Source organism: Camellia sinensis, chromosome 7 (genome assembly GCF_055761805.1).
Source record: "Camellia sinensis isolate YWXY chromosome 7, ASM5576180v1, whole genome shotgun sequence".
NCBI classification, from domain to species: Eukaryota; Viridiplantae; Streptophyta; class Magnoliopsida; order Ericales; family Theaceae; genus Camellia; species Camellia sinensis.
Window position 1 is genome coordinate 4416310 of NC_138967.1, and position 144179 is coordinate 4560488.

The 144179-nt window shown below is 42.8% G+C and overlaps 1 protein-coding gene across 2 annotated transcripts; it reads left to right on the plus strand.

Moving 5' to 3' along the window:
• The first annotated feature begins 130041 nt into the window (after nt 1-130041).
• Nucleotides 130042-132516, plus strand: LOC145794938 (uncharacterized). 2 transcript variants are annotated; one of them, XM_082877324.1, is made up of 3 exons: nt 130097-130456; nt 131717-131773; nt 132053-132295. In XM_082877324.1, the coding sequence occupies exons 1-3, from the start codon at nt 130109-130111 to the stop codon at nt 132065-132067; spliced, it is 420 nt and encodes a 139-aa protein (XP_082733450.1). In that variant the 5' UTR covers nt 130097-130108; the 3' UTR covers nt 132068-132295. The 2 variants fall into 2 exon arrangements, with proteins under 2 accessions (XP_082733451.1, XP_082733450.1); XM_082877325.1 differs by lacking the exon at nt 131717-131773 and having other exon boundaries at nt 130042-130456; nt 132053-132516.
• Nucleotides 132517-144179: the final 11663 nt, after the last annotated feature.

Sequence of the window (144179 nt, forward strand, 5' to 3'; positions counted from 1 at the left end):
GCACAATATTTGGCCGGCCGGCCATGAATGAAGGAACCACCAGGATGTTGACACCTGTCCTCCACCCAACCTTATCTCCTACAAAAGACCTCAGCTTCGTAGTTTTTCTCAATTCCACACTGATTTGCTCTAATGGAAGAGTTTCTTGCTCAAAATCTCACAGCTTGGATTGCTAGCTTGGACGGCTCGGAAAAGTTGAATTTCCGGGGTTTTGACATAAATGCACTATTCACTCTGGGTCGTACCCCGTTGCATCTTCCGTTTCTCCATGCTGCGGCGAGGTTTTGGAACCCGGTGACGCATGTCTTTAGCTTCGCTGGGCAAGTGATATGTCCTACCTTTGAAGATTTCCGAGCCTTAATGGAGTCCGAGCGCGACGAGGAGCTCCTACCCCAACTTAATTTTGGTCATTACCAATCCTTAGGGCAAATGTGTGGACTCAGTATGCGTGACGCTCGGTCTCTGATTTGTGATGGGATGCTGGATATTTCGAGTTTGATCGATCGGTTTTCTGATGCCGGTGATCGCAACAACCATCATTGGCAAGGCTTCCGGCGACACGCCCTCTGTTTGTACATGCTATCTCATTTTCTAATTGTCTCAGGCTCCGGAGGGTCTAGTGTTCGGCTGACCGAGGTTTCCCAAGGCTTGAAGGAGGGCAAGAGTTGTATTGCCATGACTCTGGCTGAGACGTTGATGGGCTTAGACACTTTTTATCGTCGTGAGACGACCAGATTAGCAGGGAGCCCACTACTACTACAAGTAATGTTTCCCACCCAATCTCGCATATATATTGCTCACATCACTCGGCCCTCAAGCTCGTTTTTTCCTCACAAAACCCTATTATCACTTTCTCTCATCGTACATCTCTCTATTCTTTATTCTCTCATTTTTCATCCCTTCCCAGGTATGGTTGATGGACAAACTGCAGGTTGTGGACTCTTGCCCAGCATATTCAGCTCGCGGCTACTTCTTCCGGCACCGTCTAGTCTAACCTCAACAATGGAAGAAGTGAGGTGTTTAAATAGGCAAAGGGCAAAGGCTTAAGCTTCTCAAAGAAGCTAAGTAAAAAGGGGCAAAGGGTGCAAGGGGAGTCAAGGCTTCTTGAGGAAGCTAAGACAGTTGGCCAAGCTTCTTGAGGAAGCTTTGACCAAAGGGTCAAGCTTCCTCAAGAAGCTTTGACCAAAAGGGGGCAAAAGGGACAAAACAGCCACTTCATGCATGGGGAGGAGTGTTGGTGTATTCCAGCTGGCACAGCTGGCATGCACCAAGTCTGAAGGGTGCAAAAGGGTCACACCGGCCAGCAAAAAAAGTCACCGGCCAGAGAAAATTGCCGGTTGGCAAAATATAGTGCCGACCGGCTATTGGTTTCAAGAAACCACTGCCGGTGGCACTAATAAATGGTCGGTGGTGTGAGGGGACAGCCGGTGGGGTGTGGGAATGGCCAACAAGCCATTCCCTGCCTCTGAAGGCAAAAACACAAGTGTTTGGTGCAAAACCAGACACAGAAAAGTCGAGTCGAGAGATCCTGAGGCGAGGCGCGCAGCCGAGACCTCCGGGAACTCGAGATGAACACAAGCACGGATGATCACCGAGTGTTCCAATGGTGACGTCCAAGTCTTGAGGACGGTCAAAAATGGGGTGTCTACGCTCTTCTATTTATATCTTTTCTTCTTTGGGCCTCGGGATTAGTTCCAAATCGAACCTCCTATTCGGCATATTTTGTAAGAAATCGATCTTCACTCAGCCCCTTGCTTAATCGACTATCTAGCTGAATAAGGTTGGGTCCGAGTTTCTGTGGCAATGGCCGAATGTTTCAAATCTTGATTCTTCAATGTTCGACTCTCCGGAATCTCTACGACTCCCATTATTCGGCCCCCACAATTGCCCCCCAAGCACTCCACTAGCGGCAGTTGGCTGGAGTGTTTGGCTTTGAACTCGAAGAGTTAGAGCTGAAATTCGGCGGCTGACCGTATTCCAACGCAAATGCCTGTCCACACGCTTCTCGGTTATCATTTCAACTTTCCGCCTCTTCGTACACTCTCATTTATTGTGATTTAAAATTTTGACGTCTTTTCAAATAGATACATGCTTTTAGACGCCCGTCGCTGGATTGCCTTCCGAACTAACCTCTATGACCTCCTACTCTTCTCTACCTCCTTCGCCACTTGTAAGTTCTCTCCTTCTTTGCTTTGAATCTCTTTCCTTGCTTTGTTTTTTTGGCTTAGCATAATCATATTGGCTGGGGCGAATGGTGAAACATTTAAAAGATCTCCTCTCACCGGATCGAATTTCTGGCTTCCGATGCCATTTTTCCATTCCTGATGACGTCTGTCTATCTTTTATGGCAGACGGCACCCTTGATATGGAGATGGTTGATGGAGCCACAATCGTCTTCTCCCTTCTATCAATTACAGAGGGCGGGGTCCGTTTCCCCCTTCACCCACTCCTTAGGGCCGTGCTTTGCCATTGGGAGTTAATCCCTTCGCAGCCCAACGTCAATTTCTTTAGGATTGTGATGGGGATTGTCGCACTAAACCGCCGCCTTGGGCTTAACCTTGGCATCCCCGCTATTCGGCATTGCTATGCCTTGGCCAAGTCTTCTGGTCAGCACGGGTGTTATTTCCTTAGAGCCAAAGACACCGACCATCAACTAGTGACTATGCTTTTCAACTCTGGGAAGCGAGTCGATGATGTTATGGTTGTCGTCTACGGAAACTGGGAATTCGACGAAGGCGAGGATCGCCTTGATCGTATTCCTAGACAGAGGGGTGAACCAGGTGGCCGAGTATCATCTTTTATTCATTTGTTAAATTTATAATGCTTCATTTTTGTGACCTTATGGTTTTGCTTTTGCAGGGAATGATTTGAAGAAAATCTTGACCTCAACTGACGACGTTGTCCTTTTAGAAATCAAGACTGTGCTCAAGTACTTCGGCCGACAGAGTCTTCAGAAGCAGGGGAGGGCGGCCCACGTTCTGCTCCGCTACGAGATGATTTATACGATCTTTTTGGCGGTAGAAAATATCTCAATTCTGATCGGTAAGGAGTTTCTGGTTGCCCGTATCTTGATTAACTTCAAAATTTTGAGGCAAGTCGGTTGCGAGGAATCAGATTCAGAGTGACCGGAAGTAGCTGAGGCCGCCAAATCAGACGAATCCGAAACAGAGGTTGACGAGGCTTTGAAATTAGCATTTGAGGAAGCTGGCCTCAATTCGGCTGATAAATCGTCCACTTCGGGTCGAGAGGACCGTCCACTTGACGATATTTTTCAAGGTCTAGAGGATCTTCCCGACACGTACCCAGAAGATATGGCTGGGCTGAGCCTCACTAAGCTTGCCAACAAAGCGAACGCGGAAAGGATAGCTGCGCGGCGAAGGGAGGAGGAGATTCGGGCTGCCGAATCTCAGTATCAATCTCAGTCCTCCCTGCCCATTATTGTGGAAGTGACGGCAAAAGGAAGAAGCACCGAAACAGAACCCGTGGTGTAGGCCAGTGTAGAAGCTGAGCAAAGAGTGGAGAAGCGCTCTGCCGATGTCGTGGCCGGCTCAGAAGAAGATCGCGCCGACAAACGGATGTGATTGTACCTTTTGTTATTCAGTTGAAGATGAAAAATATGCTGATCTTCTCCGATGCTTCGGTAATCAAAGATCCAGCGGTTGCACTTAGTTTGGCGACATCCGTTTCACTGCCTGCTGATAAGGCGACTTTTCGGGCAGAGCCAAATCTGGTTGCAATCGCATTGGCCGCGCAATCGGCTCTTTTGGTACATATCTTGGCTCTGTCTTTTCTCCTTACACATTATTTTGGTTTTAACTTCCTGTTTTGCAGACCGTCGGAAGGATAGCCGACATGGGCTGTCGCTATCATGATGCCGTGGAGCAGATTGGCCGTTTACAAGCGAAGGTTGAGGGCCAAAGGAGTAGGACGCAGATCGAGGGCGCTCGTGCAAAGGCCTAATTAGAGAGAGCCCGTAATGCTGAAGATTTGAGATCGGTCGTCGAGAAGAGGGCGAATGCGAACGACGCCGCGCTTAAATTGGCCCAGGAGGCGAATTCTAAATTGAAGGCTGAGTTGGAAGAAATGAAGGCGGCGAAGGAAACAACTGACCTGAAGGCTTCCAGCGCATTTGATACCAGGAAAAAATCAGCTTATGATGAATACGTAGACGAAGTCCCCAAGTTTGAGAATTGGGGCTTTAAACACAGCTAGCTCAAAGCCCTTGTTGTCGCTAATGTGTCTTTGGCTGCACCAATTCCATACGAGCAAGTGGATGTTGAGTCACTGGACTCTGATTCCGATGGCTGATTTCAAAGGCGCTTGTTTTTTGATTTAGGATTTGCGTGTATTTTCTAGCTTTTTACAGTTTTTTGCTTAGTAATTTTCATATGTAAAATGGTTACAATTTATGCCCAATTTACTTAATGAAAATTCATTTTGTACCTCGCTGTTACTAATGAATGGAATTGCTTTGGGTCAAATGTTGTATAATTGCCGACTAAATCATTAGGACGCTTTAAAAGCCAAAAATTGGTGAATGAACTAGCTGCGGCACATATCGATCGGCATGAGGTCAAGGTACGCGGCCGGCTAGATTAATAAATCTGCCCTTGCCCCAGCCAGTGCATGAACTTCAAAGGCATTGATCAAAAATTGTCGTTTAGATAGTTAGGCCATTTTAAAGGCCAAAAATTGGAGAATGAACAGGCTGCGGCACATATCGATCGGTTTGAGGCCAGGGTACGCGGCCGGCTAGATTAATAAATCTGCCATTGCCCCAGCCAGTGCATGAACCTCAAAGGCATTGATCAAAAATTGCTGTTTAGATAGTTAGGCCATTTTAAAATCCAAAAATTAGATAATGAACTGGCTGCGGCACATATCGATCGGCATGAGGCCAGGATACGTGGCTGGCTAGATTAATAAATCTGCCCTTGCCAAAGCCAGTGCATGAACTTCAAAGGCATTGATCAAAAATTGCCGTTTAGATAGTTAGGCCGTTTTAAAAGCCAAAAATTGGAGAATGAACTGGCTGCGGCACATATCGATCGGCATGAGGCCAGGATACGCGGCCGGCTACATTAATAAATCTGCCATTGCCCCAGCCAGTGCATGAACCTCAAAGGCATTGATCAAAAATTGCCGTTTAGATAGTTAGGCTGTTTTAAAGGCCAAAAATTGGAGAATGAACTGGCTGCGGGACATATCGATCCGCCTTGTCGTTTGGAGAGTAGCATTAATGAAATTGCCTCGGGGGTGCTGCAAGTATTAGAAATAAATGGGGGTGGCGGTTTGCGCCAGTAGCTTCGCTTATTGTGTTTTTAAGGCAACTTATCGCGAATGGCAAATAGAGTTTTCTTCAACAGCAGAGGCGAAAGTCGAACTTTGGCTGAGCATGATACTGCGATAAATCACGGTAGAGAAACCACCCGTGCGGGAAGTGGGGCGTCCAAAGAACGGGAAAAATGTCAGCCTCCAAGTCGTCGAAGCAGATCACCCCGAAAGAAGAAACAGCAACGGGGAAGCTCTCCGCGACCGAGACCATTGAGTTTCATAGTTTTCGTGGGGAATAGACCGATGATAGAGGCGGACTCCATTATCAGGGACCCAGTAGTGGCGGTCGAATTTGCTCGACAGATTTTTCCACCAGAGGTGCAGCAGTCGATCGTTGGCCGACAAGATTTCGACGTCTTTCGAGAGGGAATTCACGGGCGGTGAAAAGGCTGTACACCGCTTACGAAGTTGGTATGCGCCTGCACGCCGCCCAGCGAGAGATATAGAAGATGGACGAACGGGTCCACAGTTCAGAGGTTCGGGTAGAGAAAGCTGAGCGCGAACTTAATGAGCTTAGGATGGTTAAAGTCGCCGAGCTGCACATGGCGGGTCGATCTAATCCAATCGTGGACGAAAGGGTGACCCAACGGCTATTGAGTCATGCCATTGCCGATCGAGACACAGCTAGCATGTTTGCCGTAGAAAATGCGAGATCCAAAGGTTATGAGCAAGGATTTCATGCGGGCCAGAAGGTTGGGATCGACAAAATAAAGGAGAAGCTTGTAGAGGAGGTCTACCGATGCGAGAATCGGGGATTTAAGCACAGTTGGATCGCGGCACTTCAGGCCGCAGAAGCTCTTCAAGCAAAGGGTGTCGATTTGGTGTTGCCACGGTACCGAAGCAATCATTTTCCCTTTTCCGCCTTTGAGGTCGAAAAGAGCGACGATGAGGGAGAGGCCGCATAAGAATATTCGTTATAATGTTCAGGCGCGGATTGCGTAAAAAATTATGTAATTACTTGTCAGATGAATAAAATGTTATGTTGTTAATATTCCTGTTGCCTTATAATTACTTATCAAATTGCGCAATTATGTAATTCTTTGGCGTATATATGTTTTCATGTTTCGTGCTTCATTGGACAGAGATTGTTCGAATAAACGGTTTTAGTTAGCTCGTCATAATGGAGCACGTCACTAAATATTTATTGAGCATGCTCGTTACATTGCCCAAAAACGGTGTTGATAAGACTCCGAATCTGACATTTTCTTTAGGTATTTATTCGGCTCCAGGCTCAGGCTTGGACGACGTCATGCGCCGAAGGGGCTCCGAATTCGGAGACTTTGATTGACCGATCGTGATATCCACGAAGGGCGTTCCAAATCCGGAGGCTTTTTCGGCCCAACAACGTCATGCGCCAAAGGGGCTCCGAATCCAGAGACTTTGAGTGGCCGATCGTGATATCCACGAAGGGCGCTCCGAATCCGGAGGCTTTTTCGGTCGAATTCGGAGACTTTGAGTGGCCGATCGTGATATTCACGAAGGGCGCTCCGAATCCGGAGGCTTTTTCGACCCAACGACGTCATGCGCCGAAGGGGCTCCGAATCCGGAGACTTTGAGTGGCCGATCGTGATATCCATGAAGGGCGCTCCGAATTCGGAGGCTTTTTTGGCCCAAGGGCGTCATGCGCCGAAGGGGCTCCGAATTCGGAGACTTTAAGTGGTCGATCGTGATATCCACGAAGGGCGCTCCGAATTCGGAGGCTTTTTCGGCCCAACAGCGTCATGTGCCAAAGGGGCTCCGAATCCGGAGACTTTGAGTGGCCGATCGTGATATCCACGAAGGGCGCTCCGAATCCGGAGGCTTTTTTCGCCCAACGGCGTCATGCGCCAAAGGGGCTCCGAATTCGGAGACTTTGAGTGGCCGATCGTGATATCCACGATGGGCGCTCCGAATCCGGAGGCTTTTTTCGGAACACTTTTAGAACAATTTTCAACTAGAGTCGTCATATTACAAAAGTGAAATTTTTACATGGCGAATCGTTTAACACTAAAATCATTCCCTACAAGTCGGGTTTAATGATAAAACTTTCATAACTGGGTCGAGTTCCATGGCCTTGGATGATTCCTTCATGTCATATCTTTCAGCCGATATGCACCTATTCCTGTGATGGAATCTATTTGATAGGGGCCGTCCCAATTTGGACCAAGTTTTCCATCAGCCGACTTCCTGTCGGCTGGAAGCACCTTCTTCAGGACCAATTCTCCTGGTGTGTAGCGGCGCAGCTGAACTCGTTGATTGTATGATTTCGCCAACTGTTGCTGGTACCGTGCCATGGACACAAGGGCACGGTCTCTTCGTTCCTCGATTAGAATCAAATCCAAAGCCAGCATCATGTCGTTTCGGCCTGTATCAAAAACTTGCGACTTAAGGGTCGGAAGGCCGATCTCCAGGGGTAAGATCACCTAGTTGCCAAAGCATAGGGCAAACAGAGTTTCTCCAGTTAATCTCCCCGGCGTTGTTCGATGAGCCCATAATACACTCGGCAATTCTTCGACCCATTTGCCTTTGGCTTTCTCCAGCCTTTTCTTGATGCCGTCCAGGATGGATTTGTTTGAAGCTTCACCCTGACCATTGCTTTGGGGATAAGCCGGCATAGAAAAATATGGCCGGATACCATATTTGTCGCACAGTTCTCTGTAAACACCACAATCAAATTGAATGCTGTTATTTGAAATAAGGGCTCTTGGAATGTCGAATCGTGTTATGATGTTCCTCCACACAAAGCGTTTAACATCAACGTCTCGAATGTGTGTTAATGCCTCCGCTTCGACCCATTTTGTGAAGTAATCTGTTGCGACGATCAAGTATCGCTTATTCTGTGGGGCCCTCGGCAATGGTCCTACGATATCGAGCCCCCACTAGGCAAACGGCCAGGGACTGGTAATAGAGTTCAACTCTTCTGCGGGCAAATGGGTTAGTGGAGAGAACATCTAGCACTGTTCACTTTTTCGCATAACACTCGGCATCTACTCTTATTGTCAGCCCATAATATCCCTGCGTTATAGCTCGATGGGCCAAAGAACGCCCGCCAGAATGGGCACCACAACTGCCCTCATGTATCTCAGTCAGAAGCTCCTCGACTTTGTCTGGGTGCACGCATTCTAAATATGGACCAGAGAGGGATTTTTTATAGAGCCCTCCTTGCGGATCTAAGTAGTATCTCATGGCTTTGTTTCGTAACTTGTGCGTTTCTTTCTTCTCCTCTGGGAGTTGGTCAGAAGACAGGAAAGCAGCAATGGGATCCATCCAGCTTGGCGCAGATTCTATAACGTTAATTTGGACTTCCTTTGAAGGGCCAATGCTTGGCTCCGAGATGAAACCTACTTCGATAGTTCATTTAATCTCTGAGTTGATGGCGGAGGCTAGGCAAGCCAAGGCGTCGACATGGGTGTTCTGATCACGTGTTATCTGGTTCAACTCATGATGGTCGAATTTTTCCAACAAGGAATTGGCCGTTTTCATGTAGGCTGCTATGCTGTCGTTCCTTGCCGCGTAGTCCCCCTTTAGCTGGTTGATCACCAGTTTTGAATCACAAAACACAATCAAACGCCGAGCGCCAAGAATGTGCGCGTTCTATAAATCGGCTAGGAGGGCTTCATATTCGGCATCATTATTTGATGCGTCGAAGCCAAGCTTGACGGCCCACTCAATTAGTGCACCATCAGGAGACATGATGACAACTCCGACTCCATTGCCCCGCTGATTGGACGATCCATCACAATACAACTGCCAAATATCCCCAGCATAAATCCTCCAGTTCGGTTTCGATCGAATTTCTTCAAACTTGAAGTCGGTCAGGACACCAGTGAATTCGGCGACGAATTCGGCGACAAAGTCGGCAAGCACCTGCCCTTTGATTGAGGTTCTAGGTAGAAATTGAATATCGTATTGGCCGAGTTCTAGAGCCCACTTTGAAACACGTCTGGAAGCTTCTGCACTGCGTAGTACAGACCGGAGGGGATAGTCTGTTAGCACCCCAATGCTATGACCCTGGAAGTAATGCATCAGTTTCCTCGCCACCGTGACTAGGGCTAGGATGAGCTTTTCCAGCAGAAGGTAGCTTCTTTCGGCATCAACCATTGCCTTGCTCACATAATACACCGGCCGTTGCTCTCCCAGTTCTTCCTTTATCAGCACGGTGCTGACGGCCCGGTCGAAAACTGCCAGATACATAATGAGCGGGTCACCAAGAGAGGGCGTTGCCAAGAATGGTACTGAGCGGAGGTAAGTCTTAAGGTCGTCGAAAGTGACTTCGCATTCGGAGGACCATTTAAAAGCCTTGCCCTGCCGTAGTGTATGAAAGAATTGTCGACAGTGATCTGTGGAACGGCTGATGAACCTGTTGAGCACGGCGGCCATCCCCATTGACTTTTGCACCTCCTTTACCGATCGAGGGGAGCCGAGCTCCAGGATTACTGTGATTTGCCTTGGGTTAGCTTCGATTCCTCGGTGATTGACGATATATCCCAAGAACTTGCCAGAGCCGATTCCAAAGGCACATTTGGAAGCGTTCAGTTTCATTCCATATTTGCGTAGGATGCCGAATGTTTCTTCAAGATCGGCTCTACGATTTTGCTTTACCCTTAACTTGACCACCATATCGTCAATGTACACTTCCATTGTGCGACCGAGTTTCTTTTTGAACATGGTGGTGACTAGTCTCTGGTAGGTTGCCCCGGCATTCTTCAGCCCAAAAGGCATAACCTTATAGCAGTAGGTTCCTCTTGGGGTGAGGAATGCAGTTTTCTCCTGGTCTTTTGGATGCATGGCAATTCGATGGTAGCCTCTGTAAGCATCGAGGAAACTCATGCGCTGATGGCGTGCTGTAGCATCTACCAGTTGGTCTATCCTTGGGAGAGGGAAACAGTCTTTGGGGCAGGCTTTGTTTAGGTCCGTGAAATCAACGCAGACTCGCCATGTACCGTTCTTCTTCTTCACAACTACAGTATTAGAGAGCCATGTGGGGTAGGTAACTTCCCTGATTGCCCCTGTATCAAGCAACCGGTCAACCTCTTCAATCACGGCGGTAGTGTGCTCTGCAGTAGATCGCTGGCTTTTCTGAACGATCGGCTTGCACTTAGGGTCAACATTCAAATGATGCTCGAAAATAGTTGGGTAGATGCCTGGCATTTCATATGGAGTCCATGCAAATACATCAAGATTATCGAGCAGGAAGGATATCAATTGCTGTCTGTCGGCTTGAATCAGGGAGGCGCCGACCATGAAGAATCTCTCTGGATTGCCGTCAATCTCAATTCGGTCTAAGTCTTCGGTGGCTTTCTCATTCAGGAGGCGCCCGACATCGTTGAGGCTTTCACGATCCGGAACCTCGATGGAATTAACTTACAAATCCTTTGGCGCCTTTCCGGAGAGGAGATAGCATGCTTGTGCCAATTGTTGGGAACCACGGATCTGCTCGATGCCGTATTCTGTCGAGAAGTGCAGAAGTTCATGATAGGTGCTTGGGATAGCCTGCATAGTATGCAACCAAGTTCGTCCCATGATGAGATTGTACGGCGAAGGCAGCCTGACGACCAAGAATTCCACATCCAAAGTTCGGGAGCCTGCTCGGACGGGTAGTATGATTTTTTCCAATGGATATTCTGGATTTGCGTTGAAGCCGAATAATGGATAAGGAGCCGGAGACAAGTTTGATTCGTTTAAGCCAAGTTTGATGAAGGTCTTGTAATACATAATCTCAGAAGTACTTCCCTGGTCTATGAGAACGCGCTCGATAGTAAATCGATTGACACGTAGTTTAATGACCAGTGGATCAATGTGGAGGACTATTATGCCGATAAGATCAGAATCGTCGAAGGTTATAAGATCCGAGTCGTGTGGAGCTTCATGCGGCGGTTTTGCGCGTGAGTTGCTCCTGGGATGCAGGGTGTGTTTGAACTGTATGCATGGCTGAGGGCGTTGGCAGGCTGTATATCATATGGATGGCTGGAAGTGAAGGTGATTCCCGCCGAAGTACAATTGATCTGGTTGCGCACGTTTGGGCATGTTGCTGGGGCTGAACATCTTGGACCAACTCCTGAAGGTCTTTCATGGCATAGCTACTGTCACGATTGTAATCTTCGCGATATTCACACTGTCTATCCCTTCTTGTCATATCGAGAGGTGCCACCGCTTCTGATGGCCTGGTGTAGAACAAGGGGGCCCACTTTATATGTGGACTTTCTTCGGAGGAACTGGAAACTTCAGATCGTCCATTCTTCTTGGGATCCGGAGATAATAAGTCGGAGCTACTATCAGTGTCTTGAAGCTGGGCTTGTGGTCGTCGATCACCTGCTTTCAGGGGTTGCTCGGGATTTTGAGGCACGGCTTGTTTGGATTTTGCTACCTCTAAAGCCAAATCCTGACGGAGGCGCTCGTTCTCATCGATCAAGTTTTCCAACCTCTGCTCATTTTGCTTTGCCTGCTACATGATCGCTTGCATTGCCTCATGTTCTGGAGTCGAATGTGAGGCAAAGTTCAAAATGCATCTTGCTGGGATAAGCTCCGATCCGTGTGTGTTTGTTGGAGTGAAAACGTCTACCTGCGTGTTTTCATCAGTGACTATTAGAGGGTCCTCTGTCACGTTCGCCATGGATACTCTTCAGTATTCCCACAGACGGCGCCAATTGTGGAGAAGTGGTTTTTGGAAGTACTCTTCCGATCCTGGGGGACGCTCGTGATCCACCAATAGGCGCCTGAAAGTAAGTAAACACTCCGGTCGGGGGTGCCGGAATTAGCATTCCGACGGACAAGTCAGTCTATCGTTCTAGATTACTTGTATTCTAAGTTAAATACCACAATTATCACATACCACTTTCTGGCTGATGTCTTTTCTATTTATATCTTTTCTTCTTTGGGCCTCGGGATTAGTTCCAAATCCAACCTCCTATTCGGCATATTGTGTAATAAACCGATCTTCACTCGGCCCCTTGCTTAATCGACTATCTAGCAGAATAAGGTTGGGTCCGAGTTTCCGTGGCAATGGCCGAATGTTTCGAATCTTGATTCTTCAATGTTCGACTCTCCGGAATCTCTATGATTCCCATTATTTGGCCCCGACATGTCCAAATTGAAGCCCCGGAAATAAGCTTTCCAATGGTGGCAGCCTTGTATCAAAATTCTAACTATGTAAAAAGTTATGCTTGTTTTGGTGAAGCCACTCTGTTTCGATCCTACCCGGATTGATGTCCAACTTCAACCAACCATATCTTTGCCATCTGGACTCGGCTTTAGTAGGTTCTTGACTGTAAAATGAAGCCCTAGAAGTCTTCTTTCCAACGGTGGTGGCCTCATAGTTTAAATCCAAGTGCATAGATAGATAAGCCTGATTTAGCGAGGACCGCTCGACTCTCTCTTAGCGATTCATACCCAACTTCTTCCTCAGCTAGGTTTCTTCCCTCTTCTCCTCTTTTCTTCTACTCCAAACCCCTAAACAAGGTGTTTTGAAAGATTTTTCAAAGATTTCAACTCTCTTTCATTCATTTCCACTTTGTCCTTGCTTGGTTTACCGAAAAGTGCAACATTGGACAAAATGTGAGCCTCGGAACATCATAGAAACTTCTTTTCAAAAACATTTGGAAAGAGAGGGTTTTAAGATCTAAAATCTTTTTGGTCCAAAATGGGCTGTGAGGTTTGGATTTGACTCTCCTCTCATCGAAGAAGTCGACCCTTTTGCACTGCACAACTTTCATCACCAAATAAGCCATCAGTAGCGCCCAAGTCTTAAAGGCGGTCAAAAATGGGTTGTCTACAGTTACCCCTCTTTGACAGAACTCGAAAGTCAAAAAGTGACGGGAGTGAATGTCAAAGCCTAGAGATGACCCATTTTTGACAAGGCCAAAGACTTAGACAAACAGGCAAGATAATAAAGAGATGCGCCCGCAGGCAGGGGCAAGATGCAAATGACATGCACAATACCGAACATAACTTATGATTATGCAAAGAGAGCTGTGATGAAGCAATTATGTAAAATAAATGCAACATTTTAAGCGAATGCTATGCGAGCAAGTAAACACGAACCAAACTACATCTCATGCAGAAAGGATGTAAGAAATTTTTGCAATCTTAGAGGACATGAGCGATAGATACACAAAGCGAACGCGTGATGGATACACAAAGTAAGCAAGCATGTGCGATAGATACACAAAGTGAGCGTGTTATAGATATACAAAATGAATGTGTGTGATAGATACACAAAGTGAGCATGCGTGACAGATATACAAAATGAACGTGTGTAATAGATACACAAAGTGAGCATGTGTGATAGATACACAAAGTGAAGCAAAGTGTGATAGATACACAAAAGGTGAACGAAGTGTGATAGATACACTAAGTGAAGAGAGTGTGATAGATACACAAAAGGTGAACGAAGTGTGATAGATACACTAAGTGAACGAAGTGTGATAGATACACAAAGTGAAGAGAGTGTGATAAATACACTAAACGAACAAAGTGTGATAGATACACTAAGTGAGCAAAGTGTGATAGATACACAAAAGTGAACGAAGTGTGATAGATACACTAAAAAGGAAGTGTGATAGATACACTAAAGTGAACAAAGTGTGATAGATACACTAAGAAGGGAGTGTGATAGATACACCATATGAACAAAGTGTGATAAATACACAAAGTGAAGCAAAGTGTAATAGATACACTAAGTGAACATGTGTGATAGATACACAAAGTGAAGCAAAGTGTGATAGATACACTAAAGGTGAACACAAAGTGTGATAGATGCACTAAGTGAACAAAGTGTGATGGATACACTAAAGGTGAACACAAAGTGTGATGGATACACTAAAGGTGAATACAAAGTGTGATAGATGCACTAAGTGAACAAAGTGTGATCGATACACTAAAGGTGAACACAAAGTGTGATAGATGCACTAAGTGAACAAAGTGTGATGGATACACTAAAGGTGAACACAAAGTGTGATGGATACACTAAAGGTGAACACAAAGTGTGATAGATGCACTAAGTGAACAAAGTGTGATCGATACACTAAAGGTGAACACAAAGTGTGATAGATGCACTAAGTGAACAAAGTGTGATAGATACAGAAAGTGAGTATGTGTGATAGATACACAAAGTGAAGCAAAGTGTGATGGATACACCAAGTGAATGAAGTGTGATTGATACACTAAGTGAATGAAGTGTGATTGATACACTAAGTGAATGATCTTAAACGGAACTTCTTTGAATGAACTGTACATACAATATCGTGCATGAATGAGAAAGAAACTTGATAGGTACAATGCAATACAATGCATGATGTTTAAGGAACGGAATGAACAAACATAGCAGCGCTTTAGAAAGCACCTCACAAGGTGAGTGGCGATGAACCGCTCTACTCTGACAGGGATCTCCACTTGTGTTCTTCGAACATTTACCTTCAACTCGCAGTACAAAGGTCCTGAAGTACTGACAAGGAGTAACCTCTACATGTAGAAGTCACAGATGCCGCTTTTCTTCCTGATCATATTCACAACTTTCCCTATTCTCCAACGGGGTGACAGACTAGGCTGGTTCAATATCCAGAATTGAGGTGCATACACATGCTATCTCAACCTATGGGGCTTCCATACATATTTCAAGCTGGGGATACACCCCTGGGTATTTAAACCAGACTTTAGTCTGAAATCCTGAACCTTTGCGTTCTTGGCATCAACCATTCGAACTCTAGTTTTCACCGTCGCAGTTGGTCTCCTAGGAACTCATTGCAAACACAACCAAGATGCCTCTCGCAGGGAATGATACTTAGGGAGAGCCCTTCTGATTGTCATTCTGGCCTGAAGCAGACTTGATCTTGAGCTTGAGGTAGAGGCACACTCATACTTCGGAGCATTGACAAGGCCTGCAGAGGTGCATTCGGAATGCAATCTTGGAAACTGAAACAAAGTCAGATGCTCTGATTTTTCCTCTTTTCTTTTGCTTTGCAGTCCGGAACCTATATAGCTTTAGATAGGTCCTGGTTTTACTGTTCCCACATGACCGAGGTTGAACCCTGTAGTTTTATGAAAGAACGAATCCTGTTTTACAAAATGTAAAGAATGATGCAGCACTCTGAGCACAAAAAAAATCATTTTGAAATTGAGAAATGAGTTCTCGACCGGGTATTGAGCCTACGACTGAACACAATGCACCACGACTCAATCAACGGAAAACAAAGGTAAACAACCTAAACACATCTATTAACACTCAAAAGGACTCAAGACAAGAATAGAGACGATCAAAACAACACACACGACACTCTGACGTAGACAAGGAGCCTGTTTCTCCGGGTATTGTTTCCCACCCTTTCTTATTTGTGATTCTCACATCACTCGGCCCTCTGGCTCTATTTTTCTGAAAAGCCCTTTTCTCACTTTTTCTCTCTGCGCACATCTCTCTATTCTTTAATCTCTCTTCCTTTTTATCCCTCCCCTGGATGGTTGGTGGACAAACAAGAAGTTACGGGCTCCTGTCCCTAGTATTCTGCTAGATTCTCATTCTTCTGTGTACAGCAAAAAGTTTTCCCACAGAGGGGTTGTGCTACAACTGGGTGTGTAGAAAATCTGTAGCTGACATCAGTTGACGATACTCTGCTGGGGAGTTTGGACGTGATCAGATTTGTCCTAATGAGGGAATGGAATACCCTGCCCCATTGTAATCTGTGCTTCGCACTTGGCTTGATACCTCGCTGCTTGGAGGGTGAGAGAGCTTTCAACTCTTTTGCTGTTAACTTCAGTTGTGCCCTTTTCTGGCAGGTAGAGTGCCCTTCTTGGCAAGTATGGTGCCCTTTCTGGCAAATGCATTGACAACGGGGAAAAGACTGGAAGCCTGACTCAATTGTGCCCCTAGTTCATCATTTTGACCATTTTTTGGTTTTGCTTTCTACTAAAACAATTTTGACCAATATGAGAGTTAGATTAACATACTTGTTCGATTTTCTGATTGAAAATCATGCAAGTTAGGTTATGAGCACTGAAAATTTTCCTTTTTCGGGTCCAAAAAATGGTCCAGTTTTGGAAAAATGGAATAATTTTTGAGAAAATTAGTCAACCTCAGTAAAAATTCTCAAAAATTGTTTTTGCAAATGGCCACTGCTCAATGAGCACAGAACCTACTCTTGAGATGCACAACCTCAGATCCAAAACAATGGAAAATTGCCCATTGTCTGAATGACATTGCATGACAACGGAAGGTTGCCCCTTGTCTGAATGGCACCCCAGCGCACTGTAATCAGCCCTCAAAGTGACGATCACAACCGAACTTTCGGATACAGAAATGACCAAGATGACTCGTTCAATCTCATGGACAGGACAATTGAATTTGAAGTGTTTTACGGCTCGACTTCAGAATGAAGTTGCCTACGTATCCCAAAGATGGGAATCAAGCCTAACGTAGTTCGGCATTAAGGTACACTCGGGTATTAACCTCTCATTTTGGGCTCTAACTTTTGCCAAGGTCGCCCTTCTGGGTTTTCAACCTTGCGAGCTCTGTTTTTCATTTCTTTTCATTTTCTTCTTTTCTTTTTATTTCTTTTCATCATTTTTTTTTCATTTTCTTCATTCTTTGCATTTTTTCTTTTCTTTTTCTTGCTTTAATTTTTGCCTGGGTCGCCCTTCCAAGTTTTCAGCCCAGCGAGCCTCTCAAGGGTAAAAGTGTAGCTTTGTCCATGTCGAATGGTTTTGAAATCTCTAAGCCATCTGAATCCAAGAGAGTGGTCGTTGTTCACGATAGGAGCTGAATTTGCCCCTAGTGTTACGGATAGGAACTCGATTGTCCTTCAGCAAAAGCTTTCTTCTTTCCTCCCTTCTGGGATTTGGCAATCTTGCTGATCTTCGTTAGCTTGAGAAATGTCCCAATTTTGACTCTTCCAGCACATCTGACATTTTTTTTTTTCCCCTAGTTCAAGGGCTGCTTCTCATCCAGCTTTGCAAGCTTTCTTTTGATCATATCTGACCTTCTTGCCCCTAGTTTGAGGGTTGCTTCAAATCCAGCCATGCAAGCCTCACATTGTGGTTGACCGTTGAACATTCTGAATGCAAGTTCAAGGTTTGAAAGCAAAAGGGGATGAGTCTCGAGGCTGAGAGCGATCCTAGGCTGCACAATCTCAAAAGCGATTCCATACAGGTCTTCGTAGGACGACCCAAAACATTTTTTTGAAATCTTTTAAGAAAGTGACTAGTCGCTCGCACTAAAGACAATGCAGAACCAATCTGGATCAAGCCAGGATCCTTCTCAGTACTCACATTAACAAACATGATCTCATTCATTAAGGGCTTAGCATGCCTCCCTTTCTCTCAATTGATCAAATTTTTACAAAATCCGAGGAATTCCTTCCTCTTTGTTTTCACCACAGTATTCAAAAGGTTTTGAAAAACTTAGGTCAATGCAATGATTTCAAGGCACAAAAAATGTAGGTGAAAAGCACTGTTGCTTCATTCAAACTTGCTGGCACAACTGGCTCAAGGTAGAAACAAACACAAAAGCATGAAAACCACTGTTGTTTCATTCAGATCTTCTGGCGTAACTGGCTTCATGGCAGAAACAGACTTAAAAGAAAGAAAAAAGACAAACACAAAAAAAAGAAAGTGATGTCCGAGGTAACACCCTTGAAATCACTCGACTCCTATACAATAGGACTGACTCGATACAACAAGACAGACCCAACTGACTTAGCACAAAAACACTGACTCAAAGCTATACAACAGAACTGACTTAATACCCAAGTCAGAAAGTACAACAAAAAGCATTTGCACATTGCTCAAAATAGTGCATGCTGTCCCCAAATCTGGAGTAAACTGAGTGCCATCCGCAGGTGGTTTATCCCCCGGATCACATAGTTACATTATCCCCCAAGTTCCCTGATCCAGTGCCGATAGACTTGCAGAGCCTGATGCGACGATGACCTTGCTGTCAATCAGATCTTGTATTTCGTAGCGAAGACGAAAACACATGTCGGTGTCATGGCCGGCTTGTTAATGAAAGGCACAGTACTTCGCCGGGTTATGGGTTGGTGGGAGTTTACTTGGTAAAGGCTGTGGCTCTAGAGGCTTCAGGTGCCCCTTTCTGATCAACACCCCCAAAGCTTTGGACGGAGACATATACAGCGGGGTGATGGTTCTTTGGCCTCGGAGTGGGTATTTGGCAGGTAGTGAGCTGGTTGTGTTGGATGTACCAGCGAAAGGGTCGGCAGGTGTTGACTTTTGATGATCTCTTCCGAGTGTAGGATTGGAGCTGAAAGGGGTGTTTCTGGTACGACATCCCTTGTCTCGGCTTGCCCCTTGATTCAGACTGCCCCAAACTTGAGTGGCAAAAGTATCATCCACAGTTTTTGCAACCACTGCAAGCACTTGCTATTTGTTCAGTCCTTCAACTTTCAAAGCCTCAATAGCCCACAGAAGGTGTTCATGGGGATCAATGCCTGCCCCAACCTTGTTCTTACCACTTGCCTCCACCTTATCAAAGGATCGGGTCGCTATATCAGAGCGGGACCCTGTTGTTATCGACATGCCACCACCCAGATCTGAGATGGCTTCAGGTTGAACATTTTCAATTGCAGCTTGCCCCAAGATTGGAGAGCCTCTTGGTGTGAAATTTTTGGCATGTGATGTGGTCGATGATAGGGCCAATATCCCAAAGGCCAGATCTGCCACAGTTCTCTGTAGATCTTCAATCATTCTCATCAGCTCAGAAGTAGTGGGCTCACGGATTTGAGATGATTGGGGTTCAGATACAGCCATCATGCATAAGTCCATGCTTTTCGGGATAAACACCTCAGGCTTGGGTAGATAGGCCGGGGTGATGTATACGCTGGGGTCGAAGGTAGGTGGTAGTGTATGGATAAGGTTAAGGTAGGCAGGAGATATTTGGTCATTGGGGTCTGGAGGTGGAGCTATCATCCGATTGTCGATAAGATTCTTGACCTCATGACGAAGGCAGTAGCAACGATCAGTGCCATGACCGCACTGTTGATGGTACACACAGTACTTGGAAGGGTTATGTCTGGCTGGAAGTGGGTCAGGTAGAGGTTAAGGATCAATTTGAGATACCTTTTTTCCATCAAGACTTTTAGTGAGCTAGTCAGGCTCATATAGAGGGGGGTGAAAGTTTTGCCCTGAGCTCGGGCTGGGCCGGCAGTTTGTAGGCTTGGATTGGCAAAAGGGTCGGCTATGGCAACTGTGTTGATTTCAGTGGGTTCGAGAACAGTGCTACTACCAGCATTGGTACTCCTTGAAATCACCCTCCTTGTCGATTCACTTGTTCTGGGAATGATCCCACTATTGAACGCATTCTCGACCTGAACCCCCAGTTCATGCAAACTTTTGAAAGTGAATAGTGGAGCGACTATCAACTTTTGCAACATATCACGCTCGAGGTTTCATACCACTATCCGCACTTGATCCCTCTCAGAAGGGCGATTTGTCATCTGTGCTGACTTTGCTCTCCACCTTGCTACAAATTCCATAAAAGACTCTGCAGGATTCTGGTAGGTTGCTTCTAGCTCTTGAGTGGTCATTTCAACTTGGGTATTGTAAGAGTATTGATCGACAAAGGTCTCAGCCAACTCTTCCCAGTTCTGCTTCACTGTATTCTCTAACTTGGCGTACCAAGTGGCTGCTAAACCCGATAGGGTTCTTCCATACAGAGAGAGTTTCTGCGGCTTAGTCAGACCCATTGGTTTCAGGACGTCCAAGAAAAGCTGGATATGTACCATAGGATCTCTAGACCCATCAAAATGGTCAATATGTGGCATTTTGAATCTGTCTAGGAGTCGTATGGCAGCCTCGACGTACCAATCCTCAATATCGAGAATGAAGTTAAGGCCCTGCACCTTTTTGAATTGATTCTCAAGGTTCGCAATTTTCACTGCAGTCGGATTGAGCTCATTAACATCAAGGGGATAAAGCCTCTCATTAGGCTACACTCGGGGTCTGAACACCTGAGCTTGAGTCAACCTTTCTCAGGGATTTGGACCCTCCACATCTTCAGCTGGCGGAAGTGGGTCAAAGTTCGGCTGGGGTTCCAAAGTTGGATGTGAGGCAGATACCCCAGATGGGCGTTGTGTTTTAGCACTGGTCTCATCCTGCATGGCAGTTCCTTGATTTAACGCTGCTATCACGGCCACAAATTCTTCCGAATGCTGTGCCATCATGGCCTGCTGAGTTTGAACGAAGGTGATGTGACTAGTGACTGTCGGATCAGATGAACCGGTGAGCCCTGATTGGCCTTTCTCTGCCTTACCTCAGCGAAGGAAACACTAGTTGCCCTTGAATTGAATTTCTAACCTGACAAAGTCTATCAACACAAGTCCAATGCACCTGGGGGATATTGAAGCCTTCTGAAGCTATGGTTCCCAGATTACCTTGCAAAAGAGAAAACAGACAACATCTCAGCTTGATTTCACTACAACGGACATGAGCATAGCTGAATGACTGTGCTCTCTACAGAATTCTGTCCAAAATTCTGCCTGTAAATTGATACCCTCAGGCCAATACTCAGACTTGCAACTGATACATACCATCCTGTAGAGACACACTCTGACAGCACATAGCACACAAGTAAGAGCCAAAACACCTCTATGGAGGGGTAGGGTTTCCCTGTCCTATTTTGTCAGGAGCTAGGGTTTCACTACGCACGCAACGGTTTCAAACAACCTATAATCGGGTGAGCAACCTGTCCTAGCTTGGAATAGTCACTATGTATTTCGATATACACTAGGTCGAATGGTCAAAAGGGTGCCCTGGTAAAAACTGAGGTTTGTGTTCCCGTCGTGGCAGAGCCCGCAACTAGTTAGCTTTATGGCACGTTTGTCAAAGCAAGCCTCCAGCAAACTGTTCAGGAATAACATACGGTAAACACAATGTCCTAGGCGCACCAATGCAAATGCAATGCAAAAAGACACATAAGTGTAATCAAAACAAGATATCATGAGTTCGAGTCAAGTTCTCTAAATCCCCAGCGGAGTTGCCAGAAACTGTAGACGTGCCCGAACGTCCCGGCTCCGTGCGCCAGGGGCGCGAAATCCGTTTTGTTCATTAGCTATTACAGTTCGGACTCGTGTCACGATTCTGAATCTAATCTCAGAAAGTGCAATGTGAGACCGATAAATCACCAAAGAGTCCATATCTGGCAAATCGTTTTGAAAAACTAATTTTTATAAAGAAGTGCCAAACATGGACTGCTTTGCCAGATACCGAGTCGCCACCTAAATGTTTTATTTTGCGAAATTTAGAAAACCCTTACTCGGGCCAAGGCCACGTGTCCGTCATCACCAAAGTTGCCTCGGCTCGGGAACTTGGGTACGAGAGGGGAGGGTCAAGCAATGAGCACCCCCGCTAGCCTGATCAAAGATCGGCCTTTACTAACATGATATTTTGTTTTCGAAAATACATGCGTTCTTATTCCAGTGTATTAGCCTAAAATTACTACGTGATGCGCACAACATACAAGTATAAACTAGATCGCCTAAGTTGGAACAAACATCTTGTGTTTGTTTGTTTGAAAATGGTTTGAAGGTGCTACTTTCAAGTAGGCTAAGATGTGGATTTGCCACCCTCGAGTGGGCTTAGAAAACATGATTTTGTCACTCTCAAGCGGGCTTGAAACACGCATTTTGAAGAATTGTTCCAATTCAAACAATCCAACCTTCACCCACAGGCATTCATGCAATTAAACACTTATGCAGTTAGCCTCATGGCAAGCATGCTATCACGGCAACACTTACATGCATGCAAGATGCTAAAGCATAAACACTCACAATGTACTCCGAGCCAAAACAAAGAACTAGTTAGAAATCATGCATGATCCTAGTTCATGTTAAGATGTCTAATGCAACACATGCAAAATGCAACTAAGATAGGCTCGGCTATTCTAAGACATAATGTGAGATGCGACTTGATAACATGTTGTTGAATACGTATTCAAGTAAATGTATTGAAATATAATACAGTTTGTATGATGCGCCGAGCCCGGTGCATGCAAGACAAATGAATGGATGCAAATATGCAAACATAAGGATGCTAATTGAAACATGTCCTAAAACTAACCATCGTAAGCAGTTTAAGTAAAAGGGAGAAAGACGTGAGGTTGGAAGACATTCACACACTCACGCACACTTATTACAACGTTCGCCCTCTCGTCGGAGGGTCTGAATGAATAATACAAACCAACTAATTAACTAACTAACAAGCTAATTAATTATTACATAACCAAATCAAAACAAATAACTATTCTAAGTTATCAAAAGTACTGAAATGGCCTCGTGACGAGGGATACGTGCGCGCTCGGTCGGCTTCTCTTAGAAATCCACTACCGTGTCTCATGTTGCCTCTGTTTGCACTGTTCTAAACTTCTGAAAATTGTGACATTCTCCAAAACACTTTTGATCCACCTCATGGACATGCTAAGAGGTCATCGGCTAAGATGTATGGCCATCGGCCAGTGGATAATGGTCATCGACCACTTTTAAGGCTATCGGCCAATAATTTGTAGCCGACCGGCACACTAGATAGCCGATCGGCCATCTCTTCTCGCAAACTTCTCCTTTTGCTGCAACAGAGTACAAACAGAGGCATGGCAATACATTTGCAAGAAAATATGTGCAACTACACCCCTTATCACGTCTAAGGCTCAAAGGTGTGTAGTGCTCGACCCTCGGGCCACCAATTACGCATTTCGATGCATGATGGCCAAAGGAGCCAAGTGTGCAATTCAATGTAAAATGAATGCACAAAAACACATAAATGCCTAGAACTCTATCATGCATGATCAAGAGCGTCGGCGACTGAGAATTGAGGCACGTTTCACCACTTTGAGTATGAAACGTCCCTCTTTCCTCATGTTTGGCTTAACACCCAAACCAAACACAATGCAATGCACACAACATGGAAATGCAATGCAATGCAACATAAGCATGCCAAATGCAATGCAATGCAAGCATAATTTAACAAAGTTAATGACATGCAAACAGTGTAATGCAACATGAGCATGCAAGCACCATGTAATGCAACCTAAACATGTAAACAACATGCAAGAATCATGCAATGTGACAAGCATGCGACAACATGCAATGCGACAAACACGCAACAATATGCAAGATAGACTTAAACCAAAATGCACAGACCTCAATCATGCCCAAATCAGTGGCCAAAACATGCCGAAATGGAGACTTGAAGGACTAGAAAAACATGCATGCATATTAGCCCAAGCTTAAGGCACAAAACACAACTCTCCAAAGGCATTGAAAGAGTGAAACATGGAGTATAGTGGCATGTGTTCCAGCACTGAAATGGCATGCAAAATGACTTGGAATCATGCAAACGACCCTTGTAATGCATGTTGAAAAGCTCAAACATCAAGGCCAGTGAAGTGTACTACACTAGGGGCATGCAAGACAATGCTCAAATGGCCAAACCAGCCCTAAATAGACCTTATATATGCCAAAACAGTGGCCAAAATGGACTGAGATGAAGGCTAGAAAGGCAAGAAAATGAGACTCATGCAATGGCTCACAAATAAGGCATAAAGGTACAACTCTCAAGAGCACTTAAAGAGTGGAAAACATGGAAGTGTAACAACACTATATGCTCTGAAATATCATTCCAAATGATGCCAAGGCATGCAAACATCACACATTTAGCATGGTCGGGGCCTCAAAACTCAAGACTAGTCAAGGCATTTGCACTATAGCTATACAAAACATGAGTCATATGACCATGGCAGACCAAAACCGTCCTAAAATAGCCCAATATATGAATAAAATCATTCTAGATCATAGCCAAAATATGCTAGAATAATGAGCCAAAACATCATGCATACAAGGCTAGTAAGCAAGATTTGCACTACAAGTACATGAAGCATGCAAGAGGCTATCAAACCAAATTTAGACAGAGTTATGACATGCTACATAATGACCAAAAACATGCTGAAATGGATCCCATACATGCTTAACAAACATGTTACTTCATGAGGCATATAAGGCTAGTTTGCAAGAATTACACTACAAGTGTATAAAGCATGCATAAGGTGACCAAACAAGCCATGGAAAGAGTTAAGGCAGGTCCTAAAATTCACAAAAAAGTACCTGAACTAAGCCTCAGAATGTTAGAAACACATGCTCATTTGATAGGCCAATAAGACATGCAAACAAGAGAAGAGGAGGGGGGACAACCCCCCATCCATTGGGACCTCAAAATAGGGTTTTTACCACTGAAAATCCTCTGAATTTTAGTGGTTAAAAGGCCACGAAAAGTTCTTTTGAAAGGCCTTAGAAGATGGCTCAAAAGCTATACAAGCTAAGGAGCAAAAGGGAGAGACAACCCCCTAACACAAAATAGGCCTAAACCATCACTTTTAGGACTGAAAAATAGAATTTTCTTTAATTCAAAACCAAGCCAAAAACAGTCCCAAAGTAGTGTGAAAAGATATCCAAGCAAGTGTGTAAAACAAGCTTAAAGGGAGGGAGATCTTACCCTTGATGTACAGTTGCAAAACCAGCCCAAAATCTGAGCCAAAACACCTTTTGGAGCTCAAAAAAAGTCCCAAGTAAGCTTCAAGCAGCCTCCTCCCAAAGATAGGCAACTTTAATCAAGGATGCATAGACAAACTAGTTGTATTTCTTTACTTCTACGCACTTCTATGCACCAAAGGGCAAGAAAGAGAGGCTTTAGAGAGAGAGGCAGATATCAAAACTCTGAAAATTGTAGAGAGAGAGGGATTTTACTGAGAGAAGCTCTCGAACTTGCCTAAGAAGTTCTACCCTCTAAAAATATGAGATATAGGTTCATATATAGCAATTCAAGAGCTTTTGGTCTAAAATATCTGAGTTGGGATAGCTGGAGCTTGCTGGAAATAGCTGGAGATGAAATATCTTCAAAAAATCTGAATTTGTGTAACTCTTGGCCAATCGGCCATCTTTAGTGCCGATCTGCTACTTTTTTGGCCGACTACATATATTTGTGGCCGATAGCAAATTCTGTTATGCAGGTCCAACTTCAAACGGGCCTAACTCCTTCATATAGACTACTTTTCAGGTCATTCTTGTGTCCAAATTGAATCTCCGGAAGTAAGCTTTCCAATGGTGGCATCCTTGCATCAAAATTCCAATTATGTAAAAATTTATGCTTCTTTTGGTGAAGCCGCTCAGTTTCAATCATACCCGAATTGATGCCCAACTTCAACCAGCCATATATGCCCCATCCGGACTCGACTTTAGGAGATTCTTGAGTGTAAAATGAAGCCCCAGAAGTCTTCTTTCCAACAGTGGTGGCCTCATAGTTTAAATCTAAGTGCATAGACAGATAAGCCTGATTTAGCGAGGACCGTTCGACTCTCTCTTAGCGATTCATACCCAACTTCTTCCTCAGCTAGGTTTCTTCCCTCTTCTCCTTGTTTCTTCAACTCAAACCCCTAAACAAGGTGTTTTGAAAGTTTTTTCAAAGATTTCAACTCCCTTTCATTCATTTCCACTTTGTCCTTGCTCGGTTTACTGAAAAGTGCAACATTGGACAAAATGTGAGCCTCGGAACATCGTAGAAACTTCTTTTCAAAAATATTTGGAAAGAGAGGGTTTTAAGATCTAAAATCTTTTTGGTCCAAAATGGGGTGTGAGGTTTGGATTTGACTCTCCTCTCGCCGAAGAAATCAACCATTTTGCACTACACAACTTTCATCACCAAAGAAGCCATCAGTAGCGCCCAAGTCTTAAGGGCGGTCAGAAATGGGGTGTCTACACCGGCAGGCCTCTGATGTTCTCCTTGGATGTTGTTTTGCTGTTTTGTGTCTTGATCCCTCAAGAAAATGTAAGGGAAGTACATTTTTTAAGCTCAAGTGGTCTCGATGGAATCTTTAGACAGTGTTTTTAGTATGTGATGCTCAGCACGTACGAGGTGTATCCTTTTAACTTGTTGCAGCTCCTCCGAGAGGTAAATCGGAGGTTACAACTGATTCAGTCTTCTCAAGACGCGCATTTCTTTATTCGGTGTTTTGCATCAAGCATGCCATTGATGTTGCATTGAAAATGCATTGTTATTGTGCACAGAATATGTAGGTTGCATTGCATTGCATTACACATGTTCTCGTGATTGCATAAACTGTGCATGTTCACATGGCATTACATCGTATATGCTCTCACACTCGCATAAGAATGTTTGTGTCTGTTGTATAGAGCATAAGTTTGTTAGTATGGCATAAACTATGCATCTCGATGTTGCACGGAGCATGCCACAATTTTTGTTGCATAGCATATGCGCTTCTCATTTGCATACAATATGCATTTTTTAATCTTGCATGGAGCATGCATTTGTCACCTTTGCGTAGAATATGCACTTACCACACTTGCATAGAATATGTGCTTCTCACATTCGCATGGAACATGCATTTCTATCTTGCTGTATCTGTTAAATCTCTTTCTTATATAGGCATGATATTGTATGTACAGTTCATTCAAAGCTGGTGCAACCAGACAATATTGTATGTATGGTTCATTCAGAGGAATTTTAGGTAAGATCATTCCTGTCCTTTGAACACCTTGTTGGTTAAAAACACTCAGGTACGCTCGTTGTTTACACCACTCCTTTGTTGGTTAGAAACACTCGAGTACGCCCGGTGTTTACACCATTCCTTGTTGGTTAGAAACAGTCGGGTACGCCCGTTTTTTACACCACTCCTTTGTTGGTTAGAAACACTCGAGTACGCCCACTGTTTAAATAATTCCTTTGTTGGTTATAAACACTCAGGTACGCTCGGTGTTTACACTATTCCTTTGTTGGTTAGAAACACTCGGGTACGCCCGGTGTTTACACCATTCCTTTGTTGGTTAGAAGCATTTGGGTATGCCCGGTGCTTACACCATTCCTTTGTTGGTTAGAAACACTAGGGTACGCCCGGTGTTTACACCATTCCTTGGTTGGTTAGAAACACTCGGGTACGCCCGGTGTTTACACCATTCCTTTGTTGGTTAGAAACACTCAAGTACTCCCGGTGTTTATACCCCCCCTTTGGTTGGATGCGTTTGGGACATGTGTCCGATGCTTATACCATCCCTCTAGTTAGAAGCGTTTGGGACGTGTGTCCGATGCTTATACCACCCCTTTGGTTAGAAGCGTTTGGGATGTGTGTCCGACGCTTATACCACCCCGTTGGTTAGAAGCATTGGGTTGTGCCCTCCGATGTTTATACCACCCCTCCGATTAGAAGCGTTTGGACCGTGTGCCTGATGCTTATACCTCCCTTCTAGTTAAAAGCATTTGGACCGTGCGCCCGATGCTTATACCTCTCTTCCGGTTAGAAGCGTTTGGAACGTGTGTCCGACTCTTATACCACTCTGTTTTGGTTAACAACATTGGAATGTGCTCTGATGTTTATACCACCCTCCGGTGTTTGCACCGCTCTCCTTTTCCTCTCGCGTGTGGCACGTTAGGATGCTTTGGTTAAATGCATCTAGACAGGTTTTGTTGCATATACCACTCTTTGTTTCGGTTGCATAATGGTTGGATGTGTTTCAGCTGTTATTACTGTTCTTTGTGGCTTGGAACCTTAGGGTGTGTCTTTAGGTTCACACCATCTTACTCCTCGCGTGTGCCACGCGTTGGGATCTTGTTTGCCGCCCCAGGTGCGTCCGACGGTTGCAGTTCTTGACCTTTCCTGCGTGATGCGTAGTTAAGCTTGCATAATTTTCTTACATCCTTTCTACATGAAATGTGGTTTGGTTCATGTTAACTTGCTTATATATGAGTTTATTGTAACGTTTCTCTGCATGGCATTTGCATCTTGATGTTTCGTTACAGTCTCATTGCATGATCATAAGTTATGTTCTGCATCATGCATATCGTTTGCATCTTGCACCAGAACTATGATGGCTTGATTCCTTGCAAAGGGATACGTAGGCAGCCTGTGGGTGCAACCATTTTTTGTTTTGATTGCTTGTTTGTCTAAGTCTTCGGCCTTGTCAAAAATGGGTCGTCTCTGGGCTTTGACATTCACTCCCGTCATTTCATGACTTCCAAGTTCTATCAAAGAGGGGCAACTGTGGACACTCCATTTTTTACGGACCTCAAGAGTTGGATATCATCATTTGAACACCCGATGATTGTTCTCGCTTGTGCTCGTTTTGAGTCCCTGAAGGTCTCGGCTGAGTGCCTTGTCTCGGAGCCTCTAATCTTGTCTGTTTTGTGCTTGGTTGTGGGCCAAGAGCTTGTTGCTTCACTTCTGGAGGAGAGGGTGACCTGTCGGCCATCCCCCTAGCCTACTGACCATGACTTGTGCCTTCAGGCCACCAGTGGTGGCCGATCGGCTATGTTGATGGCCGATCAGCTACGTTGATGGCCGACAACCATTTTTCTCCTTTCTCAGATATTTCTTTGCCAGTTGTGCCAGTTGTTGATCACTGATGCTCATCTCCATACACATGTATGGAGGGATGAGGGTAAGCCTTTGGCTTGTTTATCTATATAATGGGGGGTCTCTCCCCCATTTGAGGGGTTACAAAAATTTGTGAGCAAATTTCCTCTCTCTCTCTCTCTCTAGAATCCTCTCTCTCTTCCTATTTTGTGCTTGAAAGTGAGAATTCTCTACACATTTGCACTAAGACCATTAGCCAAACACCTTCACCTTGGAGCTGAGGTTCTTTGAGGCCTAGTTTGAGCTCATAAGAGTGGTTTTAACTCATAATTGTTGGTGTTTGTTGCTGTGCTTTAAAGGTGTAAGACTTTACCTTGTAAGCTTTGTTCTAGTTGCTTGCTTTGCTATCTTTTTACACTATTTTTGGCCTGATTTTCAACTACAAAAACTTTTATTTTTAGGCCTTAACATGTTGGTTTGAGCCTATTTTGTGTTAAGGGGATTAGCTCTCCCTTTTATTCCTTAGCTTGTGAGCTTCTTGCATCAGTTTTTAACATACTAAAGTCAAACTTTTTGGCCCTTTAAACCATTGAATTCCAAGGGAATTTTAGTGGTAAAAACTTGGTTTTAAGGTCCAAAATAGGAGGGAGTGGCCTCCCCTCCTTGTGTCTTGTTTGCAAGTGTAGATAGCCTAACATGTGAGCATGTTTTTCTACCTTTTTGTGACTTTATCTCAGCATGTTTTAGGCTCTGATTTGGCATGATATAACTCTATTTTGAGCTATCTTGGTCATATGAGCCTTGTCTTGCATGGTTGTAGTGCAAATGCCTTCACTAGCTTTGCTTTTTAAGGCCTCTAACATGTTTTGCATGAGATGATTGCATGCTGTAGCATCATTTAACATGTGATTTCAGTATATATATCTCTATCACACTCTCACTTATCTCGCTTATCTTTCATTGCTTTTTGAGAGTTGTGCTTTGAGTCTTGTTTGTGAGCCAACATGTGAGCATGTTTTTCTTGCCTTTTATGTTTTAATCTCAGCATGTTTTAGCCACTGTTTCAGCATGTTGTAGCTCTATTTTGAGCTAGCTTGGTCATTTGAGCTTGATATTGCAAGCCACTAGTGTAATGCTTTTGGCTTTTCAACATGTTGTGCATGTGTTGCTTGCATGTTGTAGCACTATTTTTCATGCCATTTCAACACTGGAAATTCTGCAACCTCCCTTTATTCTTCACTTTTCAATTTGTTTTGAAAGTGGTCTTGAGCCCCTTGTTGGCTTGAGTGTGAACTTGAGGCTCTCATGCCTAATGGTTTTAACCTTCTCTTGAGGGTTCCTCCTAACCAACAGCATGAGGCCTCTTTCATGCTCAAGGCACTTATGGCTTAGGCCATCTTTCCAATTAGAGGACTTTCACATTGGACTTAACTGGTTAAAGAATGGCTTGGTAATGTTAAAATATGTAAACAAAATGAATCAAGTAAAATATGACCAAGATAAGCATGTTGTATTTGCATTGCATGTGTTCAATCGGACGTTATATTGAACACAAGGCAGATTGGTCCATTTCATACTCAAAGTGATGAAATGATCTAATCTCCTTTGTCTCCATCACCCTTGATCATGTATGATAGGGTGGTGGTCCTTCAAGTCTTATTTGTGCATTCATTGACTTTGTACAAACTTGACTCTTTGGCCATCATGCATTGAAAATGCTTGATTGGTGGCTTGAGAGCCAAGAATTACACTCCTTTGAGCTTGAGAAATGATAAGGAGAGTAATAGTACATATATTGTGTGAGAATACACTGTTTTGCCACTGTTTGCTCTCTATTGCAGCAAAAGGGAGAATTCCAGAGAAAGGGTGGTCGACCGGCCACCAGTGGTGGCCGACATCCACAAATAGTGGCCGACTGGCCAGTAGCAGCGGCCGACAACCACCTACGGTAGCCGACTGGCCATCAGCGGAGAAGTCGTTCAAAATGTTCCTGTGTTGGGGCAGAAGCAGTCTAGAAATTGGTGCAATGTTTAGAGATCAAAGCAAAGTGCAAATAGAGACATCCAAAGGTAAGGCGGTGGATTTTCGGAAGGAAGCCAACCAAGCATGTATGCATCCCTTGCCCTCGAGGCCATTTTAATCACTTTATTAGTTAGTTAGCATAGCTAATTACTCAATTCATGTGTTGTAATTAATTAGCTTGATTCGTTTTGTAATATTTTAATTAGCTTAGCATAGCTAGTTATTCAATTGTGTTGTAATAATTAATTAGCTTAGAATAGTTAATTAGTTGTTTTGTAATAATTATCTTAGCTTAGTCAAGCTTAGCTTATTTATTCGGACCCTCCTTCGTGAGGGCACAATGTTGTAATAAGTGAGCATGCATGTGTGCATGTCTTCCAACCCCACGTCTTTCTCCATTTTATTTAACTGCTTCGATGGTTAGTTTAGGGTCACGTTTCGATTAGCATACCTTATGCTTGCATATTTGCATCATTCATTTGTCTTGCATGCACCGAGGCTCAGCACATCATTCAAACTGCATTGTATTTCAATACCTATTTGAATACATGTTTCAAAGCATGTTATCAAATTGTTGCATTCATATGCCATCTTAGGTAGCCGAGCCTATTTAGTTGCATTATTGCATGTGTTGCATTATGCATCTTGTATTGTTAGGATCATGCATGATTTCTAACTAGCTTTTGTTTTGGCATGGAGTACTAGGTAAGTTTTACGCTTTAGCATACTTGCATGAGTATGAGTGTTGTCATGATAGCATGCTTGCCATGAGGCTATTTGCTTAATTGCTATAACTGCATGAATGTCTGTGGGTGAAGGCTTTGTTGCTTGAATTGGAACCATTCGATAAATGTGAGTTTTAAGCCCACTTTGCGAAGTGGCAAATCATCATGTTTTAAGCCCACTTGAGGGTGGCACTTTCAAACCATTTTCGAAAACAAACATGAGTTGATTTGCTCTAATTCTTGCGATTTTAGTCTATACTTTCTTGTGTGCGTCACATAGTAAAGTTAGCTAATAACCAGAATAAGAACACATAAGATTTATAAAACAACACATCATGTTAGTAGAGGCCGATCCTTTGATCGGGCGAGCGGGGGTGCTCATTTCACGACCTTCCCTTCTCGTACCCAAGTTCCCAAGCCGAGACAACTTTGGTGATGACAGAAACGTGGCCTTTGGCACGAGTCAGGGTTTCCTAAATTTTCCAAAAATAAAATATTTAGGTGGCGACTCTGTAATCTGGAAAAGCAGTCCAGTTTTTGCATTATTTGATTCAAAATCGATTTTCCAAAATGATTTGCCGGATTGGACTCTTTGGTGTTTATCAGTTTCACATTGCACTTTGTAAGATTAGATTGAGAACCGTGACAGGAGTCCAAACTATAAGACCAATTCGAGCTCTCCGAAAGAGGGCGCGAAGAAAGTCGAGTCCATACAGAGCTGCATAATTTTTATATTAATAACTCATGGATTATTTTGGGGGATGGGAGGAGAATTCAATTCTAGAGGGACAAGTGGGTTGGTAATGTACGTTTAATCCTTGAATTCCCAAGGCTTTTTTCTTTATCTAATGACAAAAATGATGTGGTAAGTGAGTTTTTCGCGAGAAGGGCAGATGATGATGGATGGAATCTTAGCTTTAGAAGATCTTTGCTGGAATGGGAGGAGGAGGTAGCTAGAAGATTATTCAATTTGCTTAACAATGCACCACCAAATGCCCTAACAAATCTAATGAGCTAAAATGGACTGCTGACCTATCTGAACTGTTTACTGTTGTATCAGTATATAAATGGTGTGAATCACTTATGGGGCATGTAGTGCCAGTGGCTGATTTAATTTGGAACAACTTTGCTCCTCCCAAAGTGAAATTTTTTGGGTGGTTGGCTTGGCTTGGTAAGGTTAAAACTTCCAGCTTTCTCCAAAGAATTGGAATCTTAACTGAGAGTGCTAATCTTGCTTGTGTTTTCTGCCATGATGAGGTTGAAATAGTGGATCATCTATTTCTTTTCTGTCCTTTTGTTTGGTTGTTATGGTCTAATTTAGTAAGATGGTGGGGGCTTGTAATGGGTCTTACCAGGTTCTGTGTCTGGTCTGTTACAATGGTGGTCTGGTTGTAGAATGAAGAAGCCAGAGAAGAAAATCTGGATGGTTCTTCCTTTAGCTACTCTCTGGTCCACTTGGCAGCATAGAAATGCTTGTGTATTTTCTGGTTCTCAACCAAATTTGGCAGATTTGTGTGACCTAGTGAAAGTCAGATTAGCTATGTGGCTCAAAGCATCGCCAATTCAGATGGTGTTTTCTATAAATGATTTGGTATTTAACCTGTAGCAAGTGAGGTATTGCATTGGAAATAGAGGTGGCTGAGACTGATGTCAGGTATGCTCTGCTGCTTTTGAGTCTGTTGTGGTTGATAAATAAGAAGTTGTAGAGTGTGCATGAGCATCAGGTTGCTGAGGTTTACATGGAGGTCTGGGTCTTTGTCTTACCTTAGATTGGTGGTTCTTTGTTTCGCTATCTATCTGTGTTGATTCTGATAATTTTGTGCTAACTCTGCTTCTGAGGTTGGGATCTGATGGTCTGCTAAGCTCTACTACTGTGTCAAGCTTGGCCTTAGTCTCAAGATGGATTCATGTGTGGCTGGAGTTATGATATTAACCACTGATTTTACTCTTTCCCCTACCACCGTGTCGATAGGTCAGCTGAACGTCTAGTAGTTCGGCCCAATCTCGATGGCGATAGCGTAGCGCGGCTTGATTAGCGTAGGAGCAGTTTGATTTAAGCTGGTTCAAATATGCAAAAGAGACAAAATCACAAGGGTTAGCATGGTAGCTGTTGATATAGCACAGAAGATTAAACCGGACTATTCTTACCAGCTATTCCTTTGTTCTAGTTGATACTATAGCCTGGTATTTGGGCTTCTTGGTCTTCAAAATTTCTTGACACGTAGAGAAAATCATCGTCATTTAGATCTTTATTTGGTGTATGCTTGACGATTTTCACTCGGCCTTTTATTATTCTGAGGTAGTAAACCCAACCATTATCATTTTGGCCAAGCGAGTATTAAGGAAATAGCTAGGCCAATCCGAGGTTGACACCGAGGCAACGATTTAGCTCGGCTATCCCGTTGATAATCCTATAGGTATTGGTGGATAATTGAGTGGGGCATAGTCTGGTCTATCCTAAGAACTCACAGATTAGTGGTTAGACTGGGAATAGAAGTCCCCCCCCTCTACGATGGACACCATGGTGAAAGGAACAAAGCTTGGATTGCCCCATGGCGTGGTGTCTAGCTCGGCCAGAGAAAAATAGATGCTGTTTGGAATATGGAAATCATTTCAGAATTCGGCCATGGCACCCGGCGAGTTCACAAGAAATCGGTATTTGCCCATTATCTTAAATTTAATATGTTAAATAAAGTATGCCCGGCGGCCTAGCACACCGTTGATGTGGACTTTGGTTGGCTCGATTGAGCAAAAGACGCTAGGGGGTAGAGTGCAAGGTGTACCTGGCCAACCTAGTCTAGTCTGCAAAGTGAAAAGTAATTTTTGGTTATGACTAGTTATGCGCCGAGCTAAAATGCTATGTTAGTTGAGCAGGTTTTGTTGCTCAATCAAGTGGCGTAGCATGTTTATCTCGGTCGAGATAAGGGGCAAGGTATTTAGTCTGGTCCTGGCCAAGGGGCAATGAGGCAGCCTAGTTTAATCTTAAGACATTGATTGCTTGTTTGGCCTAAGTCACTGAAGAACCATGCAGTCTATTTTTATTTCGGTTTTAGCATGGTTTTAAATCAATTTGCTACTTATGGACAGTTCTAGTGCCAGCCAAATGGGATTCGTTGTAGAAATTGTGATTCTAAGAGCTTACAATGGTATTTGAGATCTTACAAGTTCATTTTGAGCCTGTGTACAATTATGTTATTCTTAACCTATGGACAAGAACTATTGAACACTAACACCCAAAACATGAAAAAAATTATGAGTATTCATGGAGTAAGAGGGAAGGATTGAGAAACTTATAGAGTCGAAGGCTGATTCAGGGTTTTGAACATAAGGAGAGCTTCGACGAGTGAATCGCAAAACCTCAAGTGCAATCTGTGGCCTGGATTGGACGCAACAATGGGAGATTCTGAGGAGTTTTGCTCTGGATCAAAGGGTCTTACACCAGAGAGGATGAACAATGAATCCGAAAGGACGAGTGTCTAGGTTCTATTTTGGCTTAAGGTGAAAAGGCAGAATTTTTTGAATTTTTGGGCAATGTGTGACAGATGTCGCAGAAAATGGGAGCAATCGACGCATGCCACGTGTCCCAGTCAGAACATGACATCAAAAACATGGGGTAACGAGCTGTACGATCGTCGCAGACTCTAGAAATCGAACGGAGTCCTAGCTCGGTTGATGTGAATACCTTAGCACGGCCAGAAGACAGTAATCCCAATCATGCCTTGCAGATGGAATTAAGCGGCAATTGAGAGGGTAATTTATCTGTAAATTGGGCCGAGCTAAGTCCATCTGTCATTTTGGGCCGAGTTGTATTCTAGGGAAGAAGCTTTGTTAGCTCAGTCCAGAGGCAGATACTAGGCTCGATCGGTAATGCACTACTTGTGCCCTAACCTGGCTATTTAAAATAGTGGACTGGGGTGTTAATAGGGAAGAAGATCGAGCTTGGCATAGCTCGGAAGGGCACCAGGCTATAGTAGAGTTACTACAGTACAGCCCAGGTGAGTACAAGGGCGATGTTAGCTCGATTAAAGCGTCGTACCAGCCGAGATAGAGGAGTTGAAGCCATCTCACTTGGTTAGCAGTGAGTAGGGTACCATTGGGATAAACATTATCCTTAGAAGGTGATTCCTAGGAGGACTCTACCAAGGAGAGTTAGAGTCCTACTAGGATTGTGCTAGTCATAATCTATAAAAGCTCATGGCAGGACCTATGCATAGGTATGACAATTTTTATTCTCAAATACACAGAGCTTATTGTTTATTGTTTATTTGCTGACTTAGGCATCAGAGGGGTTTCTGGCACACACTCACCGACTAGCTCATGTTTGTGTTTTCAGGTAACAAAGCGTTGACGTTAGAGAAGTGCAAACTTGGTCGACAGGATTTTACGAGAAGATTATTCTGTGCTCGTACAATTGGCGTCGTCTATGGAAAGCATACAGAGAACAAACCTTTTGATTGAATTTTCCTTCAATTAATGTCAATAGCGCATAACGAAGACTTGCCACATTCTGCTATTGATGGGTAGACCCCGAAAGAGGGCGGGAGGCGCGAAGGTTTGCCTTTTGTTGCAGAATTGGATCCTGTAGACACCCTATCTTTGACAGCCCTTAAGACTTGGGCACCACTGATTGATCACTCAATGATAAGGGTGTATGCTTGTCAAATGCTTGACTTCCTCAGCAGGAACCCTCAGTGTTGAACCTTCAAACCTTGTGCCTTGTTTTAGACCAAAGAAGTGGTTTTTTAGGCCTGTGCCTCCAGGGAGCTGCCATCCACTAGTATGGCTTTTCGCCCACTAATGTGGCCTGCCGGCCACTAGTGCAAAAACTCAGATAGTTTTTACCAGTTGTCCCCTCATGTGCATGCCCCATTCCAACTGTATGTATACATATATTTTCTAGATAGGCACATGGCTTCTATATATAGATGACCTACCCTTTTGGTTTCAAGGTTGGAAAAATTGAGGAGAGAAAATATTTTTGGAAGAGTAAAATTCTCTCTCTCTACAATTCTCTCTCTCTCTTGCAACTTATATAGCCTTTGCTCAAACACTCTAAACCAAACCTAGAGAGTTCCTTGCTGAGGTGATTTGGGCTTGAATTTTAGCTCTTAAGGCACTTGAGAGTGTGAAATTGGGGGTTTGTAACTCAAAGTTTCATTCCTCTTCAAGAGGTATACCTTCTAGTGCTTTTTGTAGCATCTTTACACTACTTGTTTTCTATCATTTCTTGCTATTTTTGAGCGGCTTATTACCTTGTTTTTGGGCTGATGGTTTAAGGCCATTAAAGATAGAGGGATTGATAACCCTTCTTTGAACCTTGCTTCTAAGGCCTTTACCCTTGGGTTTCCCACCTTCTCATCAACTCTTTTTGAGCTTTTTACCACTGATTTTTAGAGGTTTTTTTAGAGGCAAAAATCATGTTTTGAAGTCCTAAAAGTGGAGGGGTTGCCTCCCCTCCTTGTGCTTGTGTGCTAGTTTTAATTCCTTAATATTTTAGCTAGTTGTTGCAGTTATTTTTCTCTTAATTCCAACACTCTTTGGACTGTTTTAGGACTATTTTAAGACTATTTTTATGAGTTAGTTTCACTGATGCTTTGTATAGTATGCTTGTAGTGTAATGGTCCTCATAGGTTTGGTGGTTTAGGCCTTAGCCACCAACCTATTTGAGTTGATAGTGTTTATTTCTTACTTTTCATACTTGTGTTCATCTTTAATCACCTCTGCAACCTCCCTCATTTCTTGGCTTTTTCTTTGTTTTGAAAGTTGTTTCAAACTAGTTGCTTGTTTAAACTTGAGATACTGGTATTGTGCTTAATGGTTTAATCCCATTGGGGATTCATTACCAAGGGCATGGTGTCTATCTCATGCCCGATTGCTCAAAACGACGCCGTTTTGGGCAGGTTTTTTTTTTTTTCCTCTGCAACAGAAGAAGAATAAGAAGAAGAATAAGACGAAGAATAAGAAGAGGAACAAGGAGGAGGAGCAGGGGGAGGAGAGAAGAGGGCATCATCATCAACAACATATCATTATCATCAACATCAACAAAGAGAATAGAGAGAGAGAGAGATAGATCTATACACATCATCATCAACAGAGAGAGAAAGAGAGAGAGATCTATACACACACACACAGAGAGAAAGACATACACAGATCGGTGTATCTGTGTATACACAGATCTGTTGGTGATGGCATCGGTGATGGCGAGAGCCTCTTCTCTCTTTCTCTTCTTTTCTTCTCCTCCTCTCTTCATCTTCTTTCTTCCTCTTTTCTCCTTCTCTCTCTCTTTTTTGTCTTCTGTCTCTCTGTATTATGATTCGAAAAGCAAGAAAAGAAGAAAAAATAAAAAGAGAAACCCAAAACGACATCATTTTGCGTTTCGAGCCAATTCGAGCCACCGAATTTCGAGCTACCAAGGATTATTCTTATTTCTTTTGCTAGGTAGTTTAAAACCATAGCTTCAGAAAGTTCAAATATCCCCCAAGTACTCTGGACCTGAGTCAGAAGACTTTGTAAAGCTGGGGATCTTGTTCAGGGACAACCCGTGTTTACCTCCCTCCCACCAGTTACAAGACAGAGGAGAATCAGGTAGAATTCACCAGTTCAGTTCTTACAACAGTCACCCCTCAGCTCACCTCTAGTCCGGTTTAGGAACAGTCATCTACTTCTATCCCAACACGAGATCAATTGTCTATTCCAATGACACAATATCCCCCAGCCAGTGTGGAAGAACTGATACATTATCTGCAACAGACAGTTGAGACCCTACAGCAGGATACGGTCCGTCAGACCGAGGTCACGGCCCGTTTGGCCGAGTTTATAACCAGGCTACAACAGCAGCAACCACAGCCAGCTATGGCCTCTGCGTCCCATGCACCTACCGTGGGTATCCCAACACCCAGAGCCACCGTTCATACAAGAAAACCCAGGCAATCCAGCAGAGCCAATCCCGGCACAAGCCTCCAATACCTATGTTTATCAAACTGAGGCTCCGTTCGAGTTCAAGGTTGACCTAACTGTACTCAAGGTCAATAAACTGGAAAAGTTATTCAAGATAGCACAAAAGGTTAACTCCATCCTAGACATAGAGGATGAGTATACTGATTCTGCAGTTATATTACCGGATCGATTTAAAATGCCACACATTGACCGTTTTGACGGTTCTGGAGATCCGATGGTTCACCTATGGTTGTTTTCAAACATCTTGTGGCCGATGGGCTTGACTAGACTACAAAAGTTGTCTCTCTTTGGTCGTACCATGTCAAGTATAGTGGCCATATGGTATTCTAAGTTAGTTCATTAAGTCCAAAAACAAGCTTTAAATCCTCTAATGGAAAGAAGTACCAAACCAAGAATTGTTTTGGGCATGAGAGAAGTGTCATGCTATAGGTAATGAACCCCCAAAGGGATTAAACCATTAAGCACAATACCTCAATCTCAAGCTTAATCAAGCAACTAGGTTTGAAACAACTTTCAAAACAAAGAAAAAACCAAGAAAGGAAGGAGGTTGCAGAAGTGATTATAGATGAAAACAAGTATGGAAAGCAAGAAATATATGCTATCAACTCAAATAGGTTGTTGGCTAAGGCCTAAAGCACCAATCCTATGAGGACCATCACACTATAAGCATGCAATACAAGGCATAAATGGAACAAGAACACTAAAACAATCCAAAAATAGTCCTAAAACATGATGGAATTGAAGGCAAAAGAGCTAAAACAATAAGCTACAACATGGAGCAAGTTAAGCTAGTAAACAAGCACAAGGAAGGGAGGCTACCCCCCTCCATTTTTAGGACTTCAAAACAAGGTTTTATCCTCTGAAAAACCTCTGAGATTCAGTATTAAAAATCTCAAAAGAAGTTAACAAAAATGTGGGAAACACAAGGGCAAAGGCTTAAAAAGTAAGGTACAAAGAAGGGTGAACCACTCCTCCACCCCTAATGGCCTTAAACCACAAGTTTCAGCCCAAAAATACAGAGTATAAATAGCCCAAAAGCAGTCCAAAAATAGTAGAAAAAATAGCAAATACATCAAAGAAATAAGCCAAGACTTATACCTCTTGAAGAGAAGAACCCTTTCGAAGCAACAAACCAACACTTACACACCCTTAAGAGCTCAAAATAGGCTCAAAAGTACCTCAGCTCAAATACCACAAGGTTTGGTTCAGAGTGTATAGGCAAAGGCTTAAGGATTTGCAAGAGAGAGGGGGAATTGTAGAGAGAGAGAGAGAGAGATACGTTTGCTCTAAAATTTCCAACCCTCAAAAATGGAAGGGGAGGTCTTATATTTACAGAAAAACATGAAACTCCCTCAGAAATATCCATATATACACGTGTAGGTAGATGCATGCACATGTGGAAACAGCTAGCACAACTGGCATAAATGTTTGCAAAAATACACAAGTGGCTGGCAAGCCACTAATGTTCGCCGGCAAGCCAAACAAATGGCCGGCAACCCACATTGGTGGTCGGCAACCCATACTAGGGGGCCTGCAGGTCCCAGGGTTTTTAGGCTTGAAAAACTGTGGTTTTAGTCCAAAACAAGACAAAAGTTGCGTAGGGTTTGAAGGCTCAAAGCTGTGGCATTCTGCTGAGGACTTTGAGCACTTGATTGGATGCGCAAACGGTGACGCCCAACTCATAACGCGCGGTAAAAAATGGGGTGTCTACAATTGCCCCTCTTTGACAGAACTCGAAGGCATGAAATGACGTGAGTGAATGTCAAAGCCCGAAGACGACCCATTTTGATAAGGCCATAAGACTTTGGCAAACAAACCAAATACAGATGCAGTTGGTTGAACCTGAGGGTTACCAACGTATCCCGCTGTAAGAAATCAAACCAGCATAGTTCAGGGGCAAGATGCAAATGATACATGTGGGAGCCAAATTTCCTTGGATCAATAGAGACGAATGGACCAGTCCGGTCCAGAACATAACCTCTATTCGGCATTGATCCTAGTCAATTGAAGAGCCGAATAATGTAACCGGCATTCCAACCAGTAGAACAAAGGCCGAGCAGAAGTACATATAAAGGATTAGGGATGGGCCAGGCACTAAGGCCCAAAGAGAATACTATAAATGCAGGATCTTTAGTCAGAGAAAGGTATGTGAGAATTAGTATGCTTAACTTAAGACACAAGCAATCTAGAGAGTATACTGACTTATCCGTAAGAGTGCTAATTCTGGCACCCCCGACCGGAGTGTTTATTCCTTTTCAGGTGACTTGTTGAGGATCACGAGCGCCTCCCAGGATCTGAAGGGTATTTCCAAACCACATCTCCACAATACACAATTGTAATGAAATTGTGCAAATGATATACAATGTAACGAAATCATCAAATCACAAATAGTGCAAAACACATGAATACCATAAAGGAGTGGTGATGCAAATTAAACTACATTTTATATAGAAAAGAAGTGGGCACAGCCAAACGACATCTAACATGGGCTAAGTGCCTACATCTTTACTACTGGTCTCAGCGCAGCATGGATGCTTACACATAACAGAACCATGTTTCAACGTGAAAGGGGTGCGGGCACATACAAAACTATGTTTTTCGTAGAAAGAGAAACAGTAGAAGTAATTGGGTGGTATGATATATGTGAGGAATGATCTGCCGGGGAAAGATAATGATCCTAAATGCTAAATGCAACAAGACAAAGTATAATGCAATGGATGTAATGAATGCAGGTGATAAAATAGTATGATGCAATGGATGCGATGGATAATGTAGTAGATGAATAGGTTGGCATACTCTAACCACACTGGAATCGCGAGAGGAAAAAGAACAAATCCCAAACACGTTGAAATCGTGTGAGGAAGGAAACACTCTAACCATGCTGAAATCGTGAGAAGAGAAAGAACAAATCCCAACACGCTGAAATCGTGTGAGGAAAAGAACATTCAAACCACGCTGAAATCGTGAGAAGAGGAAGAATAAACCCCAAACACGCTGAAATCGCGTGAGGAAAAAAACACTTAAACCACGCTGAAATCGTGAGAAGAGGAAGAACAAATCCCAAATACGCTGAAATCATGTGAGGAAAAGAACATTCAAACCACGCTGAAATCGTGAGAAGAATAAATTCCAAGCACATTGAAATCTTGTGAGGAAAAGGACACTCAAACCATGCTGAAATTGTGAAAAGAGGTCCTAAGAAAACCGCTCAGGGTCGAGTTCCACGCATCCTGAGATAAATTCCAAACACGCTAAAATCGTGTGAGGGAAGGAACACTTAAACCACGCTGAAATCATGAGAAGAGGTCTTGAGAAAACCTTTTTAGGTCATGTTCCACTCGTCCTAATATAAATTCCAAACACACTAAAATCGTGTGAGGAAATGAACACTCAAACCACGCTGAAATCATAAGAAGAGGTCTTGAGAAAATCGCTCAGGGTCACGTTCCACGCGTCCTGAGATAAATTCCAAAACCACTAAAATCGTGTGAGGAAAGAAACATTCAAACCACGTTGAAATCGTAAGAAGAGGTCCCGAGATGATGCGATGGATACAAAGAGTATGATGAGATTGTGCGATAGATGTACGAAGGTGATATGATTATACGATAGATGCATAGGAAATCCAGTAAACAAATAAAGCAGCACTTTAGAAAGTACCTCATGGGGTGAATGGCGATGAATTGCTGTACTCTGACAGGGATCTCCCCCTTGTGTTCTTTGAACTCTTACCTTCAACTCACAGTTCAAAGGCCCTCAAATGCTAACAAGAGGTAACCTCTACATCTAGAAGCCACGAATGCTGCTTTTCTTCCTGATCATATTCATAACTTTCCCTATTCTCCAACGGGGTGACAAACTAGGTTGGTTCAATATCTAGAATTGAGGCACATACACACTACCTTAACCTATGGGGCTGCAATACAGATTTCAGGCCAAGGATACACCCCTGGGTATTTAAACCAGAGTTTAGTCTCAGAAATTCCTAACCTTTGTGTTCTAGGCATCGCCATTCGAACTCTAGTTTCCACCGTCGCAGTTGGTCTCCTAGGAACTCATTGCAAACATAGCCAAGATGCCTCTGATGGGGAGTGCTGTTTGGGAGAGCACTTTAATCACCATTCTGGATTGAAGTATGCTTAAGCTTGAGGTCGAGGTACACTCATACTTCAGAGAAATGACAAGGCCTGAAAAGGAGCCTTCGGAATGCAATCCTGGAAATGTTGAAGTTAAAACAAACTCAAACGCTCTAATTTTCCCTCTTTTCTTTTGCTTTGAAATCTGGAACCTATGTAGCTTCAGATAGGTCCTTGTTCTATTGTTCTCTCTTTTGATCTGGGTTGGACCCTGCAGTTTATAAAAGGAAGAATCTTGTTTTGCATGACATGTTGGAATGGCACGGCACCTTGAGCACAAAATGATTTTTTTTTTTTTTTGAAATTGAAACCAAGAATGAATTCTTGACCGGGTATTGAGCCTACGATTGACCACAATACACCAAGACTCAACAAAGGAAAAACAAAGTAAAAAAGTAACCTAAACACATCTATTTACACTCAAAATTACTCAAAACAAGAATCGAGACAAACAAAAACAAACACAAAACTTAGATGTTTTCCACTGGTGGGAGACCTCTCAGTTCACGGGAAGCCTACTGCTTCTCCAAGTATTGTTTCCCATCCTTTTCTTATTTGTGGCTGTCACATCACTTTAGCCCTCAATATCTTTTTCTCTAAAAAGCCCTTTCCTCACATTTTCTCTCAGCGCACATCTCTCTATTCTTTAATCTCTCTTATTTTTTTATCCCTTCCCAAGTGTGGTTGATGGATAAGCTAAAAGTTGTGGACCCTTGCCCTTGGCACTCTGGTAGATTCTATTTCTTCCACCAGAGGTTGGTGGACTTTCCCTCAGAGGGATAGTGGTGCAACTGGATGTTCAGCAAATCTGCGACTGACATAGCTTGGCGTTGCCCCAGATTTAACTTGACTGAGATGAGCTATAGCATGTCCCGAAAACCGGGTATACAATTGACTGGTCTCACGCACTGTGTGTTCTATTTCCCCATTTTGGTTTAGACGCCAATTTTGGTGTGATCAGACCCATCCAAATGAGGGGGTCAAATATCCAACTCCATTTCCAGGCCGTGCTTCTCACTTGGTTCAATACCTCACTGCTTGGAGAATTAGAGGGTTTTTTTGGCCTCTGCTATTAGCTTCAGTTGTGCCCTTTCTGGCGAGTACGTTGACAATGGGGAAAAGGTAGAAAACCTGACTCGACTGTGTCCCTAGTTCATCATTTGACCATTTTTTATTTTTGGCTTTCCGCTAAAACAATTTTGACCAACATAAGTGTCATGACCCGAACCCGCCCTTATGGGTTAAGGACATAACCAGCCAGTAATCAAGGGATTACCTACGGCCGCAAACCAAACATGACATAACTCATCAGAGTAAAAGGGGCTAAATGGAAGCAAATTTAAAACTTTGTCCATAGAGCTGTGCTTATATGCACATCGTAACATTTCACATAAGTGTTCGTTAACAACTCGCATCAAAAGGGAAGTTAACATATAAACCTTACATAACAAAATCATTCAGGTCTTAGTCAGCCAAGCCAAAACTTATATACAAAGGTAGTCCAGCACTTTCGCCTATATAACAAGATTATAACAAAAGATCAAAAGAGGCGAGAGGGAGTCTCATGCGTGAGACGTTTGGACAGACTCTCCAAAACTGGACCTTTCTCACAAACTTCACTGGAGCTGGGTTTGGACATTTCTTTGCTCACCTACATACACATGAATGAGCGTGAGTGAAAGCCTAGTGAATAATATCAAATAAAGAAAGTACGCAAATGAGATTCATATACATATATCAAATGGCCTTGGGCCCATGTAATATTCTATTAGTGCATTATTTTGGTACATTAGGCGATTCAAGCTCGAACATATCAAACGGCCTCTGGCCCACTTCATTCTTTGGCAAATGGCCTCTAGCCCAATCAAATGTACCCAACGACGTTCAGCCCAATCATTCATCTATTCATGTCAAACGGCCTTCGGCCCATTTGTTCATTCATGTCAAACGGCCTTCGGCTCAATCATTCATATCAGTCGGCCTTCGGCCCAATCATTCAAGTCGATCGGCCGTCGGCCCAGTCATTCACGTCAATCGGCCTTCGGCCCAATCATTCTTGTCAATCGGTCTTCGGCCCAATCATTCATGTCAATCGTTTGTCCATAATTCAAATTCACAAGCTTAGGAGACTTATAAGGAATAAGCAATAGGACAAATAGCATACTTCCAATCATCTTTACTAAGATATTACTCACAGTGTTCCGCCAGTGGATTTGCCCTGGACCTCGACCCTACACATTGCATAACACATATGGGTCACAATCAATTCAATCCGTTCATAATTCATCCATCCCTCTTAGGCTTCCTTCTTATTCTTTTAATTCATTCATAATGGCCAATGCATGCCTAAGAGTACTTAGAAGCAAAAGGGAACGGAAAATGAAACACAGAACACCTTTACAAATTTTCTAAAACAGAGGTCCCCGCTCGAGCGTGGTTTCCCCCACTCGAGCGGACCTTCATGGTCTGCGAAAGTATTGGTTACCTCATTTCTACGCTCGAGCATGAATTCGGACGCTCGAGCTGAATGTCACACTACATGGCTCCCCGCTCGAGCGTGAATAGCCCACTCGAGCGGACACCAAAGTCTACTAAAGTTCTGGGAATCAATATTTTGCGCTCGAGCGGCACTTTCCCAACTCGAGCGGACATGCCAAATTCTGGATTTTCCAGAATTCCGTTTGAGCTTAAATCATGCATTCAAACCCATGTATCTTGCATATTATGACTCCAACTTCACATACACATTTACTAACATGATATAACACCAAATTCATCACATTATGAAGCTCAAATCTCATGAATTAATTACATGCATGCCCCAAATTTCACCAAACTCATTTCCAACATGACAAATTCATGTATTCAAAACTCATACTCTTATAAATTGTATATGCATGTGAGATATAGCTCCCATTCTCAATTTACATGATGTAGAGATGACCAAAAGCATGAACTTCAATCAAAATCTAACATGGATTATACATCCTATGCCCAAACATGAGAATTCATAGCAATTATGCACATGCATGTTCATACAAGCTCCCAATTCAACAAATTCAATTCAAGTTAGGCTCTTGATCACAAACAAACCTTGAACTTACAAAATTACAAATTCAAACTTATGAATTCATAACCAATTACTCACCTAGAGGCTCAAATCTTCCAAATTATGGTTAATTCTTGAGTGTAGCTTCAAGATCATCAAGTTCCTTAGTCAAATCTCTATCATGAGCTTCTTCTCTCTCTAAATTCGGCCATCTCTCTCTCTCTAGAGTACAATTTTCAGATGTTGAGCTCAAAACATAATGAATGTGAGTGTAATGCCCCATTTTATAGTGTCCCACTTAATCAAATTGATTTAGGTTGATAATAGTGCTTTAATTAATCATTCTGAATCTAATTATTTTATCCGAATCAATTTTTAATCAAATTTCACCATAGGCTCTAAAAATCACGCTAATCATTATGGCGTAGTCAATTTCGATTTATGTGGCCGATAAGGCCTTCAATTTTTAGTTTATAACAATAAGTTGAACAAATATTCCTACGGTGAACAGATAGAAATTCAAAACCACATATATTCATATAAATGGCACACAAAATCATATCAAACACATAATCACAATCATAATTAAGGTTAATTAGCATAATACGGGACACGGTTATCACAGTCTTCCCTCCTTTAGGAAGTTTGGTCCCCTAAACTTATTTTACCTTCGTTGGGAAACAAATGTGGATAGCGTAGTCGCATTTCATCTTCTTTTTCCCATGTAGTGTCCGTCCCATAGTGTTCTATCCATTCTACCTTCACCATTGGGATGGACTTGCTCCTCAATTGTTTCACTTGCCGGTTAACGATTCGTTCCGGCCATTCCGCATATTCCATATTCTCATCAAGAGCTACCCGATGATAATCAATCACATGAAGCGGATCTCGAAGATAACCCCTCAACATTGATACATGAAACACATTATGGATTTGTTCGAATCCCGGTGGCAAAGCGACTCGATAAGCAATTGGACCAAGCCTTTCCAGAATTTGAAACGGCTCAATGTAACGGGGCGACAACTTACCTTTCTTTCTAAACCTGACTTGGTCTTTCATCGGAGTCACATGGATGAACACATGGTCCCCAACCTCATACTCGACAAGTCTCCTTCGAACATCTGCATAATTCTTTTGTCGGTCCTGAGCTGTTTTGAGCCTTTCCTGAATAATTTTGATCTTCTCGGAAGTGTCTTGCACAATTTCAGGCCCAAGAAGAGCTCTATCCCCGACTTATGTCCAACAAATTGGTGATCTACACCTTTTACCATACAAAGCCTCGTATTGTGCCATACCGATGCTGGAGTGGAAGCTGTTATTGTATGCAAACTCTGCGAGTGGCAAATAATCTTCCCAACTCCCTTGAAAATCCAAGGCACACATCCTTAGCATATCATCCAAAGTTTGTATTGTCTGTTCAGATTGTCCGTCTGTCTAGGGGTGGAATGCGGTACTAAACCTCAATTCTGTCCCCATAGCCCTTTGCAAACTTTTCCACAATCTAGACACAAATTTTGGATCCCTATCAGAGATAATAGATGCCGGAACTCCGTGTAAACGAACAATCTCATCAACATATATAGTAGCCAGTCTACAAGTACCAAATATAGTTCTAACAGGTAGAAAATGTGCAGATTTAGTCAGTCTATCAACTACAACCCAAATAGAATCCATACCTCGTGGAGTCCGAGATAGACCAACAACAAAATCCATAGTCACATGCTCCCACTTCTATTCTGGAATAGGGAAAGGTTGAAGTAGACTGCCTGGTTTCTAATGTTTAGCTTTTACTTGCTAACATTGAAGGCACTTGGACACATATTCTGCAATTTCTTTTTTCAATTTAGGCCACCAATAGCTTTGTTTCAAATCCCGATACATTTTGTTATTACCTGGATGCATAGCAAATACTGACTTGTGAGCTTCATCTAGAACTCTTTTCTTTAGTTCCAGAATATCTGGGACACACATTCGGTCCCGAAATCTTAACACTTCGCTTTCAATGCTGAATTCTGCTTTCGAACTTGTCTCAAATTCATCAATCACTTTCTTTAGGAATTCATCCTCTTTTTGTTTCTACTTAATCTCCTCAAAGATTGTCGGTTCGGCTGTAATAGCAGCTATCAATCCGCCCTGTTCGCACAATACCACTTCAATCTCGGACTTCTCAAAATCTTGCAAGATCTCTTTCTGTTCAGTAAGCAAACAAGCCAAATTCCCCGTTGATTTTCTACTTGTGGAGATGTGGTTTTGGAAATACTCTTCAGATCTTGGAAGACGCTAGTGATCCTCAGCTGGTCACCTGAAAAGATACAAACACTCCGGTCGGGGGTGCCGGGATTAGCACTCCGACGGATAAGTTAGTTCAGACACTCAGGATAGCTTGTTTACTAAGTTTTGCGAAGTGATTCTTGCATACCTTTCTATAACCGTTGTTCCTGTATTTATACCCGTTCTTTTTGATCCTCGGGGCCAGGGCCTACTTTTCAATCATTGTCCTTTCTTTTATTCGGCCCTATGGACTTATACTTATTCGGCACATATATTATATTCGGCTCCCCGCTCTCGTAGGATATAGCTGATTAATATCAGTCTTCCAATGGTGCACACCATCTGATCTTTCCATTTATTCGGCCCCCACAATTGCCCCTCGAACTCCCCATTGACGGAAGTTAATCGGTGTGTTTGGTCTTGAATTGGAAAGGTTAAAATAGGTCAGGCGGCTTCGCGTACCCCAATATAGATGTCAGGATGCGCACACTTTTTCGTTCATCATTACGCTTTCCTGCCTCAATCGCGCGTCTCGCATTTATTGTGATTTGAAATTTCAGTCCTTTCGAATGCACAATTCGTCAAGTATTCAAGACTCTTGGACCACCAGCAGATATCCCTTCTCTGACTCGCATTCTCTACAACTCTTCTCTGTCTACCCTCGTCTCCCTTGCTCCTCGTAAGTCTTCCTCTCTTTTCTTTGCAATATTACTTTTTGTTTATTATTTTCATTTTGGTGAACCCTTTATTCCCCGTGAAAATGGCCAAACACTTGAAAGACCTCCTTTATGAGGGTCGTGTCTCCGGATTCCAGCGACACTTTTCCATCCCCGACGATGTTCATCTATCTCTAGTGACGGACAACACTCTGGATATGGAGAGAGAGGATCAAAATTCAATCGTCTTTCCTCTCCTATCCATTATAGAGGGCGGGGTCCGCCTTCCCTTACATCCATTCCTTAGGGCCATCATCCGCTATTGGGGTTTGATTCCTTCTCAGCCCAACGTGAACTTTTTTCGAATCATAATGGGGATCGTAGAGTTGAACTGATGCCTCAGGATCGATCTTGGGATTCCAGCCATTCGGTACTGCTATGCTTTAGCCAAATCTTCCAGTCGGCTTGGGCGGTACTTTCTTAGGGCCAAGGATACTGACCATCATTTGGTAACCATGCTCGCCAGTTCTGACAAGCGTGTGGATGACATAATGGTCAATATCCGAGGGAACTGGAAATTTGGCGAAGGCGAGGATCGCCTAGACCCTATTCCTAGATGGAGGGGTGAACCAGGTTACCGTGTGTCTCCTTGTGTTTTACTGAACTTTTCTTTTACTCGGCTTTCCCCCTGTGTCTAACTCCTTGCCTTTGCAGGTAGTAATTTGAAGAAGATTCTGGTTTCTACTGACGACGCGGTCCTTGCGCAGGTTGCGACTACACTCGGATACTTCGGCCGTCCAAACTTACAGAAGAAAGGGAGAGCGGCCCACATACTTCTTCGATACGAGCCTACTTACACTACTTTTTTGGCCGCTGACAATATTCCAATTCCATCCGGTGATCGACAGCTTGCGGCTCTTATCTTCCCTAGCTTCGAGAGTCTTAGACAAGTTGGTCTCGAAGCCTTTGATTCGGGGCAAGACGTCGAGCCGGTGGTAGAGGTAGTCGCCGAACCGGACAGAGAGTTCGCCGAGGAGGCCGAAGAGGTTGACGAGGCCCTAAACTTGGTGTTTGAGGCAGCCAGACATAGTCAGCCTACCTCGCCGTCCACTTCAGGTCGGGCGGAGTTTTCTTTTGGAGACATTTTTTGGGGTTTGGAAGACTTACCCAACGATTTTTTTGAAGGTATGGCTAGGGAAAGCCTCACGCAGATGGCTCGAAAGAAAAATGCTGAGCGTATGGCCGCCCGAAAAAAGGCCATGGCCGCCCGTTCTGGACCTGCCTTGGTCGAGTCTTCCGAACCCGTTATTGAAGAGCCAGCTAAGATTGTTGCGGCCGAAACGGTGAAAGAGGTTGAACAACCGGTCATTGATGAACGGTTGATTTCGAAAGAGCGGGGCAAGAAGCATAGCGCCGAGGGAGAGGCCGGTTCAGAAGATAGTCTTGCCGACAAAAGGCCTCGCTTAGAAGAATCGGACGTGGTTGTTCCTTTTATTGTTCAGCCAAAGATTAAAGACATGCCAATTCCTTCTGACGCATCCATCACTACCGACCCGGCGGTAGCCTTGAGCCTGGCGGCGTCAGTCTCCCTACCAGCTGATAAGGCATCCTTTCATGCCATGCCGGATTTGGTGGCCATAGCCCTATCTGCGCAGTCGGCCCTTTTGGTAGGTGAACTTTAACTTGTTTTGATTTTGGTTGCCTATGGCATCTAACGATCCCAACTCGTTTTGCAGACGGTCGGCAGGATCGCCGACTTGGGCTGCCGTCTACACGATGCCCTTGAGAGGATTGACCGTTTGCAGTCAGAAGTGGTCGATCAAAAGAGCAGGGCTGAGTTTGAGATAATGAAGGCCGCTATAGAGACTGCGCAAGCCGAAGCCGAAGTAGAGAGGGCTCGGGCTGCCGATCAGCACCGTTCTGACGCCGAAGATAGGGCGAACGTGAGCAAAGAATCGCTTAGGCTAGCCGAGAAGGCGCTTAACAGGATGGAGACGGAGTTAGCAGAGTTGAAGGCGGCCAAGGAAAAGGCAGAATCTGAGGCTTCTGCCACATTCGAAGCTGGAAAAGGCACCGCCTCCAAAGAATACGTAGATGAAGTCCCCAAGTTTAAGAATCGGGGGTTCAAACATGGGTGGCTCAAGGCCCTTGATGCCGCTGGGGTTACATTGGCCTTGTCAATTCCTTATGAGCAGGTGGACGTTGAGCCACTTGAGTCTGACCTCGAGGATTGATCTGGGAGTCATTCGAATTTTATGAAATTCTTTCCCTTTTAATGTATGTTTTTGTTTTTAGGACTTTTGTTGGTTCCGAGTAGTTTTCATGTATAAATTGGCTACTGTCTGCGCCCAATTTATTAATGAAAATTATCTTCTTGTTTCACTACTAATGCGCAGTTTGTGATGTTATGTTGGTGTAGAATGTTTTCCTATCACTACTTTAGTTAGAATAACTACTCTGTTGACCTTTCTATGATTAATCTGCCCTTGCCCCAGGTGGTGCATGATCATTCGGGCGCCAGAGGAGGCGAACTTAGTTTTGTTGTCGATTCATGGGCCGGCTGGGGCACTTAAGCCGAATGTATTGATAAATCTATCACGCTCTTGCCCCAGGCGGGGCATGATCATTCCGAAGTCGATTCATGAGCCGGCTAGGGCACCTAAGCCGAATGGATTGATTAATCAATCACGCCTTTGCTCCAGACAGGGCATAATCATTCTGCAGTCGATTCATGAGCCAGCTGGGGCACGTAAGCTGAATACATTGATAAATCTATCACGCTCTTGCCCCAGGCGGGGCATGATCATTCTTAAGTCAATTCATGAGCCGACTGGGGCACGTAAGCTGAATACATTGATAAATCTATCATACCCTTGCCCCAGGCGGGGCATGATCATTTTGAAGTCGATTCATGAGCTGGTTGGGGCACGTAAGCCGAATACACTAATAAATCTATCACGCCCTTGCCCCAGGCGATGCATGATCATTCTGAAGTCGATTCATGAGCTGGCTAGGGCACATAAGCCGAATACATTGATAAATCTATCACGCCCTTGCCCCAGGCGGTGCATGATCATTCGGGCACCGGTGGGTCTATCCAGTCGGCGCTGGGCGATTGAGGTTTTCACAATTAATGAAATTGCCTCGAGGGTGCTGCCTCTATAAAGGATAAATGATTAAGGGTACAACTTTTATGAATACAGTAGACAACTAACTCCAGCTTTTGAAGGAATCATGTGAATGTAGACAGACTTTTCTTTAACAGCAGTGGGGAAACGAAGACGCTAGCTGAGCTGGGTGGAGACATGCATCGAGGTGGTGACCCTTCGCGCACAGGGGGTAGGAGTTCCAGGGATCGAGAGAGGTTTCAGTCTCCTCGACGTTGAAGCAGGTCAACCAGGCGGGACAAGCGGTCGCAGGGCAGATCTTCTCAACCTCGAGTAGAGAAGAGATCTGACTCAAATCCGTGCCAATTAAGCTTCGTGGTATTTGTGGGAAATAGACCCATGACAGAGGCGGACTCGATCGTTCGGGACCCAAATGTAGCGGTCGAGTTTGCTCGACAAATTTTTCCTCCTGACGTTCAGCAATCGATGGTAGGTCGTCAGGACTACGAAGTATTTCGCGAAGGCATTCACGGAGCGGTGAAGGGACTCTACACTGCCTATGAAATCGGCATACGGTTGCGCGCTGCCTGCCGAGAGATAGAGAAGAAAGAGGAACGTATTCGAAGTTTGGAGGCTCGAGTGGAGGCGGCTGAGCGCGAGTTAAGGAAGACCAAGGCGGCCCAGGCACAACCCGCCGGGCACGGAAACCCAATCATGGAAAAAAGGGTTACCAGTCGGCTCATCAGTTCCGCGCTTGCCGATCGTGAGACGGCGAGTATGTTCGCACTGGAGAACGCGAAGGGAAAGACCTATAAGAAAGGTTTTCTTGACGGCCGAAAAGTTGAAATCGAAAAGACCAAGGAAAAACTTGCCGAAGAAGTTTGCCGATATGAAAATCGTGGATTTAGGCACGGTTGGATCAAGGCATCTCAAGCCGCAGAAGCTCTTCGAGCGTCGGGCATTGATTCGGCATCGCCACTCTACCACAGTAAACATTTTTCGTTTTCTTCTTTTGAAGTCGAGAAGAGTGAGGATGAGGGTGATGCCGTATAAGTATACTTATTATAAGGTTAAAAGTAGATCGCGTTCAAAACTATGTAATATATTGCTTGTTTTATCGAATAAAAAATGTTCTATGATAAATATTTTGTTGCAGTTCGTATTTGGTATGTATGCATTTCGTTTTACTGTATATGTTTGAATGAAAGTATAAACGTTGATCGGCCGGGTCGACCCATACGTGATAGCCGTTATCCCTGAATGAGGCTATTGTAACTTGAGGAAGCCGAACGCTAGTGGGTAGAGTGGCTGCGACAAATTCAACTCGGCTCGGGACCTAGATTTTCGGACAGTGCACGTGCTTCAAAAAGTTGTTTGGATAACTACGTCGTGGCGAATGTCAACCGACGTTTTTCTGATGGAGTTTAGTGTTAGTGAAATCGGCTCAGGATTGGGATCTCGAGATCGCGGCCAGTATTGAAAATAAAAGGAGCGGGTGTTTCGCGCAGATAAACAATCATTCATGTGTGGTGGGATAAGTGGGGATGTTAGTTAGAGACTGGAGTTCAGCGAATTTGGTGTTGCCATGGAGCGCGGCAGAGGACCCATCCGTATGGGAAGTAGGGCGTCCAAAAGTTGGCATGAATCTTCAAGTCATCGAAGCAGATCACCCCGAAAGGAAAGGCAACGACCGTTGGGTTTTTATCCTTCCTTGTCCTAGATCTTTGCCTTGACATTGTCAATGGTATCAGTGGAGGAATTGGGCACAGTTGGCTCAAGGCATTGCAAACTGCGGAGGACTTTTGGGTGACGGGACGTGATTCGGCGCTGCCGCTTTACCAATGCGTCTTCTCCTTCTTTTAGCTTTAAGTTTGGAAATGGGTATTGTAATGCTCAAATGCAAGTTGCGTTTATGTAACAACTGTGTGATTAAATAAAAATTGTAACGCTCAAATGCGGGTTGCGTTTATGTAACAACGGTTTGATCGAATAAAAAGCTTTATTTCAAACATTTGCGTCTCATTCTGAATTTTATATATGCTTAATTAGGAACCTTATTTGCTATGTTGGCAAGTTTTGTTTTGTTCGTGCCAAAGGGTACTCCGACTCCGGAGGCTAAATTGGTACTTGTCATGCACCAAAAGGGGCTTTAAATCCGGAGACTTTAATCGGCCCTTAGGTGTCATGCACCAAAGGGGGACTCCGAATCCGGAGACATAGTTTGGCCAATCATGATATCCACGAAGGGCGCTCCGGATCCGGAGACTTAGTCGGCCCTAAGGTGTCATGCACCAAAGGGGGCTCAGAATCTGGAGACTTTAATCGGCCCTAAGGTGTCATGCACCAAAGGGGGCTCCGAATACAGAGACTTAGTTTGGCCAATCGTGATATCCATGAAGGGCGCTCCGGATCCGAAGACTTAGTCGGCCCTAAGGTGTAATGCACCAAAGGGGGCTCTGAATCCGGAGACTTGGTTTGGCCAATCATGATATCCACGAAAGGCGCTCTGAATCTAGAGACTTAGTCGGCCCCAAGGTGTCATGCACCAAAGGGGGGCTCCGAATCCGGAGACTTAGTCGGCCCTAAGGTGTCATGCACCAAAAGGGGCTCCGAATCCGGAGACTTAGTCAGCCCTAAGGTGTCATGCACCAAAGGGGGCTCCGAATCTAGAGACTTGGTTTGGCCAATCATGATATCCACGAAGGGCGCTCCGAATCCGGAGACTTGGTCGGCCCTAAGGTGTCATTCACCAAAGGGGGCTCTGAATCCGGAGACTTAGTTTAGCCAATTGTGATATCCACGAAGAGCGCTCCGAATCCGGAGGCTTAGTCGGCCCTAAGGTGTCATGCACCAAAGGAGGCTCCGAATCCAGAGACTTAGTTGGCCCTAAGGTGTCATTCACCAAAGGGGGCTCCGAATCTGAAGACTTGGTTTGGCCAACCGTGATATCCACAAAAGGCGCTCCGAATCCGGAGACTTAGTCAGCCCTAATGTGTCATGCACCAAAGGGGCTCCGAATCCGGAGACTTAGTCGGCCCTAAGGTGTCATGTACCAAAGGAGGGCTCCGAATCCAGAGACTTAGTCGGCCCTAAGGTGTCATGCACCAAAGGGGGCTCCGAATCCGGAGACTTAGTTTTGCCAATCGTGATATCCACGAAGGGCGCTCCGAATCCGGAGACTTAGTCGGCCCTAAGGTGTCATGCACCAAAGGGGGCTCCGAATCCGGAGACTTAGTCGGCCCTAAGGTGTCATGCACCAAAGGGGGCTCCGAATCCGGAGACTTGGTTTGGCCAATCGTGATATCCACGAAGGGCACCCCGAATCTGGAGACTTAGTCAGCCCTAAGGTGTCATGCACCAAAGGGGGCTCCGAATCTGGAGACTTAGTTTGGCCAATCGTGATATCCACGAAGGGCGCTCCGAATCCGAAGATTTAGTCGGCCCCAAGCTATCATGCACCAAAAGGGGCTCCGAATCCGGAGACTTAGTCGGCCCTAAGGTGTCATTCACCAAAGGGGGTTCCGAATCCGAAGACTTGGTTTGGCCAATCATGATATCCACGAAAGGCGCTCCGAATCTGGAGACTTAGTCGGCCCTAAGGTGTCATGCGCCAAAGGGGGCTCCGAATCCAGAGACTTAGTCAGCCCTAAGGTGTCATGCAAAAAAGGGGGCTCTGAATCCGGAGACTTGGTTTGGCCAATCGTGATATCCACAAAGGGCGCTCCGAATCCGGAGACTTGGTATGGCCAATCGTGATATCCACGAAAGGTGCTCCGAATCCGGAGATTTAGTCGGCCCGAAGGTGTCATGCACCAAAGGGGCTCCGAATCCGGAGACTTAGTCGGCCCTAAGGTGTCATGGACCAAAGGTGGCTCTGAATTCGGAGACTTGGTTTGGCCAATCGTGATATCCACGAAGGGCGCTCCGAATCCGGAGACTTAGTTGTCCCTAAGGTGTCATGCACCAAAGGGGGTTCTGAATCTGGAGACTTAGTTTGGCCAATCGTGATATCCACGAAGGGCGCTCCGAATTCGGACACTTAGTCAGCCCTAAGGTGTCATGCACCAAAGGGGGTTCCGAATCCGGAGACTTAGTCGGCCGTAAGGTGTCATTCACCAAAGGAGGCTCCGAATCTGAAGACTTGGTTTGGCCAATCATGATATCCACGAAAGGCGCTCCGAATCCGGAGACTTAGTCGGCCCTAAGGTGTCATGCACCAGAGGGGGCTCCGAATCCGGAGACTTAGTCGGCCCTAAGGTGTCATGCACCAAAAGGGACTCCGAATCCGGAGACTTGGTTTGACCAATCGTGATATCCACGAAGGGTGCTCCGAATCCGGAGACTTAGTCGGCCCTAAGGTGTCATGCACCAAAGGGGGCTTTGAGAAATGAATGGAGGCATGAAGAAAATGGTTTGCATTGCAGAAGTGAATATATATACAAGTATCAAAGCCCACAGATCGGGTCAGTGATAGGGTTTTCATTAAATCTCTGCTTGTGCCGATTGAGGGGAGCCATGGATCTCTTCAATGCCATGGGCTATCGAGAAGCGCACAAGCTGATGATAAGTGCTTGGAACGGCCTTCATAATATGTATCCAGGTTTACCCCATGATGACATTATACAGCGAAGGGAGCTCTACAACCAGGAATTCTACTTCGACCGTTCTGGAGCCCGCTCGAACAGGTAGTATGATCTTCCCTAACGGGTATTCGGGATTCATATTAAAGCCGAACAATGGGCGAGGCGCCGGAGACAGATCTGACTCGTTGAGGCCGAGTTTGATGAAAGTTTGGTAATACATAACCTCTGATGTACTCCCCGAGTCTATGAGAATGCGTTCAATGGTGAACCAATTTATGCGTAATTTAATGACCAACGGATTGATGTGGGGAGCTGTTGTGCCGCTAAGATCAGAGTCATTGTAAGTAATTGTCGGAGCTTCTTTGGGCCATTCAGTCAGAATACGTCGCTTTTGGGGGATTGGATGCGATTGAATTGTGTGCACAGTTTGGGGTGCAAGCAGGCTGTAGATCATATGGATCACGCCAGGTGGAGGTGAGTCCTGCCTCAAGGCCAGTGCCGTGGTTGGCTTTCCCTTTCTCACGTACTGTTGCAGTAAGCCGTCTTGCACCAGTTCTACCAGGTGATCTTTTAATGCGTAACAACTCTCCGTTTCGTGGCAGTGATCTTTGTGATATTCGCACCGCCTATCCCTTCTTCGCATGCCGGGCGGCCCCACCATCTTTGACGGCCATTTGAAGAATGGAAGGTGTTGGACTTTGGTCATTGTTGCAGCGATTGGTTCTGACAACTCTGTGTACTTCTTGTCAGCACGCCTCGAACGCCTGCTGTTGACTTGCAGTTGTTCATTCGTCCGGTGGAAGCATTGATCGCTTGATCGGCGAGTATCCTGCCTTTTGTCTCGTTTAGCGCGTTGCCGAGGCTCTGGGCTAGGAGGTGGCGTGGAACTTATTGGTTGAGCAATTTTAGGGGGGGCCGTTTTGTTGGACATTTGGTCGGCTTTTATTCTCAAGTCATCATCTTCCACTTTGCAATACTCTTCAACTTTCTTCATCAACGCCCAAACTATTTTGGGGGGTCTTCTGGTCAGGGAACTGCGAAGGGGGCTGTCAGGATGTAGTCCCATTTTGAAGGCGGTGACGGCCATGGAGTCGTTGCAAGCGTCGTCGACGAGGTTAAAGCACTCCCAATAGCGCGCCGAATACGCTCTGAGTGTTTCTCCTGACTGAATCTCCATAGCCCAGAGAGAGTCGGCCTGTTTCGGCTGCACCTCGTTGGTGATGAACCTGGCCTTGAAAGATTTCTGTAATTGATGGAAGCTTTTGATCGAGGCCGGCTCCAACTTGTAATACCACCTGACAGCTAATGGCCCCAGGCTGTTGGGGAATATTCGGCACATGAGGGCTTCGTTGTCTGCATGCAATGTCATGGCCTGCTTGTAGTGACGGATATGATCAGTGGGGTCTGATTTTCCATCGTAGAGAGTGAATGACGGAGCTTTGAACTTCTTGGGCAGGGTTGCCCTTGCAATCCATCGGACAAAAGGATCGTGCTGGTCCTCTTCGTCTGAACTGTTCCTCCTGCGCCTGTTCCTTGTATATAGACTCTTTTCGGAAGAGCTGGAAGTTTCAGATCGTCCCTTCTTGTTGAGCTCTGTGGTTAATGATTTGGAGTTGCTATCGGTATCCTTTGGTTGGGCTCGAGGTCGTTGTCCACCAGCCCTCGGAGGTCGTTCGGGATCTTGGCGCATGGCTTCTCTCGATTTTGCGACTTCGAGGGCCAAATCTTGACGGAGACGTTCATTTTCAGCGATCATGTTCTCCAGCCTTTGTTCATTCTGCTTTGCTTGTTCGATGATCGCCTACATTGTCTCTTGTGCTGAGGTCGTTGGTGAGTCAAAGTTCAAGGCACGTCTTGCAGCAATGGTTTCTTTTCCGAGCATATTTGCTGGAGTGAGGTCATCTCCCTGTGCGGTCTCGTCAATGGCTACCGGAGGATCTTCAGTCATGCCTGCCATGGATGTATTTGAGTATTCCCACTGTAACAAGCCCGCGGGGGACCTCGCTACAGCTCGGACTCGACTTTGTAGTCACGGTTCTAAATCTGAACCAAAGAGTCCAAATCCGGCAAATCGTTTTTAGAAAACTGATTTTTTGAAAGAAGCGCCAAACATGGACTGCTTTGCCAGATACAGAGTCGCCACCTAAATATTTTATTTTGGGAAATTTAGGAAACCCTGACTCGGTGCCAAAAGGCCACGTGTCCGTCATCACCAAAGTTGCCTCGGCTCGGGAACTTGGGTACAATTGGGGAAGGTCACTTCGTGAGCACCCCCGCTCGCCCGGTCATAGACCGGCCTCTACTAACCATGATATCTATTTTTGAAAACATTGTGAGTTCTTATTCCGGTTATTAGCCTAGGTTACTATGAGATGCGCACACCATACAAATATAGACCGGATTGCCTGAATTGGAACGAAACATTTCATGTTTATTTTTGAAAGAGGTTTTGCTACCCGCAGGTAGGCTTGAAACATTTGATGATCTATTCCAATTCAGATAACCCAACCTTCACCCACAGGCATTCAGGCAGTTATATCAGATAAGCACATAGCCTCATGGTAAGCATGCTATTCATGGCAGTCACTCACACGCATGCAAGGATGCTAAAGCATAAAGCTTACCGAGTACTCCAAGCTAAAAAAAGAAGTTTATTAGAAATCATGCATGATCCTAAATATACAGAAATGCCTAATGCAACACATGCAAAAATGCAATTATAGCAGGCTCGGCTATTCTAATATGGCATATGAAATGTTACAACTATCATGTATTCAACTTTGAAATTAAAAATACAATGCAGTTAGTATGATGCACCGAGCCCGGTGCATGCAATACAGATGAATGATGCAAACATGCTGTCATACTGTATGCTAATTTAAACATGCCCTAATCTAACCATCGTAAGCGGATAAATAAAAGGGAGAAAGACGTGGGGTTGGAAGACATACATCACACTCACCCACACTTATTACAGTTGTGCCCTCGCAGAGAGGGTCCGAATAAATATACAGTCCAAATATTACAGTCCCGAATAAAAGAATATTACAGTCCAAAATATTACAAAATCCTAATTAATTAATGAATTAACTAAGAAAGCAAATAAAACTGGCGTGCAAGCCAGGGACTGCCTTGCTTCTGATGGATGATGCATGTCTGGATTGTCTTGCGCGGAAATCCACCGGAATGCCCCAATTAGCCTCTGTTTACACCTGTTCTTGAAGTGCGTGCCAAGCCCCAAAAGGTTGCTGATTCCTGGTTTTGCTGCAACAGAGAGCAGGAAAGGGACATAGCAATGTATTTGCACAGATATATGCATGTCTCGATCCTCGTGCCACCAATCACGCATACCGAGGCATGATGGTCGAGGAGTCGAAATGCACAACTCAATATAGGATGAATGCACATGAAACTACAGCTAAAACCTAACTCCATCATGGATAATCCGGAGTGTCGGTGACTGGGGAATTGAGAAACATTCCGTCACTCGGAGTACGAAATGCACCTCGTTTCCCGTGCCCGGGCTAACTCCTATCCCGAACACGATGCAATATGCATGATATGCGTGAAATGCAACTAAGATACAATCCTAACATATACAATGCTATGAAAATGAGATGTCTCGAAATACGTGTACACGGGCACGCAAACCGAGGCAATGATATGTGTCTCGAAATATGTGCACGCGAGCACTCAAGCCGAGGCGATGATACGTGTCTCGAAATACGTACACACGGGCACGCAAACCGAGGCGATGATATGTGTCTCGAAATACGTGCACGCGGGCACGCAAACCGAGGCGATGACATGTGTCTCGAAATACGTGCACGCAGGCACGCAAACTGAGGCGATGATATGTGTCTCGAAATACGTGCACGCGGGCACGCAAACGGAGGCGATGACATGTGTCTCGAAATACGTGCACGCGGGCACGTAAACCGAGGCGATGATATGTGTCTCGAAATACGTGCACGCGGGTACGCAAACCGAGGCAATGATATGATATGATGAAATGACATGGAAATGACAAATGGGCTTATACCAACATGAGTGACCCTCAGCCACACTCACATAGGATGCCGGCGGATAAAAATGGAGTGCCTCGAAATGCGTGCACACGGGCACGCAAACCGAGGCGACGACAAAATATGATGAAATGACATGGAGATAACAAATGGGCTTATACCAACATGAGTGAGCCTCAGCCACACTCACATAGGATGCCGATTGATGAAAATGAAGTGCCTCGAAATGCGTGCACACGGGCACGCAAACCAAGGCGACGACAAAATATGATGAAATGACATGGAGATAACAAATGGGCTTATACCAACATGAGTGAGCCTCAGCCACACTCACATAGGATGCCGGTTGATGAAAATGAAGTGCCTCGAAATGCGTGCACACGGGCACGCAAACCGAGGCAATGGCATACGCAATGCAAATGACATGGAAACATGATATGGGCTTATACCAACATGAGTGAGCCTCAGCCACACTCACATAGGATGCCGGTTGATGAAAATGAAGTGCCTCGAAATGCGTGCACACGGGCACGCAAACCGAGGCAATGGCATACGCAATGCAAATGATATGGAAACATGATATGGGCTTATACCAACATGAGTGAGCCTCAGCCACACTCACATAGGATGCCGCTTGATGAAAATGAAGTGCCTCGAAATGCGTGCACACGGGCACGCAAACCGAGGCAATGGCATACGCAATGCAAATGACATGGAAACATGATATCGGCTTATACCAACATGAGTGAGCCTCAGCCACACTCACATAGGATGCCGGCGGATAAAAATGAAGTGCCTCGAAATGCGTGCACACGGGCACGCAAACCGAGGCAATGATAAAATGTGATGTAATGACATGAAAATGATAGCAATCATTCTAATGGAATGTCAGCAGTAAAATATGGGGGAAAACAGCCTCGAAATGAGGCGAAATGACATGAAATGCATGGAATTGTCCCGAAATGCGAATTTAGGCACCCGAAATGGCCTATAGCTATGCCAAACATGCACAATATGGACATGCAATGCAAAGACAGAAGCTAGACAGTCCCAAAAAATGCACTTTCACAGTTATAGACATGGCCAAACAGCAAGCATAGGTATGGTAAAAATGGCATGCAAGAATAGGGGCCAAAAGAGGGGTAATGAAGCAAGTGATATAAGCAAAACCCAAACTGAAAATTTTCCTTCTACAACATTGAAGAGGGACCAAAAATATGAATATTTACAGTATATGGAAGCCTCAAAATCAGTATACAAATATGATAGAAATGTGATGCAAAATAAGGCTCAAAAGTGGCTATAACATGAGGTATACAAAATAATCACCAAACAGCCAAAGACCCTTAATAAAACATGTATAATGGACCAAAATAAGCACTTTTCTAGAACTGTAAAATGGCCAAAAACAAAAGCATGGTAGGCTAACTAAACATGCAAGAATGGGGAATAAAAGAGGGATATAACATGAAGTGACCTATGGAAGCCCCAAACCATGAAAGGACCTAAATGAAACATGAATTATGGACCAAAATAAGAACTTTTTCAGAACTGTAAAATGGCCAAAAACAAAAGCATGGTAGGCTGCCATTGCATGCAAGAATGGGGAAGAAAAGAGGGGTATAAAGGTAGGTACAACATGGAAACCCCAAATGGTGTTGAGCCCTTCTTCAATGTTGAATAGGGGCTCAAAATAATCCTAATATCAGTTTACAACATGCTCGAAAATAAATTGCTCATGGGTCAAAAATAGCATGCAAAACTATGACATACAAGAGGGTCAATGAAGCAAGTGTGTCATGGAGGGCTCAAACAGGGTTGAGCCCTTAATGAAAAGTGAAGATGAGCTCAAAAGAGGGCCCTTTTCAGTTAGGGCTGGAGCTTGAAACAAAAAGCAAGTGGGGCTTAGAAATAGATCAAGAAAAAGGGTCAAAAGGGTAAAAGTATTACTTACCCTTGAAGACTCAAACTTTTGTTGCTTCTTGGATGAATTTGCAGCTTCTTTGACCTTTGAGAAACCTTCCTTGTTGCTGGAAATGAGGTGGTGGTGGTAGAGCTTGGTGGTGTAGAAGGAATGATGGTTAGGGACTTAGAGATTTTTCAAGAAATGAGAGGTATGGAGATGGAGTTGTGTATGGAGGCTTGAAGGTGAAATTTTCTAACCCCAAAATACTACAAGGCTTGCTTGCTATATAGGCCAACAAGGGGTTGTAAAGGTGGGGGAAAAGGACAGCAAAATTCCCCCAAAAGGGTCCCCCCGGATGTAGATATTTTTGGGAGAAATCCAAGGCACAGCTGGAATGCACTCAACCTGAAGAAGCAGGCCGGCCAAGTACTTTTGCTGCAGGTGGCCGGCCGGCCACTTAACATAGCCGGCCGGCTAGGTCAAAGAAAAAAATGGCCGGCCGGCCAGAAAAAGTGGCCGGCCACGCCCTAGGATGAAGCCCCAGAAGTTAGCTTTCCAATGGCGCAAACCTTGCATTAAAATTCCTCCTGTAGAAAAAGTTATGCCCCTTTCCGTGAAGCCGCGCAGATTCAGTCCAAGCGGACTTCAACCAACCACATCTCCCCCCCCCCGGACTTGGACTTGGGAGATTCTTGAGTGCAAAATGAAGCCCCGGAAGTAAGATTTCCAATGGTGGTGGCCTCATATCTTAATTCCTCTTGTGCAAAGAGTCACGCCCGTTTCGGTGAAGCCGCGCAGCTTTTTCTCCTTCCCAGATTCATGCTGAACCACTTTTGACCAAAAAGAAGTTGGCTTTTCGGCAAAATTACTGGCCTCCCACCAACTTTTGGTGTCCTCCCATGTGTGTAGATCACATATATGTGGTTTGGGGTTGGCAACAGTGACTCCAGGGCGTTCAACATTGCATTTGAAGAGGAGGGGCAAAAATGGAAAGAAAAAATAATGGCCGGCCATAAACTTTTAGGATCCTCCTAAGTGTGTAGATCACAAATATGTGGTTGAAAGTTGGCAACAGTGACTCCAGGGTGTTCAACATTGCATTTGAAGAGGAGGGGCAAAAATGGAAAGAAAAAATAATGGCCGGCCATAAACTTTTAGGATCTTCCCAAGTGTGTAGATCACAAATATGTGGTTGAAAGTTGGCAACACTAACCCCAGGGTGTTCAACATTGGCCCAGAAGAGAGGGGTAAAAAAGTAATTTTACAATTACTGGCCGGCCATGGGTTTTTAGGGTCCTCCCAGGTGTGTAGATCACAAATATGTGGTTGAAAGTTGGCAACACTAACCCCAGGGTGTTCAACATTGGCCCGGAAGTTAGAAAAACGGGCGCCGGGAGGCTCCAGAGGAAAGATAACTGGTTGCTGCAACAATTACTAGCCTCCCACCCTTCAGTGACCTTCCTGGTGATAAAACAGAGGTACCTGCCAAAAATGAACGAAAACCGATGCAAAACGAATGTTCGGGGGCCAAAACACGCAGTTCGGGGGCCCGGAAACTGCCCGTTAAACACCGAAAGTGGCGTTCGGCCACGAAGTGGGTTTCTCAGACCCCAGTGTCCCTCAAAAGGGAGAAAATAAGATGTATGCCAAAAATCAGAGCAAACGGAGATGGTTAGGCGGTCCCGAACCGAGGCACACGGCCTGACGGCTCCGAAAATCGGAAACCGGGCTCCGAAATGGGCAAAATGGCCTACGGCCACCAAATGTAGCCCACGGCCACTGAGAGATGGTCTACGGGACCTCTCCCTCCCCTCAGGAAAAGAAACAGAGAAAACCGAGTCTGGTTCGCAAACCGAGGCAAGGCACCGAAGAAGGTCCGGAAGTCCGGAGGCGGGGCTCGCAGCCGCGACTCTGAAACTTCTGAACGAGCACATTATGCAATATCACCAAGTGCTCAACTGGTGACGTTTGAGTCTCAAGGTCGGTCAAAAATGGGGTGTCTACACCCACAGACGGCGCCAATTGTGGAGATGTGGTTTTGGAAATACTCTTCAGATCTTGGGAGATGCTACTGATCCTCAGCTAGTCACCTGAAAAGATACAAACACTCCGGTCGGGGGTTCCGAGATTAGCACTCTGACGGATAAGTTAGTTCAGACACTCAGGATAGCTTGTTTACTAAGTTTTGTGAAGTGATTCTTACATACCTTTTTATAACCGTTGTTCCTGTATTTATACCCGTTCTTTTTGATCCTCGGGGCCAGGGCCTACTTTTCAATCATTGTCCTTTCTTTTATTCGGCCCTATGGACTTATACTTATTCGGCACATATATTATATTTGGCTCCCCGCTCTCGTAGGATATAGCCGATTAATATCAGTCTTCCAATGGTGCACACCATCTGATCTTTCCATATATTCGGCCCCCACACTGCTTAAGGCATCAGCAACTGTATTGGCTTTCCTGGGGTGATACTGAATTTCAAGAGAATAGTCCTTTATCAATTCAAGCCATCTCCTTTGTCGCATGTTCAACTCTTTTTGTGTGAAGAAGTACTTCAGACTTTTGTGATTGGTGTAGACTTTGCATTTTGCCCCATACAAATAATGCCGCCAGATTTTTAAAGCAAACACAACTGTGGCCAATTCTAAATCATGTGTTAGGTAATTTTTCTCATGTAGTCTCAACTGCCAAGAGGCATAGGCAATTACCCTTCCATTCTGCATTAGTACACAACCCAAACCTTTATAAGATGTATCACTAAAAATTACAAAGCTTTCCATACCTGCTGGTAGTGTCAAAACTGGTGCAGTGGTTAGTCTCGTTTTCAGTTCATAAAAGGCGGACTATCTCTCATCGTTCCATTCAAACGGTTGCCCTTTGCGTGTCTATTGGGTAAAAGGCACAGCTATTTTCGAAAAGTCTTTCACAAACCTCCTGTAGTACCCAGCTAAGCCCATGAAACTGCGAACTTCTATTACATTTGTCGGTGTGGGCCAATCACAATTGCCTCTATCTTCTGTGGGTTCACTAAAATTCCTTCCTTATTGATCACATGACCTAAAAAGATAACTTCATCCAACCAAAACTCACATTTCTTTAGTTTGGCAAATTATTTCTTTCCTCTAAGTGTTTGCAAAACAGTCCTCAAATGTTGTTCATGTTCAAGTTTATTCTTCGAGTATATCTAAATATCATCAATAAAAACCACAACAAATTTATCAAGGTAGGTCTTAAAAATTCGGTTCATTAGGTCCCTAAATGCTGCCGGAGCATTAGTCACCCCAAATGGCATAACAAGAAATTCATAATGTCCATACCTTGTTCGAAACGCAGTTTTCTCAACATCCTCTGCTTTCACCTTTGACTGGTGATACCCGGATCTCAAATCAATTTTGGAAAACACTTGTGATCCCTGCAACTGGTCAAATAGGTCATCAATACGAGGTAAGGGATATTTATTCTTTATTGTTACCTTGTTCAGTTCTCGATAATCAATACACAAGCGCAAGGTTCCATCTTTCTTTTTCACAAACAATACTGGTGCACCCCATGGCAAAGTGCTAGGTCGAATAAACCCTTTGTCAAGTAAGTCTTGCAACTGTTCTTTCAATTCTTTCATTTCAGCAGTAGCCATTTTGTAGGGAGTTTTAGAGATGGGCTAAGTGCCTGGCACAACCTCAATAGTAAATTCTATCTCCCTGTCCACCAATTTCCCTAGTAGTTCATTTGGGAACACATCTGGAAATTCTCTAACAATATGAATACTGTTTAATTCAACATTCTCAGATTGTTCAAATAGCACACAACACAAATAACCCTGGCACCCTTTCCTGGTCAATTTACATGCTTTCATGGTAGATATCAAATAAGGTGGAGGCACTACCCCGTTACCCACAAACACAATCTCTTCCTGTTCCAGGGGTCTAAACACAACCCGTTTTGTTACACAATCAATGGTGGCACAATATTTAGTTAACCAATCCATGCCTAGAATTATATCAAAATGTCTAAAGTTCTGGGGCAACAAATCCACATACAGAATAGCATTCCTAATACGCATGTCACAAAATCGATATACAGATTCACATAACGCAGATTTCCCGGATGGAGCACATACACACAGCAAATATGGCAATAGTTCTAGAGGTCTACTCAGTCTAGATGCAAATGCACAAGTTACAAAAGAGTGTGTTGATCCGGAGTCAATTAACACAAAAGCATCCTGATTACATATAGAGATAGTACCTGAGACAACGGCGTTAGCATTCCGTGTATCGCCCGGAACAAGCGCAAAAACTCTCCCTTGTCTCATGGCATCTCCGGTTGTAGTAGATCTCATAGTATTTCCCGGCTTCGGGATCGATGCAGTGGAACTAGCAGCTATCTTCCCATTGTTCTGATTACATTCTCTGGCCATTTGCCCTATTTTTCCACATTGAAAACAAGCTCCTGACACACGGTAACAAACCCCACGATGTATTTTACTACAAATATTACACATTAGGGTTGTATCTCAAGAAGAATTAGAGGTACCCGAGGAGCCCGTATTTTGCTTCTTTGAGAACTTCTTCTTTGAAAAGAAGCCTTGTCTTTTACTACTTTTCCAGTCAGTTGTTGATTTAGCCTGTCTAGCTACGTTAGCTTATGATATTATGGCTCAGTTTAGCACCCCAATATAGGTTTCCAGCTTCAAGACATTCATCGTTTCTAAAATATCTCTTCGAAGCCCACCTTCAAAATGCCTCACTTTCTTATAGTTGGTATCGATCACATGTGGTGCAAACCTGACTAATTCAGTGAATCTGGCCTCATACTCAGCCACTGTCATGTTGTCTTATTTTAGTTCCATGAACTCTGATACCTTTCTGTCACGGACACACTGAGGGAAGTACTTATCATAGAAGACTTCTAGGAATTTCGCCCAGTTAACATCTTTATGATTCTCACGCATTAACATCCACCATCTTCTTGTCTCATCTTCTAGCATAAAGGTGACTAGAAGTACTTTCTGTGTCTCCGTACAAGGAAACACTTCAAATAGCTTTTCAATGCTGAGAACCCATGCTTCAGCCTTCAACGGATCTAATCCCCCATGAAACTATGGTGGTTTCATTTTCTTAAACTCCTTGGTGAGAGCTATTATTCGGTCATCATTCTGTAAGTCTGGCACAGGTGGTGCCAGATGAGGAGGTGGAGGATGTGGTTGTTGCCACTATTGTTGCCACTGTTGTTATTGCCTCAATGTTTCTGCCATTTCCTGAATCAATCTTTCCATCCTATCCATTCTGGCAGTAGAGGGCTCCTCTATTTCATCACCTCTTGTTCTCACCATCTGATTAGACTTGCATTATTCTCTATACAAAAGTTTCACAAGTATGCATATACTAAAGAGCATACATATTCAAATAATTTGCAATGCAAGCAATTCACAAACTCATAACACTTAATTGTTCACATTAAAACATTTAAACGTATTCTAGATGCTTTTAGATTCATACTTATCACATGAATGCATCCTAGATCTTTTCTAGACGCTTATTGCTCAATTAGACAAGTGTGTGAGTTATTAACTCGTGCTCTGATACCACTCTGTCATGACCTGAACCCGCCCCTATGGGTTAAGGACATAACCGGCCAGTAATCAAGGGATTACCTACGGCCTCAAACCAAACAAGACATAACTCATCAGAGTAAAAGGGGTCAAACGGAAGCAAATTTAAAACTTTGTCCATAGAGCTGTGCTTATATGCACATCGTAACATTTCACATAAGTGTTCGTTAATAACTCACATCAAAAGGGAAGTTAACATATAAACTCTACATAACAGAATCATTTAGGTCTTAGTCAGCCTAGCCAAAACTTACATACAAAGGTAGTCCAGCACTTTCGCCTATATAACAAGATTATAACAAAAGATCAACAGAGGCGAAAGAGAGTCTCATGCGTGAGACATTTGGGCTGACTCTCCAAAACTGGACCTTTCTCACAGACTTCACCGAGGTTGGGTTTGGACATCTCTTTGCTTACCTACATACACATGAATGAGCGTGAGCGAAAGCCCAGTGAATAATATCAAATAAAAAAAGTACACAAATGAGATTCATATACATATATCAAACGACCTTGGGCCCATGTAATATTCTATTAGTGCATTATTTTGGTACATTAGGCGATTCAAGCCCGAACATATCAAACGGCCTCTAGCGTACTTCGTTCTTTGGCAAACAGCCTTTGGCCCAATCAAATGTACCCAACGGCCTTCAACCCAATCATTCATCCATTCATGTCAAACGGCCTTTGGCCCATTTGTTCATTCTTGTCAAACGGCCTTCGGCCCAATCATTCATATCAGTCGGCCTTCGGCCCAATCATTCATGTCAATCGACCGTCGGCCCAATCATTCATGTCAATCGGCCTTCGGCCCAATCATTCGTGTCAATCGTTTGTCCATAATTCAAATTCATAAGCTTAGGAGACTTATAAGAAATAACCAATAGGACAAATAGCATACTTCAAATGATCTTTACTAAGATATTACTCACAGTGTTGTACCGGTGGATTTGCCCTGGAGCTTGACCCTACACATTACATAACACACATAGGTCACAATCAATTCAATCCATTCTTAATTCATACATCCCTCTTAGGCTTCCTTCTTATTCTTTTAATTCATTCATAATGGTCAATGCATGCCTAAGAGTACTTAGAAGCGAAAGGGAACGGAAAATGAAACACAGAACACCTTTACAAATTTTCTGAAACAGGGGTCCCCGCTCGAGCGTGGTTTCCCCCGCTCGAGCGGACCCTTATGGTCTGCAAAAGTACTGGTTACCTCATTTCTACGCTCGAGCGTGAATTCGGACGCTTGAGTCGAATGTCACACTACATGGCTCCCCGCTAGAGCGTGAATACCCCCGCTCGAGCAGACACCAAAGTCTGCAAAAGTTTTGGGAACCAATATTTCATGCTCGAGCGGCGCTTTCCCCGCTCGAGCGAACATGCCAAATTATTGGTTTTCCAGAATTCCGTTTGAGCTTAAATCATGCATTCAAACCCATGTATCTTGCATATTATGACTCTAATTTCACATACACATTTACTAACATGATACAACACCAAATTCATTACATTATGAAGCTCAAATCTCATGAATTAATTACATGCATGCCCCAAATTTCACCAAACTCATTTCCAACATGATAAATTCATGTATTCAAAACTCATACTCTTATGAATTGTACATTCATGTGAGATATAGCTCCCATTCTTAATTTACATGATGTAGAGATGACCAAAAGCATGAACTTCAATCAAAATCTAACATGGATTATACATCCTATGCCCAAACATGGGAATTCATAGCAATTATGCACATGCATGTTCATACAAGCTCCCAATTCAACAAATTCAATTCAAGTTAGGCTCTTGATCACAAACAAACCTTGAACTTAGAAAATTACAAATTCAAACTTATGAATTCACAACCAATTACTCACCTAGAGGCTCAAATCTTCCAAATTATGGTTAATTCTTGAGTGTAGCTTCAAGATCATCAAGTTCCTTAGTCAAATCTCTTTCCTGAGCTTCTTCTCTCTCTAAATTCGGCCCTCTCTCTCTCTCTCTCTCTAGAGTACAATTTTGAAATGTTGAGCTCAAAACATAATGAATGTGAGTGTAATGCCCTCATTTATAGTCTCTCACTTAATCAAATTGATTAAGGTTAATAATAGTGCTTTAATTAATCATTCTGAATCTAATTATTTTGATCCGAATCAATTTTCAATCAAATTTCACCATAAGCTCCAAAAATCACGCTAATCACAATGGCGTAGTCAATTTCGATTTATGTGGCCGATAAGGCCTTCAATTTTCAGTTTATAACAATAAGTTGAATAGATATTCCTACGGTGAACAGATAGAAATTCAAAACCACATATATTCATATAAATAGCACACAAAATAATATCAAACACATAATCACAATCATAATTAAGGTTAATTAGCATAATACGGGACATGGTTATCACAATAAGGGTTAGATTAACATGCTTGTTCGACTTTCTGCTTTGAAATCATGTAAGTTAGGTTGTGAGCACTGAAAATTTTTCTTTTTTGGGTCCAAGAAATGGTCTAGTTCTGGAAAAATGGAATAATTTTTGAGAAAATTAATCAGATTCATTAAAAATCCTCAAAATTGTTTCGGTAAATGGCCACTGCTTAACCAACGTGGAATTAACTCTTGAGATGCGCAACCTCAAATCTGAACTTGAATTGTCTTGCAACTGAATCCTTTAATGGAATAGGACACCCAAGTTTGAATGAAGATGAGCCAATTGGACATGGATAGGATAGCTGAGTTTGAGCAAGGATAAGCCAATCAACATGGATGAGACAAGCAGGTTAAAAATGGTTGGGGCTGAACTTCAAGATAAAGTTGCTTATGTATCCCAAAGATGGAAATCAGGCCTTACGTAGTTCCTGGGTTAAGGTGCACTCGGATATTAACACTCTCCTTTTACACTCTAACTTTTGCCAAGGCCGCCTTTTTGGGTTTTCAACCTTGTGAGCTATTTTTCTCTTTTCATTTTTCTTTTTTTTTTCTTTTTCTTTGCTTTTTGCTTTGTTTACATTTTTTTCTTCTTTTTTCATTTTTTCATTTTTGTTCTTTTCTTTTTTTCTTTTTTTTCTTGCTCTAATTTTTACCTGGGTCGCCCTTCCGAGTTTTCGGGCCTAGCCAGCCTCTCAAGGATAGAAAAGTTTAACTTGTCCATGTTGATCAGTCGTAGGATCTCTAAGCTATCTGAATCCAGGAGAATGGCTATTGTTCACTGATGACGTAGTCTTGATGATGTAAGGGCCCATCTAATTGGATCTAAATTTGCCCATAGTGTCGCTGGATAGGAATTTGATTGTTTTTCAGCAAAAATTTTCTTCTCTTAGATTTTGGGATTTGGCTTTCTTGCCCATCTCCATTGGCTTGAGAAATGACCCAATTTTGACTCTTCATGCATATCTGACCTTTTTGCCCCTAGTTCAAGGGCTACTTCTCATCTAGCTATGTAAGTTTCCTTTGATGACATCTGACCTTCTTGCCCCTAGTTCAAGGGTTGCTTCCAAGTCGGCCATGCAAGCCTCATATTGTGATTGATTGTTGAACATTTTGAATCAAGGTTTGAAAGCAAAAAGGTCAACTCTTAAGGCCGAGAGTGATCCTACGCTGTATAATCTCAAGACCAATTCCAGGCATGCCTTCGTAGGACCACACAAAACATTTTTTTGAAATCTTTTAATAAAATGACTAGTCGCTCGTGCTCGTTTGAACACAATGTAGAACCAATCTGGATCAAGCCAGGATCCTTCTTAGTACTTACATTAACAGACATGATTTCATTCATTAAGGGCTTAGCAGACCTCTCTTCCTCTCAATTAATCAAATTTTTGCAAATCCCGAGGAATTCCTTCCTCTTTGTTTTCACCACAGTTTTGGAAACAATTTTGAAAAACTTTGGTCAATGCAATGATTTAAAGGGACAGTAGAAGTAGGTGAAAATAACTGCAATTCATTCAGATCTGCTGGCCTAACTGGCTCAATGGTAGAAACAGACTCAAAGAGTAAAAAAGACAAACAAAACAAGACAGTGATGTCCGAGGTAACACCCCCGGAATCACCAAACTTAGACATAACGAGACTGACTCAATACCCAAGTTTGAAAGAACAATAAACAACATTTTTAAAGTGCTAAAAAGTGCGTGCCATCCACCATATCTGGAGTAAAATGAGCACCATCAGCAGGTGGTTCATCCCCGATCACATAGTCACATTATCCCCTAAGTGCATCGATCCAGCGCCGATAGACTTTGTAGGACTCAGTGGAGTGATGACCTTATTGTCAATCAGATCTTGAACTTTATGGCAAAGATGAAAAGAACCGTCAGTGTCATGACCAGATTGTTGATGGAAGGCACAATACTTGGCAGCTTTATACTTGGCTGGAAGTGAATCTGGGAGAGGTCGAGGGTCAAGGGGTTTGAGATGGCCTTATCCTATGAGGATTTGGAGAGCTTTGGATAGGGTCATGTAAAGGGGATTGAAGGTGCGGTTACCAATCTTGACAGGATTGACGGAGGGCTTGGCACGTGTTGCCTGGGTATGGAGATCTCCGATGGGTGTAGAATTGGAGCCGAAATGGGTGTTTTTGGTATGGTAGCCATTTTCCTGGCTTGCCCTTTGATGCAAAATGCTCGCAACCTGAGCAACAAAAGTGTCATCCATAGTTTTTGCAACAACTACAAGCACTTGTTGCTTGTTCAACCCTTTGACCTTCAAAGCCTCAATAGCTCACTGAAGATGTTCATAGGGATCAATGCTTGCCCCGACCTTGTTCTTGCCATTTGCCTTCACTTTGCCAATGGATTGGGTCGCTATATCGGAGCGGAGCCCAATTGTTGTCGACATGTCATCACCCAGACTTGAGATAGCTTCAGTTTAGCCCTTTTTCATTGCAACACGCCCCCAGATTGGGGAGCCTTTTGGCGTGAAATTTCTGGCATGTGATGTGGTCGATGATGGAGCCAAAATCCCAAGGCTAAATCTGCCACAGTTTTCTGCAAATCTTCAATCATGCTCATTAGCTCAAAAGTAGTGGGTTCATGGGTTTGAGATGATTGGGGTTCAAGTCCATCCATCATTCACAAGTTTGTGCTTTCTGGAATGAACACCTCAGGCCTGGGTAAATGGGCTGGGGTGATGTATATGCTGGGGTCGTAAGTAGATGACAGTGTGTGGATTAGGTTAAGGTGGGGAGGTAATGGGTTAGTGGTGGCTTGAGGTCTTTTTGGTGAAGCTATAGTCTCTACGTCAATAAGATCCTGAATCTTATGATGGAGGCAGATGTAACGGTTTGTATCATGACCGTGTTGTTGATGATAAGCACAGTATTTAGCGGGGTCATGTCTTGGTGGAACAGGATTTGGGAGGGGTCGGGGTTCTAAGAGCTCTAGGTACCCTTTTATAGCAACGTTTTTAGGGCTTGAGAGAGACTCATGTAAAGATGATGGAAATTTCAAGCTTGGGGCCGAGTTGAAGTGGTTGGTTTTTGGCTATTGATGGAAGTGGTGACAGTGTTTACTTCTGAGCATTTCATAGCTGTGCTACCATTGGTAGTAGCACTAGAACTGCAAACAACATTCTTCTTCAAAGGCTCATTATCTTCCGCAATGATGCTTTGTCTGATGGCATCCTCGATTTGAACTCCCATTTCATGAAGCTCTGTAAAGGTAAACAGAGGTAGAACAATCAACTTCTGCAGTGAGTTTCCATGCAGATTCCGAACAACCATTCTTATCTGATCCATCTCGGAAGGTCTCGTGGTCATCATTGAGGCTCTAGCCCTCCATCTAGTCACAAACTCAGAGAAACCCTCATTCGGCTCTTAACGGGTTGCCTCGAGATCACGAGTTGTGACCACAATCTGTGTATTGTAAGAGTACTGAGCAATGAAGGCTTCGGCCATCTCCTCCCAATTCTGTTTGACGGAATCTTCAAACTTAACATACTAAATAGCTGTGATACTTGACATGGTGCGACCAAAGAGAGATAGCTTCTGTGGTCCTTTCGGAAGACGATAAGCCCTCCATCGACTTTTCGTGCTCCTTTTGGAAGACGATTAGCCCTACAATTCAAACTCCTACGGTTTTGAATCTGATCTCACAAGTGCAACGTGAAATAGATAAACACCAAAGAGTCGAAATCCGGAAAAACTTTTGGAAAATCGATTTTGAATCAAAATGCCAAAAATGGACTACTTTTCCAGATACAAAGTCGCCACCTAAATATTTTTAGAAAATTTAAGAAACCCATGACTCGTGCCAAAGGCCACATGTCCGTCATCACCAAGATTGTCTCGGCTCGGGAACTTAGGTACAAGAGGGAAAGGTCATGGATTGAGCACCCCCGCTTGCCCGATCAAAGATTGGCCTCTGCTAATCATGATTTGAATCTTATTTACATTATATGCTCTTGTTCCGATTTCATTAGGCTAACTTACTATGTGACGCACACAAGAATAAACTAAGTTGCAAAAATTGGAATATTTGATTTCATGTTTGTTTTGTGAAAAGAGTTTGCGAATGTGCCACTTGAAAAAGTGGGCTCAAATGTACATTAATCAAACTATCCCAATTCAAGCAACTAGCCTTCATCCACAGGCATTCGAACAGTTTATCTGTTAAGCACTTAGTCTCATGGTGAACATGCTTTGGCATAGAAACAACCACACTCATGTGATATGCTAAAATAAATAAAAGCTCACCTAGTACTCCAAGCCAAAAAAAAGTGACAGAGTTAGATAATGCATGATCCTAACTATGTCATATGACTAATGCAACACATGCGATATGCAATTACTAGGCTCGGCTACTAATATCGCATATGAATCAATTTGATAGCATGCAGTCTAAGCACGTATTCAAAGAAGTATTAACTACCAATGCAAGTTAGAATGATGCGCTGAGCTCAAAGCATGCAAGATAATGGATGCAAGGCATGAGAGATGCTAAACGAAACATGATGCTCTAAACTAACCACCATAAGCAAGTAAATAAAAGGGAGAAAGACGTGGGGTTGGAAGACATGCACATTATTACAACTGTGCCCTCACGCAGGAGGGTCCGAATAAACTAATTAGCTAAGCTAAGTACTATGCATTACCTAACTATTACAACAACAAATTTAACCAACTATTCTAGCTAATTAAGGAATTACAACACAAAATTAATCAATCTAACTAATTAATTAATTACAACAAATTAACTAGCTACTCTAATTAATCAATTACAACACAAAGTGAATTAATTTACAACACCAAATGAACTAGCTAGCTAGTTATTACAAGTCCACAAGTGAACGCGCCTCGATGAGTAAGGAAAATGCTTATGCATGCACGGATTTCCACTCGAAAAGTCCATTGTTTTGTTACTAGAATGCCTCTATTGCACAGTTAGAACATCTTTTCACCTCAGCCTCTACTGTATTCTGTTCCAAAAAGTTGTTGCTCAATTTGACAAAAGTGGCCGGCAAGCCAGAAGTAGTGGCCGGCCGACCACAAAAGGTAGTCTGTCGTCCAAAGGAAGTGGCCTGTTGGCCAGAAAAAGTGACCTGCCGGCTACTAAAGCCTGGTTCCTTCTGTTGCAACAGAAAGCATACAGAGCACATACAGGGTATTCTCAAGGTATGTTTGTATACCTTACCCCCCCCCCCTTATCATTAAATAGCTCAAAGGAGTGGCAAGCTCAATTCGCAAGCCATCAATCGATGCAATTTCATTGCATGATGGCCTATGAACCAAGGGGTACAATTTCGATAAATGCAACATAAAAGACTCTCAAACCTCCTCTCTATCATGGATTGATCAAGGAAAGTGGTTGACTTTTGGAACTTGAACCATTTCATCACTAACAAGTATGAAATGCCTAAAGTTTCCATGTGTTCAATTAATGTTCAATTCAACACCAAATTACTTATTATCTTGCATCATTTTTAGTCCCAATTTTATTACTTTATTTTAATTACCAACCATTCCTTAGTTTATTAAGTCCAAAAGTGAGCTTTAAGTCCTCTAATAGAAAGAAGTACCAAACCAAGAATTGTTTTGGGCATGAGAGAAGTGTCATGCTGTAGGTAATGAACGCCTAAAGGGATTAAACCATTAAGCACAATACCTCAATCTCAAGCTTAATCAAGCAACTAGGTTTGAAACAACTTTCGAAACAAAGAAAAAGCTAAGAAAGGAGGGAGGTTGCAGAGGTAATTAGAGATGAAAACAAGTATGGAAAGTAAGAAATAAATGCTATCAACTCAAATAGGTTGGTGGCTAAGGCCTAAAACACCAATCCTATGAGGACCATTACACAACAAGCATGCAATATGAGGTATAAATGGAACAAGCATACTAAAACAGTCCTAAAACATGATGGAATTGAAGGCAAAAGAACTAAAACAATAAGCTACAACATGGAGCAAGTTAAGCTAGTAAACAAGCACAAGGAGGGGAGGCTAACCCCTCCATTCTTGGGACTTCAAAAGACAATTTTAGCCTCTGAAAAACCTCTAAGATTCAGCATTAAAAAGCTCAAAAAAAAAATTGACAAAAAGGTGGGAAACACAAGGGTAAGCGGTTGAGAAGTGAAGTGCAAAAAAGAGTGAACCACCCCTCCACCCCTAATGGCCTTAAACCACAAGTTTCAGTCCAAAAATAAATAGTATAAATAGTCCAAAAATAGTAGGAAAAATAGCAAACAAATCAAAGAAAGAAGCCAAGACTTATATCTCTTGAAGAGGAGAACCCTTTCTAAGAAACAAACCAACAGTTACACACCCACAAGAGCTTAAAGTAGGCTGAAAAGTACCTCAGCTCAAATACCACAAGGTTTGGTTTAGGGTGTATAGGCAAAGGCTTAAGAATTTGCAAGAGAGAGAGAGGGAATTGTAGAGAGAGAGAGATATTTTTGCTCCAAAATTTCCAACCATCAAAAATGGAAGGGGAGGTCTTCTATTTATAGAAAAACATGAAACTCTCTCAGAAATATCCATACATACACGTGTAGACAGATGCATGCACCTGTGGAAACAGCTGGCACAGTTGGCCTAAATATCTGCAAAAATACACAAGTGGCTGGCAGGCTAGACAAATGGCCAGCAGCCTACACTTGGGGCCTGCAAGTCCCAAGATTCTTAGGCTTGAAAAACTGTGGTTTTGGTCCAAAACAAGAAAAAAAGTGTATAGGGTTTGCAGGCTCAAAGCTGTGGCATGATGCTAAGGACTTTGAGCATTTGACAAGCATATATAAATTCATCGTTGGGTGTACAAGCGGTGAGGCCCAAGTCATAAGGGCGGTCAAAAATGGGGTGTCTACACCTATAGTGTTCCACCTATTCGCAAACAAGGTGGTATCGAGTAGGAACATCAAGAAACCCCTGACATACTACTTTACCTCCTCTGGTGTCTCGGGCTTACTCCCGCGGAATTGCTCAGGGAACTAGCTGTACCTCACCATCGCTGGCCTGTAAAGAGGTGGGAGTGCTCCAAGAAGGTGCATCCAAGCTACCTCTCACTCGTCCATGTCCATGTCGAAGGGGATCGGATCACCCCCTACTCCTAAGCCTGTGATCATGGAAAAGTCGTAGGGAGTCATTATCATCTCCCCAGCAGAAGAGAGGTGGAAAGAGTTGGTGGTGTCCCACCACCTCTCCACCAACGCTCTGAGAAAGGCCCGACTCGCCATGTGTCGTGAGAGTCTAGTGCAGAATAGGCCGAAGCTGGCCTCGTCAACAAGGTCACGGACCTCCGGCAGGAGCTCATAGTACCAGTCTCTCGCTGTCACTGCCTCATATCCCCTATAAGAACGGGAGTCCCCCTGTGGCAAAGAAAGAGTGAATCAGATGAAAGATAGTGATAAAAGAGCATTCAGATAAAAGGCAGTGTAAGAAATACAGTCAAATGAAAGGTAAGAAAGCATGAAAATAAAGTTTGTACCTCGGAAGCACCGTAGGAAAGGTGAGAATGAGGCTCTCCCAGCAAGACGTCCTCTGGCATGCCACCAGCAAAATCATCAAAACGCATCATGCTGCCAAGCGCCAGTATGTGCGTGTGAGGATGACAAGTCACCGAATTAAAGGGTTGTATCCTCAGTGGTAATGGTTCAGGCTCGAGTCCTAGAGCGAACTTTGTCTCAAAGTCGGCCGCAATGCCCTTCGTCGCCTCGACAGGGGGTGATAGTGGAGATGGAACCTCAAGAGGAACACCATCATATGGAACATCATCCGCCATCTGGAAGGTGGGTGAAAAGTGGGTGAAAAATGAAGAAAAATGGAGAAAAAAGGGAAAACTTGGAAAAAGTCAACCCTAGGAGAGAGAAAATAGGGAAAACTTGGCAGAAATCAACCCTAGGAGAGAGAAAATCGAAGAAAAAGTCAAAACCCGAGAAAATTTACAAAACCTGAGAGAAACTCGAGAGAAACAAGCCCGAAGTGATGAAAATGCAAAAAAAATCAACAAAAATTAAATCTGATCGGTTCAAAGTGTAGAGAATCAAAGAGGGTTTACGAAAAAAGTTTACGTAGGGCATTGGAAAATGAATATAAAGCACAAATCTAGAGAGAGGAAGCACCTATAGAGAGAGAATGAGTTTTTTCGGACTAGAGTATGAGAGGAAATGAAGGGTGGTGGTGTGTATATAAAGACCCGAGGAGAAATGTCATTGCTGCCCCCGTTTTTTCATTAGTGGCCGGTAAGCCTCATTGGTGGCAGGCAGGTGGCCGGCAGTCTTCATTTGTGGCCTGGTGCTGTTTTGTGCCTCTATCGCCCGAGTGGTGTATGAGAGGTTCTCTTTTGGATCCAAATTGATTCTTGAGGAGCTCGAAACTGTGTTCTGGCACGTGAATGTGCCCCACTTGCCAATATGAATAAGGTGTATCCTTTTTGAGCGTGTTGCAAAGTCTCCAAGAGGTAAGTCAGTGGTTGTCGCCAAACATCACTTTTGTTCGTTCTATTAAATTACACATTTGTTCTCTTCTGTTGCATGGAATGTGCGTTTTGACATACATTTATGTTGCACGCGTGCCCTGCATCATTCATGATTCATGCATAGAATATGCTTTCAATTTTGTATAGAATGTGCTTTCAATTTTGCATAGAGCATGCTTTCAATTAACATCATACGTCGGTTGTCTATCATGCATGGAACATGTGTTGTCACTGTATTGATTTGTAATCTTGTTCACTTTGTGCATCTATCGTAATTGTTCACTTTGTGCATCTATCGCACTTGTTCACCTTGTGCATCTATCGCACTTTTTCACTTTGTGCATCTATCACACTTGCTCACTTCATGCATCTATCACACTCTTTCATTACATTATGTATTTGTGGTATAGTCTCGTACATATTGATTTTACCTCAGGACGTGTGAAATGCAACCCTGAGCGGTCTGTATCTCGAGACGCCTGAAATGCGACCCTGAACAGTTTTTCTCTTATCTAAGGACACGTGAAATACGACCTTGAGCTGTTTTTCTCATCTTATGATTTCAGCGCGATTAGAGTATCTCAGGATGCGTGAAACGCGACCCTAAGCGATTTAATCTCAGGATGTGTGAAACGCGACCCTAAGCGATTTTATCTCAGGATGCGTGAAACGCGACCTTGAGCGGCTTTATCTCAAGACACGTGAAACGCGACCCTAAGTGGTTTTTCTCTTCTCTTCTCATGCCTTCGGCATGGTAAGAGTGTGTGTTTTTAGTTCTTCCCGCGTAGAACCTATTTCGATTTAAGCTTGAAGCTCATTCATTCATATGTTGTTATCTTGTTACTGTTTATCGCATTTGTTATTATTTTATTGCATCATCTTGCATGATCATGAGTTTTCAAAACAGCCGGCTTCGCGGAGCGTGTGAGTCCAGCATTCAAAGTATTTTTCGTGCCTATCATTTGTATCCTGCCCCAGAACTACGCTGGTTTGATTCATTTCAAAGGGATACGTAGGCAGCTTAGGGGCTCAACCAATTTTATTTATGTCTTGATTGTTTGCCCAAGCCTTACAGCCTTGTCAAAATGGGCCGTATTCGGGCTTTGACATTCACTCACGTCATGTCATGACTTCAAGTTTTGTCAAAGAGGGGCAACTGTAGACACCCCATTTTTGACGACCCTTAAGACTTGGGCGCCACTGATTGATCACTCATTGATGAATGTGTACACTTGTCAAATGCTTGACTTCCTCAGTAGGAACCCTCAGTGTTGAACCTTCAAACCTTGTGCCTTGTTTTGGACCAAAGTAGTTGATTTTCAGACCTGTGCCTCCAGGGACTTGTTGTCCACTAGTGTGGCTTGCCGCCCCACTAATGTGGCCTGCCAGCCACTAGTGCAAAAACTCAGATATTTTCTGGCAGTTGTCCCTCCATGTGCATGCACCATTCTAGCTGTATGCATATAGATATTTTCGAGATAGACACATGGTTTTCTATATAGAGATGACCTCTCTTTTTGGTTTCAAGGTTGGAAAAATTGAGGAGTGAGAAAATATTTTTAGAACAGCAAAATTCTCTCTCTCTCTACAATTCTCTTTCTCTCTTGCAACTTACATAGCCTTTGCTGAAACACTCTAAACCAAACCTAGAGAGTTCCTTACTGAGGTGATTTGGGCTTGAATTTTAGCTCTTGAGGCACTTGAGAGTGTGAAATTGGTGGTTTGTAACTCAAGGATTCATTCCTCTTCAAGAGGTATACCTTCTAGTGCTTTTTGTACCATTTTTACACTACTTGTTTTCTATAATTTCTTGTTGTTTTTGAGCTGCTTGTTACCTGTGTTTTTTGGCTGAAACTCGTGGTTTAAGGCCATTAAAGGTAGAGGGGTTGCTAACCCTTCTTTGAACCTTGCTTCTGGGGCCTTTGCCCTTGTGTTTCCCACTTTCTCATCAACTTTTTTTGAGCTTTTTACCACTGATTTTCAGAGGCAAAAATCATGTTTTGAAGTCCTAAAAGTGGAGGGGTGGCCTCCCCTGCTAGTTTTAATGCCTCAATATTTTAGCTAGTTGTTGTAGCTATTTTTCTCTTAATTCCAGCACTTCTTTGGACTGTTTTAGGACAATTTTAAGACCGTTTTTATGAGTTAGTTTCATTGATGCTTTGTATAGTATGCTTGTAGTGTAATGGTCATCATAGGTTTGGTGGTTTAGGCCTTAGCCACCAACCTATTTGAGTTGATAGTGTTTATTTCTTATTTTCCATACTTGTGTTCATTTTTAACCACCTCTGCAACCTCCCTCCTTTCTTGGCTTTTTCTTTGTTTTGAAAGTTGTTTCAAACTAGTTGCTTGTTTAAGCTTGAGATAGAGGTATTGTGCTTAATGATTTAATCCCTTTGGGGATTCATTACCAGGGGCATGGTGTCTCTGTCATGTCTAAAACAACTCTTTGTTTGATGCTCCTTTTCATTAAAGGACTTAAAGCTCATTATCGAACTTAATTGCCTAAGTAATGGAAGGTAATTAAAATGAAGTAACTAAATTGGGACTAAAAGTGATGCAAGATAATAAAGCAATTTGGAGTTCAATCGGACGTTAATTGAACCCATTGAGTCTTGAGTTGTTTTATACTTGTTAGTGATGTAAACGGTTTAAGAATCAATATCAATCATTGCCCTTGATCAATCCATGATATGGAGGAGGTTTTGAGAGTCTTTTATTATGCATTTATTAAAATTGTGTCCATTGGTTCATAAGTCATCATGCAATGAAATTGCATCGATTGATGGCATGCGAACCAAGCCTACCCCTTCTTTGATCTGTTTGCTGATCAGGAGAGATAGGGTGGACAAACATCCCCTAAGAATACTCTAGTTTGTGCTCTATTTGTCCTCTGTTCCTGCAGGAAAGAACAAACATCAATAGCCAGTAGGCCACTTTTACTAGATGGAAACCCATTTTTAATGGGTGGCTAGCCACTACTTCTAGGTTGCCGACCACTTTTTCAGGCAAGTAATGTCCTTTTTCCAGCTAAGCAGAGCAGAGGTTGAGGTGAAAAAACAGTGCAATTTTTCAACTGTGCAACAGAGGTATTCTGGCAGCAAAACTGTGGGCTTTTTTGGGTGGAAATCCGTGTGCATGCATAAGCATTCCTCACTGCCTAAGGATGATTAGTTGGAGTAGTTAACTACTTAGCTTAGTTGCTTCTTTGGTTATATTTGTGTTGTTAATTTGTAATTAATTAGTTAGTTCCAATTTGTAATATTTAGCTAGAATAGTTAATTAATTGTAGTGTTGTAATAATTAGCTAGCATAGTGAGTTTGTTTAATTCGGTTTATAATAGTTAGCTAATTAGGCAATTAGCTTAGCTAGTCCATTCATTCGGACCCTCTTGTGCGGGGGCCAAACTTGTAATAATGTGTATGTCTTTCAACCCGACGTCTTTCTCCCTTTTATTTACTTGCTTATAATGGGTAGAATAGAACATCATGTTTCTTTAGCATACTCCATGTTTGCATCCACTTGTCTTACATGCGTCGAGGCTCGATTCATCGTTCTAACAATGCATTGTCATTTAAAGACTTCGTTGAATACATGTTTAAACTGCATGTGTAGACACCCCATTTTTGACCAACCTTAAGACTCAGACGTCACCGATTGAGCGCTTGGTGATGTTGCATAATGTGCTCGTTCAGAAGTTTTAGAGTCGCGGCCGTGAGCCCTGCCTCCGGACTTCCGAACCCTCTTCTGTGCCTTGTCTCGGTTTGCGAACCAGACTCGGTTTTCTCTGTTTCTTTTCTTGAGGGGAGAGAGAGGTCCCGTAGACCATCTCTCAGTGACCGTGGGCTACATTTTGTGGCCGCAGGCCATTTTGCCCATTTCGGAGTCCGGTTCCCAGTTTTCGGGACAGTTGGCCGTATGCCTCGGTTCGGGACCGCCTAACCATCTCCGTTTGTTCTAATTTTTGGCATACTTCCTTTCTACTCCCTTTTGAGGGACACTGGGGTCTGAGAGACCCACTTCGTGCCTGAATGCCACTTTCGGTGCTAAATAGGCAATTTTCGGGGCCTCAAACTGCGCGTTTTGGCCCCCGAGCATTCGTTTTGCATCGGTTTTCGTTCATTTTTGGCAGGTGCCTCTGTTTCATCACCAGGAAGACCGTAGAAGGGTGGGAGGCCAGCAATTGTTTCAACAACCAGTTTTTGCTCCTCCGGTGCCCTCCGACGCCCGTTTTTCTCACTTCCGAGCTGATGTTGAACAACCTGGGCCCTTTTTCTTGAACTTTGAACCACATATTTGTGATGTACACACATGGGAGGACCCTAAAAGTTGGTGGTCGGCCACTAATGTTGCTTGACCCTTTTGAACCCCTCCTTCCGAGCCAATGTTGAACACCCTTGGGCCACTTTCTTGAACTTTGAAGCACATATTTGTGATGTACACACTTGGGAGGATCCTAAAAGTTGGTGGCCGGCCACTAATGTCACTTGACCCTTTTGACCCCCCCTAGAAGTGGCTTGTTCTCTCTCCTGTTTTAGAATTTCCAGATTCGAACTACAGGGTTGTGATGAGGGGACCTGGGAGGCCATCTTTTTGTGGTGGCCGGCCACTAACTCAACTTGACCTTTTTGACCCCTAGCCAGCCGGCTAGGGGGGGTGGCCGGCCGGCCACCTGCAAGTCCAAAAACCAGCCGGCCATGTTCCTCACAAAACACACTTTACAGCTGTATAGCTGTATCCCCCAGAAAATATCTCAATCCGGGGGATATTTTTTGGGGGAAAACTTACCTCCTTTTCCCCCACCTTTTCCTCACCTTTACACCCTCTTTTTGTTCCTTATAACCAGCTGCAACCCTTTGTAATAGGGGTTAGAAAAAAATCCTTTAAGCCTCTTGCATTATATCCCCTCTCCTTCTCTCATTTTCTACCCTAAAACACCCAAGTTTCATCCGCTTTTCTTCACTACCACCTAACACCATCACCACCACTCCATTTCCAGCATCAAGGAGGGTTTCTCAGAGGCAAAAAGTGCTGCAACTTGGTCCAAGAAGCAACCAAAGAGTGGTCTACAAGGGTGAGTTGCCATTTCCCCCTTTTTGAGCTTATTTTTGCAACATTTCTTAGCAATATATGCTTTTTACTTTGAGCTCCGGCCATAACTGAAAGTGGCCTTCTTTTGAGCTCTTTTTCACTTTTTCTTAAGGGCTCAACCCTGTTTGAGCCCCCCATCTTGCACTTGCTTCAATGTCTTCCTTAAATGCTATTTTCTTGCATGCTTTGGCAGCCTATTGTGCTTCGGTTTTTAGTCTTCTTACAGTACTAAAAATAGTCTTATTTTGGTCCATTCTTCATGTTTTATTAAGGGCCTTTCATGGTTTGGGACCTCCATATGCTACTTCATGTTATATCCCTCCTTGGTCCCCTTTTCTTGCATGCTTTGGCAGCCCATTATGCTTCCATTTTAGGGCGTTTTATAGAACTAATAATAGGCTTATTTTGAGCCCCTATTCAACATTGAAGAAGGTCTCAACACTATTTGGGACCTCCATGATATACTTGTCTTTATATCCCTCTTCGGTCCCCTTTTTTTGCATGTTTTGGTAGCCTATTATGCTTCGGTTTTTGGCCTTTTTTCAGTACTAAAAATAGTCTTATTTTGGTCCATTCTTCATGTTTCATTAAGGGTCTTTGGCCGTTTGTGGAATATTTTGTAGACTTTGTGTTATAGCCACCTTTGAGCCTCATTTTGCATTGCATTTCTAGCATGTTTGTATACTGTTTTGGGGTTTTTACAGTTCTATAAATATGCATATTTTTTGTCCCTCTTCAATGTTGTAGAAGGGAATTTTTCAGTTTGGGCTTTGCATATACGACTTGCCTCTTTGGCCACCTTTTGGCCCTTTTTCTTGCATAAGAGCTTAGCCATATCTATGTTTGTTTTTAGGGTTTTTACAGTTCTGTAAAGTGGCTTATTTTTGGCCCATATTCAATGTTGTTGAAGGGCCTTAACCTATTTGGAGTCAGCAGCTGTGAGTTGCTTCATAACCTCATGTTTAGGGCCATTTTTGCATGCCATTGTTTCCCTATCTTTGCTTGCTGTTTGGCCATGATTTGTACTGGAGAAATGCTTATTTTGGGGCTGTCTTGCTTCTGTCTTTTCATTCCATGTACCAATTATGCATGCTTTGTATAGCTGTAGTTCATTCTATGCGCCTAATTTGCATTTCGGGAGAGATTCCATGCATCGGGTGTGTTTTCGCCTCATTTCGGGGCTGTTTTCCCCCACATTTCATTGCTGAAAACCCATTAGCATGTTTGCATATCATTTCATGTCATTTGCATTGCATATACCATTGCCTCGGTTTGCGTGCCCGTGTGCACGCATTTCGAGGCACTTTATTTTCATCCATCGGCCTCTTATGTGAGTGTGGTTGAGGCTCTCTCATGTTATTTTAAGTCCATGTTGCATTCTATATGCCATTTTAGCCATATTATATTGCGTATGCCATTGCCTCGGTTTGCATGCCCGTGTGCACGCATTTCGAGGCACTTCATTTTCATTCATCGGCCTCTTATGTGAGTGTGGCTGAGGCTCTCTCATGTTAGTATAAGTCCATGTTGCATTCTATATGCCATTTTAGCCATATTGCATTGCGTATGCCATTGCCTCGGTTTGCGTGCCCGTGTGCATGCATTTCGAGGCACTTCATTTTCATCCATCGGCCTCTTATGTGAGTGTGGCTAAGGCTCTCTCATGTTAGTGTAAACCCATATCACATTTCCATGTCATTTACATTGCGTATGTCATTGCCTCGGTTTGCGTGCCCGTGTGCACGCATTTCGAGGCATCTCTTTTTTATAGCGTAGTGCATACTAGGTTGTATCTTAGATCGCATTCAGTCATTTCCTCAGTTTGCGTGCCCGTGTGCACGCATTTCGAGGCACCTCTTTTTCATAGCATTGTGCATACTAGGTTGTATCTTAGTTGCATTTCATGCATGTCATGCATATTGCATCGTGTTCGGGATAGGAGTTAGCCCGGGCACGGGAAACGAGGTGCATTTCATACTCCGAGTGACGGAATGTATCTCAATTCCTCAGTCACCGACACTCCGAATCATCCATGATGGAGTTAGGTCTCGTTGTGTTTTCATGTGCATTCATCCTATATTGAATTGTGCAATTCTACTCCTCGGCCATCATGCATCGATATGCGTGATTGGTGGCACGAGGATCGAGGCATGCATATATCTGTGAAAATACATTGCTATGCCCCTTTCCCGCTCTCTGTTGCAGCAAAATGAAGAATCAGCAACTTTTCGGAGTCTGGCACGCTTTCCAAGAATAACTGCTAGACAGAGGCTAATTGGGGCATCCCGGTGGATTTCCGCACAAGACAACCCGGACATGCATCATCCATCAGAAGCAAGGCAGTCCCTGGCTTGCATGCCAGTTTTATTTATTTTCTTAGTTGATTTGTTAATTAATTAGGAATTTGTATATTATTTGGACTGTAATATTTGGACTATAATATTCTTTTATTCGGAACTGTATTATTCATTCGGACCCTCTGCGCGAGGGCACAACTGTAATAAGTGTGCGTGAGTGTGATGTATGTCTTCCAACCCCACGTCTTTCTTCCCTTTTATTTATCTGCTTATAATGGTTAGATTAGGGCATATTTCAATTAGCATACAGTATGACAGCATGTTTGCACCATTCATCTGTATTGCATGCACCAAGCTCGGCGCATCATACTAACTGCATTGTACTTTCAATTCCAAATTGAATACATGATAGTTGTAGCATTTCATATGCCATCTTAGAATAGCCGAGCCTGCTATAGTTGCATTTTGCATGTGTTGCATTAGGCATTTCTATATACTTAGGATCATGCATGATTTCTAATATAGTTTCTGTTTTGGCTTGGAGTACTCCGTAAGTTTTACGCTTTAGCATCCTTGCATACGTGTGAGTGACTGCCATGAATAGCATGCTTACCATGAGGCTAATTGCTTATGTGATATAACTGCCTGAATGCCTGTGGGTGAAGGTTGGGTTACTTAAATTGGAATAAATCATCAAATGTTTTTTTTTAAGCCTACTTGCGAGTAGCGAACCATCTTTCAAATAAACAAGCATGAAATGTTTTGTTCCAATTCAGGCGACCCAGTCTATACTTATATGCTGTGTGCATCACATAGTAACCTAGGCTAATAACCGGAATAAGGACACACAAAGTTTTCAAAAATAGATATCATGGTTAGTAGAGGCCGATCTTTGATCGGGCGAGCGGGGGTGCTCACGAAGTGACCTTCCCCAATCGTACCCAAGTTCTAGAGCCGAGGCAACTTTGGTGATGACGGACACGTGGCCTTTGGCACCGAGTCAGGGTTTCCTAAATTTCCCATTAAAAAACATTTAGGTGGCGACTCTGTATCTGGCAAAGCAGTCCATGTTTGGCACTTCTTTCAAAATCTGTTTTCTCAAAACGATTTGCCGGATTTGGACTCTTTGGTTCAGACTTAGAACCGTGACAATTTGAGAGTCCTGAGCTGTAGTGCCCCCAAATGAACAGAACGGGAGCTCGTTCCTCCCGGGGCGTTCGGGGACGTCTACAGTTTCTGGCGACTCTGCTGGGGATTTAGAGAACTTGACTCGAACTCATGATATCTGTTTTTGACTACACTTGTGTGTTTCTTTGCATTGCATTTGCATTGGTGTGCCTAGGACACCGTGTTTGCCATCTGCTATTCCTGAACGGTTTGCCGGAGGCTTGTCTTGTCAAGGCATGACCATAAGGCTGACCGGTTGTGGGCTCTGCCAGTATGGGAACACAAACCCCGGTTTTACCAGGGCACTCTCTTTGACCATTCGACCTAGTGCATATTCGGATCCATAGTGACCATTTCAAACTAGGACAGGTTGCTTACCCGTTTATAGGTTGTTTGAAACCGCTCTGTGCGTAGTGAAACCCTAGCTCCTGACAAAATAGGACAGGGAAACCCTACCCCAACATAGGGGTGTTTTGGCTCTCACTTATCTGTTATGTGCTTTAGAGTGCGTCTCTACAGGAATGCATGTATCAGTATATGAGTTTGGGCATCAGGCCTGCGGGCATCAGTTCAGTATTGTCAGTATCAGGCCTGCGGGCATCAGTTCGGTATATGAGTTTGGGCCTCAGGCCTGCGAGCATCAGTTCAGTATTATGGGTATCAGGCCTGTGGGCATCAGCCAGTATTTGAGAATTAGTTATCTGCGGGTATCAGATTCTGTTTTAGGGGACAGTGATATAGGGATAATAATCAGTGTTTGAGGACAGTGTGTATTCAGCTTATTGACTGTGTGTTGTTATACCCGGCTGTGTGTCATGCATTTTATTTTAAGCTGTTATGCTGTCCGTTTATCTGTTTATTTATTTCCTTTTCGCTTTATTTATCTTTTGCTAGGGTCAGTTCTAGCACAATTGCTTCCAACCCAGCAGGCATTCCCCAAGCACTTTGGACACGAGGTCGTCGACTTAATCGATCTGAGGATCTAATCGACGGACAGCCAGTGTTCCATTCTCTACCCCCCGTTACCAAAAGAGAGCTGAAAAAGCGCAGTGTGTCAAAACAGAGGTTGTCAGAGCAGTGGGTTACTTCATCAGAGGACTATAGGACTGAGGTCTCAATTACTGCTGTAAAAATAGACATACCAGTTAGACAGATGGATCAGTAAAATACATCAGGGATGGAGGCTCTAATGCGCCAGATGCAGGAGAGCATGAGACAGATGCATGATGATGCCGCCCGTCAAGCGGAGTTCTCCAAACAGCAGGCCGCGATCATGGCCCAACAGGCCGAACTAATCACCAGACTGCAACAGCAAAATGCGGCATCTGCATCACACCAAATTCCTCCTCCGGCAGGGGCTCCATTACCTGAGCAAACACCTACTGTTCAGAACGCTCCGCCAAACACCCAAAACGCTGTGCCAAATCTCCAAAACTTACAAGAGGACACGAATCTTCCAACGGGGCTAGCTCCGCCCCCGCTTCCGCCACAACTGTCCAAAGTCCATACACCCAATCACCCGGACTCTCCCTTCGAGTTCGAGGTTGATCATACAGCTCTGAAATTGAGCAAGCTTGAGAAGCTCTTCAAGAAATCCCAGGGGGTCAAGGCTATCCCGGATATCGAGGATGGATATACTGACGTGGCCGTAACATTGCCCGATAAGTTCAAAATGCCTCAAATTGACCGCTTTGACGGGTCCGGGGACCCCATGGTCCATCTCCGACTGTTCTCAGACATCTTGCGGCCAATGGGCCTAACGCGACCACAAAAGCTTTCATTATTCGGCCGAACCCTGTCGGGTGTGGCCGCCCACTGGTATGCAAAGTTAGAGGATGAAGTGAAGAAGAATTGGGATGAAATGGCTGAGGCCTTTGTCGCGCAATATTCGTACAACACTCAGATCGAGATTACAACTCGTGATCTTGAAACGACAAGGCAAGAGCCCAAAGAAACTTTCTCGGACTTTGTAATCCGATGGAGGGCAAAGGCGTCGATGATGACTCTAAGGCCCACGGATAAGGACCAAATCCGGATGATTGTGCGCAATCTCCACCCAAAGTTGATGCAGAGAATGATTGTAATCCCCTTTCCTACTTTCTCAGATTTACACGAGATGGGGTGCAAATCGAAGATGCAATGAAACAAGGTCTGTTCGACCACGATAGGGAACAACCGAGGAGGACTTTCAACCGTAACAACAATGCGGGCCCGAGCGGCGCTGCAAATACAAGAGCCTCGGAAGTCAATATGGTCACCACCACTCCCCCTCCCCCTCCAAGGCCCATGGCTGCCACACCCTTCTCCGGCGCGTCCGGAAGCAACACACAAACCACCAGATTCCAACCTCGAGGCCAAAGAACCTTCACCCCATTATATATGCCCCTGTCCAAAGCTCTAGGGGTATTGATCAGGAAAAAGCATTTGAAACCCCTAGAGCCGAAGCCACTACTGAATCCACTCCCTCCCTCTCATGACCCAGCAAAGTACTGCGCGTATCACCAACAACACGGTCACGACACCGACCGTTGTTTCAGATTGCATCATAAGATCCAAGATCTTATCGACAAACAGGTGATCGCGCCTCCCGATAAACCCAATGTCACAACCAACCCTCTCCCACCACATAACCAAGCTCCCCCTCCCAACAGAATCAATTTTATCCAAACTGGGGTCGCATCTTACGATCCCAGTATCTATATCACCCCATCCCACCTACCCAAGCTGGAGGTGTTCCTCCCCGATTGCACTGACTTCTTGTGCATGGTGGACATCTCCAAAACCCAACCAGAACCGACGGTGGTGACCGTCGAAGATGGGGCAGGGCAGATTTCGGGAGAGAATGAGATTGTTGAATCTGGGACTAGACAGAGTTTTGCTGGGGGAGCCTATGATCCAAGCGAGTACATCCTATCAACGAGCCGAATTGGGCTAGGTATAGAATTGCCAGAGACAGGAGAGCTGTGCATGATCCGGGGGGATGGATCTGGGCTAGGGGCAGATGATCTGATAGCCGTAGAGGAGGACTTTGCCAACCTGCAATTTTTCGATGACCAGGAATCGGGGGATTCGGCAATCAACTGGTTCGACTATGAGGAATCGGCAGAGGCCACTGGATGGCTCGAGGATCAACCAGATGAAGTGGGGGAAGCCCAACCATAACAGAGCCTGGCAGGGGTAGGAGTGTCAGCTGTGGCCGGAATGGCCGAAAGTCAAGTTGTATCGCCGGAGAGCGCCGGTGTTAAGAATTCCGCTCGAGATTTGGGCATTATGGATACAGGAATTGTTGAACAACCAGCTGTACTGATGCAGCTGGAACGAGAAAAGTTTGAGGATGCCGAGAGAATTAGGAAAGCTAAGGGCCCTGAGGGGACTGAAAGTGCTGTGTGCACGAAGATAGAGAATGCTGCGAGCATGTGGACAGGGAGTACTGCGAGTGCAACTAAACCAGAGCCAGACAGGTGTCTGTTGGCTGCCGACGGAATGTGGTGGGAAGACGATGACTTATGTCTTGCCCACACGGATGAAGACTGGGGAAATAATCAACCGGATGACACTTGGTACCTCGATGAGGTTGACCATATGACGAGAAGTGGACGGTACTTCAAACCCCCACACCTGGACCAACCCGAGGCATCCGGGAAGGATAGAGAAGCGGAGAAACAGAAGGAGAAGCAGATTGAAGAGGAAACTGTGCTGAAATAGTTAAAAAAGATACAAGCAGACATCTCCATCTGGGGACTGCTAATGGCATCACGAGTACATAGGGAAGCTGTCCTGTCTGCTATGGACAAGTCCAAACTCTCTATAGACACCACGCCTGAACAGCTGGTTGGGCTGGTTTTTCTGGGAGGAGGTTCCCCAGCATTAACCTTTTCGGACAAGGAACTACCGCCTGAGGGCACAAATCATAACAAACCTCTCTATATTTCTGTGGAATGTAGAGATAAGTGGATACCGGTGGTACTTGTTGATACCGAGTCTGCGATTAATGTCTGCCCGACCAGAACGGCATATGCAATCGGGTTGAAGCCCGAGGACTTCGTCCTAACTACTCAAGTAATCAGAGCATACGACAATACCAGCAGAGAAGTGATGGGGACTGTTAAAATTCAAACCAAGGTTGGTCCAGGACAACACAGCATTGAATTTCATATCTTGGACGTTCCCGCAACCTTTAACCTACTTTTAGGGCGACCGTGGTTGCACCAGGTCAAGGCAGTCTCTTCCACTCTACATCAGATGCTAAAGTACCCTCACGGGAAAGGGGTAGCGATCGTCTTTGGGAATTCATCAATCCATCCGCCGCCGGAAGTGTCCACACCTGTCTTGGAGATCGAGCACGGCACGGAGGATGTGTTTTTATCGGGGTTCACTTTGGCCGAGGCTCGAGTGGTGCAGAATGTCATGGCTGTGAATGAGGGTATGTACGTCAGTGCTCAATCTGTCTACCTCATGAACAAGCTACAACATATCCCCGGAATGGGATTAGGAAGAAGCGGCCGGAAAGGCGTCGCGGCATTGGCCAAAGTGCCACACATCCCTCACACCTTTGGATTGGGTTATCTGCCCACCAAAGAGGACTGGGTAAGGAAAGGGAAAGAAATGGCCGGAAGGGCCAGAGCAAAGAAGGCTGGGAAGCCATTTGAGTTAATGCATAGGCCTATCTAGGGTACTCTAAATGGACGCTTCGTCCGGGAGGGGAAAGACTTTCCATTCTGCGGCTTCCCAGAACCATGGCTGAACGCGGAGAAAAAGCGCGTGCCTGGTTTCGAAATCTTCTTCGATTTACAATTACCTGGGGATGACGTTGCCGAAGCGCAGACAGACCCACCAACTGAGGTTGAGCAGTGTAAAGCAGTAAATTCTGAGAGCACCGAGCTTGAAATGGGGGTAGTACTGGCGTGTCTACTTTCAGATCCTCCGATCGACCAAGAGTGCTTGGGGGATAACTCTTCGGTTTCCATGATTAGAGATGAAATAGCTGCGGGCTTTCCAGCGCCGATCTTAGATGCATCTCTCGCACCTTCTCTCATCTGGCAATATGAAGAAGGCTTTTTATCTAGCAGCACCGGGTCAAGTAGTGAACCGGAATCTGATTCCACCGAATCTTGTGCGTCGGAATCAGGTTCCAGCTCGACTGAGTCTGAGTCCGGTATTCCTGGGGGTGATAACCCGGATGCCACAGTCCTGTCTAGGTCGTCATTTTCATTTTCTTTTGAGTCTGTTGTAACAGAGGAATCTGACGGCTTGGAAATATTTAATGAGAATGATGTGGATGTGGTTTCTGAGTATTTTTCTGTGCCTTTGATTTATTGTTTAAATCAGGATTTTCAAAATTTTGATGAAAACAAAGAGGGAGAAATTCCTCCAGTTTTGCAACGGTTAATTGATCAAGAGCAGGAAAGATTTGTTAAACCCTTAATGGATGAAATCACCACCGTAAATGTTGGTACTGAGAAGGACCCGCTGCTGGTCCAGATCGGGTCCACGTTGTCTTCGGAGGAACGCGAGCGCTTAGTCGCTTTATTAAAAGATTTCAAAGATGTTTTCGCGTGGTCCTACGAAGACATGCCTGGAATCGATCCTGAGATTGTACAGCACCGGATCCCTCTTGACCCCGAGGCCCGACCTGTCAAACAAAAACTCAGAAGGATCTGCCCAGACTGGGCTCTCAAAATTAAGGAAGAAGTCACCAAGCAAATTGACGCAGGGTTCCTGCTGGTATCCGAATACCCAACTTGGTTGGCCAACATTGTTCCGGTGCCAAAGAAGGATGGCAGAATTCGGGTCTGTGTAGACTTCAGAGATTTGAACAGGGCCAGTCCGAAGGCCGACTTTCCCTTGCCACACATTGATGAATTGGTGGATTTCACGGCAGGACACGCCTTGCTTTCGTTTATGGATGGTTTCTTAGGCTATAATCAGATAGTAATGGCACCCGAAGACCGGGAGAAGACTGCATTCACTACCCCGTGGGGTACATATTGTTATAGAGTGATACCATTCGGATTGAAAAACGCTGGAGCTACTTATCAACGGGCAGCAACTACAATATTGCATGATATGATCCATAAAGAGGTCGAGGTGTATGTGGACGACATGATTGTCAAGTCCAAAGAAAGAGAAGGACACTACACCACCTTACAAAAATTCTTTCAAAGGATCAGAGAGTTTCGACTGCGATTGAATCCCCAGAAGTGCACGTTTGGTGTTACAGCAGGGAGATGCTAGGGTTTCTGATTACACAAAGGGGCATCGAGGTCGACCCTTCCAAAATCAAGGCCATCTTAGAAATGCCACCACCAAGGACTGAAAAGGAGGTGCGAGGCTTTCTAGGTAAAGTGCAATTCATAAGACGGTTTATTTCTAAATTAACCTTGACTTGTGAACCACTTTTTGGTCTCCTGAAGAAAGGAAAGAAATTCCAATGGGACGGCCGATGTCAAGAGGCTTTTGAACAGATCAAAGAATATCTACAGAACCCGCCCGTGTTGTCACCACCAGAGCCGGGGAGACCGTTGATACTGTATCTTTCGGTAACTGAGACTACCATGGGCTGCATGCTCGCGCAGGAGTCAGAAGACAAAGTGGAAAGGGCCATCTACTAACTGAGCAAAAAGATGCTGGATTACGAGACCCGCTATACACCGCTGGAGAAGGCTTGTTTGGCCTTGGTATGGGCTACCAGGAAGCTGCGGCACTACCTGTTAGCTCACTCTATAATGTTGGTTTCGCGTTTGGATCCCATCAAATATCTTTTCGAGAAACCAGCACTTACGGGTAGGCTAGCTCGTTGGCTACTGTTGCTCTCCGAATTTGATTTGAAGTATGTAACGCGCAAGTCAGTAAAAGGAAGAGCGGTAGCAGAGTTCCTTGCCGACCACCCGGTTGAGGGGGATGAAGCGGTTGAGTACCTATTCCCAGATGAAGCCATTCTGCACATCGAAGATGAAACTTGGACGATGTACTTTGACAGAGCGTCAAACCAGTGTGGGTATGGGATAGGGGTGTTGCTGATAGCGCCTGACGATTCCCGTATCCCTTTAGCATTCAAGCTCTGGTTCAAAGTCTCGAACAATGAAGCAGAGTATGAGGCATGTATTGCTGACCTGGAAGCAGCCCTAGAACTAGGGGCAAGACGGTTGGACGTCATTGGGGACTCAAACCTTGTTGTGTCTCAAGCAAAAGGAGATTGGAAAGTCAAGGAGGAAAGGATGATAATTTATCACCAAACCTTGGATTTGTTAATTCCTCGGTTTGAGAAGCTAAATTTCACCCACCTCGTAAGAGAGAACAACAGGTTCGCAGATTCACTAGCAACTCTATCTTCCATGATAGACATCCCGTCCGGAGTCCGGATGCGTCCAGTCATTATTGATCAAAAGTTTGCGCCAGCATACGAGTCGATTTCCGCCATAGATGAGGCTCAAGACGGCAACCCCTGGTATTACGACATTTGGAACTTCTTGGAAAAGGAGACGTATCCACTAGGGGCAAATGCCAAGGATAAGAGGGCCATCAGAAGAATGGCTGTTCAATTCATCATCTGCGGGGGTAAGCTGTACAAAAGGGGTCATCTGGGAATGCATAAGCTCTGTGTAGAAGTTGAAGAGTCGAAGCGCCTAATGGAAGCCATCCATGGAGGGGAGTGCGGTGCACACATGAATGGAGTAATGCTGGCCAGAAAGATCCTCAGACAGGGCTACTACTGGTCAACCATAGAGGAGGATTGTATTAGTTTTGTTCGGCGATGCCACAAGTGTCAAATTCATGCGAACCGCATGAACATCCCCCCGTCAAAGCTGTACAACATGACTTCGCCATGGCCTTTTTCAGTTTGGGGAATTGATGTGATCGGAGCTGTTACCCCGAAGGGGTCAAACGGGCATGAGTTTATCCTGGTAGCGATAGATTATTTCACAAAGTGGGTCGAGGCCCAATCATACGTGGTGTTGAAGGCGTCGCACGTCGCAAAGTTCATCAGAAACAACATCGTCTGTCGCTACGGGGTGCCAAACGAGATAATTTTAGATAATGGTTTCCACATCAAGAAAGAAGTGATAGACTTGTTGGAAAAATACAACGTGGCTTTCCATAAGTCATCTACATACCGACCGCAAACCAACGGAGCGGTCGAGGCCGCCAACAAGAATATCAAACATATACTGCAGAAGATGGTGGGAACCTACCGGGATTGGCCAGACAAGCTGCCATTTGCTCTGTGGGGCTACAGGACTTCAATCAGAACTTCTACTGGAGCGACTCCGTATTCATTGGTCTATGGAATGGAGGCTGTTCTACCCATCGAGATTGAGGTTCCGTCGTTACGAGTATTGGCTGAGTGCCAAATAGCCGAAGCAGATTGGCAGCAGAGCAGATTTGAAGAACTCATGCTCTTTGATGAAAGAAGACTGAAAGCACTGTACCACATCCAAGGCTATCAACGCAGAATTGCCCGGGCTTTCAACAAGAAGGTTAAGTCCCGGAATCTGAAAGAAGGAGATTTGGTGCTCAAAGACAACCGAGCTCCCATCCACGACCCAAAGGGCAAGTTCAAACCCAATTGGACTGGTCCTTATATCATCAAAGCTATCTGGTCAGGTGGAGCTGTGGTTCTGATGGATCTAGATGGCTTAGAGTTCTCACAACCGATCAATATGGACAAGTTGAAGAAATATTACCCTTGAGAGGCTCGCTAGGCCGAAAACCCGAAAGGGCGACCTAGGCAAAAGTCAGAGCACAAAAAATTAGAAAATATAAAAACTTAGCTCGCAAGGTTGAAAACCCGCAAAGGGCGGCCTTGGCAAAAGTTAGAGCGCAAAAGGAGAGTGAAAATACTCGAGTGAACCTCGGCCTGAACTACGTAAGGCTTGATTCCCATCTTTGGGATACGTAGGCAACTTCACCTTGAAGTTCAGCCATAAACTTTTCCCCGATCAACTCTGTCCATTTTGATCATCTCAGTCATCTTTATCCATCAGCATTTAAAGCGATCTCCGGTACAGTGCTATTCAAACTAGGGGCAACTTTCCGTTGCCGCGACGGTGCAAAGTTACTCAGACTAGGGGCAACTTTCCGTTGCCATGAAGTGCCGCATTGTTCTTTAGACTAGGGGCAACTTTCCAGTTGCAGGGATCTGGGGTTGTGCATCTCAGTGACAGATCTTCGGCGTGTCCAGTTCTGATCCACATCGAAAATAGTTTTGAAAAGTTTTAATAAAAGTCGACTTTGTTCAAATTAATCTTTTACGACTAAGACCATTTTTGGACCAAAGCGGAAAATTTTCAGTACCACAACCTTCAATTTTATTGATTTCAAAACAAAGTTCTCCTGCTCTTGCATACAATCGAGGTTGCTTTTTTTATTACATTCATAAAGAAAACTTGAAAATGCTAAATAAGCAATAAATTTGGGGCATAGTTGAGTCAAGTATCTCTGCGTCCCCTCCCAGAGCTGGACGAAGCATCTGATGCCAAGCTAGGCCCAACCTGTGCCTCCTCGTTGAGCCAATCCAAGCACCCATCGGACAAAGTGCAACTGAAAGTGGAAGCAGGGGCCAGGAGCTCTCTAGTCCTCCATGCTGTGGTATATCGGGCAAGCTGTGCACCCTGGACCGGGAGAGAAGCTGGGTACTCAATCCCCTCCGGTGGGCAGGACTGATCATGACCGAACTGACGCAGGAACCGGAACGGAAAATAGAATACGCAGTGGGTTAGACCAATCAATTGGATCCCAATCAGCCGGGACATACTATAGCTCATTGCCGGGAGGTTGAGCCAAGGACAACGCCAAGCAATGCGGTCTGCGAACAAATTGCACATCCAATCAAACCACCACCTTTCGTCAAGAGCATTGACTAGGCGCTGCCGAAAGAAGTAGCCTCGAGTTGAATAGGCCGGGCAAGAGTCCACAACCTACAACTTGTCCATTAACCATACCTGGGGGAGGGATGGAAAATGAGAGAATAAAGAACAGAGAGATGTACGATGAGAGAAAAGTAAGACAAGGGTTTTGTGAGAAAAACCGAGCCTGAGCGTCGAGTGATGTGAGCAAATATATATGTAAGGTTGGGTGGGAAACATTACCTGCAGCAGCAGTGGACTCCCAGCAAACCTAGTCGCCTCCCGGCGATAGACAGAATCTAAACCCATCAGCGTCTCGGCCAAGGTCATAGCAATGCAGCTCTTTCCCTCTCTCAAGCCTTGGGCAACTTCAATCAGGCGAATGCTAGCTCCGCCGAAGCCCGAGGAAAGCAGAAAGTGAGACAACAAACACAAGCAGAGGGCGTGTTGCCGGAAACCCTGCCAATAATGGTTGCTGCGGTCACCGGCGTCGGAAAAACGATGGATCAAGCCAAGAATATCCAGTTCCCCACTACAGATCAGAGATCGAGCATCATGCGCCGTGAGCCCACACATCCGCTCTAAAGCTTGGGCATGGCCAAAACGGAGCTGGGGCAAGATCACTTCAGAGCATTCAGACTCCATCAAAACCTGAAAATCTTCGAAAGTGGGACATACCTCTTGGCCGCCGAAGCTAAAAACGTGCGTCACTGGGTTCTAGAACCTTGCCGCGGCATGGAGAAAAGGGAGATGTAGCGGAGTACGGCTCAGCGTGAATAGTGCATTCAAACCAAAACCCCGGAAGTTCAGCTTTTCTGAGCCATCTAGAGAAGAGATCCAAGATGTGAGATTTTCTGCGAGAAACGCCTCCATCTTTGTGTAAAACTAAGATGAAATGAATGTTCCCGAAGTTGAGGCTTTTGTAGAGGGAAAAACACTATTCACGGGGACACGTGTCAAAAACTAGATGGCTGCAGGAATAAGTGGCCGGCCGGCCACCTTTTCTGGCTGGCCGGCCGGCTCCCCCTCTCCATAAAATTGGCCGGCCGGCTCCCAAAGGTGGCTGGCAATGCTCCAGTGTATCTCCTTGGCCTTGTTTTACCCTTCGAGGGAAAGTTTCGAGCATTTCCATGCAACAGATGTGTCAAGAGCTTTCGTTTCCCTCCGTTTTGGATGCATTTCATCGCCCAGATCGTCCGGAGTACACTTTGTGTTGTTGAGTTTTGATTATCGAGTTGTTTGTTTTGCTTATCGAGTTGTTTGTCGAGCGGACGTGTTTCACGTTTTTGAGTCATTGCTCTCTGTTTAAGCAATCTTTGTTTAAGTTTTGTTTATTTGCATTGTCAACGTTATTGTACTTTGATTATTGAGTTGTAAACTTCCTAAGGTTCTGTTATATCTTAGTAAGTTGAGTTGCTTAGCTTGTTGCGTCGGTTCACTACCTGACTTGGTGATTGCATAATGCACATTCCCATTCAATTTCATTTTTGTGCAAAATAAAATGATGCGATACGATGCTAAAAGTTTAAAATACAAACACCTTTTCGAAAGCTGTTTCATTCCATCATGTTTTACAACGAACAAAGGTACAAGTTTTACAAAAAATAAAACTGCCTAACAATGTGCAAAGTGCTACAAACTACTAGCAAAAAGAAAAATAAAGCAGGAAACAGCAGCACCAATGTCCTCGGGAGCGGGAATAAGAAGCACTCCTCATCCTCTTCTGCGGGACAACCTCTACACCATCATCATCATCCGGGTCGGAGCTGTCGTCCTCAGGATCCCCCTCAGCCTCGCCTCTGTTCCCTGAACCAAGACCGGAGCCCCCCTCCTCAGCAGATGTCTCTGACTGGCGGTCGGTAACCTCCTCCTCCTCCTCCTCCTCGGGCTCCGCCTCTACAACGTGTGCCCTACGTCTGCGGGAGGACCCTCCTCGAGCTCCTCGAAAAGGCCTGGATGGCCCAGCTCCTCGGAAAGGCCTGGATGGCCCAGCTCCCTGAGAAGGCCCAGATGGCCCAGCTCCCTGAGAAGGCCCAGATGGCCCAGCTCCCCAAGGAGGCCCAGGTGGCCTGGCCCGCGGCTGAGCATATACAGGAGGCATCTGAAAATGAAAAGTTCAATACATCAGTTCAAATATGAAAATCAGATACGAGTATAGTATGTGAGTGGGGTGTGTGTCGGATGTGCTCTACAATACAGAAGAATGCTCAAAACCAGTGTGTCATCAGAAGTGTGATAAATACAAGAAAGATGAACGGTACCTGCACACCCATAACGGATAGGTCTGTCTCTCTCCGAAGGACCATGCCCTCAAGTGCGGCCATCACCCCGAGAATCTCGTCCACATACTCAACCGGAGGCTGCAGATACAAAGGCAAAACTATCAGTAAAGGAATGAATGTCCAAGTACCCGACCGATAAATCAAAGCTATAAATCATACCGGTGGTGAATCAGGATCCCTGACATATCTATGGTCAGGAAGTGGAGGCTCTAGCAGAATCGGGTAAGGAGTCCAAAATGCCATCCCGTCAACTCGGACGGCACGTCCGGCCATCCAGGATGAGGATAAGTCGGAGGAGTCGGAGGAACCGATCTACCCCCACCTCTCGATGTACCAGCCCTACTAGTAGAAGGGGCGTCTGCAGCCCGAGCCCGGGCCTGGCTCGAAGATGACGTACCAGCAGACCTCATCATCGGGGTGCGAGCCCTCGCCAGTTGAGGCATCAAATATGTATGACGGTAAGTGGCATAGTCCCCCTCCTCGAGGTGCAACAGGGCATCACTACCCAGCATACCGCCGACTATCTCCTGGTGAGAGAGCCTATCAGCAGTCCGCATACTGACTGGGGGTGCTGCGGGAGGGTCCTGAGAAGTATACCCCCATACCTGACGCAGAAAGCGTTCCCCCAGAAACCATGCTCTACCAACAGGTCCTTCGAGCAGGAACCTTTACTGGGAGGTGCCCGATCCTCCGGGATACTGAAATCGGAGACCATCGCCCAAGGGTACCCAAGGCTGCCATGTAATCTGCGGATAACAAGTGAATAAACCAATCAAAAATCAGGAACGTGCAGGGCAAATCAGAGAAAAAAATGGGAAGAACTGAGGGTTCTGAAGTACCTCCGATGGGCGCACAGTGTCAAAATACTGTCGCAGATAAATGAGAGTCTCTCGGGGTCTCGGCCTGTGCGGGCCCTCAAACACCAGTGAATATGGGGTCATGGGGGGCCCTGCCACCTCCAACTCTGGGGCTAATGCTGGGAAGTATACGTAGACCCATAGCTGAGAAAAGCAGTGCAGAATGTAAGTACAAAGTGCTGAGAGCAAAATACAGACTGTAAAGTGCGCTGTGTGTGTAATGTACAAGTAATGAAGAGCAGAAATGTAAATCAAGGGGACAGAAAAGTACCTCCCAGGCTCTCCAATAACCGCCAAGTAAGTCTCCCCGCCCGCGGGAGGTCGCGCTCATACAGTAGTAAAGGGTAGCCAGGCCGGCGCCACCCCAGTCGTATCGACTAACCTGTGATAGGTCAACCAGAGCGCTCAACAGATATAGCCCGACTGTGTTCCCTCTATCGGCGAACAGGGTAGTCCCGAAGAGGAACATAAGGAAACCACGGGCGTACTGCTCCGACTCCTCAGGAGTCTCGGGCACCATCTCCGCCCGCCGGAAGTGGAAAGAGAACCAAGTATATCGGACTCTCCCAGAAACCCTGTCAATAGGCGGGCAAGCCCCCAGCAGATATGTCCAAGCGGCCTCCCACTCGCCCATGTCCTCGTCATAGGGGATGGACCAACCTCCTATGTCCAGGCCGGTCAACACAGCGAAGTCCAGAGGGGTCATAGTCATGTCCCCGGTGGCAGAGAAATGAAAGGAGTTGGTGGTGTCCCACCATCTCTCTACCAGTGCCGCCATCAGTGTCCTCCTGGCAAGACAACGTGACAACCCAATGCAGAAGGCCCCGAACCCCGCCAAGTCTACTAAATCCCGGACAGCCTCCGGGAGCTCAGCGTACCAATCCCGCGCGGCGGTAGAGCCATACCCCCGTACACTGCGAGAACCAACTTGCATTCAGAATGAATACATGTGTCAGTATAAAATGAATGAGCTGTGTGCCAATGAAATGAATGAGCTGTGTGCCAATGAAATGAACGAGCTGTGTGCCAATGAAATGAATGGGCTGCGTGTTCACTATCAATCTGGGCTGCGTGTTCAGGAAATTAAAGTTTGGGCTGCGTGTTCAACTTTCAATCAGTGTGGGCTACGTGTTCACTATCAATCTGGGCTGCGTGTTCAGGAAATTTAAGTTTGGGCTGCGTGTTCAACTTTCAACTAGTGTGGGCTGCGTGTTCACTATCAATCTGGGCTGCGTGTTCAGGAAATTTAAGTTTGGGCTGCGTGTTCAACTTTCAATCAGTGTGGGCTGCGTGTTCACTATCAATCTGGGCTGCGTGTTCAGGAAATTTAAGTTTGGGCTGCGTGTTCAACTTTCAACTAGTGTGGGCTGCGTGTTCACTATCAATCTGGGCTGCGTGTTCAGGAAATTTAAGTTTGGGCTGCGTGTTCAACTTTCAACTAGTGTGGGCTGCGTGTTCACTATCAATCTGGGCTGCGTGTTCAAGAAATTAAAGTTTGGGCTGCGTGTTCAACTTTCAATCAGTGTGGGCTGCGTGTTCACTATCAATCTGGGCTGCGTGTTCAGGAAATTATAGTGTGGGCGGCTGCGTGTTCACTATCAATCTGGGCTGCGTGTTCAGGAAAGTAAAGTTTGGGCTGCATGTTCAACTCTCAATTAGTGTGGGCTGCGTGTTCACTATCAATCTGGGCTGCGTGTTCAGAAAATCGGAGTTTGGGCTGTGTGTTCTACTCTAAGTCAATGAGTGCTATATGTTCACCATTTAATTCGGGCTGTGTGTTCGACAAATCAGAGTGTGAGCCGTGTGTTCATTTCTTAACTAATGTGTACTGTGTGTTCGCAATCAATTAATGAGCCGAGTGTTCAGAAATTCAAGTGTTTAAACTACATGTTCAGGATGCAAGCAAAGTACTATGTCATAAACTAAACTGTGTGTTCAAGCATGGCAAAGGTGAGAAATGTACGAAAAATGTAGAAAATGAAGTAAATACCTCTCGAGCCTCATGGGAGAGGTGATGCTCTGGCTCTCGGAGAAGCAGATCCCCAGGTGCTCGCTCATCAAAATCAATGAAATGACGGAAAACGGCACGAGGAAGGACATGTGCTGGCGGAGCGTACCTCCCGGGAATAAAAGGTCGGACCCTCGGGGGCAAAGTCATGGGATCAAAATCGTCCCCGGCACCCGGAAAGCCTCCACCATGGGGAGAATTACCCGCCATTTTCAGAAAATCTGCAAAAGGAGCAAAAATGAGCCAAAATGAGCCAAAATTGGAAAAAGTCAACAAAAGTCAACTCTCGGGAAATGAAAAAGTCAACAAAAGTCAACTCCCGAGAAAATCTTCCAAATATTGAGACAAACTTACCTCAAGTGGTGAAAATGAGAAAAGAAGCTCTGAAACCAAAATTTAATCAGTACAAGGTGCTTGAAACTGAATATTTTTGCGAAAACAACTTGCGTGGGGCGTTGGAAAACGCGTATGAAACTCAGATCTGGAGAAGAAAGTGGTGTAGGAGGCAAGAGAAGAGAAGATCTCGGCTGCATTTATAGGCTCAAAGTCTTGGGATGAAGGAGCATAAAGAAAGGAGGTGAAAGGACCAAAATGCCCTCGGATTTGGGCATATGGCCGGCCGGCCACCTTTTCCAGCCGGCCAGCCATTTACTTTTTGGAAAACCGGCCGGCCAGCCATTCTCTTTTTGTAAAATCAGCCGGCCAGCTCTCATCCCTCATAAAACTAGCCGGCCATGTCCCTCACAAGCTCACCTAGCTCCCTGCAAATTTTGAGGAAGATTGGAGTTTCCGGGACCTAAAAAAGTTCAAGAAAAGTACACTTCCGGTCGCGAAATTGCTCCGCCGGAACTTCAGCTTCAAGTTCTGACATGTGTTTTATCATTATTCATCAAAATCAAGATGTATCCTTTTGAATATGTTGTAGTCTTTCTAGGAAATTGGATCGAAGGCTGTCGTCGAAGTCGCCTTCGCCGAAACACGTGTTTCCTTGCTCGTCATTTCGTAACAAACGGGTACCATGATTTATGCTCGTTTTGCACTATCATGCACATAACTTGCATTCTCATGAGCATACTTGCGTTATTATGCACATTTATTGATATTGCCATACCTCTGTGCTTGAGCATGCGTTGTCACGCACTTTCCTTTCTCGCATCACGATGCATTCACTCGCCGGCACTGCGTGTGTCAAACTTTCGGGATCACATTGAATATATGTTGTTAGCATATTATGCTTGTTGAATTTCTCTCTTTTACAGGCACGATATTGTATGTACGGTTCATTTGAGGCTGGTGCGACCAGACAAATCACGCAGGTATCGTATCTTCTCCGTGTGAGACGCGACGAGAATTGAACAATTCTCCGCATTCTTAGCTGCATGAAATGTAGTTGTTGCTTTGCATTCTTGCTTAAAACTGTTGCATCTATTTGCGAATACTTGCTTCATTACAGCTTGCTGCATTTGCATGATCATTGAGTTATGTTCGGCTTCTTGCATATCGCTTTGCATTTTGCCCCCCCTGCCTGCGCGCCTGCCTGCGGGCACATCTCTGTTTATCTTGTACGTTTGTCTAAGTCTTCGGCCTTGTCAAAAATGGGTCGTCTCTGGGCTTTGACATTCACTCCCGTCACTTATGACTTTCGAGTTCTGTCAAAGAGAGGCAACTGTAGACACCCCATTTTTGACCAACCTTAAGACTCAGACGTCACTGATTGAGCGCTTGGTGATGTTGCATAATGTGCTCGTTCAGAAGTTTCAGAGTCGCGGCCGTGAGCTCTGCCTCCGGACTTCCGAACCCTTTTCTGTGCCTTGTCTCGATTTGCGAACCAGACTCGATTTTCTCTGTTTCTTTTCCTGAGGGGAGGGAGAGGTCCCGTAGACCATCTCTCAGTGACCGTGGGCTACATTTTGTGGCCGTAGGCCATTTTGCCCATTTCGGAGTCCGGTTCCCAGTTTTCGGGACCGTTGGTCGTGTGCCTCGGTTCGGGACCGCCTAACCATCTCCGTTTGTTCTGATTTTTGGCATACTTCCTTTCTACTCCCTTTTGAGGGACACTGGGGTCTGAGAGACCCACTTTGTGCCTGAATGCCACTTTCGGTGCTAAATAGGCAATTTTCGGGGCCTCGAACTGCGCGTTTTGGCCCCCGAGCATTCGTTTTGCATCGGTTTTCGTTCATTTTTGGCAGGTGCCTCTGTTTCATCACCAGGAAGGCCATAGAAGGGTGGGAGGCCAGCAATTGTTTCAACAACCAGTTTTTGCTCCTCCGGCGCCCTCCGACGCCCGTTTTTCTCACTTCCGAGCTGATGTTGAACAACCTGGGCCCTTTTTCTTGAACTTTGAACCACATATTTGTGATGTACACACATGGGAGGACCCTAAAAGTTGGTGGTCGGCCACTAATGTTGCTTGAACCTTTTGAACCCCTCCTTCCGAGCCAATGTTGAACACCCTTGGGCCACTTTCTTGAACTTTGAAGCACATATTTGTGATGTACACACTTGGGAGGATCCTAAAAGTTGGTGGCCGGCCACTAATGTCACCTGACCCTTTTGTCCCCCCCTAGAAGTGGCTTGTTCTCTCTCCTGTTTTAGAATTTCCAAATTCGAACTACAGGGTTGTGATGAGGGGACCTGGGAGGCCATCTTTTTGTGGTGGCCGGCCACTAACTCAACTTGACCTTTTTGACCCCTAGCCAGCCGGCTAGGGGGGGTGGCCGGCCGGCCACCTGCAAGTCCAAAAACCAGCCGGCCATGTTCCTCACAAAACACACTTTACAGCTGTATAGCTGTATCCCCCAGAAAATATCTCAATCCGGGGGATATTTTTTGGGGGAAAACTTACCTCCTTTTCCCCCACCTTTTCCCCACCTTTACACCCTCTTTTTGTTCCTTATAACCAGCTGCAACCCTTTGTAATAGGGGTTAGAAAAAAATCCTTTGAGCCTCTTGCATTATATCCCCTCTCCTTCTCTCATTTTCTACCCTAAAACACCCAAGTTTCATCCCCTTTTCTTCACTACCACCTAACACCATCACCACCACTCCATTTCCAGCATCAAGGAGGGTTTCTCAGAGGCAAAAGGTGCTGCAACTTGGTCCAAGAAGCAACCAAAGAGTGATCTACAAGGGTGAGTTGCCATTTCCCCCCTTTTTGAGCTTATTTTTGCAACATTTCTTAGCCATATATGCTTTTTGCTTTGAGCTCCGGCCATAACTGAAAGTGGCCTTCTTTTGAGTTCTTTTTCACTTTTTCTTAACCTGTTTGAGCCCCCCATCTTACACTTGCTTCAATGTCTTCCTTAAATGCTATTTTCTTGCATGCTTTGGCAGCCTATTGTGCTTCGGTTTTTAGTCTTTTTATAGTACTAAAAATAGTCTTATTTTGGTCCATTCTTCATGTTTTATTAAGGGCCTTTCATGGTTTGGGACCTCCATATGCTACTTCATGTTATATCCCTCCTTGGTACCCTTTTCTTGCATGCTTTGGCAGCCCATTATGCTTCCATTTTTGGGCGTTTTACAGAACTAAGAATAGGATTATTTTGAGCCCCTCTTCAACATTTAAGAAGGTCCCAACACTGTTTGGGACCTCCATGATATACTTGTCTTTATATCCCTCTTCGGTCCCCTTTTTTTGCATGTTTTGGTAGCCTATTATGCTTCGGTTTTTGGCCTTTTTACAGTACTAAAAATAGTCTTATTTTGGTCCATTCTTCATGTTTCATTAAGGGTCTTTGGCTGTTTGTGGAATATTTTGTAGACTTTGTGTTATAGCCACCTTTGAGCCTCATTTTGCATTGCATTTCTAGCATGTTTGTATACTGTTTTGGGGTTTTTACAGTTCTATAAATATGCATATTTTTGGTCCCTCTTCAATGTTGTAGAAGGGAATTTTTCAGTTTGGGCTTTGCATATACCACTTGCCTCTTTGGCCACCTTTTGGCCCTTTTTCTTGCATAAGAGCTTAGCCATATCTATGTTTGTTTTTAGGGTTTTTACAGTTCTGTAAAGTGGCTTATTTTTGGCCCCTCTTAAATGTTGTTGAAGGGCCCTAACCTATTTGGAGTCAGCAGCTGTGAGTTGCTTCATAACCTCATGTTTAGGGCCATTTTTGCATGCCATTGTTGCCCTATCTTTGCTTGCTGTTTGGCCATGATTTGTACTGGAGAAATGCTTATTTTGGGGCTGTCTTGCTTCTGTCTTTTCATTCCATGTACCAATTATGCATGCTTTGTATGCTGTAGTTCATTCTATGCGCCTAATTTGCATTTCGGGAGAGATTCCATGCATCGGGTGTGTTTTCGCCTCATTTCGGGGCTGTTTTTCCCCCACATTTCATTGCTGAAAACCCATTAGCATGTTTGCATATCATTTCATGTCATTTGCATTGCATATACCATTGCCTCGGTTTGCGTGCCCGTGTGCACGCATTTCGAGGTACTTCATTTTCATCCATCGGCCTCTTATGTGAGTGTGGCTAAGGCTCTCTCATGTTAGTGTAAGTCCATGTTGCATTCTATATGCCATTTTAGTCATATTGCATTGCGTATGCCATTGCCTCGGTTTGCGTGCCCGTGTGCACGCATTTCGAGGCACTTCATTTTCATTCATCGGCCTCTTATGTGAGTGTGGCTGAGGCTCTCTCATGTTATTATAAGTCCATGTTGCATTCTATATGCCATTTTAGCCATATTGCATTGCGTATGCCATTGCCTCAGTTTGCGTGCCCGTGTGCACGCATTTCGAGGCACTTCATTTTCATCCATCGGCCTCTTATGTGAGTGTGGCTGAGGCTCTCTCATGTTAATGTAAGCCCATATCACATTTCCATGTCATTTACATTGCGTATGTCATTGCCTCAGTTTGCGTGCCCGTGTGCACGCATTTCGAGGCACCTCTTTTTTACAGCGTAGTGCATACTAGGTTGTATCTTAGATCGCATTCAGTCATTTTCTCGGTTTGCGTGCCCGTGTGCATGCATTTCGAGGCACCTCTTTTTCATAGCATTGTGCATACTAGGTTGTATCTTAGTTGCATTTCATGCATGTCATGCATATTGCATCGTGTTCGGGATAGGAGTTAGCCCGGGCACGGGAAACGAGGTGCATTTCATACTCTGAGTGACAGAATGTATCTCAATTCCACAGTCACCGACACTCCGGATCATCCATGTTGGAGTTAGGTCTCGTTGTGTTTTCATGTGCATTCATCCTATATTGAATTGTGCAATTCTACTCCTCGGCCATCATGCATCAATATGCGTGATTGGTGGCACGAGGATCGAGGCATGCATATATTTGTGAAAATACATTGCTATGCCCCTTTCCCGCTCTCTGTTGCAGCAAAATGAAGAATCAGTAACTTTTCGGAGTCTGGCACGCTTTCCAAGAATAACTGCTAGACAGAGGCTAATTGGGGCATCCCGGTGGATTTCCGCACAAGACAACCTGGACATGCATCATCCATCAGAAGCAAGGCAGTCCCTGGCTTGCATGCCAGTTTTATTTATTTTCTTAGTTGATTTGTTAATTAATTAGGAATTTGTATATTAGTTAGACTGTAATATTTGGACTATAATATTCTTTTATTCGGAACTGTATTATTCATTCGGACCCTCTGCGCGAGGGCACAACTGTAATAAGTGTGCGTGAGTGTGATGTATGTCTTCCAACCCCACGTCTTTCTTCCCTTTTATTTATCTGCTTATGATGGTTAGATTAGGGCATATTTCAATTAGCATACAGTATGACAGCATGTTTGCACCATTCATCTGTATTGCATGCACCGGGCTCGGCGCATCATACTAACTGCATTGTACTTTCAATTCCAAATTGAATACATGATAGTTGTAGCATTTCATATGCCATCTTAGAATAGCCAAGCCTGCTATAGTTGCATTTTGCATGTGTTGCATTAGGCATTTCTATATACTTAGGATCATGCATGATTTCTAATATAGTTTCTGTTTTGGCTTGGAGTACTCGGTAAGTTTTATGCTTTAGCATCCTTGCATACGTGTGAGTGACTGCCATGAATAGCATGCTTACCATGAGGCTAATTGCTTATGTGATATAACTGCCTGAATGCCTGTGGGTGAAGGTTGGGTTACTTAAATTGGAATAAATCATCAAATGTTTTTTTTAAGCCTACTTGCGAGTAGCGAACCATCTTTCAAATAAACAAGCATGAAATGTTTTGTTCCAATTCAGGCGACCCAGTCTATACTTATATGCTGTGTGCATCACATAGTAACCTAGGCTAATAACCGGAATAAGGAAACACAAAGTTTTCAAAAATAGATATCATGGTTAGTAGAGGCTGATCTTTGATCGGGCGTGCGGAGGTGCTCACGAAGTGACCTTCCCCAATCGTACCTAAGTTCCCGAGGCGAGGCAACTTTGGTGATGACGGACACGTGGCCTTTGGCACCGAGTCAGGGTTTCCTAAATTTCCCATTAAAAAACATTTAGGTGGCGACTCTGTATCTGGCAAAGCAGTCCATGTTTGGCACTTCTTTCAAAATCTGTTTTCTCAAAATGATTTGCCGGATTTGGACTCTTTGGTTCAGACTTAGAACCGTGACAATTTGAGAGTCCTGAGCTGTAGTGCCCCCAAATGAACAGAACGCGAGCTCGTTCCTCCCGGGGCGTTCAGGGACGTCTACAGCATGCTGTCAAATTGATTCACATGACATAATTAGTAGCCAAGCCTATTAGTTACATATCGCATGTGTTGCATTAGTCATGTTGCATCAGTTAGGAGCATGCATGTTTTCTAACTCTTTTGTTTCTTTTGGCTCGCTTCAGAGTACTAGGTGAGTAGTTTTATTGCTTTAGCATATCGCGTGCATGTGATTGTTGTCATGTTTAGCATGTTTGCCATGAGGCTAAGTGCTTAATTGATATACTTTCTTGAATGCCTGTGGATGAAGGATAATTGCTTGAATTAGAATAATTTGATCAATGTACATATGAGATCACTTTTTCAAGTGGTATTAGTCTATACTTGTGTGCACATCACACAGTAATGTTAGCCTAATAAATCGGAACAAGAGCATATAATGTAAATAAGATTCACATCATGATTAGTAGAGGCCGATCTTTGATCGGGCGATTGGGGTGCTCAATTCATAACCTTCCCCTCTCGTACCTAAGTTCCCAAAACGAGACAATCTTGGTGATGATGGACACGTGGCCTTTGGCACGAGTCATGGGTTTCCTAAATTTTCCAAAATATTTAGGTGGCGACTCTGTATCTGGCAAAGTAGTCCATTTTTAGCATTTTGATTCAAAATCGATTTTTCAAAAGATTTGCCGGATTTGAACTTTTTGGTGTTTATCTATTTCACATTGTGAGATGAGATTCAGAACCGCGGGAATCCGAACTGTAGGGCTAGTCGTATCCGAAAGGAGCGTGAAAAGTCGAGCAACATATCCCTAGTGATAGAACCCACGGAGAGATGTACGAGAAAGATAGGGCTTAAGTCCTCATCATTCTCCAAGCCCTGACAGGCAGAGGTTGAGGATGGACCCTCAAGTTTTAGAAGATTGCGTAAGGGAGCAAGACGAATTGATAAAGAGAATGGTGGCTAACATAGAGACTACGAAGAGCCAAATAAAGGGCAAAGGGATGACAAGATCATGACAGGCAAGTCACACCATCCCAGACTAAAACCAGGAGCCTTCAGACAGACGAGACACAATCAAGGACTTTTAGGACTCATTTCTTCAGGTTTGAGAGAACGAGGACTGAAAGGTCTTGTATAGAGGGAAGCAGTTATCAGCCCTCACATACACATTGTGAGACCATGAAATATCCTCTCACATGGATTGTAGAGATCCAACGAAGAGATAAACCTTGTCCCTGTAGACCTGCAAAGATAAGCATAATCAGCGCCACCCAACCGGAGTTGCAGGCCGGAGACACTCCGATGGTGAAGTCAGTCACTTGATTGACAGAATGAAGGTATAGAAAATGAAGAGTGTTGGTGTGCAGTGTAAAGAGAGAGAGAACCTCAACTTGTGATGTCCCCTCTTTATATAGGCACGGTGTGTGATATTTGTTTGGGCTGGATCCATTGTAGGCCTTGTTTGGGTTAGCCCCCCAATAAGCTGATATATATATTTTTCTAGCTCCCACTATTGCCCCAAAACTTTCATTGTCTACAGTAGAAGGAATGAGAGTTTTTTTTTTGCCAAGTTACGCAGTTCAAATTGCTGATAGGTTTTTTTTATAAAGGACACTCTGGATAAATGAATAAAATGAATGACTGCATGAATGCATGCATACTCGAATGTATGTATAAATGTACGTATGTCTTGAACGTCTGTATAAATGTAGATATGTTTATCATAGGATGAAATTATATCACATGAGTTTCAAACAAATCATAACAATGGGCCACGGTATTGTTACCCCCGAGCAAGGGTCGTAGGCAGCGATATTATGACCCTCGGGCGAGGATGTAGGCCGCGGTATTCTAACCCCCGAGCGAGGGTGTAGTATATTGCCGAGTGCAAAGAGCGCTTCAAAATATGGACTTTCGTGCCGAGTTAGAGATATTTCTATGTGTCGAGCACAGAAATGATTGCTTGAACCAAATAATGTAGATTAAATAAGGTAGATATATCAGCCAAAAAATGGACCACGGTATTATTACCCCCGGGCGAGGGTGTAGACTGGCAGTATTATAACCCCCGAGTGAGGGTGTAGGCCGCGGTTCTCTAACCTCTGGGCGTAGGTGTAGACCGGCGATTTATAACCCTCGGGTGAGGGTGTAGGCCACGGTATTCTAACCTCTGGGCGTAGGTGTAGGCCTTTGATAATGGCGCTCCGTGCCGAGTGCGATGATTATGTTGTACTCGGAGACTTTTGCTGATTTTAAGTGGCGACCAAGTGCCAATATGGAAAGGACTTTGAATAATGCATCCTATGTCACTAATGGCATGTACCAAATTAGGTAGACGTGTTAATCACAAATAATATTGCTTCACTTGTAAGGAATTGCCAAGCAGATATTGGGCCAACTATTTAATTGTTGAGTAAATTTTGGGCCAATTAGCATTGCTCAGTTTGAATTTTTAGTCCAATGTAGACTTGCCCCATTGCTTTTGAATGACAGGTGTTAGTCGGAAGGAATGCAGATTGGACTTCATTGCCTTTTGTTGCGGAGCGGCTTCAGCTTTGGTATGTACAAAAATATGCAAAGAACTGCTGACTGCCGAGTGTGTAGTGTATTGCCCCAAAACTGGCGCTTGCTTCGAGCGATGTGAAAAGGAGAGGGAGTTTGTAACTCAAGTAAATTTCCTAGTAATGTTTGTAGTAAGCTGGTCGAGTATGCATGCATATCAAAGGTATCGAGATGATGATTGGCCAAGGTAACGAAATGAATGATCGGGGAAGATGAAGGATTATTTTCTAGCCCCAAGATCCTGCTACTGAAAGTGCATGTCGATCGGATATGCATTGACCGTTGATTTTGCATTTAATGTTCCCGATTGGCCGATGTCTGGATCTCAATATGCGACTCAAAATTTGTAGAATTGGACCATACGGATGTGTTCAGAAGCTTAAAAATAGCTGGAAACAATTATTAGATCATTGGAATCGGACTCATAATGGCTTAGTTTTACCCAAAATGGATCTGAGAGCTCAGATCAACAGGGTGCAATGCAACCGTGAAGCATAGGATAATTTCTGCATAGCTTGTTGCGTCGTCTTCTCCAACGAAACAATTCACTTTCTGGGCAAACTTTGATAGGCCCGTATGGCTTCGTTTTAGCTCCTATTTCAATGTGGTTTGTTGTGTTGGACTCATCTCGATAAGTACTTCACATTGGTATAATCAAAACTTGCAGTTTTTTGAAAATATGGGCTGTTGCGCAACTATCAGCAAGCGTTGGTTACTTCTTTGCTCCTCTAGTTAGTGGCTTTGGACTCCCTGAGTTGACGCGACTCCTCTGAAATTGTTAGATGTGTATTTCGGTAAGTCGAGGTGCTAGTTTTATGTCGAGATCGTAGTGCCAAACAAGTTGTCCATGCTAGATAAAATGCAAAGTTGATATTAATTTGCTCTTGATAATATGTCGAATGATCTGCGGATTGCAGCAGTAACATACCGAATAAGTTGTGAATTGATAATATGCGGATATAGTTACTAATATGCTGAGTAAGTTGTCAAATAAAATGAATAATCAATGTTGCGGATTTATTTTTGCCGAATAATGTTGAATTAATAATGATGCAGAATAATTTTGCCGAGTAAAGGTATGTACTGCCGAATAATGTTGAATTAATAATGGTCCAGAATAATGTTGCCAAATAAAGGTATGCACTGCCAAATAATGTCGACGAATAATGTTGAATTAATAATGGTGCAGAATAATGTTGCCAAATAAAGGTATGCACTACCGAATATTGTTACTCTACTGCTGAAAACAACTTGGCCCAAGAAATCGGCATTTCTCCAGCTATTGATGATTGGGATGTGGAGCTTGGTGCCAAATAAACTTTTGATGTTCATATATACTCTGAAAGTCGGCACCTTTAAGGAGTTGTATATATTGCAAAAATATTATGACCGAATAAAACAAATTCAAGTTGTGGGTCTTGCCCCAAGTAACAGTAGATGGCATGAATGATCGGTGAAGATGGATAATTGTGGCTTAGATCCTGGAGCCTGCTATCAAAATTGCATGCTAATCGGACATGATTTGACCATTGATCTATCATTTAATGTCCCTGATTTGCTAGCTGATTGATTCCAAGCTAATACTCGAAATTCACAAAATTGGTCCTCAAAAATGGATTCTACATGGCGAAAAACTAGAGGGTAGGCATCGTCGAAGTTATTGGACCATCCGATTAACTGGAATATGGTAAGATACAACGGACCACGTTGTGCCAAGAAATGCATGATAAATCCTTATTTCATCATCTCCATGCTGCATATCGTGAAAGGCAGAATGTTCCAGTTTTGAACTCGTGACTTTGAGGCCCTGTATCTCCTTCGTTTTAAGTCCGATTTTGACGCGATTTATGGCGTTGGACTCATCTTGATGAGGACTTCACACTGGTATAGTCAAAGTTTGAGTTCGACAACACTGAAAAATGTCAATTTTTGGACATTTAGTCGATTTCGTAACTATCGGCGGCCAACGGTTAGTTCGTGGCTTTACTAGTCGGTGTTTGTAAACTCTGCTAGTCAACGTGAACCTGCTGGTAGGGCACAAAATTCTTGCTCGCATGAAGAAAAATGTAGACCCATTTGCTAGAGAGAGAAAATGGGTACGTAAACGTGGTCGGCGACACTTTGGCTCGCCGAAGCACTTGGTTCTCAGCATTGTAGTTCAGAAGGGCATCAGACAAGGTTTGAGTGGCGAATTAATAAATGGGAGCGAAGGTCATGATTGAACGGCCGGTTAGTGTGGAATGGTTGCCGAGTAGACTCTACAAATTACGCCGCCACGACAGGGTTGCAGAGATACCGAGTTTCCTTGTACGAGGTATGGCACTGCCGAGCAGCTTTGTAGCTTTGCCGAGTACTCTTCTAGGAGTTGTGGTACTGCCGAATAGTGTTGATGAATTAAAGCCAAATTCTTCATGCAAAAGGTCATGAAATGCAGAATTTTATATTCAAATTCCTAACTTTGAGCCCTTGTATCTTCCTTGCTTTAAGTCTAATTGGCCGCATTTTTGCTGCGTTGGATTCATCACTCGGCCTAGTGCTCATTTCACTATTCAAACGCATCATTTCGCCTCGAATTGGATGCCGTTGGGCCTCCGAAAGTTGACCAAAAATAAGATTCCTCTACTTTTTTTCTTTCTTTTGTGTATATGTGTGTGTGTGTGTTTGGCTTTTCAATGTTGCGGAATAAGAGTAGTGGAGCATGGTTGCGCAATGTAAGTAACTCGGCAAACTTGCTGCGGCTAAAGATTTTTGTAAACAGGTTGTGATTGTTGAAATCAGAAGTGTTGCAGTCCAATGGTCTGTTGCCGAGCTTGACTAAGGTGGCTAAAGCTATTGCTAGACAACAGTTCTTGGGAGATGCTGACATGGCCGAGTGGCGTGGGTGATTTCGCCGAAGAACCTTGGTGTGATCGGAATGAGCTTCGATTTTATGCATGCTCGGTGAAACTTATTCTCGGTCTTTCATTGACACCGAATGGCTTGCACTTTTTGCTAAGAGATTGTCACAAGTCCGCTTGGTGAGTTTGGAAAATCGGCGATGACTCGGGGTGCTCGACAGCTAGTCAAGCTTTAGTAAAAGATGTTTGCATTTGTGATCAGCGCCGAGAAGAGGCTAGCTTGTTATGGGTGCTAAACAGTTTTGTCGAGATTTTGATCGGCATCAACATGAGCCATTCATGACAATTGAAGTTGCCTCCAGATCAGATTGTTTGAATTTATATGCATATATATATATATATATGGCCAGCCAACTACCACAATTAATTAAATGAGAATAATAATTTGTTTTTCTCATAACTCATGGTCCATTCTAGAGAGAGAAAAATTGAAGACCCAACCTTGGATTCTACAGAAAGTTTTAGCATAGGTACACATACATACATGTTAAGAATCAACTTCAAGCTAAGTATTGAGAAACAAAGAATAAATAAATAAATGGACAAACCGACATAGGAATTTAGCCGATCAACTTTATTGAATTGCCGAAAAGATGTTTGCATCAACAAAAGTGTGAAACCCATTTTTAGAGAGAGAAAACGGAGATGTAAAAGTAGATCCATGAATTCTGTTATGTTTTAAGACTTTTTCATCAACATAAGTTTGTACGCAGATACATACGTATATACAATTCAAGAACCCATTTAATCAGAGAGATTATAGATCACCATCACATTGTTGTTAAATTTTTACTTACAGTACCATGTTTGCTATTTCCTTCGTTGACCTCATTCTGACAATTCCCATAGACGGCGCCAATTGTAAGACCATGAAATATCCTCTCACGCAGATTGTAGAGATCCAACGAAGAGATAAACCTTGTCCCTGTAGACTTGCAAAGATAAGCATGATCGGCGCCACCCAACCAGGGTTGCCGACCGAAGACACTCCGATAGTGAAGTCAGACACTTGATTGACAGAACGAAGATATAGAAAATAAAGAGTGTTGGTGTGTAGTGTCGAGAGAGAGAGAACCTCAACTTGTGATGCCCCCCCTTTATATAGGAGGGGGGTGTGATATTTGTTTGGGCTGGACCCATTGTAGGCCTTGTTTGGGTTAGCCCCAATAAGCTAATATATATTTTTTTCTAGCTCGCACACACAGCAAACGACATCTAGGCACGCGGAGTTACCTAGGTCAGTGGACTTGCGGACAGTACTAGAAGAGAGGGCTCGAAGGAGAAAAGACGCCCAGACGTGCAGCCCCCAAAGGGTTTTTGCTTTACGACGCTTAGCTCCTTGGACACACGGAAGTGTTGAGGTTGGAATGCCAGTACCACGCCTTGCTTATGAGCCAGCAGACAAAGTGCTAGCAAGGTTGTAAAGCTTGTTGTTCATTCCGACAATAGAGAACGCATCGTTACCCCTAGGCTTCCATCAGCCCAAATTTACTACTTATGAGGGGAAGTCAGACCCCTACATGCACTTGAGCCACTTCTGCCAGGTCATGGTTGTATACTGACAGAACGAGGCTCTAATGTGTATCTTGTTTCCCTCAAGCTTAGGCAACCTTGGCTTAACTTGGTTCAAGAGGTTGCCTGAAGGCAGCATAGTTTCATAGTCGTAATTTGTAAAAATGTTTGTTACCAGGTTTAGAACCAACACTAAAACACCAGTGGAGATAGACCAGCTGCTCTCCATTGACATGGGCAAAAAGGAACCATTGAAGTCTTACAACAACCAGCATTGAGAAACTTTTAATCAAATAGGAGATTGCCCTACAAACCAAGCTATCGCACAATACAAACGGGGTTTGTCGGCAGGCAATAATTGAGGGATTCAATGACAATGACACCATCCCTTACAATGGAGGCCCTAATGGAGAGAGTGCATCAACACATCAAGGTAGACGAACATGGTGCTTGCGCCAAGGCAAAATCGGGCACGACAGTGATGTCGAACAAAATGCCTGCGGCAAAAGTTAACACGATTGCCCAGGAAGAATGACCGAACAGAAATGGGTGAGACAGACCGGTGAGGACTCCCAGGCAAGGAAGGTTAGAGTTTGCACTGCCACAACCACACTGTTCAATAAACCTATCTATCGGATTCTTAGCGAGATACGTGACGAACCCTTCATTTAGCAGCCAGCCAAGTTGGGGGAAACACAGAGGGGCTATGATGATAGATACTGGTGTACCTTCTATGAAGAAAAGGGGCACCGAACTAAAAACTATACGCCATTGAGGCAACATTTAGAAGTGTTAGTTACCGCAAGCCACTTAGACCAGTACATTGAAGGGGGAGCTCAGCCCGCCCCCCAGAACCGCAATGAGCTCAGTGGGATACCAGCAGAAGGTCCATCTCAAGGCATAATCAACATAATACATGGGATCGTTGAGCCAGAGCGGGTCTGCAAGCTTAGAGGGATGATCAAGAAGGCAGAACACCTAAAGAAAGTACTAAGGATATAACCCACCGTGAAAAGACGGAAAACAGAAGCAACCCACCTTAAGTCGTTTGTTGCTTCTGTCTTCCCTCTTTTCATGGTGGGGTGCATGCTCAGTACTTCCTTCAGGTGTTATGCCTTCTTAATCATCCCTCTAAACTCGCAGACCCGCTCTCACTCAACGATCCCATGTATTACGTTGATTACACCTTGAGCCGGACCTTCCGCTGGCATCCCATCGGGCTCATTGCGGTTCTAGGGGGCGGGCTGAGGTCCCTATTCAATGTACTAGTCTAAATGGCCTGTGGCAACTAACTCCTCCAGATGTTGCCTCAATGGCGTACAGTTTTCAATTCGATGCCATTTTTCATCGTGGAAGGTACACCGGTATCTATCTTCCAAGCCCCTCTGTGTTTCCCTCAACTTGGCTGGCTGCCGAACGAAGGGTTCATCATGTATCTCGCTAAGAATTCAGTATATCGGTTTATTGAACAGTGTGGTTATGGTAGTACAGACTCTAACCCTCCTTGCCTGGGAGTCCTCACTATTCAGTCATCTGCCTCGACCATTTCTGTCTGGTCGTTCCTCCCGGGCAACCGTGTTAACGTTTGTCAGAGACTTTTTGTTCGACATCACTGTCGTGCCAGACTTTGCCTTGGAGCGAGTGCCATCTTTGTCTACCCTAATGTGCTAATGCACTCTCTCCATTAGGGCCTCCATTTTGAGGAGTGGTGTCATTGTTATTGAATTCCTCAATTTATTGCCTACCTGCAAACCCCATTTGTACTGTGCGATAGCTAGGTTTGTGGGGCAATCTCTTATTTGATTAAAAGTTTGCCAATATCGGTTGTTGTAAGACTTCAATGTTTCTTTTTCGCCCATGTCAATGGAGAGCAGCTGGTCTATTTCCACTAGTGTTTTAGTGTTAGTTCTAAACCTGGTAACAAACATTTCTGTCAATTGCGCCCACGAAGCTATGCTACCTTCAAGCAACCTCTCGAACCAAGTCAAGCCTAGGTAGCCTAAGCTTAAGGGAAACAAGATACACATTAGAGCCTCGTTCCGTCAGTATACAACCATGACCTGGCAGAAGTGGCTCAAGTGGATGTAGGGGTCTGACTTCCCCTCATAAGTGGTAAACTTGGGCTGATGGAAGCCCTAGTATAATGGTGCATTCTCTATTGCCGGAACGAGCGGCAAGCTTTGCAACCTTGCTAGCGCTTTGTCTATTGGCTCGTAAGCAAGGCGCGGTACTGGCATTCCAACCTCAATACTTCCATGTGTTCAAAGAGCCAAGCGCCATAAAGCAGAGACCCTTTAGGGGTCACGTGTCTGGGCATCTTCTCTCATTTGGGCCCTCTCTTCTAGCACTCTCCGCAAGTCCACCGACCTAGGAAATTTCGTGTGCCCAGATGTCGTTTGGTGTGTATGTGAGGGTCGATAACTACTTTCCTCTGTACAAGACCTTTCAGTCCTCGTTCTCTCAGACCTGGAGAAACAAGTCCTGGAAGTCCTTGATTGTGTCTCTCCTGTCCTGAGGCTCCTGCTTTCAGTTTGGGATGTTGTGACTTACCTGTGATGATCTTCTAAGTGGTGAGAACACGTTCTGCCTTCGCGGATCTCTTCTCTTACCATTCCTTTACCCTTTATCTGGCGCTTCATAGTCTCCATGTCAGCCGCTATTGTTTTTATCAATTCGTCTTGCTCCCTTACGCGATCTTCTAGAACCTGAGGGTCCATCATCCGTCTCTGCCTGTCAGGGTTGTGAGTGAGATGAGGACTTGAGCCTTGTCTTTCTCGCACATCTCTCCTTGGGTTCTATCGCTAGGGATTCAATTCTGCTATGAGCGGAACAAAAAGCAAACCTTCGCGCCTCCCGCCCCCTTTCGGGGTCTACCTATCAATAGCAAAATGTGACAAGTCTTCCTTATGCACCATTGACATTAATTGAAGGAAAACTTAATCGAAAGGTTTGTTCTCTATATGCTTTCCACAAACGGCGCCAATTGTGCGAGCACAGAATAATCCTCTCGTATAATCCTATTGACCAAGTTTGCACTTCTCCAAACGTCGTTGCTTTGCTACCTGAAAACACAAACGTGAGCTAGCCGGCGGGTGTGTGCCAGAAACCCCTCTAATGCTTAAGTCAGCAAGTAGACAATAGACAAAAACCTCTGTGTATTTGAGAATAAGAATTGTCATACCTGCGCATAGGTCTTGTCATGAGCTTTTATAGATTCTGATTGGCACAATCCTAGTAAGACTCTAACTCTCCTTAGTAGAGTCCTCCTATGAATCACCTTCCAAGGATAGTGTTTATCCTGATGATACCCTACTCACTGCTAACCATGTGAGATGGCTTCAACTCCTCTATCTCAGCTGGTACTACGCTTTAACCGAGCTAACATTGCCCTTGCACTCGCCTGGGCTGCACTATGGTAACTTTACTGTAGCCTGGCACCCTGTCGAGCTATGCCAAGCTCGGTCTTCTGCCCTGTTAACACCCTGGTCCACAATTTAAATAGCCAGGTTAGGGCACAAGTAATGTATCTCCGATCGAGCCTGGTATCTGCCGTTGGACCACGCTAACGAAGCTTCTTCCCTGGTATACAGCTCGGCCCAAAATGGCAGATGGACTTAGTTCGGCCCAATTTACACATAAATTACCCTCTCAGGAATTATGATTTGAGTGTGAAAATTTTGTTTGATTGAGTTTTGTAAAGAGTTTAGAATTTTTGATATGACATATGATATGTGATTTAAAAACTTACGACTCATAACCAAAACACACAATCCAAAATTCCATTCAAAGCTTATAAAAAAAAAAAATTAAAAATCTGAAAATATTTTTTATTTAAAATATAAAAAATAACAGGTGCCAATTGCCCAAAAAAAAAATAGCATTGTTCCGGAGGACTGGCCGAACGTTCGAAAGGACGATCGGGGTAGGCCAAATTTCAAAATTCAAAGCCCCCCGCCTAGAGCGAGTTTTCAAAAGTGAGTATGGAATTAATTTTTAAAAGTTGTATCCAAACACCACACTCAAATATCGGTATGGAGTCATGATTAGAACTCCACACCAAACGAAGTTGGGGTGCCTGCTGCGCACCCAGCACAACAGGCATTGTTGTGCGATTTTATGGGCTTATTTCATGGTCCATTTTGATAATCCGAATCTTTCATTTTAGAATACATCGAGTAGAACATATCTGTAAAATATTAAATTAATCGGATATCGTTAACCCTTTCATCCACTCACATTTGTATTCAGTTTAATACTGTAAGCCCCGATTTGGCATTCATGTTGGGGCTAAATTAATCACAAAAAGATAAAATTGACTATAAAAGCCAATAAGACAAAATCTACTTTTTACCCATAATTATTACTTTTTTTTTTCTCACAAAAGTCAAAAAGAGCCCCCAAAACAAAAACCAAATGAGGCTAAAAAAGTTCCAACACAAAAAAGTAGAATATATTAGCCAATGCCAAGCGATCTCAATGTTATTTATTTTTGTAGATATAAATGTGAGTGGATGAAAGAGTTAACGATATCCGATTAATTTAATGTTTTATAGGTATGTTTTACTCGATATACTCTAAAATATGAACGGTTTAGATTATCAAAACGGATCCTAAAATAAGCCCATAAGACCGCACAACAATGCCTGCTGTGCTAGGCACCCCAAATCCACACCAAACACAGCCCATGTTTTGTAATATTTTATTTCCTAATATATTGTTCTATTTTGTTTTAATCTCTAAAAGATGCAGTTTGGTCTCTAATTTTGTTTTGTTTTTAAATAAAATTATAAAATACTCTTTCTCCTTTAGATCAATAGTGATGTAAGGTATTAAAGTATGACGGATTGTATGTTTGAAAATCGAAATAAAACAATTAAAAGATTCAGAATTCAAGTGTAATATAATATAATTTTTAGTGACTATTAATGTCACTAAAGTCTCGTTTGATAGTTATATATTTTAATTAAAAAATTAAAAAATTATTATAAATTATCATATTATTTTTTATTTTTTATATATCTTTTTATAAAAAATTAAAAAAATATTAAAATAATTTATTTTCAAACAAAACCTAATTATTTGTTTCAGCGTAGCCTGAGTTTGAGTGGGTCTATCGCTCTCTACTTTGAGGATTTGGTTTTGTTTTCTATGAACTTTTAAATAAATTTATAGATTTGTGTGAGAAAAAGTCCGTTGATGGTGAGAAGTCTACTTTTTCTCTCTCTTGAAATTTTGAATGTCAACTTGGGGGAAGGTTAGAGCTTGGTGTAGTTTTTGAAAGGGTCATCAATAATCAAAGCCACCACATATGCAAATCCTATTTTCTCAAGTAAAAGAAGTTTTTAAATAAAAATATTTTAGAATATATTTAAGTTTAATTTATTTATTTTAAAACAATTTTAATTGGGTTTTAAAGTTAAGGTATAAAAAATAACAAGCATCAAACACACAATTTGTTTACATCATCAACTTGGTTTGAGAGTCTAGCTCAAATAACTTATACAATTTTTTCATTCTAGTCTTATATAACACATTCTCAAAGGATTAGACTTATTTTAAGTTCATACTTTAATTTGAGAATTTGAAATACCGTAATACCTACCACGAATTCTGTTTCGATAATTAAAATAGTTTATTTTATAGAATTTTTAATTTGAATCCATGAGTCCACAACATTCATATTTGAACTTGAGACTTGAGATAAATTCAACCCTTTGTCAAATGAAAATGAAAGATAAATTCACTCTCTACACTAACTTTTTAGATCCAATAATATGTGAGTGAAATGATTGATTGTGACTACGAGCATTTTCAATTTGGTTTTTTATTTTATTTTATTTATTTATATATATAAATATATATATAAATAATTTACACAAAAAACCTAATAAAATGAACCATTGAGATTATAGGAGTTGTGGGTTTCACATGCTCAACTAGGGATGCCAATTTGAAACCGGCCCGACGGGGACCCGACCCCTCGACCCCGATTGGAACGGTTTTTCCTCGAAAAATACTCCCGACGGGCCAGGGATGGTATTTGAAAATAAATCCCCGGCCATTTTTGGGCCGGGGACGGTGATATGTTTTACAGCCCCGGCTCGTCCCCGTTCCCGGCCCCAACCCCGTACCCGTACCCGGTTTTTCCCCGAATTGAAATGACCATGGTACCCCTGTCTACATATATATATATATATATATATATATATGTTTTCCCTCTTTCTTTTCTCATTTTAGGGTTAGGGGGACATAGAGACACTCTCTCTTCTCTCTCACTTTCTCTCTTCTCTGTGCAGTCGGCGTCGTCTCTCCATCCGAAGTTGGTGTCGTCTCTCTAACCGCGGCAGTACGTTGCTCCGTCGCCCCGCAGTCGGCATCGTCTCTCCACTCCATCTGCGACAGTACGCTGCTCCGTTGCCTCCTCCTCACCGTCGTCGCCTCCTCCTTCTCCTCCGTCGCCTCCTCTAACACGACGGATATCGCCTCCCTCTCTCTCTCTCTCTCTCTCTCTCTATCTCACTCTCACTCTCTCCCTCACCAGTTTGATTTTTTATTTTTTACATTTGAAACACTGATCTGAGACATTCTCTCTGTTAGATTTTTTATTTTTTACATTTGATCTCAGATCTGTTAGATCTATTGAAAATGTTGTTGTTGTTGATGATGTTGTTAATTAATTCGTGAAGAAAATCTGTTAGATCTATTTAATTGTTGTTGTTGTAGTTTGAAGAAAATATGGAACTGATTTTTTTTTTTCTTTTGGTCGGGGAATTTTCGGGGTTGAGGCAACCCGATCCCCGTTAGGGGACAGGAGTGGGGGCGGTGATGGGCTCCCCGTCGGGGTCGGGACCAGAGACGGGGGCAATTTCCACCATCGGGGATCGGGGACGGGGAGGGTGATCCCCGGCCCCGCCCCGCCCCGTTGCCATTCCTATGCTCAACTGCATCAAGTCGACTGCAAGCTATAGTCCATTTTGATTTGTGGTAAATCCACCACATTGGGCTACAGAGCCTCCAGGAGCCTTACAAGTTACAATGATCTCTAAATGGGCTTTCAGTTTTTGCCCATGAACAATATGTTCGAATCACTTCAAACTTGGGCTTAATCTTGACTACAGGCTTTATACTGATGTGGTTATGATCAAAGCCCAAGCCTTACTCAGCTTGGTCCAACACAACCTTTCAAGATTGCTTAACTGGGCTTTTGTCAGGCTGGCTCTGGCCCGAACAGTGAATGAGCCTGTCTCAACAGTTTTCTCCCTACGTACCATTTTTCCTATCCATTTTACTTAATAAAAATAAATAGATAGTTTTAATTAAAAATTTAGAGTTTAAATTGAGAAAATTATTTTTTTTTGTTACAATAATCAAACTCTGAATTTTTTTTTGTTATAATTTTTCTCTATATTTTTTACTACTAGATACAAAAATAACGAGTCCAGTGTGTATTTATTAACAACAATGATAGAGAGTTATAATTTTGGAATTTTAAAGAAAGTTCTAGTGATGTGACAAGAGGAAAAAAAAAACAAACAAACAAACAAAACATAGGCACACGCATCACATTACATGTGGGTCTCACTTTTTACCACATCACTAAAACTCTTTTTAGAGTTTCAAAATTAGAACTCTCAATCTTTATTCATTTATTAATGTGCACCCACTACCTTTATATATAGTGGTAAAAAATCTGTTCATTTATTATATTACTTTTTGAAAATCTATTTGATATAAAAATAATCGTAATAGTTTGAAGAATAATTTCAATAAAATTTGATTGAAAAGTAAATGTATCTTGAAAAACTTTAAAAAATTTGAAAGTTCAAAATAAACACCATACTCAAATTAATGGGTGAAACTGTAATTTGAGAGGTTTACCAAACGGAGCCTAAGTCTTTACTCCATAATCGCCTTGAATAATTCGAAAATTTCAGAAAAAAACACCAACCGTTTGTTTTTCATTAAGCTAAATTCACTACAAGAAAACTGGGTATATGAGACGGAACTATTTGCGACGGCACACTTGCCGTCTCAAAAAGTCACTTTTTGCGACGGCAGAAAATGCCGTCTCAAAAAAGGAGAGTATTTGCGACGGCACCATTTACCGTCTCAAAAAAGCAGAGTATTTGCGACGGCATCATTTGCCGTCTCAAAAAAGCAGAGCATTTGCGACGGCACTAAATACCGTCGCAAATACTCTCATTTTTTGAGACGGCAAATAGTGCCGTCGCAAATGCTCTGCTTTTTTGAGACGGTAAATGGTGCCGTCGCAAATACTCTGCTTTTTTGAGACGGCATTTTCTGCCGTCGCAAAAAAGTGACTTTCGTGTTTTTTTTTGTGAATATTTTTAAAATTTTAAATTTTTTTTAGATGTATCTTACTTAGATGTATCTACAAAATAAAAAAATTATGAAAAAATATTTTTAAAAATTAATAAATACATAAAAATACAAAAAAAATGTATTGAATTATTGTATTTTTGGTATTTAGTGAATTTTTAAAAGATTTTTTTTACAATTTTTTTAATTTTTAGGTGTATTTATGTTAGGTGTGTCTAAAAATTTTAAAACATACTTAAAATATTTAAAAAATTCAGTAAAAACAATATAACACGGAAAACAAGAAAGTTTAATTTTCTCAAAAGAGTTTTTGGAAAACTCTAACCTAGCATAGTGATTGTGGTTTTGAGATAGTTTCATATATATACAGTCACAAAATGGTTTGAATAAATTCAACGGTATTTTTCTGTCGCAAAAAAAATTAAAAAAAACAATGTCGTCTTACTCTTTTGATATACCATTTCTCTTTTCATTCATTTTTTCATCTTCCCGTCTCTCTGTCTCTATCTCTCTCTCTCTTCCCTTTATCTCTTTCACTTATCACTCTTCTTTCTATGTCTGCCTGTTTCTCTCTCTCATTCTCTCTGTGTCTCTCGCCTATCTCTCTTCTCTCTATCTCTCTCATTTCTTTTCTCTCTCTCTCTCTCTTATCTTTCTATCTCTCTCTATCTCTCTCGCTCATTTCTCTTCTCTTTCTGTCTCTCTCTTTTTCTGTGTCTCTCTCTCGCTCATCTCTTTTCGCTCTATTTCTCTTTCTTTTTGTCTATCTCTCGCTTATCTCTTGTTTCTCTCTCTTTTTCTATCTCTCCATCTCTCTCTCTCTATCTCTTTTTCTGTCTATCTCTCTCTTCCTGTCTCTCTCTCACTCATCACTCTTCTCTCACTCTCTCTTTGTCTACTTGTCTATTTGTCTATTTCTCCCTCACTATGTTCGCCTTGTTTACTCTCTTACTCCCATCTTCTCTATTTATCGAGCTCCTTCTCGATTTATCGATCCACTATAAGAAAATACACTTTTAGCAACCACTTTGTCTATCTCTCTCTCTCTCTCGCTCATCACTCTATCTCTGTCTCTCTCTCTATCTCTCTTCTTTATCTGTCTCTCACAAAATTAAAATATTTTTAAAATATTTAAAAAATTGATTTGAATTAAGTTTTGAAAAGAGTTTTGAATTATCTGTCTTCTTTATTTATTGAGCTCCCTTTCGATTTATCGATCCACTACAAGAAAATGCATTTTTAGCGACCACTTTGTCTCTTTCTCGCTCATCATTCTGTCTCTTTCTCTGTCTCTCTATCTCTTTTCTCTATTCGTCTCTCACTCATCTCTCTTTCTCACCACCCATCTTCTCTACCACATTTACCACTACTGCAAATGCCATTTAACTACCACCACTCTTCTCTTTCTCTCTTTCACTCATCACTCTTCTTTCTCTGTCTGTTTGTCTATCTGTCTGTTTGTCTGTCTGTCTGTGTGTCTTTCGTTCATTTTTCTTTTTTCTATCTCTCTCATTTGTCTTCTCTCTATGTCTCTCTCGCTCATCTCTCTTCTCTCTATCTCTCTCATCTCTTTTCTCTCTCTGTCTCTCTCGCTCATCTCTTTTTTCTCTCTCTGTTTCTCTCGCTCATCTCTCTTCTCTCTATCTCTCTATTTTTCTATTCTCTCTCTCGTTCATCTCTTTTCGCTTTCTTTCTATATGTCTCTCTCATCTCTTGTTTTTCTCTATTTTTCTATATGTCTCTCTCTATCTCTTTCTCTCTTTGTCTCTCTGTCTCTCTATATCTCTTTCTCTCTTTATCTCTCTCTCACTTATCACTTTTCTCTCTTTCTTTCTCTCTCTGTGTCTGTTTGTTTGTCTCTCACTCTTTTGTTTCTCTCTCTTTCTCTCTATGTGTCTGTCTGTCTGTTTGTCTCTCTCCCCCATTGTGTTCACATTACTCACTCTCTCCCTCATCGCTTCTCTATTTACTAAGCTCTCCACTACAAGAAAATGCACTTTTAGCGACCACTTTGTCTCTCTCTCGCTCATCACTCTGTTTCTGTCTCTCTCTCTCGCTTTCTCTCCTCTATCTGTCTCCCACTCATCTCTCTCTCTCTCTCACTACTCATCTCTTTTACCAACTTCACCTCTACGACTACCATTACTACTACCATTGCCACCACTACCACTACTGCCACTACTACTACCATTACCTCTCTTTCACCTCTGCCATTCCATTTACACTACCACTACCACTACCACAACTTCACTACTAATTTCTTTCGCTATCACCACCACCACCACCATCTCTCTTTCACCACTCTCTCTGTCTTTTTTTCTATGTCTCTCTCGTTAATCTCTTTTCACTCTCTTTCTCTATCTTTTAGTTTATCTCTTGCTCATCTATTGTTTCTCTCTCTTTTTCTGTCTATCTCTCTCTCTTCGTCTCTCTTTCTCTCTCACTCATCACTCTTCTCTCTCTCTGTCTTCTTGTGTGTCTGTCTGTTTGTCTCTCTCCCCCACTGTGTTCGCCTTGCTCACTCTTCTCATCATCTCTTCTTTATTTATTGAGCTCCCTTTCGATTTATCGATCCACTATAAGAAAATGCACTTTTAGCGACCACTTTGTCTCTTTATCGCTCATCACTCTGTCTCTTTCTCTGTCTCTCTATCTCTTTTCTTTATTCGTCTCTCACTCATCTCTCTCTCTCACCACCCATCTTCTCTACCACATTTACTACTACTGCAAATGCCATTCAACTACCACCATTCTTCTCTTTCTCTCTTTCTCTTTTTCACTCATTACTCTTTTTTCTCTGTCTGTTTGTCTATCTGTCTGTGTGTCTTTCGTTCATCTTTTTTCTCTTTATCTCTCTCATTTGTCTTCTCTCTCTGTCTTTCTCACTCATCTCTCTTCTCTCTATCTCTCTCATCTCTTTTCTTTCTCTGTCTCTCTCGCTCATCTCTCTTTTTTCTCTCTCTTTGTCTCTCTCTCTCGCTCATCTCTATTCTCTCTATTTTTCTATTCTCTCTCTCTCGTTCATTTTTTTTCGCTCTCTTTCTCTCTCTTTTTGTATCGCTCATCTCTTGTTTCTATCTTTTTTTTCTGTCTCTCTCTCTATCTCTTTCTCTCTTTGTTTGTTTGTTTCTCTCTCTCTCTCTTCGTCTCTCTCTCACTCACTCATCACTGTTAATAGAAAATATTTTTCATTAAAATATTATCCTTACTTTTACCAAATAAAAAATAATAATAATAATTTTTCATTCATTAAATATTCATTTATAATAAAAATGAAAATTATTATTATTTTTTTATTATTTAAATATTCATTTATGTTGAAAATTATTATTATTATTATTATTTTTTACCCAATCCCGCCGCTCGGTTCCCCCATTTTTTCCCATTCCCGCGCCCCTCAAAATCCCCAATTTCTTAGCACCAAATTCCCTAATTTCTACCAAAATGAAAAAACCCTAATCGTCTCCTCACTCTCCCATTCTCATCTCAAGTTCAACTCATCACTGTCTCTCTCTCTCTCTCACTCTCTCGTTTCGTTGTTCTTCATATCTGCACCGATCACTCTCTGACTCTCTCGTTGTTTATCTCATCGCACCGATCATCGCACCGCCGATCTACTCACAGGTAAACTCTCTCTCTCAATCTTTGTCTCTCTCTCTCTCTCGTCCTGATTGTTGTTTTTTGTTTTGTTTTATATATATATATATATATATATGTATATATCAGATATCTCTCTGATCTGATCTGTCTCCCTCACTCTCTCATCTCATCAGTCTCACTTTCTGGTTTTGCATCTCTGTACCGATCGACTCACAGGTAAGCCTCTCTCTCTCTCTCTCTCCCTGATCTCTTATCTCTGCACCGATCGAACAGATCTTTCTGTTTCTCATCTCATCAGCCTCTCTCTCCCTGATAATTTATTTTATTTTAAACATTATATATATTTTTGGTTTGTAGAATTGAAGTAGATGACAATTGGTATGGGAATGGATTAAGAAACATTTTGTCTCTATTTATGCAGAGACTGTTTTTTGATCGTGGTCAGTTCGTAAATTTTGGTGTCAGACCTCCCTAAACCTTTAATCTTGTGATATAGGCTTATGTATCTAGAAATTGGGTATGGATACGTGGAGTTGTGGACACTCCCTGAACATTTAAATATGTTGTCTATTGTATGATATTATGACATAAGATGATGTTATTATTTGGAAATATAGTTGAAATAAAATGTGATTTAGGGGAAAAAGGAGATACCTATCCCCCATTCATGTGAGGCTAAAATTTTTTCTTTACTATCAAATGTGAGCTTCTGTTCTGAACATTGTTAATTATTAGAGGATCCAAGTGTCTAAATTTGAGTACAAAGGTTGGACGCATATACCATGCAACGGTGTTGGACCTTAACGGATTCTTCATAATTATTGGACCTATTACTTCAAGAACCTCTTTGATTGGTGCACCCTCTGCTGTAGGCCTTGATGGTCTGATGTATCAATAGCTGATATTCTAATCACTAAATTTCCTATTTTTAACTTTTACCCCAAATTGGCATAACATGCCACAAAATTAGTAACTTTCACCACAAAAAAAATAATAACTTTCTTACAATGTGTCCCTTTTCAGAGGTGTACACTATAGATTTCCCCCTTGTTTATTTATCTATACTATCTATCTGTTCTAATTTGTGAACCTGACAATGTTTTATCAGTCCCCGGAATTGTATGTTTTTGATGATAGGACTTTTTTTTTAGCTAGTCAATGATTACTCTCTGTTTGACGAGATCTTTTTAACGTGTTTGATATGCATGTATTGTTGTTTTGTTCAATATGTTTAGATATGGATGGAGTATAGTTTTTTGTGTGAACCATGTTTCAGAGCACTTTAGAATTATAAATTTGTAATTGCCTTGTGATTGTAAAAGGGGAGCAAAAAAAAATTATGACAGTCATCTTATCATTCTTGTCATTTGGGTGTCCAGAAAATTATGACAGTCATCTAATCAGTACCCCTTCAAATAATTTTATAAGAACCCTTTCGACAGGGAATGGTATCTAAAACCCTTACATTAATGCTTGCAATGTGGGTCAAGCTAAGCCGACATGACTCTGCAGACAACTCCAAAGCAACCCAGAATATATATCATATCTATCATATGTGTGGGTCAGATTGATGAGCTTAAGGAAGTTAAAGGTGGGTTTTGCAGGTAAAGGAAGCAAAATATTCTAACAATCTCCTTTTATTTTATTTTATTTTTTAAGTTTTTTCTCTATTCTTTAACTTCTTTGCAAATCACCACACAATAACTTGTGCCATATATCAGCAAAGCAAAGTCCAATAAAACATGAAAAAAGAGAACCTTTATTTCAATACTTTTGTTGCTGATATATTCCGGCACTGCCATTAGTTAGGCTTTATTTCTATGCCATGGATGTTTCACATATTATATACAGAAACATTAGAAAAGAGAACCTTTTGGTGGTTCTATGCCTTTAAATGCAATAATACTACAAATTCATAATTTTTACTAATAATTTACTCAAAAACATCAATATGTGGTCCAAATTAACAGCTTGTCTTGTGGGAGTTTGCCTGTTTAGATCAAATTACCACGTCAAGCTCTATAATTCTGGTTATGTAATGCATGTTGCACATTGTCTTACAAATTATTGTCAGACACACCTCTTGGGTCTTGACACTCTACACGTATCCGCCCTATTCTTTTGGTGGCTATTATCTGTATCATAGTATAAAATAAACAGTATGAACAGGCCTCAAAGTTTTTATCATAGATCATGCAAAAATGGTATATATGGTATCATGCAGTATATTGATGGGCATTCCTTTGTGAAAGTTTTAGTGATTAAATTAATAAAAATAAAAAGTAGGTGTTTTAAAGTCTTTTGGGGCAGTTTGACTAAAATTTAGGTAGAAAACAAAGATGACAACACTACATGCATTGGTAGAAATCATTTACTATAATGCCACATTACTTTTTCATGGCATCTAATGGAGCCTACTGCTTGACTATGCCAAATGCAGGTTATGGTTCCGGTTTGAATTATAATTCTGGTTATGGTTCTGGAATGTATGGCTCATCATATGGTGGATTGGGAGGGTCTTATGGAGGGGGGTTGTATGGAAACAACATGTATCGAGGAGGTTATGGTGGTGGGCTTTATGGAGGTTCTGGCATGTACGGAGGGGGTATGTACAATGGTGGTTTTGGAGGCCCAATGGGTGGTTATGGGATGGGCATGGGGGGTCCTAATGGCAATCAAGATCCGAATAATCCATTTGGTGCTCCGCCATCTCCACCAGGGTTTTGGATATCATTCCTGCGGGTGGTAAGTCAAGATTAACCTTTTTTGCTTTTGTCCTTTTGATATACTTGAGAGACGCGAGAAAAAGGTGTTGGTTCAGACTCTATGCGTTTTTATCAACATTATAATATTTTAGCACATTACCATGATGGTCTGGTAGGTTTTTTTAGATAAAACTGCACAGGTGATAGATATATAGCATGTGATGATGTAAGATCAGATGTTCTAAGTATCTTCCATGATGGCAATCACAATTGCTTATAGAGGTGTCAGGTGTCAAGATAGGAATCTTCTTTTGCTGAATTATGTTTTAATTTAATATGAAAGATAAAGGAAAGTTCATTCAATACTACTAAACGGGTCATAGTTGGAATAAAAATACACATTCCTCATGATGTGGATTAGGTTTTCTACTATGAGGACAAATTAGCAGTCCATGACTTATTTACAAACTTTCTTTGATGAGTTAATGGAATTACCAGTGGTACACTGGTACCACCTCCAGAAAGCATTGAGGGGAATTGAGCTTAGAATTTGGTCAATTGGTCCCAAGAACAGTTGCTGCTGCATAAAGGTGCTTTCTTAATATGGACATGCAATAATGACTTGTTATCACACTCGACATACTAATAGTCTAATACATTCTTGTCATCGTGAAAAACTGCAACAGCATATGGATGGGACCACAAATGAGCACCCGAGGGCGAAGGTGCGATATATTTTTTTCATAATAACATTATAAGTAGAAACACCTCCTTCCATTATAATTTTTTTGTTCTCCTCTTTCTAGTTCATTCTCTAGCTGCTCATTTTCTGTACCTTAAAAGAGGAAAAATAGGATAGCTTGATTCCATAACAGTTTTCCCTAACGTTAGAAGATAAGATAGGCCAATAATAAACCTTGATTTGCAGGGCTTGAGAATATTTGATTTGAGATAGGGCTTTACGATTGGCTTTAATTGTGGAATTAGTGATAGCAATAGAATTTCCTCTGTGATTTCTTGGTCTGTAAACTAGCCTTTAATTTTCACCTTAATTTTTGTTTTCTTTTCCTTTCCTTGTATCCCTTCTCAAGTGATGTCTCAAGCAAATGACACGTGCTGGCCATTGTCACTTTTAAATGCACCGTTGTTATGTTTTGACTAGCATTTTAAGGATATTGATGCACTGTAAGAGCAATTTATATCTGTAATAACATGGAAATCCTACATGGGTAGATCTTTTTATGTCAATTACGTTTAGGGAGAGACAGGAAATGAGTCATGTTTGAATTTGCTTTTGCAGTCTGATGGATTCCCGACAATTCTTTTCTTCCCAGCTGGCAATAAGAGCTTCGACCCGGTTAGTGAAAATTTTCTTTCTTATTCCGATACTATTATTTTTCTTCCAGTTTTCATCAATTATTATTGCCTTCTAACAAATTTCCTGAAAATTTTCTTTCTTATTCCGCCATTGCTTTCCCTATCTCAGTTGGAGCTAAGATATTGTGTTTGGTTAAACATATAGTTTTGGTTTGTCTATATATTATATTTTTCTTTAATTATTATTTCAAATTATGACTATTAAGTTCAGTTTCACCTATACATATTTACTCAGCTTGGAGATTTTGTTTTGGTGCAGCAAAGAAAGGGATAATGGTTTTTGCTCTGCATGAGGAGCCTGATCTCACAGAGCTAGTTGGGGATTTCATATTCAGATCACCAAGGAGACTTTCAATGGTATACCAGCTAGACTCTTTCCAATCCATAACTGACAACACCACCACCAAAATTAGCTCCACCTTCAGTTTGTTCTTCATTTTTTTAAACCAATAAGCTTTCCACTTCGCTCATGATGGGACCTGAGCTTTGTTCTTAATTTATAAGCATTAGCTTTGTTCCTAATTTATAAGCATTGGAGAGCTTTGTTCCTAAATATCCAATGTGCTGATTGGTGAATTTTAGATTTTATTTTATTATTATTATTTTTTTTTTAGGATTTGGGTGAATTTTATAATTTAAATATGTTTTTATGAACATGTACAGTTTAATTGTTCTTTGTAAAATATTGAATTTGATGGTTTGATCAATTTTTATTTTTGTTTTTTGTTATGATGTTTTTGTGAATGGAATGTAAATAATCAGCTCTTAGAGAGAGACGGCACCACCGTCGGAAAAAATAGAAAATTTTATTAGTTTTATTAATTTTGTTACAGGTTTTATTTTTTGCGACGACATTACACTGTCGCAAAAAATAGAAATTTTATTATTTAAAATAGAAATTTTATTATTTTTTAATATTTTTTGCGACGGTCTTATACTGTCGCAAAAAATAGAAAATTTTATATTTTTTATACTTTCTGCGACGGCACTACACCGTCGCAAAAAAGTCTTTTTTTTTTAAAAAAAAAAGACTATTGGCGACGGTATTTTTTGCCGTCTCAAATAACATTTTTAGCGACGGTAAAATAGGGCCGTCGCAAAAAAGTTAAGAAATTTCAAACGTTATTAGCGACTGCACGGTGCCGTCGCAAAAAGGCAAAAAATGCCGTCGCAAAACATTAGCGACGGCACTTACCGTCGCAAAAACTCTTTTGCAACCCCTGCAGTTGCGACCCCCCTCTTGCCGTCGCAAAAAGTCATTTTGCCGTCGCAAAAAGTATTAGCGACGGCATTAGGAGTATTAGCGACGGTATTTTACCGTCGCAAAAAGTCAATTTTTTTGTAGTGATTTGGCATCTGCTCATTGTTCTTGCAATTTTGTTGCATATCCTCAAGTTATAATTTAGGAAGACCTCAACATTATTTAGTTGTGTTTGAATTTTAAATTTGTGAAGAGAAAAAAAAAAGGAGAAAAGATAGAAATAGTAATTAAAGTAGAGGCTAGTTGTTTTTTTTTTTTTTTTGGATTAGAAAAATAAGAAGAAAATGAATTTAGTTACCAAGAAAAAATGATTCTTTTTTCTTTTTCTCTCATTGAATTTAGGATCCAAACATAGCCTAATAAATTATTTTATATATATATTTTTTTCCATTTTCAAAAGGTTTTCCACAAAATTTATTCGTCTTGATGATTATTTTTTTATTTTTTTGAGTTATGCCGGCTGTCAATAAAACTTTCAAAATATTCACTCACCAACTTTGCCTTAACTCAGGAAAAAATAATATTTATAACTTTAATTTAAGTTTCACATATCCCAAAATCTATATATTATATAAGAAAAATGGGGTTTCTAGTGAGAAGACTTATGGAAGTTCCAAAGTCTCATTCCACAATTGTTAATTTTTGTGATTTTAAAAATATTTAAAAATAATTTTATTGGTTAACAAAGTAATTATAGATTAAAAAAAAAACCCTAAAATTTTGCATTACAAGTTTCTAAAATTTCTCCCCCCAAACTAACAATACATTAAAAAAAAATAAAAAATTATAGATTAAAAGGAATGTAAAACCACAATTGCTAATTTTTTTTAATTTTAAAAATATTTAAAAATAGTAATATTGGCTAACAAAGTAACTATAGATTAAAAAAAAAAAACTAAAATTGCTAATTTTTGTAATTTTAAAAATATTTAAAAATAATACTATTGGCTAACAAGGTGACTACAGATTTAAAAAAGAAAATAATATAATTAGAAGTTCCTAAAATCTCTCCCCTAATATTTTTCTCTTTCCTAAATCTATCTATCTATCTATCTATATATTATATCAGGAAAATGAAATTTTTAGGAAGAAGTCTTCTAGGAGCTTCAAACTCTTATTCTAAAATTATTGAATTTTCTTAATTTTAAACAATTAAGAAAATTTTCATTGATTAGCTTCCATGTTCTTTTTATTTTATAATCTCACATCGAAAAAAATAAATAAATAAATTGTTTCACTTATATAAAGTAAATCTTATATTTTCATTTATATAAACAAAAGGAGATTTTTAGTGAGAAGCCTTATGATCAATATCTCATACTAATTTTTTTGATTTTCTTAATTTTAAACAATTAAGAAAATCTTCATTGGCTAGCTTCTATTGATGTAGGTCGAAAGGTACCACATTGAAGTCACTTAAGTTACATATACAGTCTTTTAATTCTGTTTATTTAGCAGAGATGATGTGTTTGTGCACTTGTACAGATTTGATAGGAAATATGCAAATTCAATCAAAAAGGGCGCAAAAGCAGATTCTCCGTGCGAGAAGCGAAAAATCCGAGCCAGCTACGTCACTGCACGTGCATCCCACCTAGGGACGCATGCGAAGAATTTTGGGTGTGTTCTGCTGAGAGTAAAAGAAGGAAAAATAGGCTAACCTAGGGTTCGAAATTTATTGGAAGGAAAGGAAGGCTAGGGTTTAGAGAAAGTGATTTTTCCTTAAGCTTGAGAGGCAATTTTCATGGGGGCTTTTATCTGTTCCACCTCTTTCCACTCCTCCGTGAATGGCTAGGCTCTTCTTTTTTAGGGTTTTGATGAAACCCTAGCCATGTAAAAGGATGTAAAAGGGATTTTTCTTAGGCTTTAATTGTGAAACGGTTTGAACACATGTATGGATGTTTTAGAAGTTTATAATAATTATTTTTTTCATCTCTTCAAGTATTTTATTCTCTGTGATTGTTTAATGCTTTCCATACATTAGTTTTCTTTGTGTTTGTGTTCAAAGTACGAAACGAGTCATGCCACGAGAGACGGGTCATGTTGCTACCGTAGTTTAGAGCAAACGCCTCGTGCTACTCGGGATGACTCGTGCCTATACATTGAATGCAACAGCCCTCTTGATCAATATTTCAAACTTGTAGTTGTGAAATATTGGGCATTTCAAATCGAATTGCAATTAAAGGTTGATGTTTAATCTCGTTTATATGGTTAGTGGTGAATTCTTTGCCCTAGGATTTTTTCCAAAAATCAATCTCTCAAACCCTACATTTAATTGTCAATTTAATTTCTCAATTTCATTTAATTCATGTTTAGCCATAAAATCTCTCAATCTTTTTAATCAAAATTAATTTAGGAATTTAGTGATTAAATTAGTCGAATTTCACAATTGTCCTTGTGGATCGATACCTAGACTTGCCATTATTCTAAAAGAATTTGGTATAGTTTAGTATTTATATTTGGTATGTGTAACGACCAACCAAATTTTGGAGCTGTTGACGGGGACTTCTGGTGAAATTGAGTAATTTAGAGTTACATTCCTATTTTAACTTTTAGCTTAGGATTTTATATTTTAGTGTTGCTAAGTGTGCAGAGTATTGCGATTGGAACCATTACTGAAGTGCAAGCGAAGCACAACCAAGTTTTAAACAAAAATACCACTACACCAAAGTGTTAAAAAAAAAAAAAACAGAAGCAAATACTCGCAAGCAAAGCACCAAAGTGCTAAAACTAGAGAGCTCAAGTGGAAATTGGGGATAACGTCTGCACGTCAATCACCCGCAAGACGAGTAAAGCATTTTCGTTAAATCGCTGTGAGTATTTCCTTCTTTGGTATTTTGCTTTCATAACTTAGTGCACTAGATTTGGAACTTAGTGTGTGTGTGTGTGTGTGTGTGTGAGTAGTGTATGCACGGGTGCCATTCTTGTCACCCTAAATTGTGGAATTTGGACCTTGAACTAGAAAGGACTCTTAGGAAACTTAGAGCTTCTTCCATACCCATACCTTGAACCAATTGAGATGGCAAACCCGAATGGCCTAAATGGGCCAAACCGGACCCTTAAGGATTACTTCACACCTACTACATATGCATCACCATCATGCATCTAGTTACCCGACACTACTACTGCTCATTATGAGATTAAGTCCAGCACCATACAAATGCTCCCATCATTTCATGGACTTCCTCATTTGCATGAATTTTTGGAAATTTGTTCTACAGTGATGATCCAAAATTTCACCAATGAGGCCCTCATGTTGCAATTGTTCCCATTTTCATTAAAGGACAAAGCCAAACACTGGCTGAACTCCTTACCTGCTAATTTTATCACAACTTGGGACCAATTATAACAGAAATTTTTGGAGAAGTACTTTCTTATTGGTAAGACCAGCCAACTCAGGCGAGCCATCATCAATTTTGATCAAATTGATGGCGAGCAATTTCATGAGACATGGGAGAGACTTTGTGACCTTCTCTAACAGTGTCCCCACCACCAAGGGCCAGATTGGCAACTTGTCCAGACCTTTTACTATGGCTTAACTAAGCCTCATCGCCAAATGGTGGATTCTTCTTGTGGTATGACGTTCATGCCCAAAAATAACGCCAAGGCATGACAATTATTTGAGAACTTAAGTGATAATTCTCTTCACCATGCCTTCGCAGCCCGGCAAGTCCAACAACCAGTACTTGGAGCCCCAAAAAGATGGCGCATTTATGAGGCCGGGAAAAACCTAGAGTTAGCCCAACAAGTAGAGGCATTGTCCCATAAAATGGACCAATTATTAGATGCAGGACATGCTGTAATAACCCCAACCTCTAATTAATGTTAATTCACACTTAATTATGTTTGATGGTAATTTAGGAAGGATTTGGGATTAATTTGAATGTGTATTGCATTATCTTTGTGTTTTTATCTGTTTGCCATAAAATGATCTGTTCATGTTTTATGTTTTAAACTGCAAATTGAAGGCCTTATCGGCAGCTGAATTCGGAACTGATTAGTGTTTTGTGTTAATTAGAATTAATGTGATTTTATGGTAAATTTAGTTGAAATTTGATTTGGTATGATTAAATTGGATTAAATAAGCTAAATTACATTAGTTGGACTTATCTACTATTTTGCCACTTAGTGGACAATCCTAGGCCATTGTTTACTCTCCATGTTATGTGTTGACATCATTTTCATCCATCTTCCTAAGCCAAAACCGACTAGAGAGAGAGAGAGAGAGAGAGAGAGAGAGTTAGGAGAAAATAGAGTTCATCAAGAATTGTTTGGAAAATTAGGAAAATTGAAGGAGGATTGCATGTTTAAGCTTCCACACTTGGAATTGAAGACCTAAAGCTAGAGAATTCATCCTTTTAATTATGAATGTGAGTTGTTCTTGCTAGGTTCATGGTGAAATTGGTATTTAAAGTCAAGATTTAGCTCAAAGTGTGGTTTTGAGAGTCCATCCATGCATGCATGCATAAATTTCCATGCTTTGAGTTTGAATTCTAAGATTTCTTCCATGCATGTGTTAATTTCACTCACATTATGGTCATTCATCTTGTTGTCCATCAAATTATCAAGTTTGATCATGTTTTAGAGGGTTTGGATTCAATGAGATTATTGCATGTTGTATTAATGGCATGTTCATAGAGTTCATGTTGATTTTGCACAATTGGGTTGCTCTTGGGCCATGATTTCTTGAAATGATTTTTAATACATATTTTTTTATGAGTTATTATTTGTTTCCTCAAATATTGGCCCAGAAAAATGAGTTTTGAAGGCTTAAAGGTTGAGTTTCATGTTTGGAGGTCAATTTGGATTTTCTAGAAATTTGACCCACACTCGAGCGGGTACTTTCACGCTCGAGCGTGAATCCTGAGTACATGCACTTCGGCTCGAGCGTCGATAGTTACACTCGAGCGTGAAATACGTATACCCAGAAGTTTGTGTGTTTTGCAGTCCGCTCGAGCGAGGAAAACCACGCTCGAGCGAGACTATGAGTATCACGCTCGAGCGGTGGTCGAACGTGAAAATCTTGCATCCAGTACTTTTGTCGATTTTACAGTCCGCTCGAGCAAGGAAGTTCACACTCAAGCGGAGCTTCATTATCTGCATGTCCGCTCGAGCGGGGTAATCCACGCTCGAGCATGGACCTTATCTTCAGCAAAATTTAGGAAATGGTTTTCAAGGCATGTTTGCATCCTTATTCCATCCTAGGCATTCCTAGGCCATGTTTAAGGCCCTTTAATGAGGATTAAAGGCTAGAAACGCACTAAGAGCCAACGACGTAAGTTTTATACAAATAGAACGTGTGTTTCAAGTGTGTATCTGTTATGTGTTATGTAGGTCACGTGTCGCGCTCTGTCTGACTAATCTGCTCCATCCATTTGTTTCAAGGCCAACTGTGAGTAATAACTTAGTAAAGTTATGTTCAACTGTATCTATTTTCTGTGTGATAAAACAAGATTTGTTTTCCGAAATGATATGTTTTGTACAATGAATGAATGTTCAATTTCTGATATGTATTCGTGACATCCTTAGCATCATGTGATATCTATTAGTTGTTACCCAATATCGAAGGTTCCTTTATGGAACTTATTTTTGTTTGCACTCTGTTACCCATACCGGAGGCCCTGTCACGAGGGCTCAGTTTCTGTTCTGTTCTGTTACCCAGATCCGGAGGTTCCTTTATGGAATTGGTTATTCGTAACCTCACGTGTATACGTTCTGTTCTGTTCTGTTAATGCTAATGGATGTATCACGTAAACTTAATCATGGCTTATGATTTCTGTCTGTATATGATCTGGACAAATAATGAATTTGATACAAATCTGAATTATGATTTCTGAACCTGTACGAACTCATTCATTGAAACCCTTTACTCTATTATTATTCACTGGGCTTTGACTCACAGTTTATATTATGTATGTAGGTGAGCCGGCACATGACCAGAGCCAGAGTTGACGGCCTTCTGTTCTGTTTTTGTCAGCCAACTGTTGTGCCTCCCGAGGAGGTTTCGAATGAAGCCTAGTGCCATGGCTGCTTTTGTATTCATGCTAGTCCTTGTGTATGCTCTGTAAAGTCAGGTCTTGGGAAGTACATTCTGTAAATACCTTGTAAATATTGTGTATCTGGACTGGCATGTTTATATACTAGTGAATGCCTGTGCCTAAAGGCACGGTATAAATAATGTTACGATCAAAACCAAACGACACTAACTAATAGGGAAAGAAAAAAAAAAGGAAAAACAAAATCTAAATCAAAAACTAACATAAACACTCAATGGTGCGCTTTTGTTACAATAAATAAAAAAAACAACTCTAATTTGGCAACAAATTGAACTCATCTTGGTAAGCAATGGTGTTTTACACAAAAGAAAAGAAGCAAAGAATAATACTCAATGGTGTGGAAAAGGTTGTACACAATTAAAACTGTTAATTAATAGTAGTGATGTGAAGAATTAATTAAGTCTATATCAAGATACAAAGTAATAACAAATTAGTATTAGGAGTATCAACGGATAAAACCAAATGACACTAAGTCACTATATCAAGATACAAAGTAATAACAAATTAGTTTTTAATTTATTTTTTTTTATATAACTTTTCTGGGATTTAGAGATTTTTTTAATAAAGATTCTCACTTTTTCCCATTGCCTACAGATTTACTTTTAACCAGGCAAGTTCAGAACTTGTATTTGCACACACTCGGATCCCATCTTTCCCCAAGCTTCAAGTCTCTGGCCATGCAAGGTGTCAACCATTACACCATTGCAGCTCCAATCCTATCACAATTACATAGGAAAGAATTCAAACAAAATTAGTTGCACAGTAACTCAAAACATTGATCAAGACAAAGATGGTTGACACATATCTTATAAACACCAAATTATGTTATCTCAAACAAAATTTTAAGAGAAGCAAAATCAGATCTCTTGACTAATAATACCAAGATACATATTATTCTAATTTCCACCCCATTAATCAAAGAATTTTTCTGCACATGCCAAAGGTCGTATACAATACACCCTACTTTGGATCTTATCAACATTGATAAAATGTCATTTAAAACAGTTTCTCTCTCTCTCTCTCTCTCTCTCTCTCTCTCTCTCTCTCTCTCACACACACACACACACACACACACACACACACACACACACACACACACACACACATGAATTACAATGCCACAAGCTGATTGAATTTAGGAACCCCATACAAATGACGACTAACTATAATCATCATCATCCTACATTAGAATTCTCTAAATACTCTACACCAGCCCAGTAGTTCCTTCCATCAGTAGCCAAGCCTTTGCACTTGGACACCGCCATGATTCACCCGTGCAAAACTAAAGAAAATTCAGGAAAAAAATTACTGAACTAGTAACCTCCAAAAATGTATGGAAGAGAAGATATTCCAGGTGTCCATAGCAAATTTGGAGTTAACATGAAAACTATTCCCATAATAAATTAGCTGTGTATGAGTCCACCATCTCATCTTGCATTTAATTTGGATTTAAAATATACGTAATATATTACAATAAATTATAATATGAGGGACCCATTTTTTGGGGTCTATTTTCAATGGATAACAATGTTAATTTTTTTAAATAGATCTTTTAATTTTTTAATGGGTTAATTTATTTTAAGTTAATTTGGGCCTTCTTTAATTTTTTTTTTTAAACTTAAAACATACCTAATATATTATACTAAACCATAGTAGAAGGAAACCTATTTTTTGAGTCTATTTTGAGGAGTCCTAGGCCATGGCCTTATTGACCCATGCCCAAGGAAGGCCATGGCCGGCACTGGATATAAATTCACAAAATGTTATACGCTGTATATATTATACTATTTATACTAATTAGTGGCAATGGTGACGGCGTTAATACAGGTGGAGTGTAGTTTGATTGGTAAAAGTTGATACCCAAAACATTTTTTACTTTTAACAAAATTAAATTAGTTTCGTAATTATAATGATATAATTTTATCATATTTATTTTATAAAAAATATATAATTTTTTTTTTTAAATTGTATTTATCTTGCATATTTTAAAATAAACATAATAAATTTGTTTAACTTTTTACAAAAATCTATATATAAAAAGAAATGATATGATCTAAATAAATGTATTTATTTTAATCATTCACAAACAATCCTTAAATAATAATAATTAAAATAAAAAAAAATAAACCAACGAAATAAATAAATAAAAAAACTCCCCTAAGAGGGTTCAGTGAGATTAAAACCGTTGGATCACGACGGACTCGAGGCAAGAAACCACAACATTCAATATTATTCATCAAATAAGAAATGGATGAGGTAAGACCCTCATGTTTACAATGGTGTTCTATCTCTCTTACAAAATTGGAATATGCTTTGGTACATAATTTTAGTTATAGCATAAATGTTGGGAAAGTAACAAATCCAAGTCCATGACTGTGAGACATGAGACCGCACTGGAAAAGTTGAGACACATCTTTCATAACATCTACGGACCTTTTGGAACGTGGAAAGGTAAGCTCAGATTGTAACTTCTTCATATTATTTTTTCGCCTTGGGGGTTTTTATTAATTTATTTTTCTTTTCATTTGACAACCACAGGTGGGAGGGAGAAAGCCCCTGCAGCATTTTACAGAAAGGCCTTTACCTCTATCGATAGGTTTGAGATGTAGGGAGATAGGCTACAAACCCGATCTTTCACCTTCATTGATGAGTGCATACGGATCTGAGTGAAGAAGCTCTGCAATTATGCTAATTTTATGCAGCTTATTGAAATCATAGCTAGTGTTCACATAAAAAACATTTCAATAACAGAGGAGAGAAATCGAACCTTGCGAGTGGTGATGATGAGCAGCAGCGAAAGTTGAAATCGACTACCCTAAAGCAGCAACAAAAACATTTCAAAATCAGAGAAGAGAAAAATACAACAGAGAGAGGGAGGAGGACCGAAATTACCCTGTGAGAGGAACAGCCGAGGTTGGGAGAGAGGGAACCTTGCGACTGGTGATGATGAGCAGCGGTGAATCGATTTCAACAAAGACAACAACGATAAACAACAGAGCCAGATGAAGAACCCAGCAACAAAAACATTTTAATAAAACAAAATACAACAGAGAGAGGGGGGGACCGAAGTTACCTTGCGAAGCGAATAACCGAGGGTGGGAGAGAGGGAGGAGGATAGGAATAAAGGTGGTCGGTGGTGGCGATGGCGGTGGTTAAGAGAGAGGGAGAGAGAGAAATAAAGAGGGAATGGAGAGGCAGTTGGTTTTGGTGGTTTTGTTCAATAAGAGGGAGAGAGAGATAAAGAGGGAATGGCAGGAGACGTGTGTAGGTGGGAGAGAGAGAAGAAAGTGTTTGGGCGGGAAAACAATTAATCTCAACCTTTAGATAGTGATTAGAATTAATCTAGACCATTCAAACGAATTGTATCTCTGATATATTTTGACATATTTTTAAAAACTGTTCTGTCTTATTATATAGATATATAAATAAGTTTTGAAATGTTCTGTCCCATGTACGTTATCACAGCTCATAAGACCTTGTCTATTTTGTATTATTGCTTCTGCAGCCCCTTATTATTTGCTAATCTGTTCAGAGGCCTGTGGTAATCCATGGATTACTGGCCGGTTACAGTGCTAAACCTACAGGGGCGGGTTTGGGTCGTGACAAATGCCCTTACACAGCAAGATCAGCCTCAATTTCACGAGGCATGTACTATTTGTGCGAACCTTGCTCATGACTTGAATGAGTGCCCTTCGGCATCACAATTTCTAGAATTAGTCCAAGAGCATGTGAATGCGGCTCAAGGATTCTCCAACCCAGGTAATGACCCATACTCCAACACATACAATCCGGGATGGAGAAATCACCCTAATTTTTCATGGAGACCTCCTTCACAAGGTACTTCTTACAACCCTCCACCACCAAGGCAGAATTTTAATAATTTTGCTAACCAATCTTCCTACCGACCACCACAACCTTACCGACCCCCACAACCCTACTGGAAACCACAATCCCCACCCGTTCCTCAAGGCAACTCTGCCTTTGAGACTCAGGTGTTAGAAGTTCACTCAGAACTTAAGGGGTTAGCACCAGTAGTTCACTCCCATACTCACTTCATTGCTAAGCTAGAGGCCTAATTAGGCCAAATGGCTAACAACATGAATAGGAGGGAGGAGGGAAAATTATCAAGTCAGACTGTGGCGAACCCTAAGGGTCAATACGGGGCAGAGAGGTCGGGCGGAAATGGAAAGCACCATGAGCAGGTGCAAGCGGTGATTACGTTGAGAAGTGAGAGGGAGTTAGAGCCTCAACCAGTTGCGTTTGATGCAACTAGGGCTAAGAAGGGTGACTACGGTGGTACACCCAATGAGACAAAGGGTGAGGGAGAAACACCTAAGAGGGATGACTTAGTCCCTAGTACTTCACATGAGCCTAAGGCACTATATGTGCCTATGGCACCCTTTCCCTAATACCTTGATACACCGTCCCCTTTTAATAAGAAGGCGGCATCGATGGAAGCAATGATAGAGGTTTTTAAACAAGTTAAAATCAACCTCCCTCTATTGGAGGCGATTAAGCAAATACCCTTCAATGCTAAATTTTTGAAGGACCTTTGTACGCAAAAGCGTAAATTTAGGACACATGCGTCCCAAAACGTTGTACTCACGGAGCAAGTAAGCTTCATCTTGTTGAATGACACAACCCCTAAACTTAAAGACCTGGGTGCCCCAACCATTGCATGCATCAGAGGGGACCATTCCATTGATAGGGCCTTGTTAGATTTGGCGGCTAGTGTCAACTTGTTGCCGTGTTCTGTGTATGAAGAATTTGGGCTTGGCGAGTTAAAACCCATTACTGTTACTCTCCGGTTGGCTGACTAGTCCCTCAAAATGCCACGTGGCATAATTGAGGATGTGTTAGTAAAGGTCGATAGGTTTTACTTTCCTATTAACTTTTTGGTTTTAGATATGGAACCGGTAGCCAGTTCTAGGAAACAAATCCCGGTGATCTTAGGTCGACATTTTTTGGATACGGCCAATGCATGCATAAATTGTCATACCGGGGTTATGAAAGTTTCATTTGGGAATATGCAAGTGAAACTTAATATTTTCCAAGCATCCCAACAACCCCAT

Bases quoted from the DNA above. Each gene is read 5' to 3' on its own strand.
- LOC145794938 (XM_082877324.1), top strand. From the start codon at position 130,109: ATGGCATCTAATGGAGCCTACTGCTTGACTATGCCAAATGCAGGTTAT. The intron at 130,457-131,716 runs GTAAGTCAAGAT...TTGCTTTTGCAG, and splicing joins GGATATCATTCCTGCGGGTG to TCTGATGGATTCCCGACAAT.